The 104,727-nt window shown below is 27.0% G+C and overlaps 2 protein-coding genes across 4 annotated transcripts; one reads left to right on the top strand and one right to left on the bottom strand.

The window, feature by feature from the left end:
- Nucleotides 1-25,921: 25,921 nt before the first annotated feature.
- Nucleotides 25,922-69,777, bottom strand: LOC135922505 (collagen alpha-1(I) chain-like). 3 transcript variants are annotated; one of them, XM_065456867.1, is made up of 49 exons: nt 69,658-69,777; nt 68,275-68,346; nt 68,131-68,232; nt 63,245-63,412; nt 62,826-63,150; nt 59,230-59,395; nt 59,040-59,147; nt 58,692-58,897; nt 58,102-58,432; nt 57,863-57,925; nt 57,680-57,754; nt 57,069-57,143; nt 56,939-56,995; nt 55,515-55,568; nt 55,224-55,277; nt 54,976-55,029; nt 54,794-54,901; nt 54,641-54,685; nt 54,224-54,277; nt 53,230-53,274; nt 53,018-53,071; nt 52,867-52,965; nt 52,337-52,381; nt 51,897-51,995; nt 50,578-50,739; nt 50,168-50,275; nt 49,396-49,440; nt 47,010-47,063; nt 43,045-43,197; nt 42,677-42,784; nt 41,417-41,560; nt 40,995-41,048; nt 38,988-39,041; nt 36,292-36,399; nt 35,716-35,823; nt 35,528-35,581; nt 35,371-35,478; nt 34,920-35,135; nt 34,623-34,839; nt 33,813-34,027; nt 33,476-33,691; nt 33,217-33,360; nt 32,800-33,054; nt 32,198-32,360; nt 29,261-29,373; nt 27,978-28,049; nt 27,182-27,290; nt 26,406-26,548; nt 25,922-26,237 (listed from the first exon to the last, which is right to left on the bottom strand). In XM_065456867.1, the coding sequence occupies exons 1-49, from the start codon at nt 69,740-69,742 to the stop codon at nt 25,989-25,991; spliced, it is 5,916 nt and encodes a 1,971-aa protein (XP_065312939.1). In that variant the 5' UTR covers nt 69,743-69,777; the 3' UTR covers nt 25,922-25,988. The 3 variants fall into 3 exon arrangements, with proteins under 3 accessions (XP_065312939.1, XP_065312938.1, XP_065312940.1); XM_065456866.1 differs by having other exon boundaries at nt 68,131-68,346; XM_065456868.1 differs by lacking the exon at nt 55,515-55,568 and having other exon boundaries at nt 68,131-68,346.
- Nucleotides 69,778-102,716: 32,939 nt separating this feature from the next.
- LOC135926192 (uncharacterized) lies at nt 102,717-103,079 on the top strand. The gene has a single exon (XM_065461953.1). The coding sequence runs from the start codon at nt 102,717-102,719 to the stop codon at nt 103,077-103,079; it is 363 nt and encodes a 120-aa protein (XP_065318025.1).
- Nucleotides 103,080-104,727: the final 1,648 nt, after the last annotated feature.

The following is a 104,727-nucleotide window of genomic DNA, read 5'->3' as shown; positions in this document are numbered from 1 at the left end:
GAAATTTGATTGATTTATTGCTTTCTTTACGAGAAAAATATTATAATAACTAGCCCTAAAATGTCATATATATATCAGAGATAAATATACAACAGAACAACGCTTGATTCTCTCATGAAAAAAACCCATTAACTGGGATAAAAGATGGGTAATAGTTAAATAATTAAGAGGACTATCCACGTTTTTTGGGGAGGCCGCAGTTACCTATGTCCGCAAGAGGCAAAGCCCCTTACTTAAACGCCCATTGGAAATTAAAAGGAGGGGTAAAAAGCCCATGCCCGATTAAATAAAATTCGATTTAGAAGGGTAATATTGGCTATCTTCATTTTATTTTAAATTAGTATTGAGAGAAACCTAAAATAAGTATGAATAAATAATTTTCACTCGGCTAGAATGAAATATAATAACATAATGTTCGGATAATATTTAAAATAAGGTATAAGACTTGCGTTAAGCAAAATAAATCGAATAATCATCCAATGAGTATATAATGTTAGGTTTTTGAAATTGAACTTGAAATGGTAAAGAGGAGGAAGGAAATAACGAATCTTCGAAAAGGATGGAATAATTATATAAGAAGACTATCAATATATAAGGTAGTTGGTTTTCATTTTAAGAAGTTTATTAATGGAACTTTTATTATTATTATGTGTAAATTGAGTTAGACTTATATTCAAATTTAGAATGTCTAATATAGTTTTATTAGCCAGTAAGTTTTATAATTACAATGCTTTATGTTTTTATAAATTGGAAGCAAGCTAACGGCTTAAATGTAACCATTCCAGTTTAGAAAGAATAAGTGCAAATATGATAAATTAATCTACCTTATACTTAATAATTACTACTTCCTTACATAGATTTTACAGATGTAGGGTCATTACTTATATTTACAAAAATAAAATATTCAATATATCTAATTGTGTGACCCCTCACTTAACTTTGATAACTGATATACTCAATAAGTATAATTTAGATCAAAATGTAACCATTCCATTTAGAAGGTATATGTGTAAATATGATAAATTAATCTACCTAATACTAAATAATTACTACTTGCTTACAAAGGTATACGATAAGATCATTACAGTTCTGAAACAAATCCATAATTAGAGGCTCATAAGTATCAAAAACCTCTGTTCTATGTTACTCTCTATGTATTGAACCATGATTTAAATGTATATAGGATAAGATAATTCATGTTATAATTATAAATCGTATACGCTGGAAGTACATAATTGACATGATCTTCTGATATAGGTAGAGCGTTTGACATTCCATAAACTAGACAGCATAGAGAATTTGTTATAATCGAGATCATGCATATTTCTAAGGTTTAATAAGACATCAATTTGTACTTCCCATTAAAAAAAATAACATAGACAATACGTAAGGCACACCCAATTACCATATTAGTTGAATAACCTAGAAGAAAGAGATATATAGTTGTAATATAAACTTCTAGTATGGTATTTAATCATGGTATTCTATATTGTGCTATTGTAGCCTCCATTGCATAAGAAAACCGAACCCCAACCAAATATTATAATAATATTAATTATAATATATTAAAAAATAAGAAATTTTAAGATCTTTTCAATTTTTTTATTAATTCTGTTTTAAAATTTGCGGTTTTAAATTAAATAATTTTTTATTAAATTATATTTCGTTATGATTTTATATAAATATAATTTTCAAAATATGGAATTTTTGAATTTTTATGGATTACGAAGTAATTAACAAATATAAATTAAATGGTAAATTTATATTGAAAAATATTTTTTTTTGTTAACATTTTAAACGTAATTTCAAATATTTTTATATCACTGAACTCAAAATTAAATTTTCTATCCATAAATGCTTAGATGTATTTTTTTACGTTTCCGGTATAAAAAATTTTTTTTTTGTCGCCTAAAATTTCAGAAGGAAAAGGCTAGCATTTTAAACGTAATTTTAAGTATTTTTAAATTGAACTCAGAATTAAATTTTCTATCCAAAGAGGCTTAGATGCATTTTTTTACGTTTACGGTTTAAAAAAAATTTTTTTTTGTCGCCTAAAAATTCAGAAGGAAAAGGCTAATATTTTAAACGTAATTTTAAGTATTTTTACATCATTGAACTCAGAATTAAATTTTCCATCCAAAAATGCTTAGATGTATTTTTTTAGGTTTCCGGTTCGAAAATATTTTTTGTCGCGATAAACATTCATAGGGAAAAGTCTATTATTTTAAACGTTAAGTATTTTTAATCATTGAGCTCAGAATTAAATTTCCTATCCAAAAATGCTTAGATGTATTTTTTTACGTTTCCGGTTCGAAATTTATTTTTTTTTGTCGCCAAAATATTCAAAGGGAAAATGATAATATTTTGTACGTAATTTAAGTATTTTTATATGATTGAACTCAGAATTGAATCCTCTGTCCAGAAATGCTTAGATGTATTTTTTTACGTTTCCGGTTCAAAAATTTTTTTTTTTGTCGCGAAAACATTCAGAAGGAAAAGGCTAGAATTTTAAACGTAATCTTACTTATTTTATATTATTAAACTCAGAATTAAATTCTCTATCCAAAAATTCTTAGATGTATTTTTTACGTTTCTTGTATAAAAAATATTTTTTTGTCGCTAAAACATTCAGAAGGAAAAGGCTAGCATTTTAAACGTAATTTTAATTATAATTTTATCATTGAACTCAGAATTAATTTCCTATCCAAAAATGCTTAGTTGTATTTTTTTAGGTTTCCGGTTCGAAAATTATTTTTTGTCGCCAAAAACATTTATAGGAAATGTCTATCATTTTAAACGTAAATTTAAGTATTTTTATATCATTGAACTAAGAATTAAATTTACTATCCAAAAATGTTTAGATGTATTTTTTTATGTTTCCGGTTCAAAAATTATTTTTTTGTCGTGTAAACATTCAGAAAGAAAAGGCTTGCATTTTAAACGTAATTTTAAGTATAATTTTATCATTGAACTAAGAATTAATTTCCTATCCAAAAATGCTTAGATGTATTTTTTTAGGTTTCAGGTTCGAAAATTATTTTTTGTCGCGATAAACATTCATAGGGAAAAGTCTATCATTTTAAATGTAATTTTAAGTATAATTTTATCATTGAACTCAAGAATTAATTTCCTATCCAAAAATGCTTAGATGTATTTTTTTAGGTTTCCGGTTCGAAAATATTTTTTGTCGCGATAAACATTCATAGGGAAAAGTCTATTATTTTAAACGTAATTTTAAGTATTTTTATATCATTGAACTAAGAATTAAATTTACTATCCAAAAATGTTTAGATGTATTTTTTTATGTTTCCGGTTCGAAAATTATTTTTTTGTCGTGTAAACATTCAGAAAGAAAAGGCTAGCAATTTAAACGTAATTTTAAGTATAATTTTATCATTAAACTCAGAATTAATTTCCTATCCAAAAATGCTTAGATGTATTTTTTTAGGTTTCCGGTTCGAAAATTATTTTTTGTCGCCAAAAACATTTATAGGAAATGTCTATCATTTTAAACGTAATTTTAAGTATTTTTATATCATTGAACTAAGAATTAAATTTACTATCCAAAAATGTTTAGATGTATTTTTTTATGTTTCTGGTTCGAAAATTATTTTTTTGTCGTGTAAACATTCAGAAAGAAAAGGCTAGCATTTTAAACGTAATTTTAAGTATAATTTTATCATTGAACTCAGAATTAATTTACCCAAAAATGTTTAGATGTATATTTTTATGTTTCTGGTTCGAAAATTATTTTTTTGTCGTGTAAACATTCAGAAAGAAAAGGCTAGCATTTTAAACGTAATTTTAAGTATAATTTTATCATTGAACTCAGAATTAATTTCCTATCCAAAAATGCTTAGATGTATTTTTTTAGGTTTCCGGTTCGAAAATTATTTTTTGTCGCTATAAACATTCATAGGAAATGTCTATCATTTCGTAATTTTAAGTATTTTTATATCATTGAACTAAGAATTAAATTTACTATCCAAAAATGTTTAGATGTATTTTTTTATGTTTCCGGTTCGAAAATTATTTTTTTGTCGTGTAAACATTCAGAAAGAAAAGGCTAGCATTTTAAACGTAATTTTAAGTATAATTTTATCATTGAACTCAGAATTAATTTCCTATCCAAAAATGTTTAGATGTATTTTTTTACGTTTCCGGTTCTAAAATTATTTTTTTAGTCGCGAAAACATATAGAACGAAAAGGCTAACATTTTAAACGTAATTTTAAGTATTTTTATATCATTAAACTCTGAATTAAATTTCCTATCCATATACTGAGAATGGATTTTTATTTTGAGTATAATTTTTAGACAAATGATGAAAACCTTCTTTGCGCAATATGAGTAAACAAGTAAGTATCTAGAATAATATGTAAAAAAATATTATATGATTTTATTTTTAAAAAATGATTAAACTGAGAATGGACTTCTATTTGGAGTAATTTATAAAGTAATGATGGAAACGCTGGATTTTTTACATTTATAATTAGATAAGTTTGTTTCTACAAAATTCGTACAAAAAATAAATGCTTTTAATATTCCAAAAATCTAAAAAATAGAATAGACTAAACTGAGAATGGACTTTTATTTTGGGTAAAAACCCAAATTTTTTGCGCAATATGATTAAATAAGTGTTTATCTCTTGTGATGAGGATTATGCTAATTTGATATGCACTTATCTTAACTATGATTTTTATTATGTAAATTTTATGTTTCTAATTTTTATGTTTTTGTTTTATTCATAATTTTGGAGTATATTATTAAGTTTAATGTTTCTTATAATATGGATGTAAATGCAAATGTTGATAAAAAGATTATAATCTATAATTTTTCTTTACTCCTTTTAAAAATTCCTTTATTTTAACCTTTTTTCAATTTATTTTAATAAAAAAAATTGCATCAAGTGAACATTAATCACTGTTTTAACACAAAAACAAAATTTAATACTAAACCCAATCAATGATTACCCTATTTACTGATTTTTAAAAAATAAAACACTAACCTCGATCCCTAAAAATATATTTCCCCTTTCATCTCTTCCTATAACCTTCCATTATTTTTAATCATTAAATTTAACATGTAAACTAAATTTCAACTATTTCTTTTAAACAACCCACATATTACATTGCTTTTTGTTAATGCATTTTGTTATCCTACATATATTCACTCGTAAATTTTAAGCAACTATACTAATTTTAACCGAATAAACTTAGATAATTTTTTTCTTTGATTCTTTATAAACTTCATCACCTCTTAATAACTATTTTCCAGCCTAGATTTCTTTACCAGTTATCTTTCCTGTATCCATAACATTGTAATTTCTTTATTTCCATCATACAATTTGAACACGACATTACTTTTCATACATTTTCTTCTATATTGAAGGCTGACACATAACATTTCTCGGCATTATAACTAGTATTTCCATATCTTACACAGAGAATTGGTAGAGCTCTCTACATTTTCTTTCATTAAATCTCTGCTTATATGGCCATATTTTCCGTAAATAAAACACGGCTGATTTGGCCCCATCATTATCTGTCGATTTATACTATTTTCTCTTTGATATACATTTTGCCCCCTAATATTTTCAAAATTAAGCTCAACTTCATTTTTCCCATTTTTTTATTTGCTCCTCCATTTCTTTTATTTTCATTCTCATTTTTTCTACTTCCAATCTAAAAATTTCCTATTCCATTTTATTTGCTTCAAATTTTTTCCCTCTTTTTATTTTCCATTTCTTCTTCTTCCCTTTTTTCATGTTCAACTTCCCTTATTCTCTTTCTTATTTCTTAATTTCCTTTCTTTTCATTACTTCTTTTTCTTTTTCATTTCTTACTATTTCCAATTTTATTTTTTTCAATTCATCTATTATCACATCTTTAATTCCCCTTTCTTCCAATTATAATTTTTCTATTCCATTTTACTTATTTTGACCTCTCTATCTTTTCCTTCTTCTATTTTTCTTTTAATTTAATCTATTTTATTAATTTTTCAAATTTACTTTCTTCCATTTCATTTTTTCCTTTTTCAGTATCTTTAACGATATTAATCACTTTTTTAATATTGCTAATGATATTTCCTTTTATTTCACCATTAAATTTAAATATATCATCAATAATTTTGTCCTTTCATCAATTTTTTCAATAATATTTCTTTAATTTATTTCTCTTCCATATTTAGATTAATCCAATAAGTATAAATTAAATAGAAATAATTATTACTGCATTCCACGTTTTTAAATGTCTTGATGTTTTGTTTGAGATTAAACATGGTTGATAAAAAAAATCTTTATTTCTTTTATTTTTCAATTTTTATATGGTTATTTTTATATGGTTATTTCTAACTGGTATTTATGTAATTTTTATATTTCCATTCATATATAATAATTTTTATAATTACGACTCTTATGTTTATTGAACATACAAATTTATAAAAAATTAATTAAAACCTTTATTAAAAATATTTTTACTTTAATTAAAGATAATAAACATATAAGAGTGATTGTGGTCATAATTAATACTATAAAAAGTACATTTCAAAATAAAATTTAAAATATATTTTACCTTTAACCTCAGAATTTTACTTTTATTATGGTTTTTGTGTAGATAGGTGGTAATTAATTGGTTACGCCGAATAATCTATTTGTAATTATAAGTATCGTTTTTTTACACAGCACTAAATTGTTGCGAACTGCACGCTGTGTTGTTTTTTTTTATCTTATGTTTTATATTTATATGTTTATTTTATTTTCACCCAGTTGCCTCCAAATGATATTTCTATCACCACTACCACAATCCCTATGCCACCTCTGCCTATTTTCTAACAAATATAAGCATACAATTCCGTATTATCTTTCACTTCACTAGGAGTTATTATAAATATTTCTTTATCCGATTCTCTGAGAAACTTTCACAATTTTTTAGAGGAATGTTCAAACTTGAATGTGCAGTACGGCAATTTTCATCAACTTTATTAATGGAAAAATAAGCAGTAGTTCTGTCGTGGCCTTTATAACAATTCTTACTACCTTTTTATGTTTGAGTTAACATTGTCGTTCATGATTCTATTTTAGAGGGGGCTAACAATGCTGACATTGACAGAAATATGATTTTGCGTTCTTCTTCTAAATGATATGAAATTGTACATTAATTATTTCCACTCCAGACTACCTTCCAGATTTATTTTGTCGCTTTTTCCATCAAAAATAAAAATGTCAACAAGGATTTGCTCTTAATTTTATCAAATACACAACATAATAATTATTCCTCATTATTATTTAAAAAAATTAGCCTAAATTTATGTCAATAAAAAATATTTTCTTAAAAAATATATATATATAATTTGCATATAAGTTTCATTAGTGTTTAATGGCATTTTTGTAATTTAAATAGATAGCATTTTTTCTTAACATAAAATTATAGACAAATAATTTGGGAAATGCAAGACATACATTAAATTTATCCGAAAAGCTACAATAACCCTATATAATAAACAACAATTTATTTTTTATATATAATTTTAATTGATCATATTACCAAAAATATAAGAGTCGGTTATTTTTATTTTATTTGTCATGATTCTCTAATAAGTGGTTTGCCCAAGTCTTCCCAGTTTCCCTTAATACAGAATTCACCTTTATTTTACATCTTAAACTAATTGGTAAATCAGATATTTCCCCTTCATGTGATGATAAATCAATTAAAAATTTAACTATCTCCGAGGTGGGAAAAAATTTTTAAAATATATTGGATACGACTGGGCTTGGAACCTCAAAATTAATATTAGCTTGCACCTGACATGGGAATATCTTTTACAAATTATTAAGGGTTGAGCTGGGTTTGATAAACTTTATTATAATTATATGCTTCCTAATATTGTGAGCTTGGACCTGGCATGACATCTATCGTAAAAAAATGAATAAAAATCCCATTCCCCGTCATTTTTGACGGGCTTCCTACTAATATTTATAATTAAAACAATATAATATTTGTTGTAGCAGTTAGAAAAAAAAATTATAATATACTAAATTTCAGTCATTTTATGACATGAACAATGAATTTTCCTTGGGGAAAGAAGGATGAATGGGAGATCAGAAGATGCCAGCTGGGAAAGAACAAAGAATCTTGGGATTTGAACAATTTTTATGAATATGAAACATTTATAAATTATTTTGATGTGAACATAAATAAAATATGGTATAACATGAAATTAAACAATGTGGTTGTCCTAGTTGGTAATGTCAATGTTGGTATTTATTTAATTATTAGGAAAGGATTGTTTGGGATTGATAAGTTATATTTTTAAAAGGGAAAAGTTGAGAGTAAGGGGCATTCTTATATAATATTTATATTTTAAATAATCGCTTTTTATTTGTAAATTGATTTCTATAAATGTTTAATAAATTGAAACGTATATCTATAAAAGTTATGTCGAAATGTGTTATTTTATTTAAAATTAGTGTTGTTAATGGCTCAATTTGAGCTGATATGTCTAACTCAATATATTAGCCAGAAAATTATGCAAGCCTGAAAATTTTGCTCATGGATAATACAAAGGTTTAGACATTATTCGTGAAATCTCTAGGCTTGAGGAACATGTTTTTAGCTAAAATATTGAGTTAGCTGTTTATAAAAATCGGCTCAAATCGAGCCGTTTAACAACACTAATTAAAATGATCAATAATTCTAGGACTTTTATATTATAAGAAAAAACAAATATGATTTTTAAGATAAACCCGGCCCGTCCCCCAGGCTTTTATATTTATGGACCCCCTCTAAGGAAAATTCCTAGCTACGCCACTGATTATGATATTTTATTTTCTATTATAAAATTAAATTTTAGTGGATCAACTTGCCCATAAATAGAGACCTCTCAATACTCCATTCAGTCTATATATTAATACGTATTTTCCAATAATAAATAACAAAGTACTACTTAACATTTAAAATTAAGTTATGTAAATTAAAATAATAGAAACATTATCAGCACCATCTTTTCAGTTTATAAATTTTTAAAATAGTTAACTTAAGGATTTATTTTTGGGTATTGATCTCTGATAAAAATTATAAATATCATTATTAGTTGTATGACTTAAAATTTTTTATATTGATATTGCAAACTAAGAAAACCAGCAAAAAATTCGTTTAGTAAAATAAATAAAATTTGAAGTTTGGGACAAAACAATTAGAATTGAAAAAAAAGAGCTATGGTTGACCTTAAAAAAATTAGGCTAATTGGTTAAATTACTTTTGTTAACAGATTATTAAATTCAAAATTTATTACAACATGGTTTAATTTAATATTAATATTTTAAATTCTCTCGCTTAAAACTTTAGGGGCCATATTGGTCGCCATTCTAGCTTATTTGTTTTTTTGATAGAAAAAATATATTTACAAACAATATTAGGCTATTATTTTTTGCAAATTTCTTTATATATATATATATCAATAAATATTGCTTAAGCCTTGAGATTTCGTTTATAGATGTCTCCTAATTATGTTGGGATTCCCTTTTTAAAAAACTTAGTACATATATATCGAGGGTTCAGATAGATGTATAGCATGATTTGAAAAAATTAATTTAAATGACTAGATTCCATTGATAAGTTAAACATGATTCTGCATAAATAATGTATATTTAATGAGAGAGCGTATTTTAGTTAAAAAAAAATTTTTTTTACGATAATTATAATTTAAAAAAAAATGAATGTATAATGAATCTCCTTGAAAAGCTAAACATGATTCTGTATTCATTTCTTAAAATAATTTATATTTACCAGGGGTGCGTAGGGGGCGCGTATTTTAGTCAAAAAAAGAAGAAATAAAATGGTTTTTCAAAAGCCCACTAAGTTATAAATAATTTATAAACAATTTTAACATTTTTTGATTCCCTTTCATGAGTTTAATATGATCAAGCTTTAATTTGTTATGAATTAAGCTTCCTTGGGGGTGCATAGGGGGCGCGTAGTTAAGTCAAAAAAATTTTTTTTTGATAATTAAAATTTAAAAAAAATGAATAATACCATTTTCTTAATCTCCTTAGAAGTTTAACATTATTCTGTAATCATTTTTCAGTAGTTTAATCAAAAAAAGAAGTGTTTTTTCAAAAGTCCACTAAGTAATAAAAAATAATATTAATATTTTTTTTTTCCTTTTAATAAGATATATATGATTCTGAATTCATTTTTTTTTAAATTAAGCTTCTTTGATAGGGTACGTAGGGGCGCATATGGTGGCCCGTAGGAGCGGGGATTTTAGTCATGTAAAAATTTTACTTTCTTACCATTTTTTTTAAATAAAAAAAACATTTTTTAACTCATCTTATAAATCTAAATACGATTCTATATTAAGATAGGGGGCGTGTAGTTTCCGGAGGCGCGTATTTTAGTCAGGCCCTTATAAGTCATTGTTATGGGCCATATTGGACGCCATTTTAGCCTATTTGTTTTTTTTTGTATTTTGTGATATTCGAAAGTACCTGAGGCTGCTTTCATAGTGGAGACGGATCCGATTTTTACATCCGTTCCGTCAAAAGTCAATCTCATTAAAAATGATATATATGTTCATAGTGCGTCCGTTCCGATACCTTCCGTCTTGAAAACGGATCCGGCAAATTTTGAAGTCAAAACATTTTGACTTTTTGATCCGGCAAATCATATAGACCGTTATAACGTTACTTAAAATTTTTTTATAATTATAAATTATGGATAAATCTAGGTTTACAATTTGGTGAATCAGGTATTAAAACTTTATAAATATAACATAGAATTTTTTAAATAGTTAGTTTTTACAGATATTTTTTAGGTGATGAGTTAAATTTTACTCTTCCATTTGTCTTCTCTATTTGTAACATACCTTGTTAAAAATAACTAAGCTTATTTATCATAACTAAATAGAATTTTATTTTAATTCTAATATTCTAACATCATAATACATATATACATTATTAACTAATAGAATTTTTTGAATTAATTATAGCATTTTATCATAACTATTCCATTTATCTTCTCTTTTACTCTTGTTAAAAATAACAAAATATAATTTTTTTTTTTCTAATATTTTAGCTTGTTCATGTTAAAAATGAAAATTAATGTGTTAGATTTAATCGAAGCTGTAAGAATATCTAAATTTATACATGATAAATTTGATGAAAGTTACAAGGATTCACGCAAAAAAACAGAATTTTGGATAAATTTAGGCCTACAATTTGGTGAATCAGGTATTAAAACTTTATAAATATAACATAAAATTTTTTGAATATATTTTATTAATTAAATTGAACACTTTCAATAATTCTATATATATTAAGAATTGATCAAACAATATGATCATTAATTACCTCTGTTTTATATTTTTGAGGTGATGAGTTAAATTTATTGTATTAATATATCTCATCTAAGTATTTAGATAAAAAGATTAAGCTTACTATTTAATTCTTAAATTTGGTATTAAAATGTTAATCAATATCTTTGAATAATCATTTAGGAGCAAACTTAATTTTTTTAATTAAATTAAATACTATCAATAATTGAGCAAACAATATGATTATTTATCTGTTTTATATTTTTAGGTGATGAGTTAAAGACTAGATGGTGGTTCAGCAGGACCACCATATATATCTGTATGGCCGTATTATGAAGCATTATCTTTTTTAAACAAAACATTAACACCTAAAACATAAATATCCAACATAACCATATCAAATTCTACTCCGCCGTATGATATCACCACAGATGAAAAAATATATATAGAAAAAGATATTTCAAAATCGAATAAAAAGGGGAAATAAATTATAGAGAAAAATTATTTGAAAAAATAATAAAAATAGAGGATAAAAAAGAGGTATCCTCCTTTGCTAAATTTATAAATGAAGAATTGTCATCTTTACCACAGGATCACAAAGATAAAGTGAAAATGAACATTATTCAAATGATTTTTTTATATAAAAGTCAATTAAAAAAATAAATTATATATTTTTTAATATTTTTATATTTAAAAAAATATATTATAATTGTTAAACATATTATAAATTTTTTATTACAAAATAATAAATATTTGCTTTGGGCTTTTTAAACTTAGCCTGACCTATAATTATATCATTTTAAGTACCATATCAGGAAAGGTCTGATAAAAATAAATTTGATTAGTCAAGGTTAACTAAGTAGGCAAGATATTTACACTCAGGATCCTTTTCTTATATAAGCTACTTTAAAAAAATGTCACATTTAAAAATCAGTAGTAATACAGACCTCAGTATCAATAATTGATTAATTTATTATTAGACTTTTATATGTCTTGGCCAATCATAGGTTTTAATTATATAGATTAATAAATTAATCTGGTAACCGACAGATGTTCAACCCTAAGTATGATCAGAATAAAAATTATAAAATCTGCCTTCTAAAATATAAATATTTATATATTAATTTGTGCTGTAAAGTAATGTAAAAAAGGTAACGTAGTTACTAACGTTGTTACCTTGAATTTTATTCATAAAAATATCTATTTCAGAGGTGATTATAAGCAGTGAATATTATATATTTCAAATCTTACAATTATTATTTTGCTTGTGAAATTTTTTTTAAATTTACAGATAAGAAATAATTATAATTTTAATAAATGATATATAGAAAAATAAGTTATATTATTCAAATGAAACATTCTCCAAGAGAAAATTAGGTAAGTCTCTTCTCTCTTCTAAAAAATCAATACATAAATTATTTAAAATATTTTGTTTTGTATGGTATCTACGATTTTTTCTGGGAGTGTATGCCTGATTCCTCCATTGGCCGATTTGTCCATGTCGACGGCTATTTCCATCATCATCTTTTCAATTAGTTACCATATCTTAGGTTTTTTGTGGAAAATTTATCATGTTTTCTTTCTTTTCCTGGAAATTATTTTCCTCTTATGGTTATTTTTATTCATAATAAAATAACGGCGCCTGGGTAGGGTGAAGAGTATTTTTACAGAATAATTTTTTTTTAAAGTTGAAGAATAAAAAAAACATTTTTTTTTCTATATACAAACAAGCAACGCTGGCATTCCCTTAGTTGTGATGATTTAATGAAACATGTTATCTTATCCATATAAAATTATTTTCTTTGCAAAAATAATTAAAATAAAACACTTGTAATTTATAAAAAAAAATTTAACTTAATTACAACTTGTAATTAAGTTAGTTAAATTACAGGGGATTATTAACTCAATAAAAAAAGTATTAAAGATGGTTTGTTAAGGGAGCAAGCTATTACGCCTAGCACTATAGGAATATAATGGCAAAGTATACGAATAATAAGGAGTTAAATAAATAAATATTAAAAAAAAGTTGAATGACTTTTGATAAATAAAATAATAAATAAACTGCGATGATTTTGTAGCGAAAAAAAAAGACAATTATTTTTTTTTATGTACGATTTCATTTTAAGAAAAGAAAAATAAAGAAACAAAATTATAGATTTTCGTGTTTCAAGATAAAAAAAAAATTAAAGTAAGTAAAAAAAAACAGATACATTAAAAAGTAGTTGTTTGTTGTTGTAATACCTGAGTGTTGTTTTGATAGTTAAGTAACTATATATAAACTAATAATTATATAAGAGAATTTAACATAGTCTGGAAGAGAAAAAATAGTTAAATCAAACAAACCGCCAAAATCATCGCAATTTGAACAAATATTTGAATGCTTAGTTACAAAATGGAATTAATGTAGAAAAAAATAATAAAGCCTACTAATTTATAATTAAATTTAAATGTATAATAAAATTTGAAAGATTAGTAAATGAGATTTATTTTTTCTTAGTTTACCCAAAGTAGAGTAGAACTATGCAAATTCAATTTAATAAATCATAACTAAACCCGATTAAAAGATTTTTTTATCCCGAAGCTGACTTGCTTGCAGGGCTATGCTATTTAAAAATTATAAACAACTCCGGGTCTGGACCCCATATTTGAACCTCAGGTTTGTGCTCAGAGCAGGCTTGAGCACAAACTTGGTTCGTAAATTTTACTACCAAGCAAATTAACAACACTTGTGCCAATCATTTTTAAATTTTAGACGCAACACGGCTCGAATTTTCTACAAGAGCTTGGACTTTAAGAAAGAAAGAAAGAAAGTAAGAAAGAAAGAAAGAAAGAAAAAAGTTACTTCAAAATATATTTTTTTATCTGCCTGATTGATTAAATTTGAGGAGCTTATAATACCTTAACCATTTCGTTTTTCTCTCCCTTTTCTCATTATATACTATGTGTCCGCTTTAGACTCCAAATATTCTTAAAAATATTTAAAAAATAAAAACATTTAATTGTACTATAAAATTATTTATTTTTTATTACTGTTGACATTGAAATAACGATGTACACTCTAAAATTATTTTAAAAATTACATTTTCTAAGTGTAAGCTATTATGGAATAAAATGGGGGCAATCTTCAAACTCTACAGCCATTTTTAAGGGAAGCATGGGAAAGAAGGAAATTAATAGATAGTCATATTAAGGATAATTGCATATGACGACTCTTATGACATATCTGAATTACAGAGATTTTCAGATAAAGACAAGTCGTTCTACGCGCGTTTCTTTTTAAGGTAACCGTAACGGGTTCCCTTTTCAGATGTAACAAGTAACTGTAACGCATTTCTTTTTTGTAGTAACGTTTACAGCACTAGAAATAATTAAAAAATTTTAATATGATATACTGGATTATGTTAACTTTTCAATTTTTAACTATCCACTTAAAGATCTTCATAAATATATATACATTCCACCAACAATGTAAAATTTATTTTATAGAATCAGATGGGTTCAGAAATTTCAGATTAATCTTTTATACCTAACAATTAACATAAGCCAGATAGTCTACATTCTGTTATTAACAATAATCATTGATATTAATTTATTATTATTGTTAATATGACCGATTAATATTAACCTTTAAATTGTTTTTTTTATGTTGATATAAATTGAATTTTTTATAAATTGTGTAGATTGATTTTTTATATAAATTTTTATATATTAATATGAAAATTGTTATATAAACCTGATTTTTTTTAGTTTGATAAAAAAAATGTAAAATTTTAAAATATATTATATAAAATTAAATTAATAATTTAAAATAAAATAAACAATCTTTATATTAGAAAACTTTATGGTTACATTTTTATATTTAGGAAACTCGTATCATTACATCATTTATCCTAAAAAACTTTATGGTGGCAGAACTTTATTAATTATAAATTAACCAATTATTTTAGCGAATTTAAATACATTCTTCCTATATTTTATTTTATATTAGTTTATATATATTTAAGGTTTTTAATAATACTTTATTTATATATTTTAATATTTTATAATATATTGCATAAATTTTGATATAAATATTTCTTTATATATAATTTAATATTACCTTATATATATATTTAAATATTACTTTGTATATATATTTAAATATTACTTTAGATATATTAAATATTTTGATTATTTATATTTAAATATTACTTTATATATAATTTAATATTACCTTATATATATATTTAAATATCACTTTATATATATATTTAAATATTATTTAAGATATATTTAAATATTTTATAATATATTGCATAACATATAAATATTTTAATTATTTATATTTAAATATTTCTTTATATACAATTTAATATTACCTTATATATATATTTAAACATTACTTTATATATATATTTAAATATTACTTTAGATATATTAAATATTTTAATTATTTATTAAATATTACTTAATATATAATTTAATATTACCTTATATATATATATTTAAATATTACTTTATATATATATTTAAATATTACTTTAGATTTATTTAAATATTTTATAATTAAATATTCATAAATATATATTGCATAAATTATAATATAAATATTTTAAAATTTATTAAATTTAAATGTTAAGTCTTGTTTGTATTCACCATCTTTCTTTAATTTGACTCCAAACAGCTGTGGGAATATTTCGGACCCAAACCAAATGATTGAAATAACATGTAACGATCGTTTAGGCAAGAAAGTTCGAGTTAAATGCAAGTATTCATTTTCAGTACTTAAGTCGATTTTAAATTAAGTGAAGATGATACAATTGAAGATCTCAAAAAACTCATTGCAGCTCAAACTGGTACGAAATGGGATAAAATTGTCTTAAAAAAATGGTAAATCATACTATTTTTATAATTTATAAATAATATATAGGTACACAGTATATAAAAATCACATAACACTAAATGACTGTAAGTTTTTACGATTATATAGATTATATGTTTTTTATAGATGAAATTCATGATGGAATGAATTTGGAATTATATTATCAATAGAAATTTTTTCTGAATTGTTAGAATTCATATTTGTTAATTTGTTATTTATACAGAACAATAAATAGTGCTAATTTGATATTAAAGATTAAATATTTTATATATAAAACTCCTTTGCAAATCAAATATTAATAAATGTTGAATATTTTATTTAATTATCTTATTTTATTCTAAACTAAGGATAAGCACAATTAAAATTATATATGTTAGTTAGAAATTTTATGTTACAATATAACTTCTTTGCCAATTAGTTAATATATTAATTACCAAAATATAATAAACAGACATTTAAAATATTTTTTTTTATTATTTTATAAACATAATCTTATATTAATTATTTTTGGTCAGTACAGTTCATATTTTAAATTTTTATGTAACTGATGCCTCAAAATATTAACTTTTATAATTAAAAAAATTTATTAAATAAACAAACATGTCATAAATTTATAAAAAAAAAATCATAAAAATATCCAAACTGATAAATAAGGAAAAAAGAAATTGCTGCTAAACCTATTTTCTATCTCTTTAATTTTATAATTACATATTTGTTTTTCAATAACATAAATTTATTATATTATTATTTTTGGTATCAATATTGATTTATGAATGTCAACTATCCTATCTTGATCTTAGACTGGTCTGAAAAAACTATTTGATGGACTATCATGGTCTTTTTTGAGGACTAAGGTCCAGACTGATCTTAATTATTTTTTGGTCTAGAATGTGGTATGGACAGGTCCCTTTTTTAATTTTTAAGCTTGCCTTCTATTCAATTCTTATAATTTTTGCTTACAAAATTTTTGGGTATTTTATTTTATATTACTTTTTGTGATTTTTTCTTTTTTAGTTTTTTTTGCAATATATTATAAAAACAGAATTTCTAAAACATTTTACTTTTAAATTAAATATTTGATTTTTTAATGTTAATATAAAATACTTTTATGTTTAATAAAAGGATAAAATAAGAATTAAATTAGGTAAAAAACAAAAATATTTTTTAAAAAATAAAAAATGTCTCTTTTTTTGGAGCTATGTTCCAGTCTGATCCATGGATATGAACTGGGCCAAAGGCATAATGTGACCTTCACTAATATTGATAGTATTGAATTGACCAATACTATGTATCATTTTAGTATTGATATTAACTGAAAGATGGTGTCAGGCATCAATACCCAGGCCTGTGCACTGTCCACCCAACATTTTTGGCCACACTGAAAATACAACCATTTATGAAAATCATGCTAGCCACCAATATATTAATGTTTTATTTTGACATCATATGAGAATTTAATCAATATAAAATTCCAAAAGTTACCCTTATTTTACCTATTTTTAAAATGAAGACTCAATGTTAGAAAGTGTGTTTGATTAGGTGAATATGAACACCACTTATGCAAGGGTCATGGTTTACATCATTTGTTTTACAGTGAATAATATTAAATGCCTTTTGTTGAAAATCTTAAGAATATGAGAAAATCTTACTGCTCTAAGATAGAAAACTGCAGAGATTGAATTTGATTTAGAGGCAGATCAAAGAAAATGCCAAAGTATAATAGATTACACATCAGTTATTGTGGACATTGATAGCACTGATCTATACCCTGACACCCATTTCAAATTGGTGATTCCAATGATGATAATAATGCCACACATATTAAAACGTTAATATTAAATGTCTCAACCAGGTTACATAGTGTATTAATTATGGTTAAAAGCATATCTGGAGCAAATAAAATTTAATTATTAACGTTTGAAAAGAATTGGAAAACATCTAAAACTATAAATCAGATCTAATGGAAAAATTTTTAGCTTTTCTTTTTTCTTTCATAATTTAAAGAAGCAGATAAATTTTATCTGCATAAAATGGCTTACCTTAAACTTGGCATCATTCTGTATAGGTGAAATTAAAATAAATATAATAAATGATAATGATAGCAATCATTTCCCTAAAGGAATACATGCAAAAAAAACTTCAGTTCCATTTTTGGCTTTTGATCTACAAGTAATAATATATAAGTATGTTCATTTATTTAATGTATTTTTTATTTCATAAATAACACTGTGTGACAAGAAAAATGGGAGAAGAAAATAAAAACAAGTTTTGGTGCAGAATTTGACGCTGAGTTCGAATCCGTTTTCAAAATTTTCCCTACACGTCAAGTTTCAAAAATATTACAATATAAAGACAACTTTTCGAAATCTCAAAAATGGTAAAATTTAGGTCTTTATACGGATATATTTTAAAAAGTATCGAATAAAAATCCCTGAAAATTGGTGATAGTGTTAAACTCATATTTATTTATAAATTTACTAATTTTTATAATTTTTTATCGATTGGTTTTTGAGAAAAATGGTAAAGAATTTCGTTTTGGGGGTCTTAAGTTTTCAATTTAAATTACTATCAAAATTATTAACTTTAGAAGATAAATTTTATATAATTCTGCTTCAAATATGCTCAAGATTATATATTAATTCTAATTATGTTTCAAAAGTACTCTATGCCATGAAAATTAAACCATATAAATTAAAAAAGTCGGTACAGATATTTTCGAACTTTTTAATTTGTACACTTTTATTGAATTTTCTCTGCATAAAGCATTTTTAAAGCAAAATTAAGGTAATATTTATCTTTTTTAGTTGTATTTAGTAATATTTTATGCATTTATGATCAATTTATACCAAAATCAGATATCTGTACCCACTTTTTTAATTTGTACTCTTTTTGAATTGAGCATTTTTGAAGCAAAATTCATTTAAAATGCAATAATTGGTAATTTTTTCATATTTTTTATTAATATTTATCTTATGTATTTAAGAATATTTGTTTTTTTAATCAATTTATATCAAAATATATGATTTTCCAATGGAGTACCTTGAACCCGTAGTATGGCAATAAATAATAATGCCAAATAACGAGTAGGACGAAAGGAGAAAAATTATTTTTTTTCGCGCTTAATTTTTCAATTTCTTTCATTAAAATAAATTGTTTGGGAATCATATCGTGTGCAGTGTAGCGAAGAGAACGAAAGTCACAATAAATAAATATATTAAATGTAAGCTATATTAAAAAAGATTTTATAAATAAAAAATATAGGTTGTTTAAAAATTGAGTAAGGATTTTATAAAAAAAAGAAGTATAATAATAAGGAAGGTTTGCTGCTAAAATTAAGATATTTTTTTAGTTGTAGGGATCATTAGAACCGAAGTTATAAACCTTCAAAGAGTGCTAAAAATAACCTTTTTGGCCACTTTAACCTAAAATAAATAAAAAACCTGACGTGCTAGAAAAAAATTGACAGCGGATTTAGAATATGCATAAAAAACTGTCTTAAAACATGTTTATTTTATTTTTTCCCAAAAAATCAAGTCGAAATTTGTCACACAGTGTAATCTATGTTTTGGCTTCTTTTCTAGCCCCAAGATATTGTGTCAAAGTATATACTAGAACAAAATAACTCAGCGTCGTAATATATTATAAAACATCTCAAACGTATGGAGTATAATGACATTAAGGAATAAATATAGAGAATCAAGAGGAAATATTAAATTAAAATTATTTTGACAAAATTCTAAATATTTAACAAGTTCAATGTATGATTCCACTTTAATTGATTTAGAACAAGAATGCCATATTCTTCTTGGAAAACGCCATTTATAAAATATGAACGTTCTAAATTTCTGGAGAGAAAAGAAGATTAAAATTCCTAATCTTTCCATGTTAGCTAAAAAAAATCTTTTGGTTCCTGTAACCAGCATACTTAGTGAAATAATTTTCTCTATCTCTCAGTTGACGTGATTTAATTAGATCATTATTATGTCCGGAAAGTTTAAATAAAATTTAGGGCTGTGCCGATATTAAATATCGGATCGGCTTAGCGTTTTTCAAATATCGGATGGGGCCTATACCTGTAAAAAACCTATCCGATCTTTTTACTTTTGTTTTTTTTTTGTTATTTTACGTATATTTATTTTACATTATTAATATTTTCTAAATAATTTTTTTTAAAACAAGGAAATGCACAACACTTTTTAAATTTTATTTATTTTTTTAAATAGATTTTATTTTAAAGTTTTATAAAAATAGAAAGGAACACCCAAAGTTTTATTTAATTTTATTATTTATACTTTAAATAAAAGAATTTTTTTACCAGAGTCAGAATTCATTTATATTTTGTATCGCTCTGATTCATTGGTCTAATCAAGTATCCATTAAATATTAAAAAATGCGCACATACAGGATTAGATATTTAACAAAATTTTAAATTAATTTATTATGCAGGGTTTCCCATTAAAATAAATTCCCAATCAAAGAAGGAAAAGTTTCTATCATAAAAAGAAAAGGTCTAATAAAAAAAAATGAATCAAAAAAGAAAAGTGTCAATAAAAAGGAATATCGTTATTTTTTATAATATTTCAAAAAATTATAAATTTTTTGTTTTTTTAATTTTTCCTTATTTTATTTCTAACTTTTCCGATCTTTTTAATCATTTATAATCTTTATTTTTCTTAATCTTTTCTCAATTTTTTCTTCTCATTCATTCTTTTTTGTCTTTTTACAAATAATTTATTTATTTTCTTTGTCATTTTTCTTCACTTCTCTATTTCAATATCATTTTTAATAATCTTTATTTTCATCTTACATAACAATTTTTTGGTTTTTTATGATCATAGAGAATTTTAGATATGTTAACAAAAAATTGATTATAAAATAAAAATATAATTTATGGACTGATTCCTTCGATGTTTCTGAGAGTATCAATAGCTTTCTCAAAGAATAATTAGGCTTTTCAACTTTGTTAGACTTGATATCTTTGAAGGCAGGGTGAGCTTATATTTATCAAAAATTATTTAATTATTACAAAATTTTGCATATGATTTATATGTAGTAAATAGATTAAAATAAAATTATGCAGATAATTAGATTACTAAATCACTCAACAAGATATTTGGGCAAAATTCACAGGATAAATAGACAAACAAATAACCATCAAAATGTTTGCTCTTCTAGAAAACCTTTAAACCAATGGGCAGCTAGAAAAATTGTCTTCAAACCTAAGAGTATGGTTTGGGACAGGGAATAATAAAGAATATTTTTATTATCGTTCCACAGATAAATTGAAGGTCCATCATCTTTTATTATTTTTCCAGGATCTTTTGATATCCTCGGAGCATACAATTAGCTCCGATTCGTTAATGAGTTTAGGCCAACAGTGATAAAGATTCGGAGTATGCTTCCTTTTATTCTTTAATTATTGACAAAAATCTTGGGATAAATGGTATAAAAAGAATTTCGATTCCATATAGCAAATTTACCTTTAAGAAAAGAAACAATTTTTCTAAACAGAATTTTAAATTCCACAAGCTATACGATTTAAAAAAATTATACAAGTATGTTGTATGCAGGGGATCCTTCCCTAACGAATATCTATTCAGCTTTAGGTTCAGATAAAAATAACGTTTTAAATTTCAGTTCATTAAATATAATATCGCCACATAAATGACTTTTTAAATTTTTATCGCCTCTAAAAAATAATATTGATCTGTATACTTTTAAAATATTTTCAGGATTCCCTTCTGTCAAATTATATATACAAGAAGTAATAATAAATTTTATGACTGAGAACACTTCTATATGCTAGCTTGGGTAGTTGACACCGTCAAAGCAATAAACAATAATCTTTAAATATAATTACTGATTTATCAATGAAAACTTATTATTAATTAATTATCTTTAAAAGAAATAAAATATCAAAAGGTTCAAAGAGATTTTTTATAGGTTCGAGTGACAAATTTTTTAGCGATTAAGGGTTTAGGTTCAGTATGACTTATGGTTTAACAGTTTATGTTCTGTTTGAATCCCTGGTTTAAGTAATTATACTGGGACCATCACTGTTTTAATAAGATACCGTAAAATAATAATATGAATATGATATATATCAGAATGACGTTTTAATTATGATAACGGGTATCTTATTTTATAACGTTTTTTAAGGGCGTTTCGCTTAATTTATTTATGAATTTGGGTTAGGAATGTTTAGATTATGAATTTTTGTATAAAATATCGCTATGTGTATAAATAGAATCTGATTAAAATATTTTCGTTCAATCTTAAATCATAATACCAAGCAGGCAGGTTTAGAAAACTTTTATGATAAAAAAATTGGTGTGGATATAAATAAAAGCTTATTAAAATACCTTTTAACTTTGTAAATAATCTCTCCATGTAACCATTGCAGTCAAGATATTTAAATTGCGTTTGATACCAATCTATATCGATATTTTATGAAAGATTGCTAAGATTTTGATACTATTAACGCGGATTAAACCAGAAACTATTAACATTTTATGAGTCGAAATCACTGCACGTCTTATGTATTTATTTAGCCCCCTTCCCGTTTTGATCCGGTGATTTGTAAATTAGATTTTGCAAATGCTTTTAATAGTCTGAATTAGTTTGTTTAAAAAGCGGGTGTTTACGATTCTGAAATCACATATACATAGAATCACCACATATAAAAAGAGAGAGACATAATAGACAATAAAATAATAAATATCCGCAGCGGAAATGAACAAATCTTGACTATGTTAGTAACTAGTTACATTGCAAATTATTTTTTAATATGCTTATAATACTTTATTTAATATAAATCAAAGAAATTTATATGAATATACAATTTAAACAAAGACAAAGAAATAACTGCACTGAAAAAAATATAACTAATATTTATTTGCTCTAAAAAGATATTGTAATATAATATTTACGCCTAAGAAGAAATAAATAATAATTAATATTTTGTTTTATAAAAATTTGGGCTTAATATTTTTTTACTGGACTTTAACAATAAATTTTTCAGAATTAGTGTGTAATAGACATGCTCGTTTTTTTCGTAACACGTGATTAAGCTCATCGCCAGCTTATGTTAAAGATTCTTCAGAGCTACCCCAGGGTTTCCTCATTTCCATCTAACTGGAATAAATTAAGTTGGATGAAAAATTAAAAATGAGGTGCCCTCTACACTTTTGTGGCAAGCCGCACGTTCTTGTAAGCACAACAGTCCGAAAAACTATTGTTTAAACATTTATAAGCGGAGATAAAAAGAGTTGAGCAAAGAAAAAGCCTATACCCGATAATTGCTTATATATTTAAATACTTTAGAGCAGTGTAAGGGCTGATTTTAATTTCAAATGCCTATAATAAATGTACCAGTTCACGGGCCGGGCCATACTTTAAAAAAAATACCTCCCGGGCCGAATATTTTAAATTGCCATTATTATTTATAAAAATTAAAAATAAATGAAATATATTTAAATATTGTATCGTATAGCAATATATCACATTAATTCACTTATATTTCCTATTTCCATTTTTGCCTATTCTTAGAAAATATTACTAGTAAAATTTTATTTAAATTAATTTTCGATTCTTAGAAAAAATTTTTAATAAAATTTTATTCAACTAATTATTATTTTAGGTGATATTCAATAGAATTAAAATAAACAAAGATACAATCAATATTCTAAATGTACTTTTTAAGGGAAAAATTTATTTTAGATGTATCATTTTATTTCTCCTTTTCTCTGTCCCATATGATTAACGTATGTTGCCAGGGAGAGAACACAAAATGACTAGTACTTATATAAATACTATTTTACAAAAGGAACAAAAAATAAGGGAATTACCATCTACCAGTCAAATCGTAAACGTATTGATTCAAATTTACGCCTTTTATGACAAATTAGGAGATAAAATAATTTGAAAAGTTTTCGATGAAAAACGATCCCTAAAATGCCGAATAGGTATATTTTTCTTTTAAAACCAAGACGGTATAAAAAATGTATACACGCTGGCTGAAATTATTTTTTAAAGAAATCCGGGAGGAAAATTTTTTAAAAAAATCGCACCGGGTAACATAAAACGTGGGCTGGGCTAGTCTAATTTTTTTTAAATCTGGACCGGGCCGTGCAGATGGTATATCTGCAGGTCTCTGATATATATTAACAGAATCACGTGGTTGAGTTTGATCCATTATATAACACCCCCCCCTCCCAAGGACGTAACCACCTAGTTGACTTGAGGAAAAACATGGTTGCTGGATTTGAACCAAGAACTATCGGATTGTGATTCAAGCAATGGACTGATTAGGTCATAAACGCTACTCAAAAACATCAAATTTTTTGTATATAAGGATAAAATTACAACGCTATATAATATTTCAATTAAACACATAAAGAAATCATAACGTTGCTATACATCCTAACCCAAGCTTACCCTAACAACACTAAGAATCAACAACAATTTCAGCCAACCCTCCTTTAGATTTTATCGAACTCATTCAGGCTACTGACAAACATTTAATGTGATATGACTGAAAATTTTAAGAATAAGCATTTTATGAAAGGTCTATGTAGATCGCATTGCGGCATACCTCTATAAACCATATAATCAATCAGGAGCATCGCCGGGAGATGGTCTAGACGCTATGATCGGACAATTGGCAACAATATTGAATTTAAAAACGATTACAATTTATAAAATAAGAATAAGATAAAATATAAACTATATCAAAATAAAAAATATTTTAAAAAAATCAATATGATTATATTAAAAAAGATAAAGTGTGACCTACACATCTCAATTGAAATTCTTTGCCAAAGATAAGGATCACCGAAAATTAAACGCAATTTTTTTCCCGTGTTTGGAAGAAAGCCTTTGTAAAAACTTTTTTTTATTAGCCAAACGATATAAAATATAATGATTTTAAGTATAATGACCATTTGGGTTCATAAGCATGTACTTTTCCTCAAATATTATGGTAACCTATAAAAAAATTTGAATGATCTTTTAGCTCGTTATTTACATCAACTAAACGATAGGCCATTTTTAGTCAATCAAATCATTAAAATCCAGAAACAAAATTCAAGGGCCGGACCGTATTTTAATTTTGTTAAATATACCCGGGGCAGGGCCTGCAGGTCTCTGAAAAACATACCTAAAAAGTACAACTTCTGAAATTAGATTGAATGGTTTAAATCTTTTGAATATTCATAGGCATTTGATTCCAACCAAGAATGAGATAATTGAAAAATTAGCTCAATCCAAACAAAGATTGGATTTTACTGTAAATATATAACAAATTTTATTATCTCCCCTCCCCCCTCCCTCTCTCCAGATTAAATTTCTGCGTACTCGCCTGATTTGGTTATTATACTCAAAATCATTATTATTTTATATCGTTTGGCTAATAAAAAAAGGTTTTTACAAATCGCTTCTCTATTAGTAAACTCAGTTTGGTTTCTATCCATAATTTACATTTTTCTATTTTATATTCTTAAATTTATTTCATTAGAATTCTTCTCTCTTTTCTTATTCCCTTTCCATTATTTAATTTATATTTATTCAAGGTTTTTTTTTCAAATTTCCAAACTCTCTGAATATTCCTTCTGTATTCCATTTTTTTTCCATTTCAAAATTTTTTATAGGAATTAAATATATTTTATTTATATTTTTGTAAACAGATTATAAAAAAATTACAAAAAAATTCTTAAAAAAATATGAAATATAAAAACAAATAAATTTATTCTTTCCATTCTCCTATTAAGGCTTTTCAGCTTATAATTTTCGTTGTTTAATTGTTTTATTTCATCTTTCTTCTAATTGAAGCAGATAGGACCTAATTCGTAACCCCAGGCCATTTGATCTAACCCCACTTTACGCTCATTCTTTTCTTTCATAAAATCGTTTATAAAATCTGTCAGTGGCAAAACCATGGCATTCCAATATTCTATCTTCATTTCATTCTCATCTTTCTTCATTTCATTGTTCTCTTTCATATGTTTTTTTTTATTTCCATTTCTTTTTTCGACAATTTCTATGATAGTACGAGACATGGACATTGAGTCCTGATTTTAGAAATAATAAATTATCTGATTATAATAAATGGAAACAGAAAAAGTAAGTTAAATATTTCTCAATATTTTAATTTATTTTATTTTACATTCTTTCTCCTACCCTTTCTCCTCTTTAGTTCTTATCCATATTTCCTTTCCTTCTATTATCTCATATTTTACTTGACATCCATCGTACAAAACATCTATGAATTCGTTGCTCTCATCAAGTGATTCCTGGCTAGTAGTATTGATCATGGTTTTAATTCCGGATTTGAAAGGAAACACTTTCCCATTAGAATCTTTGAATGCAAGACCAGAACTTCCTAATAATTTAAATAAATAACAAAAAATTAAAATATTAATAAATGGAAAAAATCATAAATTAAAATCGAAGGAAAAAGTTTAAAAATATAAAGATAAAATAATAAAGGGACAAACAATAATTTTTATAAAATTAATATAATTGGGTTTATAAAAATATGATCGGAATTTTAAAAATATTAAATTTTTTTAAAATTTGAACAAATTACGATTTAAACTAAATATTAAAACTAGTTATAATAATAAGACTAAGGTTAGATTAATTATTATTTTTTGCATATCTAAATTAAATATGGTATAAAAACTAATGTCTATAGGGAAAAAATTATGAGATGGTCCAATTTTATTAAAAAATAGAATCAGAAGAATTCAATTTTTATAAAAACATAGAATAAAAATTTTTCAACTACCGGTGTCAAAATTTATTTATGATTATTTCATCCACTAAAAATCGTTAAGGCCGGGACCCGAAAAACCCATATAAATGCCAGTTCAGGCAGAACCGAAATCATATATATTGGTAGGGTTGAATATGATTTTTAAAAGAAAATTATCATTTTAAAAAATTTTAAATTTAATAACATCCGAAAAATAAAAATGGAAGGAATAATTTTTATAATAGAAATAGAATTAACCTGTATTAACGCATGTGAAAACAAATTTTTGACGAACTGAACCACTCAAGAGTCGCAAGAATCTTAATTGAATTTCGGCATTTTCCTTCAAAGTCTTATGGTAGGAAAACTTAAAAATATAATGAAATTAAAAGAATATTATTAAGAATGAAAAAAAATCAAGGTATCCAATATTCTAATTGATAATTTTTTTATATAAATCGTTTTAATTTTCCATTTTTATCTTTTCAGATTACTTCTATTTTGATCTTTTCCCATTTTTATTTCACATTCTAATAAGAAGAGAGCTATAAAAAGGAATGATAAAAATTGAAATGCAGAATTTAGAGAATAAAATGGAAGATATAAAGGAAAAAATAAGGTGTAAGATTATAAGAATGAAAAGAAAAAATGATCGATAAGATAAAAGAAGAATAAAAAGAATATATCATAAAGAAAAAATATTCGATAAACAAAATAAATATTAGAAGGAGGAAGCTTGAGAATTAAATAGGTTACATAAAGAAATGAATAGGTGAAAGATATAAAAAATGGAAGGATAAAATATGAAAAAAAAGAAGAAGCTTAAGAATGAAATTGATATAACTTTGAGAAGGAATAAAAAAATGAAGGAGTGAAGAATATTATTAAAGTTTGAAGAGAAAAATAGAAAAATAAAATGGAAGATATAGAAGAATAAAAAGACTAAGAATAGCTCAAAAAAGAATTTAAGAATGAAATTGTTAAAAGTTGCAAATGGAATGAAAATAAATAAAAATGGAAAATAATAAATTATTGACTGGAATATATATAAAACTTTGATTCCTCCGCTCAAAACACTAAACCATTTCGGATCTTCTTGATTGGCTTTCCAAGGGATATTGGGCATCTTTTATGAGAATATGTTTAGAGGAAAAAACATTTATTGAAAATTTAGAAAAGAAAATTGCAAATATTTTATTTTAACTTCCCTAATTTTTATAATTGGGTATCTTCGCAAATTTATTATTCATAATTTCCACATTTATTCATAATCTTATGTTTTCAAATTTATATGGAAAGATTTTTATTCTTCCTAAATTATTATATTAAATCTTCCTTTTTATTTAGCAATATTCCTTTTTTATATATTCTCAAATTTATAAAAAGGATTCTACCCAAATTTTAATGTTGAAAAATTCCCTATCTTCTTATTTATTTCTAAATTATTAAATTAAATCTCCCCAGATTTCTCTCGAGATAATTCTCAAATTTTATTTACAAATTTTCATATAATAAAAATTTCGGAGGTTTTTTCAATCTGCCCAAAATAAAAATTAACGAATTTAAATCTTGCCAATTATAAAATTTTTTAAAAATTATATCACTCTTCCCGAACTTAGTAATCCCTCAAATTTATGAAAACTTTTAAATTCGAATTAAAGATCGGGGTGGCGCGAATCGGCTCGCGAAGATGTTTAAAAAGGGTTTTTTTTAGCTCGGTCTGTAAAATAATTTTGTACAGGTTGTCCCTGCTTGTAATAACTTTTTACGAAGGAAAAATACACAAATTTGCCTTATTGCTTTAAAATAATTTGTGAACTTTCAGCCCCTACAGTAAAAATATTTTGCATATGTTATCCGGGCCCGCCAAAATTTTCTTTGATTCGGGTCGCCGTGCCTACCTCTATTTCAAATATTTTTTACAATTTTATTTTTGTATCTTACAAAAAAATATACTCCTCATTGAATATTTACCAATATTACATAATTTTCCTAGACATTCCCGTATATTTTCATTAATATTTAATATTACCCAATATTTCTATTTGAATTTTCCCGAAAAATTGTTTATAAGATCTTCCTTTGATTCTTCTCAATGTTATCGAATCCACTCTAATCACTTTCTACTTTTCCCCAAATATTCTTATTTAATCTTTTCCTTCAAAAATTCTCAATTAAATCTTTCTAATTTTGATTTTCCCGAAATTTATTAATTCCCAAATTTGTATCTTTGTGAATTTTTACTGATCTCTCCATTCTTTCCCAATATTAAAATTTGAATCTTTCTCAAATTGTTTCTCAATTTTAGATACCCATTTTTCCCAAAATCATATATACCATTTTAATTTCCTCATCCGGAAAGATGCAAGAATCCCCGCCAGAAGTAGTGTTACAATAAACGAGGATGGAATCAATTCCTGATCCTAGATTGGGATCGATCCAATAAAACCCTGAATAAGGACAATAAATTATGCTAGAAAAAAAAGTAATTAAACAAAAGGGATTTGAGATGCAAATATCTATAATTACTTTTTGTTTTAATAAATATGATAAAGGTAATTTTCTCAATACTTTAAAACATATAAGTGTACTAAAATTTTATCTATGTCAAAAAAGTTATAACATAATGAGTTAATTATAAAAATACATTTTCTAACCATTTTTATATATGATTTTTATCATAATTTTGATCGGATAATTTAGTACTCGGTAAGCTTTTGCTGTACTGTATATTAAACGCACATTTAAATGGTCAAGTATTTAATTGGCATGCCTTTTCTTTCTCCAAAAAGTAATCTCATTATATTGATTTTATCGACGTTACTTTAAAAGAACTGACAAATAAAGAAAAGAAAAACATACGAAATGTTTTTAGTAGTTTATTTAGCAAAATATGTAATGGGGAATCAAATATAAAAATTTTATTGACTCGTTTAATTGGACTATAATTTAAATATTTGTACAAAAAATTAACATAAAAAAATTTAATGGAAAATCAAAAGATGAATCAAAATAAGAATAATTAAAAGAACAGAGAAAATAGAAAAAGATTCTAAGGATTTGAATGAATAATTTAAGAATAAAATGGAATATATGACAAAATATTTAAGCACTGGAGAGACAAAATTAAAAGAATAAAAAGAGTAATTTTAATGGAATGAACTGTATAAGAAATTTTTTTTGAAGGGCGTGATATTCCGAATTTGGGTTATAAAATTTCAAAAGTTAGGGTGTAAAGATTAGAGATCTTTTAAACATTACATTAAGGATGGAGAAGGCTAGTGGCAATTTAAAGAAGCATTTATTTTTGAGAGATAAATAAATTTTGATATAATGAATGAAGGAAATGTAAGAGAACTGCGAGTATCTAATTACAATGTAGGGAGACTGGGGCACGGTGAGCACAGGGGAATGTTAGTCCTAATTATAATTTAACTATTATTTTATAAGACTGGAATTTAGGGTTAGTATATATAATTATGTGATACATGATTAGCTAAAATAGATTTGAAAAATATTTAGTTAATTTTACAGAGAAAAATGTGTTTTAGCATATCAAAAGTAACAAAATGATTGAAAACTATCGTTTAAATTTATAAATAAATTTTAGAAAACTTTAAACCCTATTTTTTAATCCGAAAATTTCTCAAAATCATAAAACATGGATTAACATGATTCTGTATCATATTTGTAAAGTCAGTAAGCTGCTGGGTTATGGTTGGTCAGGGGTACGTAGTTTCTATTATTGCATATTTATTTTTTAATTTGATAGAAAATGAAAATAATTCTAATTGAATATTTTACAATCGAAAATATTAATTTTTATTATAATAAACTATAAATAATATTTTGTTTTTTTATACTAAAATTTTTTAAAATTACTAAATTCATTTTTAATTACTTTTTATTATGATATTAATTTACATTAGAGCCTCTTATTATAACAATAGCAAAAAAATTAAATTTAATATTTAGACCCTCATTTGTTTGGTGGACCAAATTTATATATTGGTAGACCAACTATGGCAACGTTGGGCCAAAAGATTTTAAGATCAAATTATTTAAAAAAAGTATAGTTCTATAAAATATATATTAACTATTTCAAACAGCCAAAATGAGAAGATGTATTTATTCAGATTAGTTAAATAATATTGAATTTAATCAGGTTTGAACGAAAAGTGTCCTAACCCCGGCATCCCCTAATGGAGGAGGCTGCCAAAGAAAAGGCGCAGAGATAGAGAATCAAATGATATACCGATGTGGTGGTAAAATTTTTAGGTGATGAATAAAATTATTTTGGTTATTTAATATGTATTAAGTGGGGAAAAGATGACAGAGAATTGAATAAAATCTTACCTTATCCTAGTTTCTAGTTTTCAAGGGTAAAGATGATATGAAGGAACACGTAAGTTATAGGGGCATTAAATTAATGCCCCAGATAATGAATATGAATTTCGGTGAATGAATCAATATGAGTTTAAAGCAGAGAAACTACCATGGATCTTATATTTGGAATAAAATCCTTATGGGAAAATATTGCTAGAAGTAAACAAACCTCACATGGTGTTCATTGCCTAGAGGAGGTATATGATTGAGTTCCTTTGGACTTAGGACAACAAAGAATTGACGGAAAGGCTAGATAATTTTAATAAAAGGGCGGATAAATTTGATACAAAGGTTAGAAAAAAACTACATACATGGTGTTGAATCTGATGGGTTTTATAAGAGAGAACATCATATATATAGAGAGAGAGGTAGGTTATTGAAATATAGAAAAAATAGATTCTTTCAAATATTTAGGATCATGTAGAGTGAGAACAAATTAAATGGAGATTTATATATAAAATTGCCTGCATGTGGAAAGTGGGAATTTATAGGCGGAATTCTATCAGATAAAGTAATTATTTATGATTTTAAGGACATATTTGTCGGTTATTTGGCCAGAATTTTTGTATGGGATCAAATGTTAAACTGCGAGAAAAGCCGAAGAAAAATTATGTGTTACAAAAATGAGAATAATAAGATTAATATTAAGTAAACCAAAGGAGATCATGCAAGGAACGAAGACACTCAAGAAACTTTGATTACTTCATAATATAAGGTGGAGGGAAATCGGCTAGCTCACTTGGTCATGTAGAAAAGATAGATGAAAAATACATTGGAAAAACGTAGGTGTTCAAATAAAAAAATGAAAGGGAGGTGATTGTTATTTACGGAATCTGAACTTTACAAAATTATATGAAAGTGAAAAAGAAATAGAAATAATAATTAAACCGTTATCCATTTCCGGATTGATGGCCATCAATTCCTTACATGATTGCCCTGGATCGGCTTTAGAGTTACCAGAGGGGGGTGACAAGGCGGCGTTCATTCTTTCAAGTGAACTAAACATATTAGCAGCTAAAGTCACCAATATCGCTTCTTTATCATCCGATTTCTATATAATTTATTAATAACTTTTAAGAAAGAAGTTTTCTATTTAATTATTCATTTCATTCTTTTATTTATTTAATCTTTTTTTTGTTCTTATTGTTTCCAGCAATTTACTAAACCCGTTTTTTTTATTTATTCAATTTTTTAATTCCTTTATATTCTTATTTATTTTTATAAATTATTTATTCATTCTATTTTAAAATTTTTCCATTTCCAAATTTTTGATTTCATACTTCCGATATTTTATTTTAATATCATATTTATTCTTTTTTTCTATTCTTTTCATTAACTCTTAATTCTCGTTTATTTATTCTTTCTAATCTTTTATTTCTATTTTATTTATTTATGCTTTATTCATAATTATCTATTTACTCTCATAATCTATTTTCAATTCTATTTATTCTTCATTTCATTTTCATTATTCCATTTGTTTGATTATTTACTTCCAAATCGAGCGATTTTTTCAATTCCTTTAATTCCTTTTCTAATTCCTCCTTGCTGTAACTCTCTTCCTGTTTATAATTGCTCGTATAACTTTCGGACGAAGAATCTATTTCCAAATTATCGATTAATCCTTTTTCAATGTTTTGGGCAACATTTTCATTAGCTAAAAAAGTAACGTGTCGTTTAGGTCTCAAAGTTTGAAATATTTGAGCTGCCAACTGAGGGGGGATATAGGGTTTGTCCCCGGGAAGTCCCTGAATAGTTAAAGAATTTTCACGTTACAATTATGAACGAATGAACTATATGGATTTAATGTAATCTAATTAATATGGCCATGGATTGATGATAGTTTATAAAATTGCATAATTAAGAAAATCAACTAAAAAGAAAAAAATTGTAAGATGAATAGTTTTTACTCTCGATCCAGGTAATCCTGATGGTCCATTAGCCCCCTTGGGTCCCTCTTGACCCATTGCACCTTTCGGACCTTGTATGCCTTCAGGCCCAGGCACTCCAGGCTGACCATCGGAACCCGTTAGACCAATTGGTCCTGTCGAACCCTGTAAAAAGAAGAAATTAAAATACTATCAATAAAAATGGATGATAATACAAATTATATTATTATAAATAAATAAATAGAATAGACATGAAAATAAACATTTATATTTATTTTACCTGATCTCCTTTTACTCCGGGAGGTCCATTTCGCCCTGGTTTGCCGGGTGATCCTGTTGAGCCTTGAATTCCAGGGTCTCCTAACCTTCCGCTAGATCCTCCATGACCTTTAGGTCCGCGAATTCCACGTTGGCCTTTCTCCCCTCTTGGACCAGCTTCACCGGTATCACCCGATGCCCCCAAGGGTCCTATTGGTCCCGGAGAACCGGTCTCACCCTAGAAATTAAGAAAATATTTTTATCAATTTTTTCCATTAATTAATTTGCTTTCCATTATATATTTTTTAATTTTCTTTGTCTTATTATTTATATATTTATTATCAATAAAGATTTCTTACCACTGGTCCAGGCTGCCCTACAGGTCCGGAAGGACCTGAAGGTCCCAAAGGTCCTCTTGGCCCGATAGGGCCTTGCATGCCTGTAGGTCCTACATGACCAGTTTCTCCTTTCGGACCCGGATATCCGGTTGGACCTGTTTTTCCCGCATAACCAGGTGGCCCACTTTTTCCTTGGGGTCCTACAGATCCAGGAACGCCTCTTTCACCGGGTTCACCTATAAATAAAATATTTATAAACAATTCGTTCCATTCTTAATTCTTTTATCTATTTGCTTGAAACATCATTTCAATCCAAATATCTTCATTACATTTATTATAGATAATCAATTATTTGATTATACATTACAATCTTAGATATCTCTTTTTCAATCATTTAGTATATCACATCTTTTATCTAATCTTAAAAAATGTTCCATTTTCTAAATTCCTTTTTTTATTCATATAAATCCCAATCTTATTTTAATTATTTCTTATTATTTAAGTCATTTCATTATTAAGATTTTAAACCCTTCTTATAAATCTTCTTTTCATTCTTTTCTTTTATAATCTGAGTAATAAATTCTCTAAATTCTTATTAATTTTAAAATTTGAATAATTACTCTCAAAGTATTATTTTTATTCTCATAATTCTTGCTCAAACTTTAAATAATTTATTTTTATATTCATTTTTAACTCATTCCATTCTTTAAAATAATACATTAATGTTTTTGGATACGCCAAGTTCTATTTCTAATTCTTAATCTGCTTTTTGAATCTTTAAAATAATCTATTCCGTTCTCAAAATACTTATTTCTTTCAAAAAAAAATTACCTTGATTTCCAATCTTTCCAGGTAAACCGTCGGTCCCAGGCACTCCTGGTGGTCCACTGAAACCTGATGGACCGATCGAGCCCTGTAAACCTGGTATACCAGGATTTCCATTTTCTCCTTTTGCTCCTAACGGACCACTTGGACCAGGTTTACCCATCGTGCCTGTTAGTCCACGTTCGCCAGTTTCTCCTTTCTGTCCTGATTCTCCTCTCGGTCCCTTATAAATAAAATTTGAAATAAAACGAAATAGAGATGGGAAATAAGATAGAAGCACAAATATGCAAAAGAATGCATTACTGCTACTCCGGGTTTCCCCACCAATCCTGGTTTTCCGGGTAATCCAGCGTCGCCTTTTGAGCCAGTTTTACCACTTTCGCCGGTGGTGCCAGGATGACCTATTTCTCCCTGAGGGCCTATTTGTCCTTGTGGTCCACGCTGCCCTGGCCCACCTATCAAACCCGGCTTTCCAGCGTCACCTCTCTCACCTTTATCTCCATTTGGACCTAGTAAACCCTGTATAAAAAAATTATTTAGTTTTTAGAAATTCAAAGAGAATTTCCCAAAAAGAGGAATACTGGAAACCTTTTAAATTTTAAATTGAATCTTAATAAAATTAGAAAATTTCAAAAAAATTGAGCCATATTTTCGTTATACACTACACCATTAATACTTCTCGAATAAAATAGCGGCTTAATTTTTTTTTGATATTTGAAAAAATCTAAAATATGTTTTGAAAATTTTATTATACCTGAGGTCCAATTATTCCTGTGTCGCCCTTTTCACCTGCTATTCCATCAGCACCTTTGTGTCCAGGTAAGCCCACCTGGCCGGCTACACCTGGCTCCCCTATTAATCCCTTGAGTTAAAATATAATTCAATTTTCTATTCATTATATTATATTCTACCTGTTCTCCTGGCTTTCCTCTGACTCCTTGAGGTCCTACCCTCCCTATCGGCCCCTAATATAAAAATAAGAAACAAAATTACAATATAATAAGATAAAATAATAAGATTGCAAAAAAACTTATGATTTACATAAAAATAAAATTTATTAAATATAAAAAAGATTAAAATAAAATGTATTAGTTTTAACCGAAAGTCCTATCTCGCCTTTGAATCCCTTTTCACCAGAAGCTCCCGTTTCACCCCTTTCGCCCTCCTCGCCAGGTGGACCGGAAATGCCTAAGGGACCTACATTTCCCTAAGATACACATTTTATTATTATTTTTATTTCACAATTTAAAAGATATCATTTAGGACTGTGCCAATATTATTTGATGAATCAGGTCGAGCCGGGTAAATTGGATGGATAATTAAAATAACCCGATCAGATATTAACATTGTTTTTTGTTATTTCATAATTTTAAAGTTATAAAATATTTTTATTAAACATAATTTTCTAATAAACCTTTCTTTCTTTCAAAAAATGTTTACAGCCTAATTTTATTTTTAACTGAAACTTATTAACAATGTGGTGGAATATATAACTAGTAAGATGAATTTTATTTTAAAAAACGAATGCACCGTACCGTCAAGGTATTTTTAAGTAAGAAAATAATCCTTATCTGCATGTAAAGAAATACAAATGCTATCTAGAAACACTTTATCAACATATTCAAATTTTTTATTTTATAAACTGTTAGATTATTCATTAATACAAAATTTTAACTTTAGGTCCTGGTAATCCAGACGGACCTGGTAATCCTATTTCACCAGGTACACCATCACGCCCCTTCTCGCCTTTACCTCCCGGGGCACCTATGACACCTGGGGATCCCTTTAAAAAATATATAAATAAATATTGTTTAAATCAAACCTAAAAAAATTAATTAAACTAAACAAACAGTTGTAAAAAAATATTCATCTAAAAGTGAACAAAGATAGCAAACAAGTAAAAACAATAATAAATTACTATGCCCCATTAAAGATAAATAACTATTATGTGAAAATAAGCAAAGCGAAACATAACTATAAATGTTTCCCTGCTTGATACTTTGATTAAAACAATATACACAATGTATAAAAAAAAATTATTTGTCTAAAAGTGGGCAAAATATAAAAAAAAATAAGCAATCATTTTATAGAAGTAAACAAAATAAAAATTAATAATAAATAATTTAAAAAATAAAATCTTTTGTGTTTTTTGCCACGTGAACATGGATCAGGTTATGAGTTTCTGGAAACCATATCCTACAACAAACTCGCGATGAGCTAAGATTTGGTATTAGATTCGGTCAACTGCGAAATAATTTTGCCTTACCAAGAAAGCGTATAGATAGCAAGGGTAGACATTGCCTTCATCACCGCTTTTGTAGAGGTAGTTTCTCACGATATATCTAAATGACAATATTTTGTGAGGACTTAAATCCGGAGGTATTCCTTCTAGACTTGAACCAACCGGCATATTAGAACCGATAAGGAGCGTACAGATGTAATGCCCTCAATTCCTTGGTCTAGAGTCCAGCTTCTAGTTTGGGACATAACTTGCCTTGATTCAACCACAACGTCGAGGCTCTCGCCTTTGCAGAAAATCACCAAATACTGCTCAATCGATTCTTTTAACTCATTCATACCCATCGCCTGCTTCATTTTTACCCCTTTCGGTTGCAAAGCTCAATCTTTTTTAAAGTATTAGGAAAACGGATTCTCAAAAAAACACTAATTAGATCAAGGAATCTCATTTTATGGCAAAGGTTTGCTACCGCGATTATTCGCTCTAACCTAAATTTAATTTCTTCCATTTAATAATAGTCCATTTTTCTTATATTTTATTTTCATCTTCTTCCTAGTCCTCTTTACTGTTTTATTTTTTAGACATCATTTTTTGCCCTATAATTATAATTTTATATTTGTTGCCTATATTTTGTCTTTAAAAAATTGTTATGACTTTGTCCTGGCTCGAATTAGTTTTGATACTTATTACGACGAAACCTAGGCAGGGATCCAAACCGAACCGTTAAACCGCTAAAACCGGTATTTTTTATCGAACCTGAACCGAACCTAAACCGCTAAAAAAATTCTAGCTGAACCTAAACCGAACCGCTAAAATGCTTCTGAACCGGTTCAAGCCTCATAATTTTATTCTTATTTTCAACTATATTCGAATTATTTTAAAATTAGCATCAATCACACTTGATTGATAAGTGTCGGTCATAATTTTTATAAACTTTAGTATATTGTCATTTTACAACATTTTTTAAAACTTTAAGCTTATAAATTATAATGCTTAGAGAAAAATTAAATCCAAAATATTAAATGACACATCAAATCTGATATCATATTGGTAGTGTCGGCTCAAGTTAGTGTGGAAAGATGTTTTTCAACAATTAAATTTATACTATCTCCTTATAGATATAATTCGAGTGAGACGAATTTTGAAAATGTATTAATTGTCCGGCTTAATAAAAAAAATTTAAGCAAAAAAAAGTAAAATATTGTTCTTATTAAAATTGATTTTTATTTTTATATTTATAAATTAAATATTATTTTATAATGTACAATTAATAAAAATGAATTTTATACATGTGTTTTTTAAATTAATGATTAAATAAAAAAAATATTTTCCCTCTACATAATTCGAATGTAGGTTTGAATACAAAAGTGTTCAAATCGGTTTTTAGAGGTTCTAACCGAACCGATATTCTAATTTTTTACGAACCGAACCTGAACCGTTATTTTTATCCGAACCTGAACCCGAATCGAACTGATATTCGTTTCGGTTTGGATCCCTGAACCTAGGACACCAATTTTGGTTAGTTTTAAGTGTTTGGTGGTATTGTCATTTTCCTTTTACTTTTTAGGCATATATTTACTTAAATAAAGAAAAAATTGAAAGGGGAAAACAATATATCTGCATTAGATAAAATGTTATTTTAAAAAAAACTAAAATAAAGGGCTAATAAAAATATTATTATAAACGAAGAATAATAGGGCACATGGAGCCGTGAATTAATTTGAAATTTGAACGGCAAATTTCTAGTGAACAAACAAATTTAATAGTAATTGTAGTAATAAATTATATCTATAAATGAAGGATTCTATATATGAATGTTTATGATGTGATATCGGGCAATGTTAAGCTACCTAAGAGGTATATAGTTTTAGCATTATCCATTTTGATAACAATTTTTCCGGGATTGTATGGTTTGTGTGATTAGTAAAGAATGAATATGGATTTATTGAAGTAATTAAATTCAAATCTTCAGCAGTAATAAACAATTATTCTCTAAAAATTTACTAATATCAAAAAGCAAATCAAAAAGAAAATAGAAAAATAAACCAAAGTAAACAAACAATATACTAATATTTATATAAAAAATAAATAATTTTAGCAAATATTCTTTTAAGAGTATAAAAAAATTTTACGGTTAATCCTTGAGGTCCTGCTTCACCGATAGCTCCAATTTGGCCTTTGTCACCCTTATTAAATATTTTATTATAAAGATGAATGGAAATGATGAGAAGGTTACATAGGAATGAATGAAAAATAAATATAATTTGATTAATTAATTTCATCGTTTTGTTTAAATGAATTTAGTTTAAAAAAGTAATATATTTAATCAATGAAAAAAATAGGCATAAAAATAGATAAATGAATGAGATAGTAGAAAAGAATGATAAATTGTATAATGAATAAAATCAATGAAATGAATGAGTAGACCATTTATTGGAAATATTTGTTTATAGCTTTTATTGTCATATACTGCCCGTTTCAAACATATTGTGACTTTAAAAAAAATAAAGTGACGTCTCAAAGGCTAACTAGATTGAAAAATGACACTAAATAGTTAGACAGGGGTAATTATATATAGCACTGGTCATCATAAAGAAATTTTCTAAACAACGAACAAATTTTATTAAAATGCAATAAGAAAGATTTTAATATATTAACGGAATTACGCGGTAGCATCCAATATTCTATATATCATACCTCGATACAAAAATATTTTTATATAAATCATAACGCTATCTAATCTTTTAATAAAAGCACAGAAAAAATCAATAACATTCAACCAACGCTAATACATCATTACCCTTTAAAAAAACACTGTGCGACAAAAAACTATATCAGCAGCGCTATAAAATAAAGTCAATTTAGCGAAAAGGGAACGTGTTAGTTTTCTTAAAACAACTAAAATTATCTTTATGGATGTTACTCGTTATCTTTAAAAATTTCTTATCCAGACTCCATTTTTTTTTCTTCAAATTTATCCAGATCAAGTTTATTAAATTAATCTTAGGTAAACGTTAATATATATTATCTTATAAGAATCTTCAAAAAAAAGATTACCTTCAATTTCTCATGACACATAATTATGAAGGACTTAATTTTTAAAATGAGCTTTTAGGAAATTAATATATAAAAAAATTTAAACATTTATTTTCCATTAGTATATGATCCGAGTTATTTTAATTTGAAAAATAATTGACTCTTGACAAGTCTCTTATGGTATTTTATGTGACATCTGTTAAATTTTTATCTGAAAATCTGCACTTGTATAAGAATGATCGTTTCTCAGCTCCCTCTTTATAATTCCTCATATATTTCACCTAGTCGAAACTTAGTTAATATTCTAATACCATATTAATACAAGCAGATATAAATAACATGGGTAACCTTTTAAAACGTGTATTCCTTTGTGGAATATAGTAAACTACCAGAGTATTTATTAGTAGTTTAAGAAATGCCATCAGTAAGGCACAACTACGCTACAACTTTTTCAATCGGTAATCACAGAATTACACTTTTGAGAATTTTTAAGCTATTTTATTAATTAATTTATTTTAGTATCTCAATATGAGATAATTAGTTATTGCATTCTCATAAATCAGATCTAATCGCTAAATACCAATTGATTTCATTTCTTGAAGGTCTAATTTAAATGTTTAAATGCCCAATAAGTTTTTTTGAAGGCTATTTAAAAAAATTTTTTTTTTTACCTCATAATAAATATCGAATATAAACAGTAATAAACTAAATTTTCACTCAATAAAATGGACAGCTCATTTTATGAATCCTTCTTACAAATGAAAGACAACCTTTTCTGAGAAACGAATTACCCTTACTTGAGATATCTTAAAGTCTTAAATCTTTTTTACCATTATTTTAACTAGAACCTGTTCATATCTTTTAAGAATATTCTCGATTGTTTGTGAAACTCTCCTTAGCAATGTGTAGTTAGACTGTGCATTTGATTTTTGAATAATATCCTGGACTCTAGATCTATGGAGGTTTAATTTCAAAGTAACGAGAAAAGTAACGCTTACAGCAGTGCTCATTATGATGTTAGAAAATGAATAAATTTAAAAATACATATTGAATAACTGTATTTAAAATAAAATTTATAAATAAATTTTTAAATTTTGATTTACTCGGAATCCATTTTCACCCTTTGATCCCCTTTCTCCTTTAGGTCCAGATAAACCCTATAAATATATTTTTAAATATAAATAAGTAAAACAGAAAAAAATGATAATCAAAATGTTAATAAATTAAATATAGATAAATTTCAAGTAAAATTTTTGAAAATAAAAATACACGAGGGTATAAATTCAAAAAATGTTTAAAATAAGAAAATCAAAGAGATTAAAGCGCTTTATAGAAGTAATCATATATAAAATAAACAAAAAGAGTAAATAAAAGAAATGTAAAAATATTTTTTTTAGCTATTATAAATTTGTTGGGTTATAATAAAACTTTAAATTTGTCAAAGTGATTTGATAAATAATAAAGAAAGAAATATACTAGTAAAAGAAGTAAAATTGAAGAAAGGAAAATAATTGATTTTTTTTACAGTAGCTCCAATAACACCCCTTTCGCCTTGGAATCCCGGAAGACCAGTTTCCCCCGGAGGACCGTTTGGTCCTGCGAGACCCCTTTCCCCTTTTTGACCTTCAGTTCCCTGTGGACCCGGATTTCCTGGTTCGCCGGACAGTCCCTATTAAAAAAGAAAATTTCCTTTTATCCATAAAAAATAATAAATATACATTTATAGATAATATAAATTATGAAAAACTATTTTTCTTTTTCTATTTTTCTCTTATTCGTCCTTAAATTTATCGAGGTTATCATTGTCATAATAAAAAAGGATATTATATATTTTATGAGGAAAATTATTATTAATAAAATTTAAGGGTTTTTTCATTAAAATTAAATGTATAGTAAAAAAAACGTGTTTTCGGTATTAAATTTAAAATAAAGCAATTGACTAATAAAAAAAACATGATTTTTATATTAAAAAAAATTAATATTTACTTTGGATATATTTACCCCCAAAGAACTTAATGTACATGGATTAAAATTTAAAAAAATATATTTTGAACACCTAACAGTACTAGCTGTTAGATGTTATATTTATAGATTGTCTAATGAGGCGAAATCCCAGTGCCAAAGAAGCTTGGAAGAATTGCAAAGGCAAAAAAGGAAGTTCTTCAATAACATCATTTTTTTTTAAAATAAATTATATGACATTTTACCAAAATATTTTAAAATACGCCAACAATTATTTGGTATAAGAAAAATGGCAATGCTTAAATTTATTCGATGATTGTAATTTTTATGAGAATGCACAAATTTAATATTGTCCCCCCCCCCTCCAAAATAAGCCTTAGAGTGATTTAAAAATTAGATGGATTGTAGTTTATGAGGGACTAGTATTTGCATCTCTCAAAAAAACAAAGTTTCAATTTTAAAAATAGAGTAAAATGTGTCTAGTTTAGGCACTGTAGGACCAAGAGTTTTGCCGAAATTAGACAGTGCCAAATTTATCAAGACCTTTACTTTCTAATAGTAGTTAATTGGAATTTGATTGGGACTCAAAATTAAATTAGGAAGTCACCCAAATTATACAAGTTTTACTGTATTAATATAGAATACCGATTTTTTTTCCATATAATTTTAATAATATTTCCCAATGTAGTTTGTATAAAATGATAGGTAATGTTAAATTATTTTTTTGATAACGAATATTACAAGCCACTTTTCTTTTCATTATTTTGAAATTTTATTTTAGCTTTTTAAAATCCATTATATAATATTTTATATATAAATATACTTGTAATCCAGTTGCTCCAGTCTCTCCGTGAGGGCCTGTCTCGCCTTGATTGCCTGGAAGACCTATGAACCCCCTTGGGCCTGCTGGTCCATCTTTACCAGGATTTCCCTATTTCAAATTAATAAAAAAATATATAAATAATTATTACATTTTTCTACAATTTAATTTTAAAATTTCCGATTTTTCTTTATTTTTTCATGTTTTTTTTTTACACTTTTTTTAAAATTTCATTCTGTATTTTTAATTTTTTTCCTACCTTTCTTCCTTCATTCATTTTTTTATTTGATTGATAAATGTATTCACTTTATTTATAATTTTTCTTATTTGATTCATAAAATCTACATTCATCTCGAAAAATTATTATTTACTGATTCTCCCCTTTCTCCAGTCATTCCCGGATTTCCGATGCTTCCTTTTATCCCAATGGGCCCAATTGGCCCTGGGAATCCTTGAACACCGGGATTACCCAAAGGACCATCTTCCCCCGTGTTACCTGGTGGACCGGGTTGTCCCACGTTGCCCTATGAGCAAACAATAAAATATAAAATCTTAAATAACAATATTAGATTATAAAAAATAAAAATAAATTATTAAAACAAAAGAGTATATATTATTTTATTTTTATGATATGGTATATGGCGATTTTTTTGATTTTATTTTAAAAAGTATTTCTTGAAATATTTTATTACTCGAATTTAATAATTTGCCTTCCTTCTAAAACATCGAACAATATCGGGCCCGAATTGCCTTCATAATGACAATTTTACGTCTTACCTTCCCTATGTAGAAGTGCATGTATGGATGATAACTTGATTGCCTCAAGGCTCACAAAAATTTATTATTATATACAAACTATACACTTTAGGATTCTCATGCATTTTCTCATATCTAGCAATTTTAGCTACCTACTAGCTCATTATGGTCCTACTTAAAAAATACTTAATTTTAAGTTTGGAAATCTAATATAATTGTAACCCCAAGTTGAATCTATTATAATTGTCCCCAAACTGGTACCATAGATATCTGCTCATCATCCTTACTATCCACAAAATTTTTATTTCTTTGTGTCTATTGTGCAGCTCCTTCATCAATAGACACAATACATCCTAACCTGACCTCTTATTTTATTTGTCAACTATCCTGATAGAACTTACTTCAGATATATGGCAAAATTGGGAAGCTTTCTTAGTTGCCAACTTAATCATTTCCTAAAATCAAAATGCCAGCCCGAAGATATTCCTTAATTTCCCCCATTTATTCAGTATTAATTTCGAATTACTTCATGTCTTCCTTTAAGAAGTCAAGTTGTTTCATACCACATGACTCATGAACTGTCAAATCATAATCCTTTAATCTTGCATGTTTTACCAAACCCAAAGGTGGCCATTACACTTACATTGAAACTGATGTAGAGTTAAGACACAAAGTGTAATGATATAATAACACGCTCTATAAATCGATATTACTCAAGAGCCCATAGGACTCTGCAGTTCAAATGGCAAACGCCTTGATGCATTTTTATAATTTATGACTTTTCTCCTGTTTATTAGCATCTTCTAACGTAAATTTACAATGTTTTCGCGCATTCTGAGACAATAAATTAGTCATATATTCAACTGGCTCTGTCCACCAACTACCAATTTTAAACCATAATAGTGATTAGAGATATGCATGACTAGACAGAAACTCATAATCCCGCCTCCATAACACTCCTGGGTAAATATTTAGAAAATTAAAGAGATTGGGATTTCATACTCCAATTCATGCCAGATATGTTGGTAAAATTTCAACATTAATAAATATTCAACCGAATTGTTTCTATTCCCTGTTTACATTTATGACTATTCTACCTCTTATTTCATCTCCCATTATAAAAAATGTTGATCTCCATTATCTATAACTTTAGAGTTATGGGCAGAATATTTTTTATCTATGGCATTCATTCTAGAATTTTCTCGTATCCCAAAAGATATATTTTATAGTTGCTAATAATTTTGACTCTTTAACCATAACTATTTTTTTCCTTTCACAATCTAAACAAATCAAACATTTCCAATCTTAACAAATATCAGTCCTCAGTTATAACCCATCTCTCTATTTTATATCTCTTAACTGATCACCTAACATTAATAAATCAGGAATAAAATTAGGCTTGCTACAAGAAAAATAAATACTAGCGTATAAAATGGCAATATCAAAGGATTAAATAGTTTCCCCATTCGAAAACTTATGATCTACACTAATCTCTAGGACTTCTTTATTTAACGCCAATATTCCATTAGACTTCTTTGAAATTTAGGTCCTAAACTCATTCAATTATATAAGTGGAAATTTATCATGAGGAGTTAGATGTTCGCGTTATTTATTTGCAAAATCTACTCAGACCTACCCGTGTGAAAGTGATGATACATTAACAAATTACACAATCCTAAGCAAAATACTACCTATAAAACACAGAGTTAATCACAATTTTATTCAGTACCCGCTTAATAGCTCTTAATAATAGTAGCTCTCATTCTTCGAATTCCCACCAAAATAATTAATAATAAAATATGGACATCCCTCAATAACTTTATAAACCTTCACTCTGTTTTGGTATTAAAGATGACTGCCAATTGGCCTCACGAACATTCCATATTTTTCTGGAAAATTTATTTTCTTATTTTTAAAACTTGATTTTAAAATGCCCCGGAACCAATTTTTTTTGATTCCTTTAAAATATTTCCTGAAAATACAAACTTTCATTCCTAAAATTGTGGGAGACTCCGTTAAATCGCGATAAGAGATCCAGAAAGGAGACCCCCCCCCCAGAGGGTTTGAATTTCTTGGTGTAGGATATAAATAAAAGAAAAACCATCTGAATCATAACAGACATTAACAAACGAATTTTATAGGTTTCTCTCAGCAAACTATTGAATGTTTCTAAAGTAATAGAAATCGTTTAAAATTATTTAGATTGACATGAGATCTGTTCTCAGACATTAATTATATATATATTCCCTTCAAGGTTATTGACTCAAAATAATTTAACCACCTAAGCTTTCTCATTAGCTATGCTTTCCAGATTTTTAAACACTTAGCTAAATACTCCTCCTAGTCTCAAACCTTTGCTAGCAAATATTCACTTATCTTAAGTTTTGCCCAAGCATAGATCAACAAATGATACCCTGAGAAAAATATTTTCATACCCTGACTTCAAATAACTCTTATATATAAATGAAGGTCTGGAATTCACTCATTAATCCAACTGGCTCAGACTAAGTTATTTTCTCAACCCCATTCGCAATTATCTAGGGATATTGATACCCGAGAATTTAATAAATTATCAATATGTTTTTCATATTCCTTTTGTTGATGTCCTTGCAATTTTTATCTGCAATCTGAGAATCTTACCAATTTCCTATTTTGATAGTGATTATGGAGTGACATTGAAATTTTCCTTAGTTGAAACGTATGAGAAAACTAATTTTTCTTCGCACATACTTTATATAATTGAGTAATTACTATATTTTTAGCCGGCTAAAAAATCGGCTATACTAAGTTCTTAGGCGAAAACTATCACTTTGGTCTCTGGATTTTTCTTAAAAACATAGCAGCGCAAATTCAGAAGAAATTAAAATTAAATCGCCTTAATTTTAACAGATCTTCTCTGGCAGCGCCCGAAGTTTGAGCCCAATTAGCCGACATTTAGACATTACCCAACTCTACTATCGTGACAGTTTCTCTTTTGGTTTTACATTTGTCACCTTCAAATAAAATAAAAACAGACATCATTTTATAATAAATTTTATAAGAATTGACCACACTGCAGTGCTGCAAACAATATTAACGCTCACTAAAATAAAAAAAATAAAAAATTGACACCTATTTCATGAGAGGCCTGCCTATCGTTGGAGATCACATTTTTGCATAATCAAATGGCCCAGAAAATTAAGAAATAAACAATTATTGTGCTTTTTTTGTTCCAAATGCCAAGGTGCTTAGAAAATTTGCTCACGAGAAATCCAGGTGCATTTTTTTTGATCACCGTAAACAATAGAACTGGCGATTTGCCGCTCAAATTTATTTCTCATTCATAGTATATATACCTTAGATAAAAAATTTCCAAAAACAGTTTATATGTGGTTTTTATGTTTGTTCTGATTTATTTCTACAAATAAAAATAAAATTAATAAAGATATTTTTTTTCATATAAAAATTAAATGAAAGTATTAAAACATATTAAATGCCAACAAATTTTTTGAAGGAACTAGGGAAAGTGAACAAAAATAAATAAAAATATTTAACTATTAAACTGTATAAAATAATGAGCAAAAGTAAATTAAAAAATTACTGGTAATCCTGGTGAGCCTAATGGACCTCTTTTGCCTCGGGTTCCAGGTAGTCCCTATTAAATATAATTTAGATTGTATATTATAAGCTAAACTTTCAAAAATTATATCTTCCCTCAATGTCACAGTCGCTGGGAATAATATCTGAACAACACCCGCCCCCCCCCCTCTTTCTTCCATCCCTTCTCTAAAATATTGTTCATCCTTCATATTTAATCTATAAAGTCTTAAACAAAAAAGATAAGAATATTTATAAAAGTTAGTCGATAAATATTTTAGAATGGGGTATACATTTTTAACCCTCTTCGTGAATAATTATAATATTATCAATATAGGCTTTGATTTTGGATTTAATGGCATTAATATACATATACATAGACCTGTGCGCGACAAACTATCGGCCGCCGGCGCAATTTTCAAAAATCTTATCGACGGCCGGCGCCGCGCCGATTTTTAGCCGCCGTCAACAAAATCGGCGATCGGCGCAGTTATAAATTTTTATAACATAAATTTTTTTAATTGCTTATTATTTCTTAAAAAAAACGAATGTACATTACTCTACAGATATCTCAGCAAGCCGGCCGGCGCACAGGTCTACATATACATATAACACAAACCAATATTAGTACGTCAATGTCACTCTTTATTTTTTTTTAAATTAATAAAAACTCAAACATTTATGTTCACATTATTATGTACCTTTTAATCACTATTTGGTCTAACAAAATGTAGTGTACTGAATTTAAAATTATTAAATAATTTGCGAATAATTTTATAAGCCACGTGCCCGCTTGGTTTCATGATTTTATCTTGTTCGCCACTTAGTGATTAATATTTCACTCCATATATTCTTTTTCTAATAACTTTTTGAATTCTTTCTCATAAACTTTGGGCAGACTGTGCTAAGATTTTTTAAGGTATAGGATGAAAATAAATATGGCGGCCATTTAAATATCAAATTTTAAAAAAGGAATTCAAATTCAAATTAATAAAAAAAGGAAATCAACGCACAAGAACCAAATATTCTCGTTTGCACAGGCCTGTTTACGAGGTAGTAAAAGATATCCTAAGTTTTATTTCCTTACCCTTTTACAAAATGAGTTAAAGGTGCCCGGCTCTTTCTTCAATAAATCCGATATATTTTTAATCCTAAATCAAGTCATAATTAGGGGTGAATTAATCTACAAGTTGAATATTATAATAATTTAGCCAATTTTCAGTATATTTTATAATATAGAGTGCCTCGTCTTGTTTGAATTAGAGCCTTGAAAATACTCTTTCAACCTGAGGCCGACCCAATTTTTCCTATTTCTAAGATGAGTACCCCAGAATATTATTAATTTACATGCCCGAACCCAATCCTAAAGGTTTATTTTTAAGACCGGGCTCCGTCTAAACCAAATTATTATTTTTATCTTAGATCCCACTGCCACCAAAAATTTTCAATAGCAAACATGAATTTACCATTTTTATAAAGTTGAATAAAATAAAAATCACTAATTGCATTGCCCTAATCCCAGAGAAATTTAATTATTGTTTTATTTTGATAAAAGAAGTAAATGCTTTTATATTTTTTAAACACAAATCCTGCCCATTTAAAAAATAAGTTCGGACCCGGTCCAAATTTTTTTTAAAACTAAAGCCTGACCTGAGATTTGCATAACGGAAATCAAGTTTAATAAGTGCATATAAATTTGAATTTCAGGATATTCCTCTTAGATATAAAAACTGTTTCATAAAGCAGATCTTGGGTAAATCATTCATCAAGTACTATGATGAATGGTGGATAACTTAATTTTATTTATAACCATTTAGTGTTCAAAAGTTATTATTTTCTAAATCCTGAATTATTTTAGCTAACATTTTCAAAATGATCTGTTTTTTAAAGCTATTTTTTTAAAAAAGAGGGCTTTTCAAATTTTTCAGGGGACTCAAGTCTCTATGCCTCCCTCCCCTAGTGACGCTAAGTCTTCTATCATTTATTTGGAAATAACTTATTTCAGAAAAAGGTATATTTATAATCTAGGTATTTTAGTTTAGATGGAACTAACTATACCGTTTAATAAAGTGTTATGAAATTATAGGTTTTATATGCCCATATTTAATCGACAAAATTCAATTGTAGAAAAATAAAAACGATATAAGCGAAAAAAAGTATTAAATGCCTAGATATTTTTATTTTAGATGGAGTCAAATAATACAGCATTGATTAAGGTGATAAAATTAGAATGCTACCTGAACTCTTATTAGAAAGATAAAAAATATGACTTGATTCATTTATAGCAAAATTAAACAAAATATCTAGAAATGACCATTAATTACTTCCTTAAATTGAATAAAGTAATTACGAAATAACTTTAACAATTTATAAATATTTATATTTTTTACTCTGATTCCAGGTTCTCCGCGTTCCCCTTGAATACCTGGAGATCCCTTTATAAAAAAAATTAAAATAATAAGGGTGAGGGTAAATAAAAAACAAGCAAATTAAGTAAGCAAAAATTAATTTATATTCAAACAAAAATAAATAATCAAAATTAAACAAAAATAAATTAAAACAAAATAATTAAATTAACAGTAAAGGGAAACAAAAAATGAAAAAATATAGATAAGAAAGATATAGATAGACAATAATAAATAAAAATAATATTAAATAGAGAAACCCATCTTCATATATATTATATTGGACTATTCGCAATTTTTTATTTTATGTAAGATTTAGAAAATAATTACCCTCAATTTAAATATACTATTTTTTCAAAAATATCTATATATATTCTTCAAGATTAAAAAATCTTCAGAGATTATATATATATTCATACTACTCTAATCAGAAATTATTTGATAGATTCTTCTAGACCCCAATCCTTGTTAACTAAAAACATATGCTAGATAAGAACACGTCTTAAAAAAATCATACTTAAAAATGCTATGAATATTTTGGAGGCTAGAACTTCTAATTTATGCCAATTTGAAACTTTATGGTAACCAAATAATTATGAAAATGGACATAATTTATGAAGCATCTTTATTTTTAATATTTTTTATGCGAATGGACGAATATATATATGAAGTTGGGTGTATATATAAGAAAAAGAAAAATGATTAATGTAATAAATTAAATAAAATATTTAAAATGCCTATATATATATAGTTTTACTTGATTTCCTTTGAGTCCAGCTTTACCCACATTACCTTGGAATCCATGATCCCCTTTGACACCAGGTTCCCCCGAAAAACCAGTTTGCCCCGATGGGCCTCGTTCGCCCTTATTTTTAAAAAGTAATTTGTCATATTGGTTATTCAATCATCCATTCATTCTCAATTCACTTATTCAAGAGAATCAGTTATCCTTAGATTTTATTTATTGATTTTTAATCATGTCGATTAATTAATATTGATTAACTTTGAATACCTGTTCCTTGAATTCTATTTTATATCATTCAAAATTCTATTATCCATCTCTCTGGTCCCTTTTTTTCAATGCATTCGTTATATTTATTCATCTTCTCACTTATAAGGGAAGATAATGTTTTATTAATTTATATCACGTGATTAATTCATTTTTACTTTCACTCCTCTAGGGCCTTGGATGCCTACTTCACCTCTTGGTCCTTCTATCCCTTTCTCCCCTTCGGGCCCATCTTGTCCGGGTAAGCCTTGAGCACCTTTGGCCCCTCTTTCGCCTCTGTCTCCTTCTTTTCCCTTTTCTCCTTCTAGACCGGACATTCCCTTGGTTAAATAAATTATATAATTGGCTTTAAATATGAAAAAAACATAATAAAGGTAACTCACTGAATCATGGGGAAATTTTTAATATTATTTTTTTTTATTTATTTTTTAAAATTTAAAAAAAAATAAATATAAGATCGTTTGGATTTTGGTAGAAATTTTTTAATGAAAAGAGTAAATTAAATATTGATAAATCTTAAAATTAAATATATTTCCAAGTTATAACAATCTGAATGAAAATGGATATGATCATTACTCTGCCACACTCAATGCATTGGGCGTTTATGGAGGGATCTTTAGGTAAGCATCCTCAGAAATGGAAGAAAATCTTCCTCACATTTATATATATGTGAATATTCCTATTTTCGTAATATTAAAAATTATATAAATAAATTAATTAAATTTTTAAATGATATAAATTTAGATAGAACTATTTTTGTTTTTCCTCAAAAATATATATCTATATTATCATTGTATATATATTATGTTTATTCAAATAAATTGATTAATTATCTAGTATTTGATTTAGTAAATTGTAAGAATTATGAAAATTTTCACAAATAAAATACTCCGTTTTTTAAATTCTTAAATATACTCCGTTTGTTAAAATTTTTAAATACACTCCTTTTTTTAAAATTTTTAAATACACTCCTTTTCTTAAATTTTTAAATATACTTTATTGTAAAAATACACCAACAAAATTCAATATACTCCGTTTTTTTTAACTTTTAAATTTACTCCGTTTTTTTTAATTTTTAAATATACTTAGTTTTTATTGTAAAATTACACCAAAAATATATCCAAAAGATCTTATATTTATAATTTTTTATAAAAAAAATTTGTTTTTTAATATTTAAATAAATATTATAAAAAAATAAATAAAAAATAAAATATTAAAAAAAAATAAAATATTAAAAAAAAATAAAATATTAAAAAAATAATAATAATATCAAAAATTTCCCCGTGATTCAGTGAGTTACCTAAACCTTTTATAGCGAATTTTTACCAATGAATTAATCAATAAATAGATTAATCAATAAATAAATGTTGACTATCTATTAATCTAATTGCATTCAATAATCGTTCACTAAACAATCAATATAAGATACTTATTTTAATAAACAAATAAAATCGGTTATATCTAGTCAACAATTAACTTTATCCCCCTTCTCCCCTTGAATTCCTCTTTGTCCTGTTTGCCCCTTAAATCCACGAGGGCCGGAAAATCCAATCACTCCTTGAGACCCTGGCTGACCCTGTAAAAATAAAATAATATTTAAGAAAATAAAGAAGAGTAGGAAATAAGATGAAAATTGAACAAAGAAATAGGCAAATTCAAATAATAAAGGGAAAATTAGAAAAGAGAAAAAGGAAATAGGCAAAAAGAAAAGAAAAATAGAAGAGAATAAAATAAAATTCAAAGAAGAATCTAAAGATCGGATAGAAAAAAATACATGAAATAGAAGAATTTCACAATTAAAAAAGATGAATAAAAATAGATAACATAATAGAAAAAAATAAGCATATGCAATGCAAATCATAATTATAAAGAAGAAATAAGTAAATAAAATGAATCAAATGATTTTTAATAATTTACGAGGTCTCCTTTCTCCCCTTGTCTTCCGATTGATCCTGCCGACCCCTTAACAATTAAAGTGTAAATAAAAATGAATAAATAAACTAAACAAAATTTACTTATTTTCTTTCTTCCTTCTTTCTTTCTTTCTTTCTTTCTTTCTTTCTTTCTTTCTTTCTTTCTTTCTTTCTTTCTTTCTTTCTTTCTTTCTTTCTTTCTTTCTTTCTTTCTTTCTTTCTTTCTTTCTTTCTTTCTTTCTTTCTTTCTTTCTTTCTTTCTTTCTTTCTTTCTTTCTTTCTTTCTTTCTTTCTTTCTTTCTTTCTTTCTTTCTTTCTTTCTTTCTTTCTTTCTTTCTTTCTTTCTTTCTTTCTCTTTCTTTCTTTCTTTCTTTCTTTCTTTCTTTCTTTCTTTCTTTCTTTCTTTCTTTCTTTCTTTCTTTCTTTCTTTCTTTCTTTCTTTCTTTCTTTCATTCTTTCTTTCTTTCTTTCTTTCTTTCTTTCCTTCTTTCCTTTCCTTTCTTTCCTTCAAAAATAAATAAAATTATTTTAAACAGTTTCTCCTTGCTGGCCAGGGAGACCTGACATTCCAGGTTTGCCTTCGCTTCCTTGAATCCCGGGAGGGCCTCTTTCTCCAGGAGGTCCCAAAGAACCCTATGACATGAAATATATTATATAGTATTTTGATATATTTTTCTTCTCTTACCGGTGGTCCAGATCCTCCAACTATTCCTGGTGGTCCAGGAATTCCCATTATACCCTGAAATATTAAATAAAAATTTAATATAAGAATGATATATAATTTTAATCATTTAAAAATCTAATATATTAATAATAATTTTATTGAAAAAATTTGGATTATCTAGTAGAATAAATTTAGGGTTTAAAACCCTATTAAAAAGATTATAAAGTGTTTACTGGGCTTCCTTTGATTCCCATAGGACCTTCAGGTCCTGGTCCTCCCTTAAAAAATAAATTAAAAAAATATATAAAAATTACAGGAAATAATAATAAATAAAAGCACTTATATAACTCTGAAAGTGGCCAATCAGCTCATTACAGTAGCTTAAATTAGAATTTATGAAAGAGCAGGTGATTTTTATTGAAACATACCTTATTATAATAAAATAAGTTTTAGTCTTTTCATTTTTCATATGGAATCATTAACACGTAATTTAAGTAAAGGTATTGTTAGAAGTATTTCAAACTTTATGTAAAGTATTCTTAATAACATGGAAAATTGAAAATTGCTGCAAGTATCACCTATTTTGAATCATAATTTATTTGATAAACTAATGTTTTTTAAACTCTAGGCAGATAGTTTTCTAAGGAACTACTCCGCTTTACTATAAATATTTATATGCAAGCATATTTTTTTTGGTGGTCAGAATAACAATTTTTACGCTATATATAGAAAATTTATTATCATGAGGTTTTTCCAGGGATCGTAGCTTTCTTTTATTAGAAAGAACAGAATCATATTAACTAATTTTAATTTCTTCTTTATAGATAAAGTTTGGATTTATCGTAAAAAATACCCTGAAAACTTCCTGTATAATGTTATCTGTTTTTTTCTTTACATATTCCCAGATTTACAATATCCCACTTTAAGTTTAAAATTCTTGAATTTATTCCTGTTTTAGAAATATCCTGGTATTAACATTTTTGTTTTATGATGTATTCTTTTCCGGATCCCCTAAAAAAATAAGTCTTACAAATCAGCTTTCTATCTATCTTTGTAAGATCAATTTTATTTTAATCTAAATATAATTAAAAACCATTAAACTATCGTTGTTAATATGAGCATGCTTAAATAGTTTTCATTTGAGCAAAACTTTGTGAGTATGCTTAAATGACAAAAATTGACAATAAATGTCTCTGAGATTTTAAAGTGTAAAAGTATATTTTTTACAGGAAGTCCTGACGATCCAATAAATCCTCTAGGTCCTGGAAATCCCATAATTCCCTTTTGTTTATATAAAAAAATGGTTATAAATAAAAGTAACACAATAATAATCATAGCTAAAGAAAATAACAATATAAATAAATTTAAACAATAAAGAAATGCAATGAAAAGTCTTTAAAAAATAAAACAAAATTAGAGTGTTGTGATGATTTAATGAAACATATTGACGATTAAATTAAAACCCATCCATATAAAATTATAATCTTTGCAAAAATAATTAAAATAACAAAAGGAATAAATAACAACACTGTAATATGCAAGAGAGCAAAAATATGAATGATATGGAATTTAAATAAAACTAAGTTAAAAATTAAACAGAAGCAAAAAAGTGTATGATAAAAAGGCAACTAGAAAAATAAGTACCTGTTCGCCGGGTAGTCCAGGTAAACCCCTCGGTCCATCATCTCCCTGGAAAAAATAAACAATAAGATTAATTATTTGAGTGTTATTTTTAAATTAAAAAATGAATGTGAACTCTATTATAGAAATGTGAATGAATTAACGCTATGAGAGTACCGGAGTTCCGTCGTAACCTTTATCTCCTGGCGGACCGGGCTTACCTAAAACTCCCCTTTCTCCTTTCTCTCCAAGAAACCCTGGAAGACCTTGAAATCCTTTTGGGCCCTATTAAAAATATAAAGGATAACTGTATAATAAGTATTAAATAAATTATAAAAATTATTTAAATAAATTTTTACCATAATTCCAGGAATTCCCACTACTCCTCGTTCTCCGTCTCTTCCCGGAAGTCCCTAAAAAATGTAAATATTTTAATTCAATCTTGTTTTTTATCCATTTTTTCCTGTCTTTCTTTTATACATATCTTTACTTCCTTTATTTTTGTTCTCAATTTTCTTTTATTTTTCTCTCTACCTTTTTTTAAAAAATTTATTTCTTTATTATATATTCTTACTTTTCAGAAAAAATTAGTATTTCCTATTTATACCCTTTTTCCAGTCCTTCCTCTCAATCCTTGAATTCCTATAGGACCAGGAAGGCCCTATCAATTTTTTAAAAATAAAATATTATTAAGCAGAAAATATTAATTAAATAAATAAATGATGATCACAAAAGAATGAAAAAATAATGATTATAAAAATAATTAATAAATAGTTTTCAATATTAACAACCCAATAAATAATTTAGAGATATATTAAATAAATAATTCTAGAAACAAATAGAAAACAAATATGAATAAAAATCAACAAATAAATTATGATAATTTATTTGTTTATACGATTTCTCCTCTATATCCACTATCGCCCTTAGGTCCTTCATCTCCTGATGGCCCCTTTAAAGTGAAATTAAAAAAATATATAAAAAAGATTGAAAAGATAGATTGTTTAAATTTAATGAAAGAAAAGAAATATAATAAAAGTAAAATAAAAAAAATTAAATAAATAGTAAAATAAATGAGAATATTAGAACTTTAGTATTTTCTTAAATTTTTCGGCTAACCCCGGCCTTGAATTTTATATTTTCAGGTCCGGCTAGGCAAGTATTACTCGCTAAAAAAATTCGGCTTAGGTGTATAAATTTTTTTTTTTCAATACGGATTTTTTTAAAACTTTGACCCAATAAAATACCAATCCGGCATTTCACTGTTAGTTTTTAGCGAATATGATATAATTTAATATAATAACTTTTAAATAATAAGGTTATTTTTCATATAATACTAAAGAAAAATCGTTCATTTTTGGCGAAATGTATTTTATTTGTAATGTTTGAATGGCTAAAAATAAAAATCATAACGATTAGTCTCTTAATCAATAACTATTTTATTCCTAGTAAAGTAGAGTAAGGTATATAAGGACAACTTAAAATTATGTGGTTGGTTAAATTGTAAATTATATTCTAATAATTTATAAAATTTCATAATATATACAAAAAAATTAACTGTATTATTATTTGAATTTGGTTATTATATTCTTTTTATGCAAATAAAATACTAAATGGTCAACTAGCATCTCTCAGTTTAGGGGTAGATATTTTTTACGGGATTTAACCTCTGTTTTGTTTATTAATTTCATTAATAGATCAGATTGTATCAGCTGAAAGTTTAAAATTAGGAAATAGCCCGATTCTTTAAATTTTTATTTTTTACTCCCGTAGTAATTTCAACATATGGATTCCTTGGATCACGAAGGGTATAAATTTCCTAAGGTTATGGATCATTTTTAAAAATTAAAAATTTATTTGCAGCGTTCCTAGGAAAAGAGTTTCCAGACCCTTTTAAAATTTTTGTATATTTTATTTTAACATTACTAATTTATCTTTTCTTTGTAATTCACGCTTAATTTTTTGAATAATTTAATTGATTGAATGATTTTAAATGATAATAAGGAATCATAATCATCAAAAAAAAAGATTAATAGGACATTTATTAAAATATAATAATCAATAAAACAGAGAAATAAATAGAACAAATAAGTAAAAAAAAAGAATTTTTTTTAAGTAAATTAAGACAGAATAATGATAAAGAATTGAATAAATTAACGTTTTAAATAAAGAAATAAGGAAGAAGATAATGGAATCAAAAATAGAAGAATGAAAGCATTATATTATAAAAAAGAAAGAAAAATTTTAGAATGGAAAGAGTGTAAAAATGAATAAAATGTCGTAATATATAAGATGGTTTATAAATAAGGGAATTATTTTTACCACAGGTCCACTTAAGCCCGTCAAACCTTGTGGCCCTTGCGCTCCTCTCATTGCAGCCTAAGAGATAAAAAATATATAATAATAATAGAAAATATAAGTTTAGAAGAAAAATTATATAGAAATACGATACCATATGTTGGGCTAACATTTGTCTATAAATTTCTTGTTCCACTCCAGGTCCTTTAGAATCTCCAGCTCTTCTCAGCTGTTTTTATTAAAATATGAAATTTAAAGAATTGTTTTTCACCTTTTCTCCACTACCCTCCCCTTCTATTCCATTTCTTTTCTTTTTTTATATTATATTTTTAACCTTTTCATCTTTAAATTCGTCGGACAATACTGGGTTTTATGTGTTATTTACAAAATATTAACCATATCTACTGTTTAAACATTATCAATTTTTAAAAGGCTGTTGTGATTTGGAGGCTCAGATAACCTGATTGAGGCGCAGTAAACCAGGGTTCGATCCCCGTCAGAATTTTTTTTTTCTGAACCATCTTGAATTGAACGAAGTTAGGGTAAGTTAAAAGGTTAGAAATTAATAGGGTAGGGTAATAATATCAATTTAAAAAAATGATACTTTTTTTAAATGATATAATTCACCGAGGTGTTTAGGTATTTTATGAAATACTTATAAAACTAACCCGTCCAACAAAGAGAGCCCCTCCCCCTACAAGGGAATAAAAAATAACAGCTCCATACAACTCTAATTAATTTATCACTTCTTTGTTTTTAATATACCGGAATCATAAAAACGTGTCCAGGTGAGCCAGGAGGGCCTTTGGTTCCATCATATCCACTTTTACCTGGATCACCCTTAATTAAATATATAATAATATGAAATTAAAAGGAAATAAATTTAATACTAAAATGAAGGGTAAAAAATAGAATTAAAAAAAAAAGGAAATAAATATTTTGAAATACCTTGTCTCCTTTCGGACCGGGGAGTCCTCTGACTCCAGGAATTCCTTTCACTGTGGCAGGGCACTTTATAATTTCAAAAATGAAAATGAATTATATAATTTCATCATTATTTAAATGATGATATAAATAAACAAATAAAAATTAAATATGGAATCCTTAAGAATAGTTACTTGCCATTGCCAAGACCTAGACATTCAATCATGCAAATTATAATAATTAGATAAATAACAAATAAACACCTGAATAGTCTCTTGTTCCAAATAACCCTCAACGCGGCCTCCATTTTCTCCCTCTCCTCCATCGTAACTTGCGTTTGTAGAAATCACGTGTATATATGGCGTGATTTCTGATTCATTGCCTTCTTGTTCATGATAATCTATTCTTCCAGTTACCTTAGACTCTTGGTAATCGTTGTCGTCGTCAGTTTCATAGTCTTCGTGATTATTATCGTCTATTCTTTCCCCATAATTGGTCGTCACTTTTTCCTGCGAAAATGTATATGAATCTTGATGGAAAGGACTTAGTGTCGAGTACACATCCGGTTTCGTTATAATGAGTTTGTACTTGTATCTAAATTTAATTTAATTCATTTTTGTTTGTTTTAATTTATTTTATTTCTGTCCTTTTTATCTTATTTTTATATTTAATTTTGTTTTTTAAAATATATTTTGTTTTTATTTATTTTCTGTTCATTCAAAATTTTATTTGTTATTTTATATATTAATTTCTTTTAATTATTTCATTTATTCATTCATTTTATTTTTTTTCTTATTTTTTAAAATGATGATTCGATATTTTAATAAAAATAGTATATCAATTACAAAATAACCTGCTAATTCTTTCGTCGGCCAGCTCTTCTTCCAATTCATTGGTACTTTTCTTAGATTTCGCAACCTTCTCCTTTTCAATCTCCAATCTCCTGTTTTCTTCTTTCCATTCTTTTCTTTTTTCCTCCAATCTTTCCTTCTCCTTTTCCATTTCATTTTTCTCTATTGGCATTTTAATTTTTTCTTTGATATTCAGCCGATTATGTTTCTAATAAATTGTTAAAAATTCATGATAATACATTTTATGAAATTATCATCTAATTGAAATCAGATCACCATAAATAAGAATCATAAGAAGAGAATACAAAAGGAGATGAAAGAAAATGAATAAACAATGAATGAAACAAAACCTGAAGCTCTTTTAGGTAATAAATATTTTCGCATCTCAATTCCGTGTTTTTACAGAAGTCGAAAGCCGTCTGTGGTTCAGTTGAAATTTGTAAATGTTGTATTTCTCCCTACTCGTAAAAAATATGTATAGGTGTTTTTTAATCATATTAAATATAACAGACAGAAAAAAATTAAAAATAATATACTTACAATAAAAGGAGAGTTTTCGTAAAAAGGTTGACCGAATAATAGGATTCCATCTAAAGTGCTTAACTTACGAAGTTCACTGCGAACCACGTGATAAGTTATCACGTGTTTGCAATCGAAAATCAATGTCATGGCATCACCTTTTATACTAAGGGCAATTATGTGCCATCTAAAGTGGGAATATGTAAAATAGGATGAAGATAACATAAAAATGATTTTATAATTAGGGAGAAGAATTAAAATCATTTATTTGAAATGATTGATTAGAAATTTAAGATATTATATACAACTTTATTAAGTCGAATGCTATCTGCATCATAAATAAAAAAAATAAAATCAGATATTTTAAGAAACTCTGATTTTTTAATGTAATTAACGAAACTAACTTCACATTATTCTCTCCTATTCCTTAATAATTATTGTTCGTCAAATGTCAAGTAAGAACTATCGATTTCGTTTACTAGCCTGTTCAGATCACATTACTTGGTAACTCATAACTTGGAAAATATAGTTGGGATCAACTGACGCATCATAAGTAAAATACTATGTATATACCGTATAATTGGGACATAGAATCTATAGGGATTCGGGATCTCACAACTTTAAATTATATATGAGGGCGATTTTTAAATTTGAAAAATCCGACTTGACCAGAAATGTATTCAAACATGTGTAGAGTAGTCAAATTGGGTATTTGAGACATATTTGCCCAGAAATTTTAGATTATTCTTAATTTACTATAAAAATATTATTCCTTCGACTATTTTAACTTGCCGTTCTACACCATTTATCACTTACACCTGGGTTAGGTAAAGCTAGCTTTAGTTTAGCTCCAAATCAGCCAATTGTACAGGCAAATAAGGAATCTATATATTTAATTTTACTTTTTTTAAATTCAATTTTACCTTTCGTCGAGTATTTTTATGGTTGTAATAATTTCCTAAATGCAGGGGATAGCTGCATATTGGGAACTGAGGAACGTTAGTTCACTCCAATTTATTTCTAAGCTTTCATCACATGGGAATTTAAACCGAAAATAATTGATTGTGCTAAATATAGATATACATTTTTTCTCTTAATTTTACAGAGGTAAATTGTGATTCAGCATATCAAAAGTACCCAAAAATAAATGCAAACTCTATCGTTTAGATGCATAATTAAAACTTTTATCTCAATAAATAGATTTTAGGAAAGTTTAAAATCTAATAATAATCTGATTTTTAAGAATAATTATAAATTAGTAGAATTTTAAGTGCCATTTATAAAATTAAAGGAAGATTTGATGATTGATCCAGTGTAATGAGTAAGGTTTTCTGCTATTCGACTTCAATTTTTATAATAGGGAGTAGTGGGCTAATGGGAAGGGTAAAGTAAAAATAAGCAATATTTTGTTGTAGATTATGGAAAAATATGGTAAAATAATTCTTATTTGTCAATAAATATTTATTTACTAATGCTAAATTCAGGAGGATAACTGTGGTAGGGGAGAGAAATTCTCTCCCGCAAATTTGCCTGTTCTCGTAAATATCATTTCAAGCTAATAAAAAAAATTTCCCCTATACCCCCTCCCCCCCGACCTCCCTCTCCCCAATGTAAAAGAATTTGAAAGAAAAATTAGTAAAAGTTAATAACTTTATAAGATAACGACTATAATTCAAAATTTTTAGAAAAAAAGGATTTTAATGAAAAAAAAGAGAAAACTCAATATTATTTATATAAAAATCTAATATAGCCAAAGTAACAATAGTGGACCTAAAGATCTCCAATAGGGAAAAACCTCACCTAATAGTGTCCCCTCCTTGCAAAATTAATTTGCCCATAGCCGAATTTCAACAATTTTTATCATAAACGCTTGTGACTAATTTAACACAGTAAATTATTCCCAAACTATTGTTATATTTGTTATTCCAAAATTATGATGCCTGAAATAGTTTTGATTATCATTTTGTTGGACGATGTTGTGATAATTGGATTTATAATAAAGTTTTTTTTTAAGAATAATTATTTAGAGTTCATTGTATAATAAAGTTTAAATTTGAATAATGAGAATCAGACGATTATTATTATGCAATTTATAATTTTTATAATCAGACAATTGTTAATATACAATTAATAATTTTTTCAGAAGATTATTATTATGCAATTTATAATTTTGTATATAGTTTTTTATAATATAAAAATAATTATTCTTTTTATTTTTATTTTAATTTTTTATTCTTTTTTAATTTTTATTTTCGCTTTAAAACTTTACTTTTTAATTTTTATATCTTATTATTTAGAATTATGTTGGAGCATAAAATAAAGTGTTAGAAAATTTTATTCATATTTATATATATTTTTTTTTAAATTTATATGATGAAAAAAAAGATGTCAGAGACCTGCAGGCCCTGCCCTAAGCCCGGCCTACACGGGCCAGGCCGTATTTTAGTTTTTTTAAATATACACGGGCCGGACCGGGATAAAATTTTTTTTAAAAAAATATCCGGGCTTGATAATTTAAAACCAAATATTTGAAATCGCCATTATTAGCTATAAAAATCAAAAATTAATTTAACTTTTCTGGCCCGGATCGGTTAGGATTTTTTATCGCCCTGTTTTAAAATCCAGAAAAATAAGGGAAGGAGTATTATTTTAACACATAAGATATTATTTCCTATTCTCTATTAAATGGGCCGGGCATCTTCATTTTTTTCCCGCCCGACCGCTCAATAATTTTTTTGCCCTGCCAAGCTCAAACAAAAAATTTTCAGATGCTACTTAGGCCGGATACCGGGCTTGCAAATCTCTAGTTGCAGAAAAAATTTTAATTAATTTTTCCTTAAAATTAATGTTTAAAAAAATTTTTTAAAATAGCTTATACATATTATTCGGAGTATGTTTTATTTATTCAGATTGGTTAAGGATTGAAAATAAAATGCCCCAAATTATTTCGATCCTTTTACATGTTTCAATGATTGAGTGGCTCAGTATAAAAATGGAAGAATATCATTTACCTCTGTTCTACGTGTTAGTGAAAATAAAAATAAATGGTTGATGCTTTTACAGTTTATAGATAAAATAAACATTAAAAAGTTTTGCTAATCGATAAAACTGAAAATCGCAACATTTGTTTTTTTGGATGCATTTTTTCAGGATTGTTTCACCCCTAAAAGGGATTCCTTAAATACGACACTGTTCTGTAGTGTATACATTCTCTTCTATAGTGTAATAATGGCTAGTAATATGAATAATTTTCTATCTGAAATAAAATTTTCCTAATAAAATGCCTGATTATTTATTAAGGATTGTGATAATAAAAAAATATTTATTTATGATTAGTTCAAATGTACCATAAATATAATACGATTTAGTTAGAATTTTTTTAAACACCTGAATTTAAACACCACCCATTTTTGTTTTGCCATAACCCAAACCAATATAAGCCTAACTAAATTCATTTTTTGAGTCTAAACTATAACCTAACACTCTAACCAAACATTTTCTATTGAACAAATGGAACCCGACAAAAAATTGGACCGAAGCTCTTGGTTTAACTTTAGCCTATTGAACAATGTTTCTGGTTTTCTAGATAGAGCTTTTTATATCAATAAAATAATTACTCATTGTCATTGATGCCCATCTCGAATTCGACGGTATTATTTCTTTCGTTCCTTTCATTTCTTATGCCGCCTTCTTCACTCTTGCCAACCCCTTTTCCGTCTTTCATTCCAAAATCGTTGTATAGGACTTGGATTAGGTTAGACGCTGTTACCCGCAGGATAAGCTGTTCACTATCAAACTCGTCATACAATGTTAAAATAGTCATTCGGCCACTTTTAAGAATTTGGCTTTCTTGATTGACACCCTGATCGACGTATTGTTGATTAACATCAAGCCGGAAATTTGGTTTGAGACTTAGAATAATGGAAAAGTCCCTTGGAAATTCTTTTAAAAAAATTAATTTTTTTGTTTTCTATTTCTTTTCGTTTTTTTAAAAATTATTTTTCTATTCTTTTATTTTAATTAAATTTTTGTTAACCTTTCCAAACATGGTGAGCATTAAGGCTTAGTTGAGCACTCGTATCTATGAGATAAGATAAAAACTTTTCTTCATTGAGATTATTCGACAGATTAATGTCATCAGTTGTCAGTGGAACAAGGGAAGCATCTTTAGATATACAAAAACCTGGTCTAGGTGGGCTTACACCTTTTGATAATAAAAAAAGAATAAGAATAAAATTGAATAAACAGGGGCGTTACTGGCTTTCAGGGACTTAATATATCTCATTAAGTCATTACAATGCTAACCGATAAATTTTTTTTACCACCTAACCCTGCCAAATTTAATAATTCCCCTACTACTCCCATCCTCCCACAAAATTAAAATTATTAAAAAAAAAGGAAATCCAAATCAGGAGTACAAAAATGAGACACAGATCAAAATTAGGAAAAAATAAAGGACTCCCCTGCTCTTTACAATTTTATCCAAATAAAGAAGCGTTTTCATAAAGACCTCCCTCCCTCCCTCCCTCCCTCCCTCCCTCTAATTATGGCAATCTTGCGTCATAACCCCCCCCCCCCCTCACTAGTAGAAGTGCCTTAACTTCTACCAGTTAGACGGACTTCACTTTTTTTATAGGCATCCTTATAAAAATTATATAAAAATATTAAATATTATGTTCAATTCTATTAGTTTTTTTCTTCCTAAATCTATTTAAAATTTAGACTAGAACTAGATAAATATATCGATATATTAATATTCTAAATTTATTACATTTAATTTGATCACACATAAAGGTAGAGTTTCATACCAAGTTAATTATAAATATATTGTGTAAGACAATTCCACATAAAAATATATTATCCTACTGGATTGCCAAAATGCCAATTATTAACTGGGATCATTTGTTCATATTTGCATTATAATCATAAATATATACATAATATCCAACATTATCCAACACTTAATTAGTTCAATTTGTATTTTGATAATAAATATCAATGTAAACAGCCCCTCCCCCCATATTTTTAAAAAAATTCTTCAAATGTTGAGGAAGAACTGAGCAGCCCCAAAATACTTTAAATAATTTTTCAAAAGTGTTAAATTTGAATCATTTTTCTCTTTAGTGTTGTTATAAAAATAGTTATGGTGGCGGTGCGGCTTTTTTAAATTTTAATATGCGATTTAATTATATTTATATTAGAGACTTACAGGTCCGGCCCCAGCTCTAAATCCGGGTACACAAGTTGGGCATAAAATTTATTTAAAATATTTTGAACATTTGATATTAGCGACTACTTGATCCGAGATTTCATATATTATTCAGAATATTTAAATTCGAATTCTATTACATCATTACAATTTTTAATTTGACATTTAAAACTTATAGAGCATGATAGAAAGCTGAGAGAATCAAATTGAAGATAAGGGGCAAACATCTAATTCGTATATAGCTAAAATAACTAGTAAACATTCCCATCCAAGCAACGATTACTATAGCATTGGCCCTAGGAACCTATATATGTAATTGTGAGAAGCAAACAAAAAGATTCAAATTAAATAACTATGAAACGATTGCTGGACTTCGACAAGATATCGATGAGATACTCCTAATGAAAAATTTAAAAATTCCTTAAATGCGTGGATACTTTATCACGGAGTATTGCCGAGTGTGAAAGGGACTTTCATCTTATGAATTTGATCATGGTAGATAATCGAGCGAGTGTAAGTGCAAATATTTGTTAAATTTGATGTTCAAAAATATTAATTTAATGAGTCTTCGATATCAGAATGGATTTCTGATATAGAACCCGAAGAAGAAGAAATGAAAGATTTATGGAATTTTTTTTTGATTAGATATCATCGAATCATATTTTAAATAATATATAAAAAAAGTTGTAGCCCCCTATCAAATTTTTAAGCAATTATCTAGATACTGATGACAAGATATTTTATATTTAAAAACATTATAATCATTTTTTTTATCAAAGAATTTATTTAGAAATTTTAAGAAATAATATGTACTAGTTTATGAGAGTATACCGTTCTTTTAATATTATTTTTGTTACACCCATTATAATAATCTTATTCAGGTGATATGAATATCATCAAAATAATGTATTTAATTGATAATGCCATTAATACCGAGTTTGAAAATATTTTGATGAATTTCGATTTCTTAAACAACGTGTAAATTAGAATAATTTTAGAATAAGTCAAAATATTTATTAAAAATTGGTATTTTAACCCGGGTTGACATGTAGACGATCAATTGACCGGCAAAATCAGACCAATCGACAGAACAAGTATTCAACCTAGTCAAATATGAGGAAATACTCTAAAATGGCCAATTAATATCGAAATATATATTTAAAATATGTTTATAAATTCAATTAGAGGGGCTATTTTTACGCTAAAATGGATATTATCTTTTTGCTAAAATATAAATTACTTTTAAAAATATATTAAACAAAAGAATTGCCAAAAAATATATATGAAAACATTATATAAGAGCGAATAAATATATTTCAATTGTTTATTTTTATAAAATTTATTAATGAAACAGGATTTTTAGTATTTCATTCATTATAACTTAATATATATTTATTAAAGCAATTTCAAAATATTATTTGGACAATTCAGACAGAAATTCTCTAAATTCTCCAAAACGTTTAATATCATATTTTATATTAAATTGATGTTGCAAAAAAATTATCAAATTGCAAGTGGCAGATATGATTCAAAGATTACAGATCTGGATTAAAGACCAACATCCTGGACAAGATGGTTAGTTTAAATGAAAGCCAGATATGAACTAGTGTTAATATGATTTAATAATATTTAGTTGTAGTATAAATTGTTATTTTTTGTTGTTGCCAATCTCGAAGATTTGTAATATCTGGGGAATTTATGTACGGAGGTTTTCCATGATTAATTATGTTTGGTATTTTAGTCCGGAGGATCTGTATACGGGAATTATTCAAAATGGAATAATGATAATATATATGTAGATTTTTTGTTCAGATGAATAGGAGGAAACGATATCATCCACTGGTTATTCCATATGGAAGATCGTTTTCTCTTCCTAAACTGAGTATGGTATTGTATAAACTACAGAAATATATAATTTCATATAAGGAAAAAGAAGAATCATATCTTAGTTCTGATGATTAAATTATTGCTTAAAAACAGGCAATGCTTTCGACACCATCTGATTTTTTATTACCTAACATTAAAACATTAAGATAACAATTTTTTAAAAATAACCCTAATTTGTAATATTTCCTTAGCTATATGATATCCCTATTTTTTTGAATTCCCAAAATAGAATATTATAGCCATGAATGTTTATTTAATCGCTTCTATTGTTCTGAGATGAGCTAAATTTTTATCGCCAATCAGAATTTAACCAATGTTTTCCTAAATTTATGATGAATAACAGATTTTCCAATGACATTTATTAAAAAAATTAGCTTGAGTTCCAGATAAATTGTACCCTGATATTAATATCAAGTTTAGCTTATAATATAGCAATACACTTTGCTTGCCCCATTGCATGTTTGGCTCTAAACCGTTCCTGACTCCAGAAGGATGACCTTTCATCACATTTGCGAATGCGCGATACAAGAGTATCTCAACTTTTTTAATTTTAATAATCCAAATTAATAGATAGACATGATTCTATTATATATGAATTAAAGAAATTATCCTACACAGGGGGGGGGGGGCATGAAACAAGATTGTCATTGAAAATAAGTTATGAAGATGCTATCGTCTTGAATAAAATAGAAGAGGGTTAGAGGAAGTTTTTATTTAGATTTTCCTTTTTTTGCTAATTTTGATTTGATATGAAGGGGTAGGCTAGATGTAGTAGTCCATAATGACTTCTTATAAGGAATTCCCCAGATATCTGTAGTTGCAATAGAATCTGGCGGGTGATATATATCATTATTTGCTGATTATTGTGTATACATAAATATTAATATTAAATTAAAATTTTTATAAATTTTTCCTTCTAGAAGTAAGTTTAAAATATTACCATGTTACGAATCTTATTAATATTGAAAAATGACACTATGTTTTTAAAAAGGACACTATATGACTAAAAAAGCTATAAGTGATAACTGGTCTTCCAACTTGACTCAAAGAAAAAATTGTTTGATAGATAAAAAATAATTAAAGTCGGAAGGGGGAGGGCTTCTAAAAATGTTAATATTGCAAAATTTAGATGTGTATTATATATAAATTTTGCCGGAGCTCTCCAAAATTTTGACAGGACTTGAGGCCCCAAAAGTACGCCTTGAGGGAAGCTACTGAGTAATATAAGATAACACATATAAATTTATATACTATTCATTTTTCGAAATATTTTAAAATATGCCAATCATTTAAAATAAATATATATGACTTCATAAACAGTTGTATGAAGAAGTTTAAACAGGTTCAAAAGTACTTTTAACAGTTCATTCCCCTTTCAGGTTACGGTTAGGAAATTTATCAAGGTTTCGCATTTCGGCTTTACCCATTTAAAATATTTATATAGTTATATTATTCAAGTAATGAAATGATCTTTAAGAAGGAAAAAAATAAATGGAATGAAGAAAATGGGAAAAAAGGGAATGTGAAGATAAATTAATTGAATGTAAAAAATATACAAATAGAACGAATTTTTTTTTAAAAAAAGTGAAATAAATAATAAAGAAATGAACAAAATGAAATAGAATGACGAACATAGAAAATAGAAGAAATGAAATGCCGATAAATTAAAAGAATAGGAACAAAATAAAGTTTATGAATATAAACATACAGATAGAATAGAATGGACTATAGGAAATTAAATAAAGATAATATTTGAGTATATTGAAGAAATGTATGAAGAAAAATAGACAAGAAGTTGCGAATTGAATATTTAATAAATTAATTACCTATAGGGCCTGAAGGGAAATTGTAAATTTTTAAGAGATCAACATTTCCTCCTCCTTGTTTACTTTTATGATTGTCTTCATCAGTATTATGTTTACTTTGGTCTAAGTTATTAATTATTTGTTTATTGTTGTTTATCTGGTTACTTTGGCCCATTTCATGAATGGAAGACTGGTAATAAAATGGTTGACGATGCGAATTATTGTTATTAGTAACCCCTTTTAAGAAGAATATAAAGTTACAAAATTATTTATTCGTTTATTGATTCATACATGTCAAACTAGCAAACTTAAACATAGTGGTTCCAAAATGTGCGATTAAAAAAAACGTATACAACATTGTTTAAATTAAGGAGGCAGGGCCGATTTTTTAAATTTTAAAAAATGTTTTTATATTTATGCAAAATCTTAAAATATTTATTACATTTCGAAATGTATTATTTGCGATTTATGAAAGCCATATTATGGTGTTACTACTCGTTATATTTAAAAAATAAGGAATAAATTGAAGCAATTGTATATTTTATACTTTTAAACTTTGTTTTTTAATTAAACTAAAGTACTAATTCATCATTTTTTAGAAGTATATTTTCAGACTTTTAATAATATATCAAGAAATGAAGGGGAAAAAAATTTAATATTTAATCTAAAAAAAGTATAGGAAAAATATCTGATTCAAATAAAAAATAATCTTAAAAAAATAAATAAATCATTCATTTATACGTTTATGAGGCGACAAAAATGTGAATAAAGCATTAAAAAAATAATATTTTGTGCTCTCGTTAAAACTCGAAAATAAAATTGATAATATTTTCACACTTTTACAAATTAAAAAAATGGTAGAAAAATTTTGGAAATGTTTTTATTTCTCAATTGAAAAAAACGTATTTTTAATTATAAAAATTTGATCCGGCTTAAAAATGAAAAAAATTACAAATCTGAGCGAAACTCATATTATAATTCAATTATTTATAAAAATCCTTAACAGATATTTGCAGGTCCGGCAAAATCTCGGGACGGGCAACCCATGCAAAATATTTTTCGACTAAAACTTCTGTGACCGAGCCGAAATTAACATTTTTGACCGGCCCTTTTGGTCGTGAAATGCTGATTCCTTATTTACTATATATACCATAAAATTCGGGCTGAGCAGTAAAATGATCAAAATTTTAGAAATAGAAAGGGGAAAAAAAAAATTGAAATTCGGGTTTAATTAAAGTCTATGAATATTGTCAATTATCTTTTTTAAAGTTTTGAACACAGTCTAAAATTTATTGATACACACCTCTCTATTCATTTTAGATCATTCTACCGTAATTCGCATCATGAACTCTTAGTAAAAATTTTCTGCCAATTTTATTACAACAAAAACACGATTAAAGAAATTCTTTGATCTGTTAATCTGTGCATATCTTATATTATACAATTTCAAAAAAATTTGTTAAAAAAATTTTTAAACATAATAATTTCTTATAAATTTAATAACATTGGGAATCAGTCAGACTTTCTATTTCTACTATTTTTTTTTACTTTCGTTTTCTTCTTCCTCACTGTTGCCAAATAGGTTGACATTAATTCCCCGCACAAAAAGATTTCCGCGCAATATTTGAGTCATTATCAGAAAAGCGCCAAAAATGACAAACCACGAATTTGTCATTTATTAATCAGTGTGATTTTTTTTAAATAAAAATTATCAAGGAAATTTTTTCAAACTTTTCCAATGTTCTAATAACTGTTGTAATTGTTTGGTGGTAAAATTGCAAAATAGTTTGTTTATTTTAAAGATTTTTCGATGGTTAAAAGCTGGTAAATGTATCAAATTATAATTAAATAATGTTTAAAGGTTGGTTTTGTATGATTTTCAATACTAAACTTTGTTTTCTTACATTGAATATCGAATAATTTTATTTATTTTTTTTATGTGATTTTCTAACTATTTCCAATAGTTTAATGGTCTACTTATTACTGTTAAAGGCGTCGAAATTTATTTTTGTGATTTTAATTAGATTGGCTTGCTATGGATTTTTCAATATTTAAATGTGTTCTATCTTGTATAAATAAGTTTCGAAGAATTTTATAGATATTTTTTTCAAAAATGAATCCAATGAATTTTACTTGTAAAATATCACAAAAAATATTTATTTTTTGGAAAAAATTATAAAAAAAGGTTCATTAAAAATTTTATATCAAAAATAATTTTTTAAATAAAAAAGTTCAATTTTTATAAAAATAAAATCTATGAAGAAAATAGAGATAACAAATGCTTAAAATGCTTTTGAATTTATTTATATTTTGGGGATTAATGATCCGTAGATCCGATCCAATCCCATGCCTGGCTAAAAAATAATAAAAAATAAATAATTTTTATGTTAAATTATTTCTTATTTAAATATGGAATAATAATAGGAAGCCGATTTAAAATAAAAAAAGTAGAAAAATATAGAATTAAAAAACAATTGCAAGAAAAGAAAGAACGATGGAAGGAAGGAGGAAATTTTATTGAGGTTTAAAATATTCTGGATATTAATTATTTACCAATTATAATGTACAACAAAATAATATATCTATTTCTATTTTTTTTTCTCTTATCTTTCAATTAATTTATTTTAATTTGTTTTTCTTATTTATTTTTATCTATTTTTTTGTTTCTATTCTATTCCATTCCATCTACTTTCCTTTTTTATTTTCATTTGTTTTTTCTTTGGTTTTCATTTGTTTTTTCTTTGGTTTTCATTTGTTTTTTCTTTGGTTTTCATTTGTTTTTTCTTTGGTTTTCATTTATTTTTTTTCATATTTTTAATAAAATTTTTTTCAAGAATCTTAAATATACACATTTGTAGAATTCATTCAACTCTTTTTTATAGCATTTTAAAATTTAAAAAATTTTTTTTTAATTAATTTAACAGATTTTAATAAAATTTTATAATTTTTATTTTTTAGATAAAAAAAAATTAATGGAGGGAATATTTAGCTCCATCTATAGAAAAATAATATTTCTTATAAATATATTTTAAATTTTCTTAAATTAAAATGAGATTTTTTTAAATATTAAAAGGTAAATTAAGGACGATATTTTTCGTCAAGAGAGTGAGCTTAAATGAAGATATTCTTATAGGTGTGCTCTCTAATTGCATCACTATACTTAGCATAAATACCATCGGTTCCAATTTTTTAAACACATTATTTTAATTTTCAATTATATGAAAATACTCTTCATTCGTTTTCATTTTTTTTATAAAATTGTTTTTAAAAAAATTATTTAAAAAATATTATCTATATAAAAAATTATCTTGTAAAATTAATTAACCAGAAAAACTATTTTAAGGAGAGATATTTAGGATTTATAGTTATTTTCATATTTTTTAAATGAAAAATATGCAAATCAAATTTGAATTGTAAAAAATAATTTTTAATTTTTTTTACCCCTGGCAGAAGGAGATAAAATAATTAAGCAAATTAATATTCTTTTAAATACTTTTATTTAAAAATATTAAGCATTATTTATAAATATATTTTACTGAGAACCAATTTGGAGTTTTTGTTTTGAGTTTTTAAAAACAAAAAGAGTACAAATATTTCAATTTTTTGAATATTGAAAAAACCGCCTATACTGTTTATTTAATTTAAATTTATATGGTTTCTTTAAAACTAAGAAAAGAATTTACAAACATGCGTCTATGATAAAATATATATGTAAAAAATAGAAGAAGAGAGGGAATTCACCCCAGGGAGGTATAAATACTCTGAAAAAAAAATTAATCGGCAAATTTCTAGGAAAATCTTTAGAGGGAGGTAGACAATATCCCCTATCTTGCTACGCCTATGTCTCACACAATTATAAATATAAATTTCTAAGATTCTAAAATAAATAACTGTTTTATTAACAGTAGTAGCATCAAAGTTGAAATCTGTACTAACAAATGTGTCCTTTTCAGTTCTGAATATTTTTTAAAAGATTATTTTGGTTCTTAAAAATTTTAAAATTCCGAATAATATTAATAAAACTAATAAATTCAACTTTTACATCTTTAATAAAGAATATAGTCATACGTCCTATCTTTTCGTCAGGCATGATCTATCCATAGATGATGCGTCCCTCCTGGTAAATAAGATAGATTTTTAAAAAATTACTTCTAAAATATTTCGATATAATTTAAGATTAAATCAAAAACGATTGAATATGAATTCCTAATAGCTGGAGGATTAATGGGTTGTGAAATATATCCTTTATGTAGGTATCAGTTTGAAATTGACACTTATGGACATTTCCAGTAAAATGATATTAAATATATACATGTTCATTTATATTTGTTTCCTTAAGTTAATGCCGCGAGCCGAATTTTGTGTCATTTTTGAACCTTGGGTTAAGGAGGTTACCCCTTCCCAGAATTGAGGAGATTTTAGTTACAAAGTTGACTTCTCTTCCGTGTATTTACAATTACCTCGAAAAAGAGGATGTACATAGGTAATTTATGACTACTATTTACTTTTTGCAGCACCCACATATTTTTCAGAGCACCATGGCTTCCGTTTTATATATTTGGAAGGCCTGTTTTATTATATGGGTGATGTGTTTATAAAAGGCGCTTCTCCTGAACAATATGGGAAGACTGGCCACCACCCTTTAACTATTTATCTATTGGACCAATTTCTCTCATATATGGTCAAAATGTGTATATTTATGATATGTACTATACCTAAGTTCATTTATTGAATAGAGCAATTCAATAAAAAATATTTCAAATAAACTTAGTACCTCTTTCTGGAAAAATCACTTTACACATTTTTTTGTTTGGTGAAAAGATTACTAATTTAGATTACTGTTTTATATAAATATTATCCTTAGGCATATAGCATTATTCACACAAAAAATTAGACCTTAAAAGTTTTATTTAATAGACATATAAAGGCGCTTAATAATAATAGAGGGGTGAGTATTGACTGACCATGTATTGATTGGTCACAATTCGCACATTCACATATTCATATTAAAATGAAAAGCTCTTGCAAAACAACATTTGGTGAAATAAAATGATGAACAAGCTTAAGAATGTTTAGTAAAATGATAATTAAGATATTAATTTATAATATCATCATTAAATGTGGTAATAAATTGAGATTTTAATACTAATTAAATTAGTGTATAATTAATTTTTTATATAACTAAAAAATGTAGAAATATTAATATAGGTCTTTTATAAGTATTTCATATTGTATTATTTCATATTTATAATAAAATTCTTAAATAATATATTATAACCAGTTAACACATAGTATATAGCCAATACGTATTGACTGGCGATAAAAACAACTTTCATATAATCTCAGTTAACTCATAAAGTATTTTACATAGAGCTTTGATTCAAATTTTATTTTAAAGATTAATATTTAGGCTACACACTGATATAAAATTTGTTTGGTTAAAAATAAATTTTATTATCTTTTTTTCAAAAAAGCAAAAACATGGCCATTCATGGCACATTTCCCCTAATCCTTGTTTAGAACCGTATCAAAGTTTTTGAAAAAATATAAAAGATTTTCATGAATTGTGAATTGCAAAGTATATTTCTATTTTATATTTTATTTTAAATTTTAGCAAAAAGTTAAAATTTATTTAAACATTTCATCCTTGTGTTATCCTATAAAAATTTTAAATATTTCTTACATTTTTTTAAATTTATCACTTATGGTTCCACTTCAATTCGGCGCAGCGTCAATTCAGCGCACGACAATTCGGCGAAGCGTCAATTCGGCGCGTATCTATTACAGTTTTATTTTAAATTACCTAGTATAAAAATATAAGGATGATTAAATAGAAGTCATTTTGAATGTTGGTATTATTAATTATTTCTTCATATTTATTTTTACAAAAATCTCAATTTTATTTACTAAATGTGTAATATCGAAAAAAATTAACTAATATTTATACCTATTTCTTTAATGGACCAACTTACCACATTATAAGATATGTTGATTAGTAGCCAATATTATGTAAGCCTGGAGATTTTGCGCATAGAAGGAAGAAAAAAAAAAGAAAGATATGACTACTATCTCTAATCTTATATATTATTTTGGCTACAATATTAATCAACCGTTTTCAAAAATAGACCCAAAATACCCCCCTGATAAGTACTATAATGTTAATCTTAAATCCCCTTTTCATGCCTAATTTTAGACAACAAAAAAATAAATATAATTATATTTTACTTTGGGATTTTCTCTTTTTGTTCTACAATTTTAAAGAATTCAATCATTATTTTTCTCAACAATAAAAATAAAAGTTTATATTCTAAAAATCATAAAATCCAAATCTTCTTTTTTTTATTTTTTCCGCCTAACTATTGACAAAAAATTAATAAATAGAATTATATTTTATCTTGAAATTTTTTTTCTTCCATTTTAAAAGTTAGTAAAAAACTTTATTTTTTTTCTATTCCTTCCATAATTTAATCTTTATAATTTCTTCCCATAATTTAATCATTATAAATTGAGAATTCCTGATAAAGGTAAATATTAATATTATTTCTGTATATCATTTATAATTTTTATACATTTATTTTTAAGAATGCCTTTAAAATATGTTATAAGTGAACGTGGGTCAAAACAACTTGTTCATGATCAATACATATGAGAGAACTATAAATCAAAAAAACAATATGGAAATGTGTTGAGTCTTATAAATTACTAGAAGATAAATCTACCCATTGCAAAGGGCGGTGCCAATGAAGAAGTAATTCCTTATATAGATAATCATAATCATGTGTTAGATGGTATTGAGATATTAAAAACCGAATGCTTAAATAATATTAAAAAACGTGCCATTGAGGTGACTGATACACCTCAAAAAATTATAAGCAATGCAATAGCAGTGGGTACCCCATCCCTTCATGCTGCCCTTCCACTCATCGCGTCAATAAAGCGGACCATTCAGCGGGCTAGATTGCTTATAAATTCTCCATTACCTAACCCGACGAACAGTTATTATCTAGATTTGCCCAATATCTATAGAATAACATGTTCAGGGTTGCCATTCCTTCAATAACCCCCTAAATTTTCATCAACTTTGGACCCTCCATGACCTGTATCATAAAAAGATTGTACCCACATTTTTTGCGCTATTACCGAATAAAACCCAGATTACATATATAAGGGTCTTGGATGAGATAAAAAGATTAAAAAATAATCGAAATTCTATATCGGTAATGATCGAATTTGAGCAGGCGGAAATAAATGCCTTTACACATTCATTTCCGTCAATAACTGTAAGAGGGTGTTTTTTTCATATGACCCAAGCGATTTGGAGACATATACAGAGTGATGGCGAGTTATTAGCACATTATTTAATAAAGATGCAGAAAAAATTACCTTCAACTGCATTATTTGTTTTTGGGATTCCCTCCTATGTAGCAGCATATTGATTCCATAGGGGGATTGGAGACCTTGGTTGTTGTCTTTCTCCATTACGAAGAATTTTCTCAATCCAATTCGCTTCATAATGTATAAGATTATATAAGACCCTTTCATTATCTTGATAGAATGGTGTTTGTGTAAGTCCATAAAGCATCAACTACATCATACATGGGAACAAATGCAAGAAAGAGCATTTGTCTAATTTTTATAGACCACTCTAATTTGCCATCTTTTTAATCATTACTACACAATCATTTTTTATAATTTACTTTGCAATTTTATACTATAGGTTGGCATAGAGCATTCTTATCTCTGTTATCAATGCACCAGTGGCGTATCCAGGATTTTCTTATGGGGGGGGGGGAATTTGGGGACTTCGCCCCCAAACCCCCTTATCTGGCCTTCGGCCAGCTTTCCCCGGCCTTTGGCCGGGTCTTATATTTTAGCTATTCCATTAAATTATTCATAATTTAATAATAATTATATTTATATTTGTAACTTAGGTATATTATATTTAATAAAGTTTTTTAAAAGTTGAAATAAAGTTTAATGTCATTTTTTTTATAAGATTTGCTTTAAAAACTAGCCTCAGCTTAAATTCTCATACAATATAAGTGTAATAAATACTAATAGTAGTGTGTATAAAATATTAATGTTGTTAAACGGCACGTTTTGAGCCGATTTTAACGGCTAACTCAATATTTTCGCCAGAAAAATATTAACTAAGCCTCAAAATTTCGATACTATATGTCTAGACCTTTGCTTCATCTATGAGCAAAATTTTCAGGCTTGCATAATATATTTCTGGATAAATAACTGAGTTATCCCTTTTTAAAAATCGGCTCAAAACGAGGCGTTTAACAAAACTATAAAATATTGACTAGAAAATAATTTAAAAAACAAGTTTTTTTAAACTTCTTATCAAATACAGTATTATACAAAATATACTATAATTATAATGTGATTTTTAATTTTCGTGGGAATGTTGCCAATTCATCAAGAATTTTGTTTGTCGTTGGAACCAAATCTCTGTGGAAATTTAACAGAGCTAACCCATTTAGCCGAGATTCGGAAGTAGTACTTCATAAATATGTTTTCAACCTTCTTAAGTTGGAAAGTCCGTTCATTCGTACATGTTATAATAGGCAAACCTGGTAGAATATAAAACAACTTCAAAATATTAGGAATTTGAGCCAAGGTTTTTCTACACCGATTGAGCGCATCAATAGCTATTTATACCACAATTCGAATTCACTTATTAAATTTATTTCAGTATCAATCTCATAGGAATAAAATTTTGCTAAATATTTAATTTTACCAATAGTGGCATTAGAAAACGAAGAAGGATCTTTGGGTAATAAAACTTGAAGATTGCTAAAGACTTGTTTTTTATCTAAAAACCGTACTTTTATTTGCGATAAAAAAGTATCTTATTCTTCAGTTGAGCCAATATTTATTTTACATCTCAATAATTGCCTAGGTGCTAGACGAGTTTTAATTAGTGTTATATCATAAAATTTAGCCTTCGATTCAACGTCTATATAAATATTATGAAAATATTCATCTACATTCATTCTTATTGTATCTACCTGTTCATATCTGAACCAAATCTAAATTTAATTTTTGTAAATTTCTACAAAGTAGTGAGCTATAGGAAAATAATTTATTGATGCAACTAGCAGCAATGATAAACTCTGATTGATCAATTATTCAATAATGATATCGCTTCTGACAACACATTACTTTTTTTCATGCTCAGCCTTATTTAACTTTTGTATTTCGATTTCTTCTGTTCTACAAAATCGAAGTAAAAATATATTTAAAAAATTATAGATATATTTATTAATAATTAATATTAAAAATACTTATTAATTCTAACTTATTAATATTTTTGAATTTAATAAAATAATTATATATAATAATAAACTAAATTACCATTCGATTTCAATCTCTTTGACTTAAAATTTTTCCAATTTATTAATATTTTTGAATAATGTTAATGTACTCACAAGGAAAGGAAATTTTAATAAAATTTATTTATAAAAAATAAGTTTTATGTTGGGAAATTGTTATTCAAATATTTGTAAAATTTTGATTGGGGGGGGGGGGGGGGTAAAATTTTATTAGCTTAAAATGATATTTATGAAAACAGTCAAATTTGCAATGGGGGGGGGAATTTCCCCCTTTCCCCCCATTGGTTACGCGCCTGCAATGCACAATCCCTCTATTTGGAAATTTTTAGATGCTCTACGGTTGGAACAATCGTAATCGAAGCAAAAATTGAACAATATATTTCTCTGGTACGCAACCCCCGACATCAAGAAAGAGGTATCGGGATACGGCTGAAAATATTATATTAATTGTATCTGACTATGTAAATCGCCCGATTAATGATTATTTAAGGGGTATGGCATATAATTTTAATTTACAAATATAATGTTTTTTTTAATAGCATGTTTTGTATAGTATATTTTATATTTTCTATATTCATTTTATAAATAAATAAAAAAAATTGTGCGTTAATTCATTTTTGATTTATATAATAGAAAAAATTAGCCTAAGCATAATATTTTTTTTAAAAAGGATTAATATTAAGGATTTTTAATAAATCTAAAAAATGAGTCAGTCTTAATTTGATTTTTTTGCAACATGGCTGGGTCTATTTTTAAAAAACGGTAGATTTAAATTCTAGCCAAAATAATAAGTAATATTCGAGATAGAGGTTTTCTTTTTCTTTCTTTCTTCTAAGCCCCAAATCTCGGCTTACATAACATTGGCTACTAATCAACATACCTTATGTGGTAAATTGGTCAACCAAAGAAATAGGTATAAATATTGGTTGTTAATTTTTTCTGATATTACACATTTAGTAAATAAAATTGAGATTACTGTAAAAATAAATACGAAGAAATAATTAATAGGACTAACATTCAAAATGATTTCTATTTAATCATCCTTATTTTTTTATACTAAGTAATATATAATAAATTGCAACTGTAATAGATACGCGCCAAATTTATTCTGCGCTGAATTGTCGCCGCGTCGAATTTTCCGCGCCGAATTGACGTGATACCCTCACTTATGGATGTAAGAAAATTTTAGCAATCAAAATTCTATTTAAATCTCTACCAATAACTATGATTAGGCAAAATTTCTAATATCCAAAGAGACAAAATTATCCGAATAGAATTATTTCTGAGACTTCTTGTGCTACATGAAGAAAGATACTGCGGAAAGATGCCCGACAATTCGTCATCAAAATGTTACAGCATTTTTGGATCTAGAAGAGCCTTTTGAAGCCCTTGGGGAAATATCAGAATTGGTCTGAACCAGACTGAAGTTGATACATTATTAGATTCAATATGGCAGACGATATTTTTTTGCATGTTTAAAAAAAAATTATATGGATTTGTCTGCAGAGGCTATGAGAATCGCGGATATTAATATATTACAACTTATAAGATTAAGAGATACCATAGTCCAAGAATTTCACAGATTTTATGTGATTGTTGAGGCGAAAATGAAATTATGAGATTTGCAAATCTCGATTTTCGCCTGGACAAACAAATCTTTCCAATATTAACGTAGACTCAATTGAGAATTACTATAAATTAACCGTTTTTATTCCATTTTGGATATATTTTTGTAGTGTTGTAAAAGTATCTAGAAAGAAAAATATGGTAGCGGTATCTAGATACATTATTATAAAAGATATGTATCATCTATATTTATTTTTAAATACATTTTGATATAATTTTATTCTATGCTTTTATAGTAAAAAGAATAATATTTGAATTAAATTAATAATATGTCCGAATTTATTTCAATAAAAATAAACCAGACCGATTTTATTTTACGTGATGGAATGATGACAGCATGGTAAATTTTATAGTAAAAAAAATAGTTAAAATTTTTACACTATTTTATTCTTATAATATCTGCAACAGGAATAGCATTTTAAAATATCTAACGAGTCACATTATCATGTTTTATTAAACGGCTAGATTTAGCCATTTAAATAGGTTAACTTAAGATTTTGGCCAAAAGTAAATTATTCAAGCTTATTGATTTTGTCCACAGATGGCAGAAGGATTTGGACTTCTATTGGAGAAATGTAGAGGCTAGGCGTGATTACGTGTTAATTATCACACAAAATGATAAAAAAGTACATAGTAAGCTACGCCTGATTAATCTAACGATAAAACTACAACTACTGCCAACACTACAACCACTGCCAACACTACAATCACTGCCAACACTATAACCACTGCCAACACAACAACCACTGCCAACACTACAACCACTGCCAACACTACAACCATTGCCAATACCACAACCTGACATAAATATGATTTTATCATCCAAAATATTCAGTCCTCTTTCATAATTTTACATCAATGAATTCTATACAATTCCAATATATCAAAATTTAATTGTAGATTAATGATACAAAAAATTTAATTCTTTTATATTATTCCCAACAAAACACTCTACATTATCAATTCTATCATTCTTACCAATCTTTACAATTTACCCTTATTTATACCAAAAACTGTTGACTAATATAAAATTGTCATCCAAACATTTTATTTAAATGTACAAAACACAATCAATATCCTTTGTATCATCATGTTGCCACCCAACCTTATAAAATTAACAGCAATATGTTAGCAATTTAATAAGTGGATCTCAGCAAGATATCCAATTTCAAAATAAACAAATTGCAAGCTTAGAAAAATCATAAAAGCTACGCCTGATTAATCTAACAATAAAACTACAACTACTGCCAACACTACAACCACTGCCAACACTACAATCACTGCCAACACTATAACCACTGCCAACACCACAACCACTGCCAACACTACAACCACTGCCAACACTACAACCACTGCCAATACCACAACCTGACATAAAAATGATTTTATCATCCAAAATATTCAGTCCTCTTTCATAATTTTGCATCAATGAATTCTATACAATTCCAATATATCAAAATTTAATTGTAGATTAATGATACAAAAAATTTAAGTAAATATTTTTTCCTTTAATATTTCCTTTACTTTTAGATTACCAATCATCCTCAATTATTATACATCAATTAATAACCAACAAGTTCTTTTATATTATTCCCAACAAAACACTCTACATTATCAATTCTATCATTCTTACCAATCTTTACAATTTACCCTTTTTTATACCAAAAACTGTTGACTAATATAAAATTGTCATCCAAACATTTTATTTAAATGCACAAAACACAATCAATATTCACACTTGAAAAGGATAAGACATTTAATCTCTTATCTAATTATACTATTGATTCAAATCCTTTAAAGCAAGCTAATATTGCTATAAAAGCAGAAAGAGAAACTGAATATTTTACAAAAAATAAAATAATTGCCACAATCAATATTTACACTTGAAAAGGATAAGACATTTAATCTCTTATCTAATTATACTATTGATTCAAATCCTTTAAAGCAAGCTAATATTGCTATAAAAGCAGAAAGAGAAACTGAATATTTTACAAAAAATAAAATAATTGCCAACAGAAAATAATAACTCATTAAACTTCCTTAATATACCAACCCACAAGAAACCCATATTTGAAGATAAAAATAATATCCAACATTTTCACTCTTAAACTGATAAAAAAATTTTAATTCATGAGCTTACCAGACCTCAGCACAGCTTCTACCAAATCTAACTGCCCTTTATGTAATAAACTCGTTAAAGTAACCAAATTGGGGCTATTGCCATCTCATCGAAACCAGAAGATAAAATGTCCTCAATCTGGGTTTCCCATCTTATCACCAGCTATCCCTCGAACCCTAAATGCCTTTTCTGCCCTTGCCCTCGCACAACCTATAGTTACCATTCCCACGTTGACTGATGTGCCTACTAGCCCAATAGTCCCCACCTCAACCGCCGAAAATGCTCTCACTTTCAATCCAACCGACTCCACAGATGTAGAAATATTTCTAGTCACACCAAAACCATTTGTGATTTCACGTATACCTAAGGGAGCAAGACTTCAAGTTGCCAAACACCTCTCAAAGAACTTGACTTCCTTGATAAATAATTATTCTTCCATAAAACACTGGCTAGACACCCTGTCATTTGCCTTTACTACCTTGCAAGTTCCTGATCCTGCCAGTAAAAAATCTCTGACACAGCAAATCAAGGATGCTACTATCTACCCCTTACCCATCAATCACTTTTCCACATCTTTTAAAGGTGATGACACTGATAAAAATAAAAATCACAAAAATGACCTACTCACCAAGGCCAAGCTTATATCTAAAAAGCTGGATAACCTGAATGTTAAATCCGCCATACGACTGGCAACATCTGACAATAAGCTAGCTCCCTACGATCAAACAACTTATCAAGCTCTTCTCCTAAAACACCACCCACACGATCTTAAGGACGAAATACCGTCTTACCCCGAAGCTCCTCTAATTGCAACCACTTAAACCTCAAGCGAGGTTAGAAAGGCTATTCTCTCCTTCAAACGCGATTCTTCACCGGGGGTTGATGGGTTTCGCCCAATATTCCTACAGGATCTAACCGCACCTTACATCACACAACAATGCGACGTTTTGGAAAAAATTACTCAACTCATCAACCGTATGCTTGCTGGAGGCTTACCACCCGTCATTATTCCACTCCTTTATGGAGTGCCCCACAAACCTAATAAAGATATTCGCCCTATCGCTATTGGAACCACTTGGCGCCGATTAACCGCAAAGCTAGTAGTGAGCAGAATATTGTTCACAGTATCTAATCACCTGTGCCCTAATCAATTAGGAGTCAACGTAAAAGGGGGATGCGAGGTATCCTTACACATGACCAGAATGTATCTACAAACAGACCCCAGTGACGATATCCTAATTAAGATAGATTTTTCAAACGCTTTTAACTCTCTAAAACGTACAGCGTTTCTTAATCCCATCCTTACCCTTTACCCAGAATACTCGCAATTCATCTTCGATTGTTATGCTAGTCCATCGCATCTTCAATTTGGAGATAGATTGATTCCTTCTAGTAGTGGAATACAACAAGGTGACCCTCTAGGCTCCTTCTTATTCAGTCTGGGCATTAATAGCCTAATACAAAGCATAAATGACCAATGTAAACTAAACCTTCATAACTGGTATATCGACGATGGTATACTAGGCGGCTCACCCAGCGAAGTTATGAAGACGGTCGAAATAATAAAATCCAGCGAGAGCAGTTTGGGACTGCGAATCAATCAAGACAAGAGCGAATATTGTCCTCTTGGAATCATCGACCTTAACTATGATCCTATGTTCAATCATACACCATTGAACTTCTTAACACATCTCGGATCTCCAGTGGGTAAAGACGAGTCCTTTGTCAAGTTCTTTGCCGACACTCTACTAGAGATATCCCTTATGCGCGGTGCACTATCTCGCCTCCCAGCCCACCAAGCGTTCTTTCTATTAAAGAACTACCTCCTAACCCCAAAAATTCTATATACACTCCGATCGTCACGTATCTTCCAATATGACGTCAACCTCGCTGCACACGAGCTAGAGATTAAACACCTTACAGAGGATATACTCAATCTCAAATTCGGAGACCTATCTTGGCTACAAGCTACCTTGCCAACCAAATCCGGCGGCATTGGCATACGATCGCCTTCCCTACTCTCTGTTAGTGCGTTCATATCCTCTCGCCTGTCCTGCGAGCCCATCATACACGCACTCACAAAACATCCTGACCCTTTACTTCCCCAGGCAATTGATCTATGGAAATCTCTTTCATTAGTCGATCCTCCCTCATCGACACTGCAGAAGGACTGGGATAAGCCTCTAGTTGGCAACTCCGTTGCATACCTTAAATCGAGGAGCCAACCCGAGGACCATTCTCTACTCTTCTCCATTTCCGCAGACAGCGGGTATGAATTTCTCGAAGCTTTTCCATCGCGAAACCTTGACCAGCTCCTAAGCAATGATGAGCTACGTCACGCCATCGGTCTAAGACTTTATGGTAATACCCTATCACTGCATCCTTTGTCAAACGCCGGTCAACTCCAAAGGCCGTCACTCTTTACACTGCAAGCGCTGTAGAGGCAGATTCATTAGACATTCAAAATGCAATGATACTATTGCCAGGGCCCTAAAATCTGCCGGTATCCCATCAACCCTAGAACCCACTGGACTCTACAATTCTGATGGTAAGCGTCCCGATGGCTCTACCATGATCCCTTGGAAGAGGGGGGAATTTCTAACCTGGGATTTCTCATGCATCGATCCCCTTGCCCCTTCCAATATAATAGAGATGCTCTAGTAGACGCCGAGACGAATAAACTCGCTAAATATTCGCCATCGCTTCCGGCCAATTACACATTCCTACCACTAATCGCCACGACTCTAACATCGTTCGGCTCTCACGCCCTTGCCTTCTTTAAAGAGCTGGGGAAACGGATCTCTACTAGGACCGAAGATCCCAACAAGGGTTACTACCTACGCCAAAGATTAGCCCTCAATATAATAAAATCCAATTACCTCAGCTTCATATTCTCAATGACTGATACCCCCTAATTACTTACAATTTATATCTAAATTTTATTCATTAATTAATATTGAATTTATGATTTTATTTTTATATTTAGTATTACATAAATTACTGATATCTTATTTTATTTACTATATGTGTAATATCAAAAAATTTAATAATATCAAAAAAAAAAAAAATCTTTGAATTATTTCATTTAATATATTTTGACGCCTTGCCAAAATGTGAAAAAATGAATTTAAATAAGAAATTATGCATTTACAGTTAACGTGAATTGCGGGGAAAAGTACAAAAATATAACTAAGAATGAATGGTGTTGTATTAATCTGTTTTTTTCATTACTCCTATTTTTTTGCTATCGGAACTATCCATAAAATTTTAATTGTTCCCCTCTATTATTATTAACTTTAACCACAAAAATATAATATTAAATAATATTATTTATCTGGTACAAAGATATCATAATAAAAAAGGTTTCAAAATTACATAGAAGCAGATCCTTTATAAAAAAAATATATTCTAGTTACATATACATTCTTGTTGAAAATATCAAGAAAATACAAAATATTTATAATTCAATTTCTTCCACAAACTGAAAGATAAATTGGAAATAAATAACAACATCTCCAAAATTTTTAATATCACCTGGAATAAATTGCGAACATTATAATTTTATTAAGAATAAAGATAGAATTGAAAGAAAAACAAAATAAAATAATTTAATAATCTAATAATAGTTCCTTTCCTATAATATGTCATATTTAAATTATAATTAAAATAAGGTTACATCTGTTATATATTATTTTTTGAGAGAAGTTAATTTTGTACATTCATTGTTATTTATGTTTTATTAATAATGAGAAGTTAATTTTGCGCATTCATTGTTAATTTTTGTGTTAATTTATCAAGTTATCATTATCATAATATAATTTTTTTTACTAAAACAATAAATCTTATTATATTGTCTCATTTATTTATTTATATTAATTTAAAATATAATATCATAATTTTAGGTCAATATTTCTAGATAATATCTGAAAAGAAATCAAATAATTTAATTCGATTTTTTGGGGCAGGTGATAGGAGGAGATGAAACAGAATAAATTGATATAAATTAATGGCAAATATCGGCAATTGAAAGCTGCAAAACGGCACAATAGAGAAAGAGATAAAGAGTAAAATTAATGAAGGGTTGTTAAAGTGAAGATCTTTATCTGGAGTGCTCTTTGACAAAAGAATCCCACACAATTTGAAAGGAAAAATTTACAGTTCCATAGTACAACCAACTATTCTATATAGTTCGAAAACATGGCCAACCAAAGAATCAGACAAAAAAAGTCTACAAACTATGGAAATGAGAATGCTGAGGATGATTGCTGGGGTATCAAGAAAGGATAAGGTGCGAAGTACAAGAATACTAGGAAGCAAGCCTATTCAAAAACGAATTCGAATTGAATAGTGCATTATTCATATTCGATTTGTTATTCGTATTCGTACGAATAATTAAATCTACTATTTATATTCTATTCAAATTATTCTAACAATTGAAATTAATTTTCTTAATAAAATACATGTTCAAATATATTGACAATTTTTTTTATTGCAAATTTGATTTCAAACAGAAAAACTATAATATATATAAAAGCCTTGTCACACTATGACAGTCACACTTTCACAATTTATAATATATATATTTAAAAAATCGTTATTTTGATAAGTGACTTGTGGCCCAATCGGCAAGAGCGTCGTTTACAAATCTAATGGACTTAGGTTTGAATCCCAGCAAAGATTTTTTTTTCTCAATCTGGCAAAATATTTTTTTCTTTCATCTCGCAAAATTAATAAATAGATACGATTCAAAGTTTGTAGTTACTTAAAAATTCAAAATAAAATAGGTATTCTTATATTTAAAGATTTTTAATATTTTTTAAAAAATATTTGTCCAATAAAAATCACCATAGAATCATATCTTATCAAACATTCATTCATCTTCCATTACCATCTTATGCATCATCATATATATACTAGAATTAACTGAAATATCTATAATATATATATTATAAATTGTGACACTGATATTTTTTAATGCTATTTTTTTCTGAAAAACCATTTCATGGTCGTGAATTTTGAAAGTGTCTATGGCTTAATCGGTAAGAGCGTCGATTACAAATCTGATGAATTTAGGTTCGAATCTCGGCAATGATTATTTTATTTCTTAATCCAACTTGGAGGTTCCGTCCTTTGAGATGTTAATTAAATTCCCATAGGACCTGAAATGTTGTCAGTTGCAGACCTCTGGTGGTAAATGCATGGGAAAGTAAAAGTGGCAGATGCAATTATAAATGGATTCTTTGGCAGAGGTAAAGTCCATTATGATCTGCTGTTTCCGATGTCATCCTGATTAGAGGTCTGCAATGGGCAAGTTTTGGTGCACCTGCCTGCTCATTTATTTAAAAATTTTGTTTAACTTGCCTGTCCAATGTATAAAAATTATTATATTGGTTGATTTGTCTCTTTATGTATTATTTTAATGTTTTTTACTTAAACTTATAAATTATGTAATAAAAAAATAACATCTATCTATAATCTATAATAATAATAATATATAAGTGTCACAGTCACAATGTCACTGTCACAGTGTCACAATTTATAATATATTTTAAAAATTCACGATTTTTTAAAAGCGTCTGTGGCCTGATCGGCAAGAGCGTTGCTCATAAATGTGAAGATCATGTGGTTCGAATCCCAGTAAAGATTTTTTTTTACTTAATCTGGCAAAATTAATTAAATAGAAGATAAAATAATTAAGTGTGACATATTCACATAAGATTCAAAGTTTGTTGTTATTTTAAAATTCAAACTATTAATATTAAATAGGTATTCTTATATTTTTAAATTTTTCACAACGTAATCAAATACGCATTCATCAAAGCATCCATTAAAATAATATCTAACAATACCATCTTATACATCATAAACATATATCTATCTATCTATCTATCTATCTATCTATCTATCTATCTATCTATCTATCTATCTATCTATCTATCTATCTATCTATCTATCTATCTATCTATCTATCTATCTATCTATCTATCTATCTATCTATCTATCTATCTATCTATCTATCTATCTATCTATCTATCTATCTATCTATCTATCTATCTATCTATCTATCTATCTATCTATCTATCTATCTATCTATCTATAAAAGCCGTGTCATAATCACAGTGTCCAGGCGCGTACGCAGGAATGGTCTGGGGGGGGGGATAATAAAATTTTTTAAGAAATAATTGTTTTTTAAAAATATCAAGCATAAATTTATTAGGACTAATAACTATTTCTAATACACAATTTTAAATTAATGTGAATTATAAAAAAATTATATGTAAAGAATCACTTAAATGACCCAAAATATAAATTGAATTTTGAGCCTTTAAAATTTATTTATAAAGTATAAAAAATTTAAATGTTAGAAATATAAATTAATACACAAAAAGTTTCTTAGGAATAATTGTATTTTGTATGTTAAATATTTACAATATAAAATCCAATCTTCTTTGGGATTGAACTAATTTTTCAATTATCCCATCCTTGCTTGTCGTCAAATGCCTATGAATATTCAAAAGATCTAAATCTTTCAATCTACTTTCAGAAGTTGTACATCTTGGTATGTTTTTCAGGGGCCGGGCCCGAAATTTTTTAAAAAAAACACCCGAACTGGGCCTGAATTTTTTCAAGAAAATATCCGGGCCGGAATGTATATTTTAAAACAGCCTATATTTGAAATCGTTATTATTAGCTCTAAAAATCAAAAATAAATATAATTTAATTTAAAAAAATCCGGGTCGGGCCCGAAAATTTTATTTTAAAAAAAGCCGGGCCGGGCCTGAAATTTTTTTTAAAAAAAACCCTAGCTGGGGCCGTAAAAATTTTAAAAAAATCGGGCCGTGCCCTGCAAATGGTACCTCTGCAGGGCTCTGTTATTCTTCTTAAAAAAGATAATGTCTCTCATTAGTTTACTAATGGGAAGAGTTGCTAATATATATATAAACCAGTGGCGTAGCTACGGGGGTGGTTTTCGGGTTTGGACCCCTACCAGAGCAAAATTTTTTTTTAGATTATACGTTCATGAGACTTAAGAAAAGTGACTTTATATCAAATAAATACCATTAATATTTATATTTTTCTGGTTTTGATGTATATGGAAGGATATTATATTACTATTGAAATTATTCTGGATAATATTATTAAGTCATTGAGAATAATCTACTAAATTATAATAACATATTATTGATGCATTTAAAAAATATATTTATTATATATTATCGAAGATATGGTGTAAGATAAACCAAACCCCCAGGCTTTTATATGTATTGACCCCCTCTAAGGAAAATTCTTAGCTACGCCACTGATATAAACCATTTAATACATTGGGAATATAATCTAAAATGTGTTTGAAATAATGCAGAGCATCCATAGCATTTTTTAGGTCTATATCAACCATAGTTAATCTTATAAACATAGTTATCCAGCTAATAAGGCATCATAAGATACTTTAACATCTTCATGATAAAAATCCAACAAATATTTTTTTTTTCTATCACCATCTGAAAAAGGTTGAAAAGGCTTTTATGGAATTAATGATTGGTAAGTGCTGCATGATGAATTACAAGCCATTCATTTATTTGGATTATAAATTTATCTGTATCTAAGATATACTTTTCTACTGATCCTATATTAATGTTTTAACCATGAGCTTGCCTTGCAGTCGAGGGAGACAAATATTAAACACGTATAGCTCTGCTTTTGACAACAATAACATATAAAATATGAAATTCTTCATCAACATTAGCCCTAATTTCCTTGAATTCTAATAAAATGCTCTCCACTATTCTCATCTTCTTAATCAAGTCCATGTCATGTTTTTGAAAAGTAATACATATTTATAAATAAATAATACATTCTAATGAGAAACAAATTTTGGAATAAGCATTGAATCTAATAATTCTTGCTTCTGAGGAAATATTTCTTTCAGACCATTGTGATATTTCAGTAATAGCAAATAATCGGCTCTTCTAACTCCATAAAAGCTGTTACTGCTTGATGGCGGAGACTCTATCTCGTTAGATAAGGTTGCAATTTTTTTCTCCCTGTTGGACAACAACTTCAGAAGTAATTATTATTTGACTAGAAATTTGAAAATGGTAGATAAATATTACGCCACTAAAGATTTGAAAATAAGTAAATATTACGCCGGAAAACTTGAAATCGAAATTAATTGATAAAATAACTTAGTAGATAAATGTGATAATAAATGTAATTAAATATATATTTAATATGAGATAGGAAAATATATTAACAAATATAAATTAATATAAACAATAATATTTTTGAATAATATATCCGGCATCTGCATTTTAATAGTCAACTTTGAAAAGCGTCTGTGGCATAATCGGCAAGAGTCACTTACGAATCTCATGGCTTTAGGTTCGAATCCCAGCAATGCATTTTTTTGTTAATCTAACTTTGTATACTTTTTTTAAATTATATTAATTTCCTTATTTTTTTTTATTTTTTATTATTTGTGTACTCAATAAAAATTTAATTTTGCCAGATGAGGGTTTTGTATATTGTTATCATGGAAACAGATTTCGGATTTGGACTTATTAAGAATGAGTCTTTTAAAATTGGCTTCAAGAAATTGAAAACCAATTATTTTAGGAAGAGCATCACAGATTGTTCCATCATCAAGATGCCAAATAATTATATCCAAATCAAATTTAGATTTAAAATAATGGGTGTGATAATAATACTAAGGTAAAATAAACCAGGTCGTTTCCCCCTGCTGAATCCTTTTGTCAGAATCCATGACATGTGGGCTGAATAAAGAAGTTTTAATGTTATAGTATGTCTCTAGGAATTTTGAATAAACAGAAATTTGGGATAAAAACATTTTATGAAATGTTCACAAAATTTGCTATTGAAAGCATTTTTAAAGTCTACTTTGATAATAGCCATGTTAGGAGGAGTATTTTGGAATACAAATGGCATGTAAAGCTATGCCTTCTCCCTTAACACCAAATCCTAATTGATAAGTATACTTAATAAGTTAACACCCTGGGTTTTGACCCATGGCAATTATTTTTGCTAATAATCTTCTAAATAGCCCATTGCAATGGGGTGCCACCACAGTGTTTGTGAGATAATCAGGTTTGCCTCCATGATTGATTCGAATCTATTATGACAGGTCTTTTTTTAAAAGAGTATTTAGGAAGGTTTTAAAAGCATTTAAATGATTCTGTGAGAAGAATGTAGATTTTATATGAAGTGCAAAAACCTTTGCGTCTGGATGTGGAAAATTTTTTAAAAGAATTGATAAATATCATAACTCACAAATCATATTTTTTTTATTCCATATTTTTCATAATATATTTGGCCTTTTCTCTAAAAATTTATAGAAATCTTGGAAGGATGAATAAGGATAATCTATTCCTCTCATTTGACTATTATTCTGATTCAGCCATCATCAAATGAAGGTAAAATTTATTATTTATCCATACGGAGAATGATTACCCGTCATTCTTAACGGGCTATCAGCTAGTTATTATAATAATCTGATAATAAAAAATATGTAATCAATAATCTGATGATAAAAAATATGTAATCAAGTTATAAACAAAATTAAAATGAATTTAATTCATAACTCTAAGCCAATTTTTAAGGCAAAGAGTTTTTCTTATATTTTCTCCCTTATATGACATGCGATTTTTTGACAACATATTAGTTCCAACTAAGAAAAGTCGTTCACAAGCAGTTGATGTTCCTTGTATAGATATGTATTCGCTAGGTGTGAATGAAACCTATTATAATGATTAATAAGAGGGGATATTTTGCCTTTACATTTTATAATGCTCTTGAAATGATTAAAGCAGCCTTTTCAGTCTTGATCCCATATAATCGCTCTTTTTGTGGGGAAATTTTGTCAACTTCAATATCAAGCAAAACTATTTCATCAGAAGCAATTTTTTCTAACATAATTAGGCTACTAACAATAATTTATTGTAGAGATGTATTATATTTTTATATATCTTTGGTTTGTGTAATTTTTTAATATAATTTATTATGAGATTCAAAAAATAAACTTTTCGTGAGATTCGAAAAATACAGCAAATAAAAATTTAATTATTGCTTTAATTTTCACTTCAGAGAATTTGTGCTAGTCTTTTTATAAACTCATTACCTGCCAGATTGGAAGGTCATCAAATAGAAATGACAAATATTAGATTTATTAAAAGCAATTTATTAAATATTCAGAATAATCATTTTATTCGAATCGAATAAATAATTATTCGTATTCGGATAAAACAAATAATTTATTATTCATATTCGTAATTATTCAATTCGATTCGAATATTCAAATTTTTTTTTAAAGGTAGTGTCTATTAAGACTATGATAATGGTGAACAGACTTAGATGGCATGGGCCCATAATGAGAAGGCCTATGAACTATATAGGAAAAAAAAGTTGAGAGTTTGGAAGTGATGGGCAAACGTAAAAGAGGAAGGCCAAAACTTTAATGGGGCCATAAAGTTAGAGCCAATATGAAGAAGTATAAATTAGTATGAATAACATAAAGTGGAGAGAGATATTGATTACCATCAGAAATAGTGAAAGCTAAAAAGAAAAAAAAATTTTAATATATATTTTGTATATAAATTATTAAAATATTCATTATTTTAAATATATATTGTATTTAGTATCAATTAATTTTTTTTAGCTTAAATCGAAATTTGAATTTTAAGAATAGAATCCTAAATTCACACCTTACATAATTAATAAAAGTTTTATCTGTCTCTAAAAAGTTATAATTAATATTATAAACGAAGGCGTTCTTGAATGAAGTTCATTTTTTTTAAAAAAATAAGATGAACGACCTTCCTTTTATTTTTCACGAACGCTTTGGTTTTTTACGTTCATTTAATTTTAGAAAATCTTCTTTATTCATTCAAAAATAAAAAATATTAATTTAATATTAATCCAAATTTTTTAAGAAAACAGGGTTATTTTTCAATCAGCTCTTTTATCAAATTTGAATTTTTTTAACCAGCCACCATTTCTGTCCTATAGTATAGTTTATTAACTTGAATATTATTATTTATAAATTAACGTAAGCATGGATGTTATTATTTCATCTTCAGCTATGATTCTAGTATAGTTTAAAAAATCTTCAAGTTATAATTTAAAGAGATACCTGATTGTGATATTTATTATTTTATATAATATAACTATAAGTATCCTGTTAGTAATTTGTTTTAGATTGTTGTATTTCATAGGCTTATTAAAAAACTATGATTATTATAACAGATACATAAAGTAAAAATCATTAAATAATATACATAGATATAAAATAGTTATTACCTTTTAGAACTTTTTTATTTTTAGTGTGATCAATTGAAATTTATTTTTATCAAGGGTTTTACATTTTAATAGTTGAATACAAATTTTATAAATAATTAAATTTTATATGATATATAAAAGTTTTAATATATTAAAAATTGATAAGAAAATTTTTTAATAAATAAAAATAATAATTTTAAACATGGCTAATATATTGTGTTAAAAACTATATGATATTTATTTATATTAAATTAAATGTTAAATGAAGTTCAAAAATTTTTTTATTCATATTTTTAAACAAGCGTGAACGCGTTCTTTTTTTTTGAAGGTAAATATTGAATATGAACGAGTTTGATTTTTGTAGATGACCATTGAACGCGTTCGATTTTTCTAGAAATGTTTACAGAACTGGAAATTTTTAATGTTTGAAAAAAAATTATACCCACTGTAGAAAATTCTTGACTCTGCGCTTGCCGCATGCATATCAATTATCAAATTCCTATAAAATTATTTAGTGCTGTGAAGTAACGTCAAAAAGTAAAATCGTTATCAACGATGTTACTTTTTTGAAGAAAAGGAACGTCATTCGTTACCTTCTTCTAGAGGTAACGAGTAACGGTAACGCGTTTATTTTTTTGAATAACGGTAACGCAAAACGTTACTCGTTACTTTATATTTTTTCTTAAAATATATCAACAAAAAGAAAAACAGATTTTATTGTATTATAAAATTATTTTTATTTATTTTTTAATTCTTAATATAAATAATTTAAGCTGAGTTTTAATTCATATCAACTACTGCCTTCATTTTTATTTTAAATTCTCGTTGTTAAATTTTCTGCCGAAATTAATATTCAATCAAAATTCAAAGTAAATGTTAATAATGATATTATTATTCTTATAATTTATTTTAAGAATATTATGTCCATAGTACTTCTTCAGATGAAGATGATTTAATCCTACCCTGGCTCCAATTGATATATTTTAAACCAATAAAGAAAATTCCAAGTCTACACTTTGTAAATGTAAATTATATCCCAACACGAATATTTTAACCTCAATTTCCAGCAGTTCAAGCTTAAAAAAGCATTTGAAGGTAAAAAGATTAATTAATATATTATTATTTTAAACATTACTTAAATAATAGAGTAATATTCTTTCATAATATTTTGAAAAGCTTAATCATGGAATTAAAATATAAGTAGGACTGTGTCGATATTAAATATCGGATAGGATCGGTACCGATATTTAGCGTTTTCCAAAAATATCGGATCGAGCCGATATCTGTAAAAACCCGATCCGATCTTTTTACCTTTCTTTTTTTTGTTATTTTATGATATGTATTTTATTTTACATTATTATAATATTTTCTAAATAATTTTTTTTTAAACAATGTAAATGAACAACACCCTCTAAATTTTATTCTTTTTTAAAATAGATTTATAGTATTTTAAAAGTTTTTTTTTATTAAAATAGAAAGGAACTTAATTATTTTAAATCTTTTTAAATAATAATGCCAATTTTATTATTTATACTTTATATAAAAGAATATTTTTAAATATGGTATCTGTATTATGGAAATATTTTCGAAAAAGACAAGGATTTTGCAAAATGCGTTATCTGCGGAATCATCTGAGTTTACCTTCAGTACGGCAGGGATATAGATGCTCAATATCGTAGAAGCTTATTGCCATAAAATCTAGAGGCTCTCGTATTTATTAAAAAAAATCTAATATATCATAATTTTATATATTAAATACAATTTTATAATTCATACCAACATAAAATGGATATATTATCAAATATATGTTTTTTAAATTATAGTCTTAATTGTAGAAATAAAAAAATTAAATTAAATGCACAATTTGATTTTTTGTATAAAAAATATTGATTTCTTAATTACATTTGGTTCAAGGGGGGGGGATAAAAAATTAATATAAATATCGGATCGGTATCAGTATCGGATCGGTTTTGAAGTAATATCGGATCGGTGAAAAATATGTGGATCGGCACAGCACTAAATATAAGCAATCAAATTATACTACAGTATTGGGCTGGGAACCAACATTTAAATCCCAAGATTAACAAAATATTGATTTTGGTTCTAAGTAATATATTGAGTTTTTTATATCTTCCATTTCTTGTTTTAGTATTGCTATTGACTAAAATAAAGAATAAAAAAAATAGTTATTTTAAAAAACTTTGTTTAAATAATATATATATGAAATAGTGGCAATAGCCAGGATTTAACAAAATTTTAAAGAGAATTTCATTATAGATTTTATTTATTATTCAAATACCAGGGTTGGGCAGTATCGCGGATATTTGTATCTAAGATACAAGATACTTTTGTATCTTGTATCTTTTTTAAAATTTTGGAAAGTATAAAAGTATTTGTATCTTAACCAACTTTGTATTCAAAAAGATACAGATACTTTAAAAAAATTTTATATTGGTTAAATAAATAGTATTAAAATTTAAAATGATATTGTTTTAAGATTTAAATGAAAAATTTAATCAAAATTTAGATATTTTAAGATAATTTTTGATATATGACGTTAGTCGTCATATAGCAATTTGCTAATAATTAGAACTACCATATTTGAATCGTTTTATATCTGTCTATTTTTAAATTATGGAAGAAGAAAATAGAATAATATGTTTATCTTCGTCTTCAGATGATTCTTCAACCGAAAATTATAACAATAAATTTAAACTAAGCTTATTTAATGGCAAATTTTTTGAAGTACTTCAAGATGATCATAATAAAGAAATTCATCGTGACTTTGGTATTGACGAAAAAGTTATAGCAACTATTACAGATAACGGCTCTAACTTTAAAAAAGCTTTCAAGGAGTTTGGATATTCTATAGAAGCTGTAGAGAATGACTTTGACATCAATGATGATGAATGTATAGAATTCGAAATCATTGAAAGTATTATTTAATACTTCTTTAAAATTTATTATGATATTGTAAATTTAGTAAAAAATTTTTATTCAAATAAAATTATTCCTCAATAACATTGCCTTAGCACATTCGTTGTTTGTGCCATACGATAAGTCTAATTGCCACAACAGATGTCGAGAGCTATTAAGAATTCTCCTAACATTTCTAAAATTCATCATCCTGCAATAGCTAAATGTACTAAGCTATGGAATGCAAATAATAGGCCTAAAACTGCAGAACTTATCAAAGCAGTTTTAGGAAAACAATTAGTTACACCTTGTTGCACTAGATGGAATAGTTTGTATGATAGTCTTCATAGTTTATTAAAATTTAAAGGCGAACTTCCTAAATTGTGTCAAAAATTAGAATTTCCTAAATTACGAGATATTGAAATTCAATATTTAGAAGAATATTGCAATATAATGGCCCCATTGGCTATAGCGATTGACAAAATACAGGGTGAAATCAACTGCTATTATGGAGAATCAGCTTCAATTTTAAATGTCGTTAAAAAAAATTACAAATTTAATTCAAACCAATCTACAATTTTGCAAACCATTAGCTGTTGCCATAGAAAATTATTTAAATAAATATTTAAAAATATATATGATTTTGATAACAATTTTAAAGTGCATTTTTGGCAACTATTTCTCATCCCTATTTTAAAAATCGTTGGCTTGATGGTTATAAAGAAAAAAAATTCCTTCAGAATTTGTTATTACATGAAGTTTTAATTGTTTTTAAAAATAATATTGAAATTAATACTTCAACAAAATCTTCAATTGATGAAGATGATGATTACTTTTGCCTTAAAAGTACCACATCCAATTCTAATAATTCAATAAATGATATTGAAATAGAGGTCATAAATAATATGAAAGATGACAGGCGGAGTATAAATATGTTAAATAGTTATAAATATATAACACAATATTACCCTCCTCAGCCCCCGTTGAAAGATCATTTAGCTTTGCTAATATGGTTAATAGACCAAATCGTCAAAGATTGAACCATAAATCATTTGAAAAATTAATAATATTAAAAAATAATGCTGATTTATTTTTATTTACTAATTATATAATTAGTAAATGGAATATCGCATTATCTTTTATAATAAATTTGTTATTTTCTACAATTTATTTTAAATATCTATATTAAAAAAAGGCTTAAAATATAATGTGTCACACGATTAGCCAATAGAATTCTTTAAAAAAATTCGTGCCTTATCAAGTCAATTATTTGTACCTGATAATAGTCAATTATAATTTTGTTAATATATTATGTAATATTCCACTTCTTTATTAATCATAGGACGTTTGTCCTACTTAAATAATGAGTTATTCTTAATAATATTTAATTAATATTAACAAATTCGGAAGTATTTAAGTTATGCTAAATTGTAGTTTTAATCTTCATGATATTTAGCGCCATCTATAATATTATATTTTATTTTAAATGTAAATGTTTTGTCTTAATTGATGTCAAATATATTGTTCTTTCTATATATCTATAATTTATCTATCTATCATAGCAATTTTAAGCCAATTTAGATCATATTAGCAAAATGGATTTAATCTCCTATAAATCATGGAAAGCATTTCAGAAGTATTTTGAGGCAATAGGCAGGAAGGAACATTAGTATGAAAAAATGTTTGCAGATAATTTTACAAGAGCTAAGGAATTCAATTCTATAATATATATATTCAATAAAAATCATCATAGCTTAACCATATCAAACACGCATTCATAAACCAAATCGAACCGCCATTTTCAAAAAAAAAACAATACTGAATTACAAAACATATAATAATGTAAATATAATTACAATATTAACATAATTAGATATATTTTTTAATAGACACCACATCGAGCAAAACCATCATAGACAAGATACCATCATCATCATTAGTAAATAATTAGATATATTTTTTAACAGACACCACATCGAGCAAAACCATCATAGACAAGATAGCATCATCATCATCAGTAAATTTTATTTTATACTTTCAATTTACTCGTCTTATTTCCAGTTATTTACGGCAAGATACGAGCAAGGAAATTACATCAAAAAAACGACACCACATCGAGAAACATCATCATCATCATCATCAGTAAATTTTATTTTATACTTTCAATTTACACATCTTATTTCCAGTTATTTACGGCAATTTACGAGCAAGGAAATTACATCAAAAAAACGACACCACATCGAGAAAAACCATCATAGACAAGATACCATCATCATCAGTAAATTTCATTTTATACTTTAATACATTGCCTATGAGATAACCTTAAAAAACTTATTTATAAGGTTATCTCATAAGCAATAATTTAAAATTTTTATAAATACTATTTTTTTAGATTCCTGCACAAAAAACAAACTTACATAATAAATGATATAATATTAAATAAGTTTTTTAAGGTTATCTCATAGGCAATGTAAGTTAAAATTTTTATAAATACTATTTTTTTAGATTCCTGCACAAAAAACAAACTTACATAATAAATACATATAATATTAAATACTAGCTAATAACCCGTCAAGAATGACGGAGAATTAGAATTTTCTCCTTTATAACTATTTTTATATCCTTAAAAACAAGATTATCTCATAGGCAATGTAAGTTAAAATTTTTATAAATACTATTTTTTTAGATTCCTGCACAAAAAACAAACTTACATAATAAATACATATAATATTAAATAAGTTTTTTAAGGTTATCTCATAGGCTATGTAAGTTAAAATTTTTATAAATACTATTTTTTTAGATTCCTGCACAAAAAACAAACTTACATATTAAATACATATAATATTAAATAAGTTTTTTAAGGTTATCTCATAGGCAATGTAAGTTAAAATTTTTATAAATACTATTTTTTTAGATTCCTGCACAAAAAACAAACTTACATAATAAATAGATATAATATTAAATAAGTTTTTAAGGTTATCTCATAGGCAATGTAAGTTAAAATTTTTATAAATACTTTTTTAGATTCCTGCACAAAAAAATCAAATACTGTAGATAAATTTATAATAAATTAAAAACATAAAAATAAGTTATTTAACATTTATGAATTATAATGATTATTGCACCAATAATTACACAAATATATTTTGCAAATATATCATTGGGTAAGATATATAAGGAAATATTTTTCACACTTACCCGAAATAAATTTAAAAATATAAAATATTTATATTAATTAAATTTTTATTTTTACTTTTTTAAAATATATGTTATTTTGGACATCGTTTATATATTTTTTAACTGGTCATTGGTTTATTTATTTGAATGGGTTAATAAAATATATTATCAATAGGTAATGACGTATAATTGTAAATAATATTGACATTGCTTTTAAACATGTATATATCTCTACTTTTAGATGAATTTATCAGTTATTGAGATTGGCTTAATATTATAAATGAGATTTATATTATATATTATCAATGTTATAAATGTCATATATATATTATCAATGATATAAATGTCATAGATACAAATCAATCATATTAATATATTTCATGAAGTGATTGCCAGTCAAATAAACTTAATTAGTATATTGGCGACGTTGTCGATGATTTAATATGAATAAAGAAGACAAAAATAAAGTAATTATGAATAAAGAAGAAAAAAATGATAACATTATGATCAAATTCGATAATTTCGATAATCAAAACAACTTTGCTGATTACATTGAATATATTGATGATATGTTGGAGATAAGAGGTATATTAATAAATAATGTAACCAAAAAAAAAATATTATTTGCGTATATTGGTATTAGTAATTTAGCTGAGATGAGGTCCTTTGTTTATCCAAAAATATTGAAAGATCTTAATTATGAAGAGATTATTGAAGTTGGTAAGAAAGTTTTTAAGCCTATTTCAACATTATTTAGCTCGAGAATTAAATTTATTCGAATAGAAAGAGGGGTTGGTGAATCAGTTGCAGAGTTTGCAGCTTGACTTAAAAAATTGGCTCAAGAATGTAAATTTGAATCTGACCTAGATGGGAGATTGAGGGATCAGATGGTGGCTGGAATCAAAATGAGTGCATTGGAGAAAGATATTCGCACTAGATTTCCAGATGGAATAAATGACTTAGGAGAAATGGTGAGTTTTCAACAGGTTTTAAATATGGCTTTGGCAATGGAAAGGGCTGAGGATGAAGTGACAAATATGATGGTAAAAAAAATCAATAAACCTAAGGAGCAGATAGAGAATAATCAAGAAAATTTTTCAAATCAAAAGTACTCATATAATAATAATAACAAAGAAAAGGGTAATTTTAGTTATTACAATAATAATAATTTTAAGTTTAGAGATAACAATAAATTTAACAATAATGATATGTATAAGTTTAATAAATGCTCAAAATGTGGAAGAACTCATCCCCCTTTTCAATGTTTTGCATCAAGGGTGAAATGTTATAATTGCCAAAAGGTAGGGCATTATGCTAAATATTGTAAGGGACAGAAGTTACATGCTATGCATATAGATGACAATGATTCATCAGATTCAATTAATAATATATCCCAAATTGGTAGAAATAGTGCAAAGATATTTGTTTGGATTAATGGAGTACCTATAGAATTTGACTATGATACGGGGGTACAGGTATCGGTGATTGGGAAACAATATTGGGATGAAATTGGCCGACCCAAACTTGGACCAACCAAACCTTTATCAGTATATGGTAACCAACCGCTAGATGTGCTGGGTGAAACTATGGTGAGGGTTCGTCTTGGAAAGATAAGCAGATCACTACCGATTGTGGTGACCGGTTCAAATGACATTCCATTATTTGGACTACCATGGATACTGGCATTTAATATGTTTATTCCACGACAAGTGACTATACGTAGTATTACAAATAAAGAGGTTATGACAACCAATAAACAAATTGCTGGCATGACAACAGAATTTATTAGTGTTTTTGATGACAAGCCTGGACGGGTGAATGATATAAAAGTTAGCATACATTTGAGTGAGGCAGCAAGGCCGAAATCATGGCCAGCTCGTAGAGTACCTTTTCCATTACGAAAACCAATTGAAATGGAACTCGATAGATTGGTTAAATCAGGAATATTGAAGGCGATTGATCCAACACAAAAACGATTGACATGGGCCACTCCAATGGTAAACGTACGAAAAACAAATGGAGAAATCAGGATTTGTGCGGATTTTAAGGTGACATTAAACCCATATATTTTGTACGATTATCATATTATACCAACGGTGGATGATCTTTTAACCAAATTAAAAGATGGATTGAAATTTACGGTAATAGATTTGAAAGATGCATATTTACAATTACCAATAAAAGAAAGTTCAAAAGAATACTTAACCATATCGATCCACATTGGTTATTTCCAATATCAATGTATGCCTTTCGGTCTTTCTAGGGCGCCGACCATATTTCAAAGATATATGGACAATTTATTACAAGACTGCCAAATGACTGTAGTATATCTTGACGATATTATCATAACGGGGAAAAATGATGTAGAACATTTGAATAACGTAAAAAAAGTACTAATGAAACTAAAACAGGTGGGTATGAAGGCAAAATGGGCCAAAATACGTTTTTTAAATGAATCAGTTTCTTTTTTGGGTTTCGTAATAGACAAATATGGAATACATCCAGCGAAAGAAAAAATAGATGCTATTCGAAGGATACCAACTCCTAATAATATACACCAATTACGATCTTTTTTAGGACTTGTGAATTATCACGAGAGATTTTTGCCACATCTACATGGAATTGCCGCTCCTCTGCATAAATTAACAAGCATTAAATCTTGCTGGGGTTGGTCGGACAAGGAACAAGAGGTATTTGATAAAATAAAACAGCTTTTGTCAACAAATAAAACGCTAATTCCATATTCGCCAAACTTGCCAATTATATTGGAATGTGACGCTTCCAACACTGGTTTTGGAGCTGTGTTATGTCATTTAGTGAAAAAAGACATTAGCAGACCAATCGCATTTGCCTCGAGAACACTTCTAGAGTCAGAGAAAAATTATGCACCAATAGAAAAAGAGGCATGAGCACTTTTGTTTGGTATGGAAAAATTTCATACATTCATTTTTGGTCGAAAATTTTTATTACGAACAGATCACAAACCTTTGGAAAAATTATTTGGTGATAAACGTGAACTACCAAAAATATCCAATAGTCGATTAACGCGCTGGGCTTGGAAAATGTCCGCATATGATTTTGATATTGAATATGTTCCTGGAAAAGATAATAAAGTAGCTGATACATTATCTAGACTGCCAATAGATGGCATAAAATCAAATAATGATCAAAAAAATGCGTTAAAAATTAGAGCTATAAATTTGCACGATATAAATATTAGTCAAGTTGAACTCCAAAAGGAAACAAGGAATGATAGCTTGTTTAAAAAAGTAGTTAAAAATATTGAGCATGGATGGGTGGATTTTGATGCGAAAAAAAATACAGAGTTAGTTTGTTTTTATAATCGTAGAGAGGAATTGTCAGTAGATCATGATGTTATTGAATGGAATGGGAGGTTGGTAATTCCAACCATTTTGAGGAAATTAATTTTAACGATTATACACAGAGGGCATCCAGTATGAAATCAATTTTTAGAATGTATTGCTGGTGGCCGAATTGCGATAAAGATATTGAACAATATGTTCGTCAATGTATGCCTTGTCAAAGTAATCGGTCGAATATTATGGAGGTTCCTTTATATTCGTGGAACATATCTAATATACCATGGGAACGAATTCATTTGGATTTCGCGGGGCCTATTGATTCGTATTCATGGTTAGTTGGAGTTGATGCACATACTAAATGGGCTGAGGTTGAGTTAATGAGAGAGACCACGTCCACGACAATGATCAGGGTTTTAAGGAAATGGTTCGCACGGTTTGGAACACCTAGACAAATCGTATCAGATAATGGACCTCAATTTATTTCTGGAGAATTTCGAAAATTTTGTTTCGAGAAAAATATTAAATTGATACATACAACACCGTACCATCCAAAAACGAACGGTTTAGCGGAAAGAACGATACGAACCCTCAAGAGTCGATATTTTGCAACTAGGAAAGACATCAGGGAGCCCGAGGAAGCCATGGGAGAAGTTTTGCTAGCATATAGAATGGGTGAGCATCAATCAACTGGACGTTCACCGGCTAAGTTATTATTGGGGCGAAATTTAAAAACGGGATTGAATTGGTTACGTCCTAATGTTAGTTATGAAATGGAACGATCGAATACAAAAAGTAGCGCATGATGAACATAGTCATATGAGAGAATTTGAGATTGCACAACCGGTATGGGTGCATAATGAAATAAATTCAGGTTGGAGAGAAGGAATTATAAAATCCAGAACTGGCAGATATTCTTATTTGGTAGAAAGCAAGGATAGAATGGTACGAAAGCATGCGGATCAACTTCGAAAAAGGGAGGTAGCTAAAGAAATGGAGAAGTCTGGGCCAGGGAAAGATAATGGAGAAAATATGGAGTCAGAGAGAGAAGAGGAAAATATAAAAAATAAAGAGTCGGATATAGTTGAGATTTTAGAAAATGTGGAAGATAACGGAAAACTAGAAACGCGGAAATCACAAAGAGCCAGGAAACCTACAAATCGGCTTATTGAGGAATTGTAAGATCATATGTGTGGGGATATGTTATAAATGAGATTTATATTATATATTATCAATGTTATAAATGTCATATATATATATTATCAATGATATAAATGTCATAGATACAAATCAATCATATTAATATATTTCATGAAGTGATTGCCAGGGTAATTCCATACCAAATCGATAACTTTTCGGCTCGACCTTTTTAATTTCGATAAAATTTTGTATACTAAAAGAATATCATTAGAAAGCATCGAATCCAAAATTTTAGCCTCCTAGTACTCGTAGTTCCTGAGATATCAATGGTCAAAAGTGCCAAAAATGACGTTTTTTCGAAAAATGCGATTTTTTAAAATTGAGATAAGTTAAAAAATAATGATTTTAAAAATATAAGTTATATGTCAATTTATAACTCTATTAAGGGCCTTTTATTGAATATTAAAAATATTTTCAAAATAATATTGTTGCGGTTTTTATTTAAGTTATAAATTTTAAACATGAAAACTCCAAGTGTTTCGCTTTCCAAATTTTTTTGAATTTAATATTTTCTTATTCTCTAACCTTATATCTATTCATAAAAAAAATTTAAACTTGGAACAGCCATGGGTTTTTTAGTTATTGCGATTTAAAAAATTAAAAAATAAATATTATTTTCAAAAATAGATGGCGCTCCTTTATAAAATTACGCGTTTTGTTAAAATTATTTTTTTTTTTAAACTTTTTTCCATTTTAAACATAAATAATAAGGTTTTCCAGCATTAATAATTTAAAATTTCGTAAAATTATTTTATTAATTTGTAAATATAATAGATAAATAAAAATTCATGAAAGATATTACTTAATTAATAAATTCGTCTGAAGATTGAGAAATAGTCTCCAGAGTTGTTCTATCTACCGAAACCCATTGTTTAAACGTAATAAGAGCTATATAATTTTTTATAAATAATTTTTCAATGCGTTCTTTTAAGAGTGTCGAGCCAGGACACTCGCTACAGTCACCAAAATAACAGGTTGGTAATGGGGGTTGCAAATCATTCTGCCTATAACATCTCTATAAGTTGTTAATATATCCTCACCATTTTTAGTCAATGTTGCTAATTCACAGCCTAAAATCATTAGTTTAATATTCTGGTGTATGCTACAAACGCATACACTATGTGTTCCGCTAGCCCCTGCCAATATGCAATTTTTTGGTCTTAAGCTTGCGAATTTCGAAAATCCAATTGTTATGCTTGAATTACTCTCCTTAAAATGACTATATAATTCTTTTAAATTATTAAGAACTAGCCTTTTTTGAGCGTTCACTCGTTCCCCCTTTTCAATGATAGATATGCAATCTTTTTTTCCTGGTAATACCCTACTAACTTCATCACTGCAAAAAAAACTTTTAACAATATCAACTGTTTTTTGATTGAGATATTTTGCAGGTTTTCGATTTGGAGTTGAAAGAATCCCCTTTTCTTCTAAAATGATTTTGGAATTATATGCCATATGATATGTAGCGTTGAATTCCGTTTTTATTTTATTTGCACTCCAATTAAGAGGCAGAATGGTCAGCAATTGATATTTTTTATTTTTAGATAAATTAGGATAATGTAATTTCATATTGTTGAGTATATCATTATTGTCTTTTGTGTCCAATTCTGGATTGTTAATTATTATATCT

This window comes from Gordionus sp. m RMFG-2023, chromosome 1 (assembly GCF_954871325.1).
Source record: "Gordionus sp. m RMFG-2023 chromosome 1, tfGorSpeb1-WG-v2, whole genome shotgun sequence".
Taxonomy (NCBI): Eukaryota; Metazoa; Nematomorpha; class Gordioida; order Chordodea; family Parachordodidae; genus Gordionus; species Gordionus sp. m RMFG-2023.
This window is presented reverse-complemented; position numbering and strand designations above follow the sequence as displayed.

Excerpts from the sequence above, each read along its gene's own strand:
- LOC135922505 (XM_065456866.1), bottom strand. The coding sequence starts at position 69,742 with ATGACTCAAATATTGCGCGGAAATCTTTTTGTGCGGGGAATTAATGTC. Across the intron at positions 68,347-69,657 it reads TGAGGAAGAAGAAAACGAAA|GGGTTACTAATAACAATAAT; the intron begins GTAAAAAAAAAT and ends TCTTCTTAAAAG. Across the intron at positions 55,569-56,938 it reads CGGGCTTAAGTGGACCTGTG|GGGCCATCAGGAGATGAAGG; the intron begins GTAAAAATAATT and ends TTCACTTTAAAG.
- LOC135926192 (XM_065461953.1), top strand. The coding sequence starts at position 102,717 with ATGAGAGAATTTGAGATTGCACAACCGGTATGGGTGCATAATGAAATA.